We start from the raw sequence: 144,179 nt of genomic DNA, 5'->3' as shown, positions 1-144,179 counted from the left end.
AATTTCCCAAGATTAATTATCTTACCCAAGAGAGATAATGATAAAAGTCAATTATCAAAAAAAGTTACAGAGTGCATGATTTTCCAATTATTGCCTTATGTGATTTTTTGCCTTTTCTTTAACAGCAATTTGTAATTTTGTTCTTTCTCTTAACACTTTAAAAGTCTATCAAGTACTTTTGTCACTCTTTTTGACTTTGCTTTTGGATTGCCTATTTCTGATTAACGGAAGCTTGAAAGTCTCTTGTTCAGAAGTCAATCAGAAAGCAGCTGTTTAATAATGGTACAGTGAACAGTTGACACTTTGCCGAGCTAACATCTTTTCGACAAAATGATTACATCTATTGCACATCAATCACTTGACATAACCAAAATAAAGCCAGCTTAATAGAACAATATCTCATGATAAATACCTTCCCTTGAAACTTCCCATCTTTGCCTCTACACTTATATATTGATAAATGATGTTCTTTCACCTTGATGCTCTTTTTCTCTAAGCAGGAGGCCCATTGTCCTATGACAGCTCCTACTGAGTTCACTACATTACCTAGATGTTTAAGGCAGTTTTCAAACAAAGTCTTCTCTGTCTCAGTAGATTGCCAGTTAAATCAATAAACATTAGGAGCCCAAAGTTTAGAAGGGCAGATGCTTGCCCTCATCCAATGGAATGAGGTAATGGGACAGCTGTTTCTTGTTCTTTGTCATCTTTATAGCCATGAGCAAAATCATGGGTTCCTGTCATGATCCTTGCCTTTCTTAGCCAGTTTCATAGGGGCTCAGATGAATGTGAACTCAGTCTAAGCTTCCACCGTCAATGGTCCCTTAGTGGAATGAGAGAAATAATCATTATCTTTTGGATGCTTTTAGTAAGACAATCGAACACAACTATTGGAAATGGCACAGACTCCGTACTGGAGACTTACAAGTTTTCAGGTACTGTACCAATTCTTGGTAAGTTTTTGTCTTCCTCTAAATAAGTTAATAAAGTCTTTTCTTGAATAAATTTTGTATTAGCCAGCAAAAATACCATTTCTGGAGCACCTGGGGGCTCAGTCGGTTAAGTGTCCAACTTCGGCTCAGGTTATGATCTCATAGCTCCTGAGTTCAAGCCCTGCGTCCAGCCCTGTGCTGACAGCTCAGAGCCTGGAGCCTGCTTTGGATTCTGTGTTGCCCTCTCTCTCCACCCCACCCCCGTTTGAACTCTCTGTCCTTCAAAAATGAATAAACATTTAAAAAATTTAAAAAATGCCATTTTTAAAATCTGTGGCTTTAAAGAATAAGTGCTTATTATTGCTCATGAGCTCCTGGGTCATCAGGGTCAATCGGGCCAGGGTCATGTATCAGCACTCAGTGACAGGTCAGTTGGGGGTGGGCCTATCTAGAATGGCTTCACTCACATGCCTTTTGATTGGATGACTATCAGCTAGGGCAGTGGGATGACTGGGTTACTTAACTCTCATCATCCCATAGACTAGCTTTAGCTCGCTTACAGGGCAATGGTTGGGTTTCCAGGGAGTTTAAGGAAGCACATACCAAAACACTGCATCTGACACTTTCTGTTGGCCAGAACAAATCACAAATCTAGCAATGATTCAAGGGACGGGAGATACATGTCACCTCTTCATAGGAGGAGATTCAAAATCACTTTCCAAGAGCCATGGATATAGAGAAAGGAGAAGAAATTATGGACAATTTTGTAATACATCTATGGCAAATTCAAGAGCTCCCAAATAGTCAAAAAAATTTATCATCCACTTTAAAATTTCAACTAAATTACAGAGAAACCAGCCCAGTAAAATTATTTCATGTATACAAACATGTTTGAAATTTCACTGATTGATTTGTTTTAATCACTGGATAAGCTAGGTGGAAAGCAATATTCACAGATTTGAAGCTTTCAACATAAATTTCTATTTTGATAACACCATTTCAAATTCATATAAAATAAATTTAACTGCATTATCATTAGAAATTCAGGATCTTAAGTTAGCTGTATCTGAGAATAACAACAACAACAATATAGATTCTATTTCAAGTAACATCATCCTTGGTATAGTGTGCAAAGTGTTCATACATCACGTAAGGCAAAATGAATATCCTGTCTGCTCGGGGCACCTGGGTGGCTCAGTTGGTTGAGCCTCATACTCTTGATTTCAACTCTGGTCATGATCACACAGTTCATGGGATGGAGCCCCACGTCTGGCTCTGCACTGATGGCTCAGAGTCTGCTTGGGATTCTCTCTCTCTCCGTGTGTATGTCTCTCCCTCACTCTCTGTCTTGCTCTCAAAATAAATAAATAAACTTAAAAAAATATCCTATCCATTCCATTTGGTCACCATCCAGATGCTTTCAGTTTGTCTTTTAGTAAGGCCAAAGGAACATGTTATACTTAAATCTTTATAGCAACTTCATAAAGGAACAGTTTAGTTAATGCTTAGTTAACACTAAGGAATTTAGAAAAAATTAATGTAAGCAGAAAACATCCTTTACACTATTTGTTTCATAAAAAGATTAAATAAAATTATATATATAAAGAACCATGAGAGTATCTGCTGTTGTTCACTGAATATATGGTAGTATTTTTTATTCTAGACTTTGGCATATTATTTTTTGGAGGCTAGCATGTATGTTTGAGTGAATTCTGTGAACTGATACACACATCACTGTGGCATATTTCTGATATTTATTTTTAACCAGTAAATATTCTCCTGCTCTATCAGCTGTAACAGCCTGACATCTTGTAAAGAAAGAGCTTTGATTCTTCCTTGTGGAAGCGGCATTATCATCTGTCAATTTAGAGACAGCTTGTTTCAAATAGAAACTACATTATTATATTAATGAATGAAAAATGGATGAATACTATTATTTCAGTGTTTAATGAGTATAATAACCTTAAATAAAACTGAGAAATGATGCTAGCCCCAGCTTCCAATAATCTGCAGAGACACAAGAACCCAATTTATTACAAAGAATTGTAGAATGAAATATTTGTGCAAATGAGTGCTTAAAAACTTAATTACTGCTTTGTGTATTTCAGTCATCTTTTACTTTAAGTGGGCTTGTAAAAACTTCAAGTGTTGATATTGAATTTTCATAGTTTACTACCATGAGGAGTAATTCTATAAAATGTATGATAAATTTTTGTTTGTTATTTCATTCTCTGAGATCAAGTCACCAGTAAGCAACAAAACAAACTTCTGGCAGGTTGATATAAATTGCTGCCAGGAAAGATAAATTCAGGGCATCACCATATCCATCACTATCACAAACCTTCTTTGCCTAATTGAAGGTTTATAGTGGAAGAAAAAAATACATGTAGAGAAAAATTGCTGGAGGAATTTTTGTAGTCAAGCTAGGTGGACGACCTTTATGTTGTACAGTTATTGTGAAAATTTCGTAAGATCATAGTCACAGAGCATTTCAGATAGTACATGCCTAATATGTGCTTTTATTATCAAGTGTTGTGAACATTATCACCATTATCATCATTAAAATACTTTGCACTTTTAAGACTTTCATGATGTTTAATTTCTTACAAAAGTACTGTGAAAAGCATTTTAATTCATTGTTCCTATTCACTACTGTGTTTTACTCCTTTCTACACAAATGTTTCATTGCAGCTGACATAAAAAAAAAGTTTCATAAATATAGGACCTTAAACAATTATCACTGCAACCATAGCCTAGCCCATGAAGAGACAAAATGACATCACATCTTTATCTTATTCTATGTGCTCAGGTATCTCCAAAGCAGTATTACAAATTCTGGAGCTTGACAGAGAGTTGAAGTTTTCTTCAAAGCAAACATCAATATATTCTATGGTTCTTCACAGAGACATTTACTTTAAGAGTCAGAGTTGTATAAAGACCCAAAGCCAAGAGAGCCATGAATCCCCTATTCAATCTGTCTTCCTCACTCTTCAGCTTCACAAATATCATTTTCTGGGATGAAAAAATAGGATACCATGTGCTGCCCCAACTCCTTGCTTGAATAGTTGACCATTGGGGCAGCTCTTTCTGCCCATGGGTGCTATACCCATTCTTTGATAAAACCATTAAAAAAAAAAGAGTTGACCATTGGTAGGTCTCTTACGTGTAATGCTCCTTAAGAGAAGAAACAGTGCTGATTGAACTTGTTTTGCACAGTGTGTACAGGGAACAGAGCTAAAAAAGATCCTTGAATCAATACTAACTAAGGATGATAATTTGAAAGGTGAAGGAAAATCTATTAAGATTTCTTTGGAAAAGCCTGAATGATCAGAAACAATACTTCCATTTAGAGCTTAATCTGTTGTAACAAATTTATAAGAAAATAAATTTTTAAAGCACTCCACTATCATGTTGATATATTTTTTAGTACCACAACAAGATCGGCACTGTGTTTGTTACTTGAAATATAAATGTCATTAAGACACCCATCCTGTTCTGGAAGACTAGTCTATGGTAGCATTTGTGGGAATGCTCAAAATTTTGCATATTTAAGAATAACAGAAGTGATTTAAGCTGAAATATATGAATGAAAACTGAAGCCCAGACTGAATGTAAATCAGATCAAGGCAAGTACTTATGGTCTACTCATCTGACATAAAAATTCATGAAGCCATTAAAAACTATATATTTTTTTACATTGAAGAATTGTATTAAGAATACTTAACATGAGTTCTATAATCTTAAATTAAAAAAAATTTTAATGTTTATTTATTTTTGAGAAAGACAGAGCATACGCTGGGGAGGGGCTGAGAGAGAAGGAGACACAGAATCTGAAGCAGGCTCCAGGCTCTGAACTGTCAGCAAAAGCCCGACATGGGGCTCAAACTCACAAACTGTGATATCATGAGCCGAAGTTGGACGCTTAATCACCTGAGCCACCCAGGTGCCCCTACCCTCTTAAATCTTTAAGTGTATGATACAGTTGTGTTAACTATAGGCACAATGTTGTACAGTATCCCTAGAATCTAATCGTCTTACATGAGTAAAATATATTTTCAACCCCTGATGAAAAGAGTGCCTTTGAAATCAAGGACAAAAGTGTTAATACCAATAACCAAGTATTTATCAATAAACATTTCGAGGAACAAAAATATGCATTCTACATATTCAAAACAATAATCTATTAACTAGTGTGAATGGGACTTCAATAGTTCGAGTATCAGGGCTTTACGTTTTTGCAGTTTCCCTAATGTGCCCAATGGCTGTTACACTCAAAGGAGTCTGGTCTGTGTGTATATATTGATGCCAAGGTATCTATGCAGGACATAAGTCTACAAAATCACTGATTGTTATCTTCTCAGAAATTTTTTTATAATTTATTTTAGCAACATCTTGGTCAGGTTGGGGGGGTGAAGAGTTAATTTCTCAGGTAAGTTCCATGGACCACATGCTATACACTTTGCTATGAAGATTTACTTTCTTCCCTCATTAAGTTGGTTGATAGTTTATTCTTGAGAAAAACAAAAGGAACAATGTCTCTCTCTCATTTCAATACATATCATGATGTTTAACAGCATTGTACTAATAGCTTCATATGGATTATTTCAAGAGGTCTGCACTAAAAATGTTAAGTTCAGATGAAATTTCAGTTGCATAAAATTGAATGTTGCAACATAACAGGAGTTGAAACAAAATAAAAGTCTACTTTACTCTCGTGTAGGAGTCTGAGAAGAGTCAGCCCAGGGCTGGTTTGTTGGCTTCCTAGTGATACTAGGGACCCAAGCTATGCCATCTTTCTGCTCTGTCATCCTAGGGCATCATTTCTATTTTCAAGGTCACTATGGTTGAAGATGGATGCCGGAATTCCAATCATTGATTCCAATCATTCTGTTTTACATAGAACAGAAAAGTAAAGAGACAGGGTTCGTCCTACCTCCTCCAACTTTAATCTTTAACCTTCACAGAAGTCTCATGTGGCATTTCTGCTTATATCACATCCCCCAACACATAATCTTTTGACAGCACTGGGAAAGGTGGCACATTTAGCTCCTGAATAATATAAGGGTTGTGTTCCTGAGGAGGAAGTAGAGAATGGAGGGAGTGAGCAAGAGACAGAGAGACTGACTTGGAAACAGGCAACTGGCTGACAGGACCAACAAACCTTATTTAAAAAGAGAAAACTAATGTTAAACTCTTTAATTAGCTGGCTCTTTTCTCCTCTCATGCACTCATTTAGGCAACCAAAACTATTATTGGTTTTATTTTTTCTGTGTGTTATATACCATCCTCGAATCTGAAATGCAATGTCTACCAGTTAGACATGGTACTTGTTTTCACACTGCTTTCAATGCTGTAAAGTGGTTTGATAGAGAATAGGAAAATGCAATGTAATGTGACATGGTCTATGGAAGGACAAGGGACGACGATAGTAAGTAGACAAGACCCACTCAGTGTAGATTCCACTTAACAGTAGGAAAACTCTGATTGATTAAGAGGAAACATGATTAGGAGTTTGCCAAGTGAGATCAGGAAATGCAAAAGAATATTAGAGCACAAGGACAGCTCACACAACAACTCAAGACCACAGGGATCATGCCATTTGTTTAAAGTTCAATGTGACTGTTGTTATAGGGATTTAACAATGTACACAGCAATAGAGAAGGCAGAGATGTAAATAGGATTTAGTGAGCCAGTGAGTTAAAGGTGTTTTGTTTCATTTTGTTTTTCAGAGTAACAAGTAGTCATTGAATGGTGGGAACAGAAGAATAACTACCTGCACTTTTCCCTGAAGTATATAGTATTCAAGAACCCATGAATGGTAGAACTGGTCTATTAACTAAAAACCTGACATGCTTTTCCACATTCTATTTCCTAGGTAAGACGATCATATTTTTTTTTTTGAGTCCAAATTTAGAATACATTATGAAAAACAGTTAAAATTTCATCTGTCTTGGAAACTCTGTCTCATTTTTCTATATTTATTGAAAAGCTTTACTTCACATGATATGTGTATTGTTTGAAATCATACATCGGATTTATTGCCACTCCTAAATTCAATTTAGATGGTTTCTAAAATAATTTCCATATCTTTAATGAGTTTTGTAAATCACCTCTGAGAACACAGACTAATATTCTGTGTGGAAGAGCGATGGTCATAAAAGGAAGCTTTTCTTAATGAGTGAACTGCAGTGGAATATTCTTTCCAGTGTATGTTTTCCATTATTTTAATCAAGCAACTGACAAAGAGAAGCTCCATACTTATTGTGCAACAACAATAGCAACACCTGCAGAAAAATGAGGACTATAAAGGCTAACAAATGTAAAGCACTGTGTGTGCTAAAATGAGCAATATTTTATCAGGACTGAAAATATTCCTCAACCTTACAATAGAAAGGGTTTATATTGTCATTCACAGCAGTTAAACATATAATTATAACAGACCCTGCGATCCAGCCAACATAATCACTTTCTCGGAGGTGTCTAAGGTTAAAAAAAAGGAAGAAAAAAAACTATGATGGTATTAGGAAATATTTTTGTTCAGAGAGAATTATTAATCAGAAAAAAAATGTCCTCAACAGAAATAAAGAAAAAAAATGTTCTTACTAAAGCAGGATAATTTTTCTATTAATTATTCCCATTGAGACTTCCTCAGTGACACAGAAATGTACATGCTTATATGCCAGATAATTATAATACCCCAAGAATGAGACACTATGAGCCTTATTCACTATGTGTTCGGGTGTCAAGGCATTAGAACTACTTTGAAAAGAGGCCTTACTTTATCTTTATGATGAAAGAGACAGACATTAAAGAAGAAACTAATGATCTCAGAAAAACAACTTCCAGAGTGTGAATGGTCCTCAATAATTCTGATATGACTTATGTTTAGATGTGCCCGTACTTCTCACTTTGTGACATCACACCAAGTTGGATAAAAAATAATTCTTTAGCCCCTTCCGGGGAGTATTTGCTTGCTTGAAGGAATATATAGAGGATGCTTATGCTGCCTCCCTTAAATTCAGTAATTCCTTTTTCTTAACTTCAAATAGTTAAATGAAGGTGAGACTCTGAAAAGTTCTTAGATTTAATCAGCACCAAAGTATTATGAGAAATCTTTAGCATTAGTGTGAGCTGGAAAACTGGACTTCCATAACTTTCAAACACCAAATGGAAATTTTGATAAAAAGAGTTGGTGAGGGAATTACTTTAAAACATAAAATGCATAAAGGGGATATTCACTTCTGTCTCCTTTGCAATCCCCCATCAGGTACATCAATAGGAGAGTCAAAATTCTATGTGTTCACAAATAGAGAAATTTGGATGACTCAGGCATCAAAGTAATTGTTTAGGATCCTTTTGTAACATTCATATCTCAATAAATTTATTTTTTATTAATCTTTATTATTAATATATTTTAATTATTTTCTAAGTGTATATTTCGGTTTTACATCCTGAAAAGGGCCTATCTGTGAATAGAGAGATGTATGATATAGCACATTAAGGGGAAAAATAGAGTCAGTATATACAAGAATGTTCTGGGGAATCACAGAAGAAAAATAATTTTTTTGAATTAGTGTACTTAGGGAAAGCTCTTTGAAATCCATTGCCTATCCTCTCCTCCAAGCTACCCATACCCAATCTATCTTTTACTTTTTTAAAAAAGAAAAATATATATTGATTGGCTATGCTTAGTCTTTTCCTTACTCTGGGTATATAAGGCAAACCATCAGGAAGTCTCCAACAGCAGGGACATTTTAAAGCAAGTTAAATCCATCAGTATCCTCATCTGTAAGGAGACAATTAGATGTTTTCTCAGATAGTTTCTAGTACCTTAGTTATTAGAATCACAATGGAAAAATAACTAGAACTAAGTAAAAAGGAAGGGGGGATATCAGGATTATCACTTGAAGTCTGGTGATATAGGTTTAACATCTCACTAGACAATAGGGTATTCTATATAAAAATATTCAGTGTATTGAATATTATTCTATATAGCCTTCTACACGATTGTTCTTAGTTCATAGTAGTCATTTATTACACAAACAATTAGATTGACTTGATACATATATGCCACCTACCTGTCCCTGTGAAACCTGTTCAGCATCTCAGCCTTAATGCAGTGAAGGATGCACCTGGCATCAGGTAAACATCAATTTAATATCTGTAAACTTTCAATCTCCTAATTCTAGTCCTCTATCTATTTCATCTCTCTCTCCCATTACCCAAGTTCTGCCTATGACTGGAACCTACTTTTGGTAGCCAGTACCCAAGACTGTCCCTAATTATCACTGCCCCTTGGCACTGGCACATTCATGCTGTCTCCCACACTGGAGCAGGATTGGTCTGTGTGATCAGTAGCATATGGCAGAAGTTGAGGCTGTATCACCATATTTTCTGAGACCACAGCTTGTGTCATGAGCACTCTTTCCTCCACACTCTCTCTTGTTCTCACTTAACTTCCAGTGTTGTGTAGCCCTGTGGAAGAGCCCATGCCAAGGACCATGTGAGTGAACTTGCAAATGGATTCCCCATTCCCAATAGAGCCAACAGATTAATTGCAAACTTACGAGAGGCTTTGAGCCAGCTACTAAACTTGTAACAGATTCCTGATCCACAGAAACTGCACGGTAATACTTTTTTTTTTTTTGTAAGTTCCTAAATCCTGGGATAATTTGTTATGCTGTAATAGCTAACCAATCCAGATTCTGGTACCTGGAAGTAGAGCTCGGCTGTTGTAAAAATATAAAATGTAGGTGTGGTTTTGGAAGTGGGAGCTGGAATTTCGAAGAGCTTTAGTGAAAGCCTTGCCTCTTGAAGGAGTTACTGGAAGCCTCATGGTCTCTGATAAGGCTGAGGGTGAGGACTTGAGAGAGGAAGGTAAATGTTACTGGAAACTGAAGAAAGGGAGATGCTTGCTATGTAAGTGCAGAATATTTAGTAACACTGCTGCCTGCAGTTACATGGAATGTAGAAAATGTACCTAATGAAACAAGCAATCTAAAGAGATTTCCAAACAGAGTGAACATGCCATATGGTTTCTTCCTGCCGCTTTAAGTGAAATGGGAGAGAAGACAGATAAAATAAAAGAAGAACACTTAAATAGACAGCAGAACTTGATGGTTCTGAAAATCCCCAGTCTCTAAAGTTAACAACACATGATCCAAAGACAAAGCTGAGGGTATGATTCTGATATCTTTCCTTTCAGACCTCAGAAAGATCAAAGGTGGTATCTCAGAGTACTAGTAGGTCAAATAGCCCCCTCAAGGAATTAAAGGTGTGCCTCATGTATCTTCTGAATGGAAAAAACAGGGCTTCTAGGAAGCTTAAGGACATTGCCCTCAGCAATTTTAGTAGACAGTAGTAGTAAAGGATTACCTCAAAAATGTGTGTGTGTGTGTGTGTGTTTCTAAAGGACTAGATCCTAGAAAGATTCACAGAGGGCCCACCAAGTTTTTAGAAGTCAAATGTTTTGACCAAATAGATTAAGAGTACAAAAGGAAAAGACATCTTTAGACACCCCAAATTCTACTGACACGAAGTAAGCTGAGAGAATTATTCAGTTGCAAACACATAATAACTTTCATGAAAAGGGAAGGGTGACTAAGAGGTTGAAACCAAACTTAAAGAGTGTTGAGTGAAGAGACTTGAAGAATTATCCCCAGTTCTTAAGTCCTAATCAAGGAAATTCCAACATTTTGATGTCTACAGCAGTGACCCTCTTTCAGGTCCATCTTTACATATTGTGTAGAGGGGTGCAGATAACTTGTTTCTTTATTTCTATAGGGTGAGAAGAACTGCATTTGAGTGGCTGTACTTAAGGAACTATACCTGAGGGGCCTCATCCATACCTGGGCCTGCTGTAGTAGATGCTAAGATTCTTGAATTTGAGTGGACGTTTAAACAGGATAATAATTTGGGGGGCTGTGAGCGAGGTTAAGCATATATGGCAATTGTCAGAGAGATGAACAACTTTCAAGTATATAATACTCTATCATTAATTATAATCACCATTCTCTACATGAGATTCCCCACAAGTTGGTCATCTTATAAGTGGAAGTTTGTATTCCTTGACATCTTCCCATTTCCCCCCAACTCACAGGCCCTGGTAACCACCATTCTACTCTCTGGTTCTATGAGTTTGATTTTTTTTAAGGTTCATGTATAAATGAGATCATTCGGTATTTGTTTTTCTCTGTGATTTAGCATGATACCCTCAAGGTCTACCTTTGTTGTTGCAAATGGCAAAATGTCCTTTCCTTTCTCATATCTGAATATTACATGCACACACACATATATACATATATACACACACATAATACATATCTTCTTTGTCCACTCATTTGTCAACAAACACTTAAATTGTTTTCCAGATCATGGTGACTGTGAATAATGCTACAATACAAGAGGGCAGGTATCTCTTCAAGACCCTGCTTTCATATCCTTTGTATAAACCTGGAAATGAGACTGTTAGATCATTGAGTAATACTTATTTTAAAATTTTTTTAAGTTTATTTAATTTGAGAGAGAACATGAGTGGGGGAGGGGCAGAGAGAGATGGGGAGAGAAAATCCCAAGCAGGCCACACTGTCCATGCAGAGCCCCAAATGGGGCTGGATCTCACAAGCCGTGAGAACATGACCTGAACTGAAATCAAGAGTTGGACGCTTAACCAACTGAGCCACCCAGGTGACCCAGGATAATTCTATTTTCTAATTTTTTTTTTTTGACAAAACCTATCATACGCTTTCCTAGAGTGGCTACATCAACTTATATTGCCACCAAGAGTACACAAGTGTTGTTCTTTTTTCCACATTCTGGCCAACGCTTGTTCTTTCTTGTCTTTATGAGAGCCGTTCTAACAGGTATGAGGGCATAGCTCATTGTGGTTTTGAATGCACTTCCCTATTGATTAGCAAAGGTATTTGAGAAGAATTGGCATTAATTCTTCTTTAAAATTTTGGTATAATTCACCAGTGAAACCATCTGGTCCTGGGCTTTTCTTTCATGGGAGGTTCTTTGATTACTGATTCAATCTCCTTATTTGTTATTGGTCTGTTCAGATTCATGATTCAGTCTTGGTAGGTTGTACATTTTTAAGTATTTATCCATTTCTTCTAGGCTATTCAATTTGCTGGTATTGAGACTGGCTTCTTTATATCCAGGGTCCTTATATTTTTCTGACTGGATATAAACCACTACTAGGAATGTATTTGAGTCTCTCTTGAGAAGTTTAGTTTCTTTATAGGATGGATAGCAATCATCTTTCCTGAACCTGAGTATGATTAGTGTCTTGGCAGAAGAACTGTTATCCTAGAACTTGACAACTAATGGTTTTAGGGATGTTAACGCTTGAACTATAAGTCCAAGTTTTTGTGACAGCTACCCATTTGTTCTTAAGTCCTGAAACTAAATTATCAGCTATCCCTTAAAATATAACTAATATCTGACTTCGGGTATTTATTTAGAACATATGTGAGCATTCATAATAAAATGATAAAAGCATCATTTGCCTCAGGCTTTCCCTACACAGCTGAGGAAATGAGGCTACTAAATGGTCGGACAGTTCTTGCACTGAGTTTTAAATGCAAACTCATTGCTATAAATCCTTTAAACCACAAAGTGTACTCTGTGATATTCTTTCCAAATGCTGAAATAATTATTCTTAAAAGAATAAAGACTCATTCTAAAGGGCAAAGTAATTAGGATAAGAAAAGTGATATACAAACCATCACTAGGGATTGGGTCGCAAAATGAACTGTGCTGGGCAAGCGAGACCCAGGAACACAAACACAACCTCAGGAATGGCCGAGGCTGTGACTGTGAAGGTGGTAGTAGATGTGAGTCTTGCTGTGCTCTAACAATGTTGGTTCGGATTGAGAGGAGCCAGGGGCAGTATCAGTATTATCGTCCGTGATACTACCCAAAGGAAAGCTTCTGTGGCAGTCACTGTGGGATGGGTCCCATAGTGAAACACCGAAGAAGTCACATTGATTTTGGTATTTAGCTAGAGCCACTGTTCTTACCCTTTTCTAGTACAAAACAAATGGCTTATTTTTACATCTATGAAAAGTAGATTCCATTACTGTACCTACTAATATGCATGTGCGTCTCTCCATTATTTTTCTCTTCTATTCAAGAAAGTATTACGGCAGTAGGCAAGTATATTAGAGTGCCATTAGAGGTCTTACTTGCTTTTGTATTCATTTATTATGAAAAGAAATAATCTTCTAACATGAGTACTATTAACATAATTGTTTGATTTCTCAAGGTTCACCTTGCTAATAAAGGTTTCAAATCCTTATTTGTTTTTATTATTATTTTTTAAATAAATGCCTCTTAATAAAGGCTTCTAGAACTCCTAACGTCTTTACTACTCTCTTTTGCTTTCTCTTGTACTAGGATACTCTAATAGGCGATTTTGTTCTTTTTATTTAAGTGTAATTAACATACAGTGTTATGTTAGTTTCAGATGTACAACATAATGATTAAACAATTCTATACATTACTTAGTGCTCACTGTGAGTGGTAAGTACAGTCACCATCTGTCACCAAACAACATTATAATATCTTATTGACACTTTTTGCTGCGCTGGTCTTTTCATCTCTCTGATTAATTTATTTTGCAACTGAAACTTTGTACCCCTTTATCCCCTGTATCTATTTCACCCACCCCCCCACATCCCCTGTGATTACCACCTATTTCTTCTCTATATTTCAGAGTCTGTTTTTGTTTGTTTATCCCCTTTTTCCCCTTCATTTTCATTTGTTTTGCATCTTAAATTCCACACATGAGTGAAATCATATGGTATATGTCTTTCTCTGTCTGACTTATTTCACTTAGCATAATATCCTCTAGGTCCATCTATATTGTCACAAATGGCAGGATCTCATTCTTTTTTATGGCGAATATTTCATTGTATGTATACCTAGTCTTCTTTATTAATTTATCTATAGACAGACATGGGCTGCTTTCAAATCTTGGCTATTGTAAATAATGCAGCAACAAACATAGGGGTGCATATACATTTTCAAATTCTTGTTTTTATTTTCCCTGGGTAAATATTCCATAGTGGAATTACTGGGTCATATGATAGTTCTGCTTTTAATTTTTTGAGGAAACTCCATATTGTTTTCCACAGTGGCTGCATCAATTTGCTTTCTGACCAATAGTGCACAAAGGTTCTCTTTCCTCTACATTGTCACCAACACTTGTTATTTCTCGTCTTTTTGATTCAAGACAGGTATAAGGTGATATCTCATTGTGGTTTTGATTTGCATTTCCCTGATGGTTAGTGATTTTGAACATCTTTTCATATGTCTGTTGGCCAGGAGTATGTCTTCTTCAGAACAATGTCTATTCAGGTCCTCTGCCCATTTTCTAATAGAATTTTTTGTTGTTTTGGTATTGCATTTTATAAATTCTTTATATATTTTGGATATTAGCCCCTTATTGGATATATCATTTGCAAATATCTTCTCCTATTCAATAGATTGCCTTTTTGTTTTGATGGTTAACATTAGTACAATTAACATTAACTGTCACATTTCTCAAGATACACCTCACCGATAAAGTGATACCAATGCTGCATATTTTTAAAATACAAGAAAATATCTTTAAAATACAAGCTCTTCTGTTGGAAGAGCTACTAAAGAGGGGCCTAGCTAAAGAGAACAAAGGAGGATCAAAACAACTAATCATTGTGTGATAAGCTCAGAGGGACTTTAGTGGATAAATTAACTTCTGGCAAGGTGAGGCTTCTATAAAAAGAACTGTATACATCCCAAGTCACACATGTTTCATCTTTATCACCCTAGTTGAGTCAGTGCAGTATCTGTCAATTGTATCATATTATTTCCCAGATATGTTGGGGAGAAAGTTTCTTTCTACACAGCCAGAACATAGAAGGTTCAGTGGGAGGACATTAAGCAGGATCTGAAGGACAAATTTAATAAATGGAATGAAAGTGATTAAGAAGCACAGTGTTTGGCACAGACTCTGGATCAAAGAAGGAACTAATAAATACATACTGGAGACGAAACCTCACAGTTTTACAGCTGAACGGGATCCGATAGAATTCCTACAGCAGCCAATTCATTTGACAGCTGGAGAAACTAAGCTTTTTTAATTTATTTTTTTCTGGGAGACTTAGAAAGGAAATTATAACATGGTTCAAAACCTAGACTGTGGAATGGATTGGCTACTTATTTACTCAATGAACTTGAACAAATTATTTAAATTCAATGAGCCTCGCTCTCTTCAGCAATAACAAATGGTTGCTCTGAATTCTAACATGTATGTAAAGTATTTAGCAAAGTGCCTGACACGTAGGGAGCATTCAATAAATGATAGTGGTAGTGTTGATACACAAAAGGCTAATAGACCAGAAGGCAGGATTTATGTCTCCTACATCCAACACTATTTACAAATCTATTTCCAAATTCTAAATGAATTATTATTTATGGACCTTTCATGCCTGGTGCATGTCAGTTTCACATATGCTATTCTTAATATTATATCATGATGCCTGAATATCAGTTTTCTATCAGAATTGGTATGTAATATTAAATGGCACTACAACCGGCTCATTTTTTCAGTAATATTTCTATTATCATTTCTGAACATTCTAATTCATCAATGTTAAAGATAATTTCCTTCCCTCATAAAATATTAACATCCTTTTTGTGTGACTAAGAATTGTCTTCAAGCAACTTCTTCCTGTCATTAATTAAAATAATGAGTAATGTAATATTAAATGTGTAATTCTCTGACAAGCACTCAAGTGTTTGCTGAGAAGTCCCTTTCTACCAAAAACATCTGGAAAATAATATGGTAAATTAAAAAGCTGATACTTTAATATACTACAGGGTAATCCCCGAATCTAGGTAGGCAAAGTGCCAAATTGGCAAAGCTCTCATTCCTGGCACGGTGCCACAGATTCTTCACTTTTCTTTTCTTGATGTGTTATATGAGGATTTTGCTCAACCCTTCTCTATTTCAACTGCTTTTCCTTATGAGACGAGAAAATGACAACAAACACATTCCACCATAGGTTAGCTCTTCTGCTTGCAATAGACAGTGCCTTACACAGACATAGCTTCCATAAATATTTTAAGAACTCTGATAGACTTGGGAACAGCCGTAGTTAGTAAAAACAGTTGCATGACTCCTGCCCCAGCAGTAAAAGTAAATTGCTCCTTCTCATTGGTTTTATGTCCTCTGCTAGATGCATTTTAATGGGCATTCAGGTCCTCTTCCAAGTAGCTGTAGTCCTTTCCTTACTTCTCCCTCTCTCGACTTTATGTCTCAGGGTGTTGAATAGTATATTAAGAGCTTGAAGCTTTAAAACTCAGTCATCCAACACTTTGTGAAATGAGTTACTTGATTTGTCCAGGACTTTACTATTCTGGGTCCCAGCCATATTATGTCTTACACTTTGTAGAAGCCTGTCATGTTCCTAACACCTTGGATGCTCAGATGTACACCAAGAAGGATTAATTTCCCCACTTTTCGTTAAAAACAAAAACAAAAACAAAAACCCTGAAGCTCAGAAAACTGAGTGATTCCTCTCAAAATTAAATGACAAGTAATACAGCTGTGCTTATGAAAATGTAGAACTTGCAATAAGATAATCACTGTACATATTAGATACACACTGTAAAACAGAGAAGTAGGACTAGAATTCAGGTCTTGTGATACCACATCTAAGGATTTTTCTGTGGCAGCACATTGTACCAAAAAACCAAACTGGAAGAAGGAAAACGAGGGACACAATATATGAGAACACCATATGAAAAGACTTTTAGGTCATATTCAAATATTTCTCACCCCTCAAATCTTAGGTAAAATATCACTGAAGAAGATAAAATTTTTATCTGACAGAAACAAAGAAGTCTTCAGTGATATTTTACTTGAGACTTGAGGGGTAAGAAATATTTAAATATGATCTGAAAGTCTTTCCATATACTATTTTTATTATCTTCCTCAAAATTCCTCTTCAGTATTTCTCCTTATGGTGGTATAAACCTTTTCCCTTATAGTTTGCAACTCAGATAATTTCTGAAAGTTTAACAGGAGAAACTATGACCTCATTTTTTCACACGCTGCAAGAACATCTTTTAAAAGTAATTTTCTGTTCTCAGTAGCAAGGGACAATACTCACTATGGAAAATTCCAATGATGGACAAGGAAATAGAATGGGGATCCATTGCAATCTGTGTTCTTGCCAATGAATGGCTGGTCACTTGACTGGCCTTCCTCTTTCTGTCATGCACCATATAAAAAAAAACTTGACTGATCTCCTAGTATCTGCAAGATTCACTCTGAATCCCTCAGCAGGGCTATTAGTCTCTAATCTTCTTCAGTCACGTTATCACTCCTTCCCTCCAATCCTACCAAATCCATGCATCGAAGCTGTTCAACCCCACTCTTGAATCCCCTTGTACTTTGAACAAATAGTCCCTTTCTCTATGCCTTATATAAAGAGAACTTTATATGAATTGCAGATTTATTGGTGTGTGCTTTCTGGAACAAAATTAATTAAAATATGTCCAACTGGGTAGTGAAAGATGTCAAGGCTTTGAAATAGAAGCTTTAGCTCATCGTAGTCAGTACTGCCATTGAACGTGGTTATTGAATGTAGTCTGACTTGGAGGAGGGGGCATAACCTTGGGCAAGGCATCTTGGTATGTCTGAAAGCAAGTCACAGAACGATACTCAGCCATAAGCTATCAACATTCAGTGCTCTAAGCAGATGAAAGAATGAATGACTCAGTCCTAGGGGGGAGTCTGGAGGGTAGTACCACAGAGTCCACATTAGCTTGGGAAGCCGTATTATACGCTTCTCTACCTGTGACAAATCCTATTGATCCTTCAAAACACCAAACATCCTTGCTTCTGTGACTCCTTTAAGTACTCACTTATTTCATTATGTCATATTTTATGTCTACAACAAGATAATATATTAATCACAGGCCTCCCTAGTCTCTGAGTTCCATGCAGAAAAGCCTTGCATCTTACTTATTAATTTCTCTCCAGGGCCCACCATAGCACCAGGCTATGGTAATTAATAAATATTGAATAAAAAACCCACATCAAGTTAACAGCATACAGGCCCTCTCCTGAATATTTTCCTCCTTTCACCTTTGATGTAGTAAAAATTAAGCCCTATCATATATAGGTATATATATGTATAACCAGAGAGGATCTGTTGATGTTCTGCCCTGAGGTTCTTGCATGAAACATTTTGTTGAGGAAGAAATTTGTACCATTTATACCCCAAGGAGGAAGTGAAATAAAAAGAGAGATAGTTGTGGTATAAATTGCATACAATGCAAAATTAGGAGAGCTAAGTTTTAGCCTAGACACAGCCATGTACTAATTGGGAGATCTCAGAGAGTTCTAGTCCTTTATGTACCCTGATTTCCTAGAATAGAAGGGTGTGATTTCATCAGAGGGTGTTTGAGCTAACAGGAAATTTGTAGAACTTTTAATCCTTGCCGTATGTCATCAGAATGGAGTGAAAAGGGTTAAGGGTTCTTCACAAAGAAAAGCTTTTTAGACAACAAAGCTTTAGTTATTTACGGATGAAATGGTGGTATGTATGCGTCTTAGGCAAAAGAAAACGAGCAAAAGAGATAGTAACAGAAGAAGAATGAGACTCAAAAACATTAGGTATACGAGCGTCTAAGTGGCTCAGTCGGTTAAGTGTCTGACTTTGGCTCTCAGGGTTTGTGGGAGTCCCACATTGGGCTGTGTGCTGATAGCACTCAGCTTGCTTCAGATCCTCTGTATCCCTTTTTCTCTGCGCCTCCCCTGCTCATGTTCTTTCTTTCAAAAATAAACATTTTTTCCAAAAGAAAAAAAATGTCAAGTATATTTCCTAAATCAGTTCATATAATGGGAGCACAATTTAAAATCAAAGCCTAAATATCCAATATTCTTAGACTTATTCTTTTTTTTCAATATGAAATTGTCATATTGGTTTCCATACAACACCGAGTGCTCATCCATCCCAGCAGGTGCCCTCCTCAATGCCCATCACCCACCCTCCCTCCCACCCCCCATCAACCCTCAGTTTATTCTGTTTTTAAGAGACTGTTAAAAATCCTAGACTTATTCTTAAACTCATCCTTTTCAAAAAAAACTGTTTCTGAGGAGATTTATCATTCTCTTATTTCATTTGCCTCTACCAGGTATGGTATGGCCCAATCTCTGGAAAGATGTATCAGTCCATATTGCTATTAAACTGAGTCTCAGCAACAGTTTTTTGCTGCCAACCAAAAGATATTTTGGAGACCAATTAGAACACTGTATGTTTAAAATACCAGTTATAATTCTTGACTTTTTTTTCTTCAAGAGATATACATCCCTGGCTTTAGCATATTACCAGAAGAATCTGTGAAATATTTTATTTCCCTTTCTCTCTCTCTTTCTCTCTCTCTGAGACACACATACACACATAATTTCTCTGTTTTTCCACTGAAAAGGGTTAAAGGTAATGACATATCCTTAGTAACAAACACACATAGCATTCATATCCTTCCTTTTTAAAAAAAATATTTTAATTCGAGTTAGGTAAAGTACAGTGTAGTCTTAGTTTCAGGAGTAGACCCAATGATTTATCTCTTACATATGAAATCCAGTGCTCATCCCTAAAAGTGCCTCCTTAATTTCTATTGTCCATTTAACCCATACCCCCAACCACCCCCCTTCCAGAAACTCTCAGTTTGTTCTCTATATTTAAGAGATTCTTATGGTTTGCCTACCTCTGTGTTTTTATCTTATTTTTCCTTCCTTTCCCCTATGTTCATCTGTTGTGTTTCTTAAATTCCACATGAGTGAAATCATGTGACGTTTGTCTTTCTCTGACTGACTTATTTCGCTTAGCATAAGAAACTCAAGTTCCATCATATTGTTGCAAGTGGCAAGATTTCATTCTTTTTGATTGCTGAGTAGTATTCCCTTGTATATATACACACCACATCTTCTTTATCAATTCACTAGTTGATAGACATTTGGGCTCTTTCCATAATTTGGTTACCTGCCTTTTAAATGTAACTGTTCTCCCAAAGGAGTCAGGATGGCTTGAGGGAAAGGCTGAATCCATGGTTGTATCAGGGAAAAAAATTTGGTGGTGGGGGGAAGTCAGGGGAAATTAACAACAAACTTGGTACTCTTGATGTGCCATAAAATAAGGAACTACGTAAAGAAAGATAAGCACAGTACCCAGCTTGAAGAGACTTCCACTGGCCAAGATTGAGACAATTTGAACATCAAAATGAGTAACAGACCATTACTCGCTGAGCAATAAAAAGATTCATGAATGTACACTAATACTGATAAATAAGTAAGCAAACAAATATAGAAGAGAAAGAAAGCTTTTCCTTACATATGAATGCCCCATGATTAATAAAGAGGGAATGCTGGATTTGGAAAATCATCAATGGCTGCTAAAACTATTGAGTTACAGTTTGATAAGAAAAAGAACAGAACGTTTCCCTGCAATGCCTTATTAATTACAAGGGGAAAGCAGTAACTTTATAGTGGAGAAAACTCAATGACACTCCAAGTAATCAAAATTAGCATCACCAATAATGGGATTAACTGGCATCACGTGCTTTATGATGTGATACACTGAGAAGAATACAGCAGTATTTCTCTGCTATTCCTTCAAATACAACAAATACATGAATGTAATTATTAAGAGAAATCAGACACACCCAAATTTAGGACATACTTTAAAATAACTGTCTAGGACTATTCTAAATTCCCAGGCTTAGTAAATACAAAGAAAGATTGAAAAGCTGTTTCACATTAAAGAGAAAAGATACATGAAAGCTAAATATGATGTGTAATCCTAGATTGGATCCTGGATTAGGAATTAAATACTTATACAAAACATTACTGGGAAAATTGACAACATTTAAGTATGGACTATAGATTACACAATGGTATTGTATCAGTGTAAATTTTCCTAATTTTGACCACTATACTGTGCATATGTAACAGAATGCCTTTGCTCTTAGAAATTACACACTGAAGAATTTCAAGGAAAAGGGGCATGATCTTTATAACCTTCTCTCAAATATTTTTTAAAAAGTATGTGTGTATATAAAATTATACCATGCAGCTGAGTTTTATATGTGTAACACATATTTTATGCATACATTCACACACAAAGCAAAACAAGCAACTGGTGAATCTGAATATAGGGTTTGCAGCTTTCCTGCAGGGTTGAAGTTATATCAAAATAAAAAGTTGCAAAGTATTTGATTTTGATATATACATATACATATATGTGTATATATATATATGTGTGTGTGTGTGTGTGTGTGTGTGTGTGTATGGATTAACAGGCTTCTATTTCTAGATAAATATATTGGTTAATTTCAAAATTAAAGACAATGGAACAATGACAGGTACATTATTTCATAAGTATCCTCTAACAATGCAGATAACCCATAAAGTCCCAGAAATGTTGGTGGTTGATTTAGACTTCTATGGAACAAGGGATAGAGGTTGATATAAGCACATGAAAATCACAAAGACTAAGGACACATGACCTGTCTTCTGGACCACAGTGTCTTTGGAAGGACATATGGTGCCATAAGAATTGCTTTAAAATACTGGAAATCTATGATACAAGAAAGGGAGTAAATTTTTTCTTCGTCTCTCCACAAAGTATAATGGAAAATGATTTTTACAAAGGTTACAAGGATACCAATGTCAGTTCATTAGAATGAAGACTATCTTAATAATTAATTCTGAATAACTTTTGGGGGGTATTGGACACCATCTGTTCCATAATTAACTTGTGTAAACAGAATAAAATGGCCACTAGTTGGCATTGCCATGAGGGGATTTAGCCTGAGAGAGGCAGATGAAGTAGTTGATTTTTGAGACTCTTTCAAAACAAACAAAAAACACAGAAGAAAAAACAAAGAAAGCAGCATTGGGAAGGAAAAAATAGTAGCATTTAGTAGGAAGTCATTCTGATTTTAATTTAATTTTTAAGAGAATAAATTAAATTGTAATGTAAGGGGAGAGAGTCAAGAATCCTAGCATCAGAAACATCTGAAAATAATGGGCACTAGAGAGAAATGGTGCAGAGGGGAGACATTTAACATTGTGAGCAGGGAGATACTCGTAGCCTAACAATGTTCTTAGGGCTGACTTCAAGGTGGGAGTATGAGGCTGGAAGCTAACAAAGTGAAAATGTACAGCAGAGACATGTGAAGGTGAAGTAGTAACTCTGTCACATGTGAGCAATGCAACCTTCTCTACACATTTTGGAAGACACGCAAAATTTTATGTAGTCACTCTCAACAATTATTTGTTGGACACCAACTAAGGTTTGGGGCTTGTAGTTGGAATGGAGAATTAAACATGAACAGACATTAATAGTTTTCTAAAAGTAACCAATTAAGCACACAGACACAGACACTCTGCTGTTCAGTAATAACAAACATCTTTGTCCTTTTACTAAAGATGTTTTAGAAAGAAGTACTTCCAACTTTCCCTATTTTCTTACAACTTGACTATTGTTTAGCATCCTCCTTAATCCTCTTTTGGAGAAGTCAGAATATAATGTAATATTTTTAATATCCTACTATTTCTTTCCATATTTTGGAACTCTAAATTTAAATGGTTTCTCTATGTCCTCAAGAGATCTTAGTCCATAAAACTACTATTATTCCAGGGTCTTCTGTCTTTCTATTTCACTCTTTCCTCTCACTTCTTGTTTCAGAAAATAACCATAAACAACTTCTTTCATCTTTTCAGATTTCCACATTCTCTTTCTTTCTGCAGAGCTTATTCAGACACCCCATATTCTCCTCCTGTTACTTCCTAGAGTGGTGAAGATTCTCTGATATTTCAAGCTTCAAATTACATATCACTTTCTTAAGGAGGATTTTTATGACACCTGGACTACATCATTCTCCTTTTCCAAAGTTCCAAGTATGCCTAAGGCCCATTGCACGTTTTATAGCAACTACCTGTTAGCTTGCCTCTGGTACTAGGGTATCAGTGAAACCAAGGCAGGTAGACCTTATTTATGTTCAGTTACTGTGTCCTCATTACCAATGGATATCACATATGGGAGATAATGACTAAATGAATAGATAGATGGAAAGATAAAAAGATAAATTAATCCTGTAAATCACAGTGTAAATCACAGGTAACAAAAGTATTCTAGATTATGTGAAGGTATTTTAGATTATATATATAAATGAGTGGGATATTGCCCTTTTAAGATGCTAAGGATTTAGAACAAGAGATACACATGTAAATGACTAAAAATAAGGCAGCAGAGTGAGATACATGCTATTTCAAAAAGTATAAACAAAGTACTGCTGAGCAGTGCAAAAGAAACAGTGAACCCAGCTGGAAGCATCACATAGGCATCACAGAGAATGGGTCTGACTTCAGTCTCGAAGGAAGAGTAGAAAATTGATAGAGATGAAGGTAAGGAAAATACTGATCCAAGCTATAGAGGCTTGGTCAAAACTGACATCATCAAGTGTATAGTCCAGGCTTTGTTGGAGTGAATCCCTATACATGATTTAAGCAGGAAAAACAAGTGTGTGGGACAGAACATGTATGGTTAGAGCAATTAGAGTGAAGAGTTTAGAATACAATCTGTAGGAAATAGGGATATATAAAACATTTTTGAGAAAATGAATAATCAGGGGTTTTTTTGAGGATAATAACCAGCAGTAATATAGAGTTCCTCGTAGAGATTGAAAGCATCTAAGTGAAATAGGAGGCTATTTTTAAATAACCAGGCCAAGGGATAAGGATAAATGTATTACCACATCAAAAGAATATAAACTTTATATCTCCTATTATATGTGAATGACCATCCTCAATGCATGTGTAGTAGGTATATCTACTTAGATGTAAGCTTGATAAGGCTATAGAAAAAGCACCAAATAAAATTTCCTAAAATTTTTATCTGGAAATCAAATTTGAAAAGAGACACGTATTCAAACACAGATTAAGGCAACTGAGCTCATTACAGGTATTTACCTGTTAATTAGAGCAATAATATGTTTATTTGTAGAGTTTATATATAAGGAGGTTCTATTATATCAACTTTTGCCTTTAATAACATAACTTATTTTGAAAACAATAGCCCATAACCTGAAATGACACGTTACATTTGTAGCTTGAAAATTTTAGCAACATATATATTGATTTGGGAACTTATTTAGTTTTCGATTGTGCGCATTTTATAGGTTTATGAGGGGGAAAAAAAAACTAAGGAGAATGTGATTGAGATGGCTGTATTTATTTTGAGGTCCTGGATGTGTTTATCTGTTTGTTACATCCTGATTAAGCTGCAACTTGTGTTAACCTTGGTGAATGCATATCTTTCTCCTGATTTAATTGCAATTGCCTGGAGCTTCAATCTGGATGCAGTGCTGTGACAGTTTATAAAACAACAAAACAAACCTAAACCAAAGTCAGCCAGGGAGAAGGAGACAAGAGGATAGTGAGAAGTGGGAGGTTTTCATCTCACTGAATTTCATGGACTAAAAGTTTGTGCTCCCTTAAGCTCTAACGGCCATGGGATGGTATTTGGAGGTAACATTTTGGGATATCATTAGGTTTAAATGAAGTCAGGAGGGTATGACCCCAATAATGGGATTAGTACACTGAGGAAAGGCCGGCCATGTGAGGACATGAGGACAAGAAGGCAGCCCACTGCAAGCCAGAAAAAGAAATACATTGTAACTTTGATTTTCGGTGTCCCAACTCTAGAACTTCTAAGAATTAAATGTCTGTTGTTAAAGCCTATTGGTCTATGGCATTTTGTAATAGGAGACCAAACTAAGACGGTGGACATATTGTGTATTTTGTTCACACCTATTTCCCTTTCCAGAAGCTATCCTTGTCCTTTGTTATCTAAGCAGTTTAGTTTTTATCTATGAACAAGGTAAGAATGTGATATTAGGCGGCAACAGGTTTTCCAAGTGTTATCAACTATAAAATGGGACAACATCTTAATTTACATATAAACACTTAAAACAACAAATATATTTCCTTTAGGCTCTGATGCTTCAAATTTTGATTAACAAAATAATTATGTGGAGTTTTCCAGTTGTGTGTAGGCACTCTTAATATGGCCTTTGGTCTACACCTGTGTCCTCTGGAAATTTGTCCACAAGGACGGACAGGTGCAGGGCACATTTTTTTTATAATTTTTTTAACGTTTATTTATTTTTGAGGCAGAGAGAGACAGAGCATGAACGGGGGAGGGTCAGAGAGAGGGAGACACAGAATGTGAAACAGGCTCCAGGCTCTGAGCGGTCAGCACAGAGCCCGACGCGGGGCTCGAACTCACGGACCGCGAGATCATGACCTGAGCCGAAGTCAGCCGCTTAACCAACTGAGCCACCCAGGCGCCCCATGCAGGGCACATTTTTAACTGAGAAATTCTTATAGAAGGCTGGTAAAACAACATGATAAAGGTGAGGAATAACCAGAAAAATTGTGGACAGAAGTGGAAATTGAGACAGAGGTAAAAAGATAAGAGACAGAGGTATAAATGATAAGCATCTAGGTTAGAAACCAGGTGGATCACAAATTGGATTCAACAGACTATTCTCAAAGAGTGGTCAAATAAGACAGTAAACTGAAAGGAAGGCTAGAATTTCCAACAAACTTGATGTTCTACTAGCACCCTGGGGTTCAACTCACATTCTTGCATAAAAGGATCACTGCGATTATGTTTTTTTCAAAGAATAATTTGGCAGTCCTGACACCACCCCCACCCCCCATCTTTTCTGAAATCTTCTCTTTTGTGGTTTCTGTGATACAGCATTCACCTGGGTTCTTGTCTCCCCGCTTCTACTGGCTAACCTTCTCAGACCTCTCATGTGAAAGTATCTCCTGAGTCACCAGGTCCAACTCTGTTCTTCTCCTGGATCCTAAGAACAGAACAGCCAGGTGCCTACTGAATAGTGCCTTCTAGAGACACTGTTGACACCTCCAAATCAACGTGACAGTAACTGAGCTTCTTTTTCCCAAACCAACTCCCTTTCTTGATCCCTGAAGCTTTTTAATAGCGTCTTCAGCATATAGGACAGTATTCTCATTGTGGCTTTTTGGTCCCTTCATCTTTCTTGCTCATCATATCCCAGGCCCTCTTTGACCACTTAGGTTGTATTTCAGGAGAAGTTAGTAAACAGAATAGAGCTAAAGAAAAGGATTATGCTCTAAAAAAATTCAAAAATTTACAATGTTCTATGTTGTCATAGATGCAAATTTCATATGTCTATGGGATTTCCTCTGAGTGTGGGATTTAAGTTTCTTTGTTTAGATATATTTGCTTTAGTTTATCTACCTGTCTCACAGATGCTCTCATGGATTTCCTTCCAAAGAATATTTTATTGTGTTTATTTCAGGGTTTTTTTTCCCCTGTGTGAACACCACATTATTATCTTGAAACATTTGGATTCTAGGGCTGTGTTAATTTGTATTCTCTCCTAATTTTCTGTAAACTTAATGATCTCACAAGAAGAAAAAAGAAACTAACATCTTCTTAGTCACAGGATTTTAGCAAATTCAATCTTGCCTCTGTGGAAGTTAGATCTCGAACATCCTCAATCCCAGAGAACTGTGAGGTAAAGTCTCTTGTCTCCTTTGAGCAAAAGTGCTTATCCTCAGGACTGGATGCTCCAAAAAGAGTGAAAAGGAGCTTTTATTTACTACCAACTTCTACTCTGGTTATGTGCAACCAAACCAAAATGCTTTCTTTGTCTCAACTCTCCAATCTTAAAAATTTCCTGATGTGGGTTAATAATAGAGCTATTGTTAGCTCATAAGTAATTGAGAAGGAAAATAAAGCACCAGCTGTAAAGTTTTTCATGGAGTTGGACTACATTTGGCCCTGGTTAAGTGCTCTAGGTGGTGATTGTTACCACTGCTGCTGCTATTATAGCTGGTGTGCTTTAAGAAAAAGGGATGCCCATTTCTTTTTCTTAAAGAATGATACTAAATGCAGAAACATTGATATCAGCAAGCCAAACTGATAAAGAGCAGTTGGACCATAATGTAATAGAAGATGTTATCATTATTATAAAACAAAGCCAAGGGGTGCTGGGTGGCTTAGTCGTTTAAGCATCCTACTTCAGCTCAGATCATGAGCTCATGACTTGTGAGTTTGAGCCCCATGTTGTGCTCTGTGCTGACAGCTTGGAGCCTGGAGCTTGCTTTGGATTGTGTGTCTCCCTCTCTCTCTAACCTCCCCGGCTCATGCTCTGTCTCTCTCTGTTTCTCAAAAATGAATAAATGTTAAAAAAAATTAAAACAAAGCCAAGAGTTCATAAGACACTGACATATGCAACCACATAGCACAAGCAAAATCTGCTTGTGCATTGTTAATACACACCAATAAGGCACATTTCATCATGATCTAATTATTGATAAAATAAGACCTTGGTCATTTAGAGAATAAATGTAAATTTGTTTTAACTTAGTTGAAGAAGACAATGAAGCATGCATGTCATTTGGAAAGGTTTCTATTCAAAATTAATACGTTAAGATTTAAAAATGCAATTCACTTTAACAGTTTAGAAAACTGAGGAGAAAAATCCCTAGGTAAAAACTCATGCCCTAAGAGAATGGCACCTTTGAAGAGAGGAAAACAAATCTTAAGTAGGCAGCCTGTTTTTCTACTTGGTTTGCATGACTGCTTGGTATTCGGGTACCAGGTCACAGGTGGAAGACGTTGAGGACCATTATACAACGTAAATGTTTATAATATATCATAATTACCAGCACACCTGTGGTAAATAACTTTGTGAGGTTGTGCAGCAAAGATGCTGAAAATGCTCAGTAGAGAAAGCAAGAAAGAACACTCTCCCTCTAGTTTTTAGCCTACCATTGGATGGGATCCAATTCACATGTTTCCTTAGTTGGAACAGCCACTTGCAAGGCTGTGAAGCAGAAGTTGGTCTCTAAAGTGTTCCATTTCTCCCCAGCTATCTCCCCAGCTTTCAATGTATTAGGCACCTGAGATCCTCAGGAACCATATTTTCTTTCATCACCTTCATTTTTATTCCAAGAAATACTTTGTACTTAGGTTTCATTTCAGAAACAAATCAATTAAGTATTTCCTTGAAAAGTCAACGAACTACTATTAACAAGTCAAAAATTACAATTAATTATTGTAAAATCTACATCAATAATTTTGGTAAAGTCTCCCAATATGAAATTGACATGTTTACTATTACCATATCACAAATTAGTTCATTTGCTTCCTTAGCTGTATGTCTTGTATCCAGTTTAATTTAGTGGTACCCTATAAAGAAACTTGGTCTAAGATGAAATGTTCTTTTTTTTTTTTAATGTTTCTATTTATTTTTGAGACAGAGAGAGACAGAGCATGAGCAGGGGAGGGGCAGAGAGAGGGGGGAGACATAGAATCTGAAGCGGGCTCCAGGCCCTGAGCTGTCAGCACAGAGCCCGACACAGGGCTCGAACTCACAGAGTGTGAGATCATGACCTGAGCTGAAGTCGGACGCTCAACCGACTGAGCCACCCAGGCGCCCCTAAGATGAAATGTTTTAACAATCTAGGATTGTCCCCACGCATACACTTGGAAAGATTCTCCAGAGACCAGTATCACCGGAGGTGAATAATGCCTGCTTTCACCCATTCTTACTAGGTAAGATGATTAGAAAACTTCATATTTGAATGGCCTTACTGTATTCTTCCTTCCACTACCAACCCCATAGCATTAATGTTATTGAAATGTTTTGCAATCATAAACTAATGGGCAAAATTGAGAAAGATTCTCTGAAGTGGCAGCTGTACTGTAAGAATATTTTTGAAGGACTGTTTTCATTATAAACTGTAATATTCCCCTGGGTACCACTGAATATTGGAGAGCTAAGAACACAAACGGCATGCTTGTGAACACATGCTTTTGTTTTCTGTTTACTTTTTTATTATTCCCTTTAACAGACACTGAAAAGGCTCATGATTGCTGGGTTGGTTAAAGAAGAGTCTTAACCCAAATTATAGGCCTGCCGCTTACAGGTGTGCAGGATTTTAAGCTAAACATTGTGGGTAGTACCTTTGCTCTTCATTTTATCATCTGATTCTAATTTTCCATTTGTTCCAATTTCTTCATCCATTTGTTTTAGATTTTTTTTAATTGTATGTGTTTATATATAGCAAGAGGCATATACCTCATATGAGTATTTTCAATCGATTAAAAAAGAAAGACAATTACTTAAGACTTTCCTTTGGCTTCATCTATCCCTTCTCATCAAACACGCTGAATGATAAAAGTCCCAAATCATCACACTTACCACCCTCTGGAGAAATAAGATCAATGACACAAACAAAGAAACAGTATCTCAGTTGTATCAAGTCTCAGAAATAGATGTTGTGAGGATCTCAGCCAAATCCCATCACATTTTTTTTTCTTCCCCTAGCACTTGAGTTAAAGTTTGAAATGGAAGTCACTTATGGGTCAGAGGTGCTCACACAAAGAGTTGGCAAATGCCGCACAGCCCCGCGAGGCTGGATGTTGATACACTTTTAAGGGGGAGAGGAAAATCTTTACCCCATGAACTCAGTGAGAAGGAAACACAGCCTGAGGCTATATCAACAGGGAATTAATGAGCCACAGGACATAAAGCCTAATAGAGAGCAAAGCATATTAATGAGCTCAAGGCTCATTTTCACCCTCTACCAATTAGTCTGAGAAGACCTACCTCATGTTTCTGTCTCTGATTCCTCTTCAGTGAATCATTTGCACTGCTGTCAGAAGGCCAGAGCATTCCACATTTCCGCCCCCAGTGGCCTAGAGAATGAAGTTCAGATTGCTGGTATATTCAGGTCCACCCATAATACACCCAGAGTGACTTTGCTAGTCATCAGACACCTTCTCACATTGCTCTCTAGCCACAGATTTTGCCATGTTGTTGTCTGAGTAAATCATTCGATTAGAAGTTCCAGTGGATTTTTTTTGTGCAGATTGGTCTTTCATCCCAAAATATCCTTTCCACATTTTGCTCTGCCTGTTCAAATCCCACTCATTCTTCAAAACACAGCTCAAATGTAAAATCTCTGAAGCCTACCTCTGTATTTTAGTCTGGGTCTTCCTATGTACAACCTAAACTTTGTGGAAAATAGTAACTTGGTTTTTGGGTGCCCAGCACTTTTATAGATCAAGAAACTAAGCTAAAAGATTAAATGGGGATAACACCAGTGTTTGGTTCAAAGGGTCATTTGGGGAATTTAGGACAACATATATGTTAAGTCCTTAGTACTTGATAAATATTATTTGTTAAAATTCACGCTCGTTACTAAGCGACAACCTATGAACTGTAAATGTGGACTCTCACTCTGAGAGTAATCTTGTATAGGTGAACACACTTGTGCTGAAATACTATGCTGCTCCAGTACTATAAACTCTGTGTTTTCAAGTTGGTTTGTTTTCTGTCTTGGTCTCTCAAAGACTAGCACTTAACAAATGAACATACTGGGGCTCTTTTATACTGAGTTTCAGAGACAATTGTGAGACTCATCCAAGTCTGAAGATGGAGATACAGATGGCCATGGAATAAAGAAGAATTAAGTAATGAAAAACTTGCAGTGCTTTACCAAGCCACAGGGAATGGCTAGCACAAGATGGAATTTATCAGATTTGTTTGGAGTTTTGACTTTGCCATATGGGTTCAGACAAAACTGAAAGGCAAAACAGAATTTTAAATCGTTCAAAGCTGTGAATGGAAATTGCCAAGTTTTACAATCTCAACTATGAGGTGGTAAGACCATGGTAAGGAAGAGAGGTGCCCTATGTGAAGAAAATGATCTCATTCTCTTCAACTCTATTTGCTGAGCACTTACTGTAAATGAGATGTTTGAAAGATGATAGTGGGAAAAAAGGTGAAGGAAACATAGAAGAAAGCCCTTTATTCTTCACCTATATCAAAAATTAAAGTGTGGTGGGAAGAGATTTGCTCTTAGAATGAGGACATGAATGTGACTCTGTAATCTAATAGTGTGATATCATGACATAAATGATGTTGTAATTAGTCACACCTCAAAATCACACAGAAGATAAATGTCCTAATTAATGCTGAAGTAAGTTCATGAAATAATTGTCTGTGTGGTATCTTACCAGCAACCCCTCCCCACACTCTGGTATTATTCTTTAGAAAACAAAATTAGTTTGTATCTGTAAGCCTCAGAGTTCTACTATGAAAAGGAAAAAAAAAAAAGAGCAGTCAAACTAGCAGAGTTTTGTATATATTTATATTTTTGAGGTGGGCTAAATAGTGAGCATCATGTAAGACACCTAGTTCTGCCTCCATCTGAGAGTGCCTTCATTTTCCCTCATTCCTGAAAGAAACTTGGCCATATAATGGGATTTTAGGTTCACAATTTCTTTTCTTGTTTGAAAAAATGTTGTGTCCCTTCTTTTTTGGCATATAACCTCTCTGAGAAAAATCACTGTGATTTGAATTATTTTTCCCTTATAGATAGGCATTATTTCTCTTTGTCCACTTTCAAGATTTGCTTGTCTTTATTTCTCAGAAGTTTGACTATAATGTGTCTTGGGATGGATGGTTTTGGATTTATCCTGACTGGGTTTCTCTCAGATTTTTGAATCTATGGGTTTTAGACTTTTGACACATTTAGATATTTTTCAGCCATATTTCTTCAAATACTTTTTCAGCCCCACTCTCCTTATCTTCTTCTGCTAGGATTCCAGGGACATGATTAGAGCCTTTATTATATTCTCACAGGTCTCTAAGACTCTTCTTATTGGTGTGTGGGTGTTTTCTTTTTGTTGTTCAGATTGTATAATTGCTGTTGTTCTATTGTCAAGGTCAATGATTTTTGCCCTTGGTCTCCTCCATTTGGCTATTGAATCAATTTATTAAGTACTTTATCTCAGTTATTAGATATTTTTATTTTTATTTATTTATTTTTTTAAATAAATGTTTTATTTATTTTTGAGAGAGAGAGAGCAGGGGAGGGGCAGAGAGAGAGAGGGAGACACAGAATCTGAAGCAGGCTCCAGGCTCTGAGCTGTCAGCACAGAGCCGGGCTCGAACTGACGAACCACGAGACCATGACCTGAGCCAAAGTCAGATGCTTAACTGACTGGGCCACCCAGGCGCTCCAAGATTTTTTTTTTTATTTTTATAAATTTTCACTTGGTTTTTCTTTATATTTCTATTTCTTTACCGGGAATATTTATTTCTTACTGTGACTTTCTAACTTTTAAGTTATTTTAAGAATATTCTTTACTCATTGAACCATTTTTATTACAGATGCTTTAAAATTTGTGTCAAATAATTTTAACATTCTGTCATCTCATTGTTGGTGTCTATTGATTGCCTTTTTTATTCAGTTTGAGATATTTCTAGTTCTTGGTACTACAAGTGATTTTTTATTGAAACCTGGAAATTGGGGTTATTATGTTATGAAAGTCTGGATCATAATTGAATTTCTGTTTCATCTGGCTTATTCTGACATTACTTGGGAAATGGAAGGAGTGACAGTGTCTCATTACAATCAGGTAGATACAGACATCCAGGTTCCCCACTTGGCCTCCACTGATACCCAAGAAAGGAGCTCCACTTTACAGCTCATGTAAATGGGCTTTCCAGCTCCTCACTAGGCCTCCATTGATACTTCTCTGCCTCAGTAGTACAGGCATTCCTTGTTACTTTTCCCTACGTGACTTTCATTCATACCAAGGTTGGGGAAGTGGCCTTGTTATTGCTGACCAGTGGTGAAATTTCCTAATTATTTCAGAGGTCTCCTATGACACCACCCCAGTGTGAAGAGTGGGAGGGGAAATCACCTCATTACTGCAGAGCTGGGATTAAGTCCAGGCTTCCCATGTGGTCTCACTGAGGGGAAGGAGGGCTGGTCTCCTTATTCGTGGTAGGAATGAAACTCGTAGCTCCAGACTTGGCCTTCTTTAACATCACCCATCAGCCTTACTAAAGCCAGGTAAGTGTTACAAGGCTCCCCATCTGGCCTGAAATAGAATGTGCAGCAGTAAGGTAACATCTTTTTCTGAGATTTTTGGATGAAATAAAATTACTGTGTCTACATTTTTTTTTTTTCCATCTTGTTGGGTCCACCCTCCCTTTGTCTTCTAGCTACAGGGAACAGGTTTTTGTTGGAAGCCTTTTTTCTCTCTGTTGGCATTTCCAGATTGTCACATTTTTCAGCTTCAAGGCTGGGAAACATGAGGTAAAAAGAAAACCTAAGGAACTCACCATTGTCATTACATTACTTAGGTCCCAATGTTCCTAGTCAGCCTGCTTTTTTTCTTTCCAACTTCCACAGTCTTATTATCTGTGTTTTATGTACAATATTCAGGGATTTTAGTTGTATGTGGCAAAAGAAATTGGAAAAAGGATATCTACTCCATATACTCAAAAGTGGAAATATTCCCATTTTGTTTTAGATGTTTCTGGTCAGAATTGCTTTTCTAATGTTTCTAATTATACTAGGCTCAGAAAAACTTCAAAAACTGCCATATACCTTTTCACCAGACATTCCTACTCTTGGATTGTGATTTTAAGTATTCTTAGTTTCCAAACCTATAAAATAAGGCATATGCTGGCAGGATCCTAGTGAAAATTAAATAAAATTATTTATTAAGCATTTCACAATTTGCCTCACACATAATCATTCAAAAATGATAGCTGTTATTATTGTTTTTATTGCTAGTATGCACAAAACCATATTTTTTCAATTAAGAGCCATGTGATCTTAAACTAAATATATATATATATATTTAATATATATTTAATTATATAAATATATAATATATATATATTATATGGCAATAAGGGACCACCTATACCGCAAAACTCCCCTTATTTTAGAATAGAAATTCATGAAATTTATACTTGGTAACCTGGAGTCAGAGTTGGAGAGGGGAATTATCTCAGAATGTTAGAAACAAATGTTAATTACACATTTTAGAGTCCACTGAAAGTTCCAGTCCGGATTCAGAGTGAAGCAAGACAGCTCATGCATTTAGTCTTGTGATAAATGACTTCACCCTTAGAGGATTCCACTACAGTACTGAAAGTGCATTATATTATGACAAAAAGGGAAATGTCAAAACTGTTTCCCAGATTTGAGGAGAAAATTTGCCATGTTGCATGTCTTGATCAGCCTTTTTATTGAATCTCTGAATATTGAGTAGTCTTGAGCTACAGTCTTGTGCTACTGAACTGTTTCTTTCCAAGGCTTAAGGAATGTTCTAAGGACATAATCTTTTTTTTTTTTTAATTTTTTTTAACGTTTATTTATTTTTGAGACAGAGAGAGACAGAGCATGAACGGGGGAGGGTCAGAGAGAGAGGGAGACACAGAATCTGAAACAGGCTCCAGGCTCTGAGCAGTCAGCACAGAGCCCAACGCGGGGCTCGAACTCACGGACCGCGAGATCGTGACCTGAGCCGAAGTCGGACGCTCAACCGACTGAGCCACCCAGGTGCCCCCTAAGGACATAATCTTGACTATATCTAAAATCCCAGGTTTCATCTTTCTGTGTTGAGAAGTCTTATGCCCTCCCTGATCCAGTGCAATCTACCAGGCTGAGAAGCCAAAATTGAAAAGCACAGACCTCAGGAAGGACCCTGGAACTGGCTAGAGGCTGTCAAGAGCTATATGCTACTGCTCAATACCAGCCCACAAGCAAGATTAAAGGATGTACCTACTTGTGAATCACAGTTTTGAATTGATCCTATTATAAAATCTCAATTAATTCAAATGGTTGTGAACATGGCTGAGACCTTGGTTACCTGGAAGTGAAGAGAAAACCCCTTTATTTATGACATCAATCTCTTGGAAAGTCTAAGTGACAGAATTCTATATTTCTCTGAGAAATGAGGACCAAAAGCTAAAGTGAAATTCTCATCATACAGGTCTCAGCAATAATGAGAAGCTTTCCAAAATAATTTTCTACCAGGACAGCTATCTGCCATCTCCTTTGTATTTTTCTGTCCCCTATCTCTTTCAACCTTGTAAGTTCACTTTGAAGGGAGGTTTATGACCTCCATTTTACAGATGAGACTTGTTGAGGTTTTGATATTTACTGGAACCTCTCTGTAAGTCTCAAGTGTTTTCTACTACATATTCAATGTCTTCCTGGGCTGTTCTTCCTCAGTTTACTTTCTGACTCAAATGTTCCATCAGCCAAACTGATAATGCTTTGAAAGAGATTTTGAAAGAAGCACAGTGCATCCCTGTGGCCAGCACAATAAACAGCAGGAATTAAACAGATTTCAAGGAAAAGAAAAAATCTGGCAGCGTGTCATAGTGACTGCCTTATGAATCCTTGAAATATGTTGTTCTTAACCTAAGATCTTGGAGACTAATACAGAAAACAGATTCCCTTTTTGGAGGATTAGTTTTTTGTTTTTTGTTTGTTTGGTTTGGGGTTTTTTTGTGTGTGGGGGTTTTCTTTTTTTTTGGCTTTAAATTTTGTTGTTGTTGTTGTTGTTATTTTGTTTGGGTGAGTATATGTGTACATTGCACAGTTAGATTTTTTCAAAAGCATTCCCTATATGACAAAACATAGTACAAAATCTTTTATATGCACGATTTTATTTAAACCTCAGAATGATTCAATGAGATCAGCACTATTAATTACCACCACTCTTCATTCTATAAGTGAGGAAATCAAATTTCAGAGATGCCATGTAATATGACTGGTTAGTTATGGAGCCAGGATTCTAGCCCAGGACTTTAGGACACAAAGCGTGGAAAACTGAATACTGTCTACATTTCTATCACTAATTTTCTCCATCTCATCTTAATGGGAAAGATGGAGACAACATGGTTATTTGAAATTCTAATAAATCATATGCTCAAATATTTGATATCAGTGATTATTAATGACATCGCTCAAGCCTTGACTCTTATGTAGACTTTGACTAACTAAACCTATATGTACACTCCTTGAAGCCCTTCAAGGCACCTCGAAGGCCTTTTTGAACTTACCCTTCTATTGTTTCTTTTTACTTGTGTGTAGTATCTTAGAAGATTCTTCTTTTCTTAAGTAGAATATATCCTTGCTGGGGGCCGGAGGGGTGGTGATGTGTCGTTGGCTCAGTTGGTTAAGTGTCTGACTTCACCTCAGGTCATGATCTCATAGTTCATGAGTTTGAGCCCCATATCAGGCTCTATGCTGTCAGCACAGAGCCTGCTTTGGATCCTCTGTCCCCCTCTCTCTCTGCCCCTCCCCTACTTGTGCTGTCTCAAAAATAAACATTAAAAAAAAGAATACATCCTTGAAATCACTGGAATTCAGTAACTTCATACTAATAGACTGTTTAATGTTGGGGGAGCTCATCAAAAAGATGTGACCACTGATTGACCCATGAGCCTGGACCCAGGCACTTGGAGACTCATCCTTCTCTCCCCTGTCTTAGGAATGTGGGTTCCACTTGCTATTCCCATTCCCAGAGGCTGCTCCAAGGTCACAGCCTTAAGACAGTGATGTGGCATTAAATTTTCAAGATAAGATGGGTGCCAGGATCCATCTGTCTTGCTGCTGCCCAAGACAAGCCTAGTATCTAAGTTCTCTTTGCTTATTAAAACTTCCAACCTACAACCTAGAGTGGCTGCCACTTGCTTTGGTCTCTCCCTGCCCTCCATATAGAGGTGCTGTTTCAGATTTCACCTGAGAAGCTTCTGAGAGGATTGGGAATCAACATCTGAAAACGTCTCCTATCACTGTTCCACTGGATATTTTAACTGTTTGCCAAAACAAGTAAAATTCTGTCCTTTTTCAGAGAAGGAAACTGAAAGACAAAACAACTATCCCATGAGCACATCTCAAGCAAAACAGTGGAGAAGTTGTGTTTACTTCACCTTAACATGCATTAAATTTTTTTTTAAGTTTATTTATTTATTTTGAGAGAGACAGGGCACGTTGGGGAGGGGCAAAGAGAGAGGGAGAGAGAGAATTGCAAGCAGGCTCTGCACTGCCAGTGAAGAGCCTGATGCACAGCTCAAGCTCACGAAACTGGGAGATCATGACCTGAGCCGAAACCAAGAGTCAGGACCTTAACCGAATGAGCTACCCTGGCACCCCATAACATGCATTAAAAAATGTTTATTTAAGAGGGATAGACAGAGAATGCATGATTGTGTGCAGGTGCGGGGAGGGGCAGAGGGAGAATCCCAAACAGGCTCTGTGTTGTTAACACAGAGCCCCATGCTGTCAGAGCAGAGCCCCGCCATCAGGCTTGATCTCATGATGTGTGAGGTAATGACCTGAGGAAAATCAAGAGTCGACCACTTAACCCACTGACCCACCTTGGCACCTCCACCTTAACATACATTTATAGAGAATTCACGTGAGGCTGAGATTATACAATCTAGGTCTCTATCACTCTAAATCTGGCCCTCAGACCCCAGCATCAGCATTGCCTAAGAGCTTGTTGGAAATTCAGTATCCCAGACCCAATCTTAGACTTACTGAATCAGAATCTGCACATATTAACAGTCCCTCAGGGTACCTCTCTGCACATCATAGTTTGGGAATAACAGTTCTAGGCAGCACTAACTACCTCATGTGATTTTCATTATTTAGTCTATCTCCAAAATATAAATAGATTCACAAAATGTACTAGTTTGTTATTTTTTTTCTTTTCATATTAGAACTCTGAGGTTCATGGATACAAGCCTCTAATTTTGTTTTCTAAAGAACAATGTGGTTGGGGGGGGGGGCATTGCTGGTAAGATGCCAAGTCACAGATAATTATTCCATTGACTTACTTCAGCATGAGTTATGCCATTTATCTTCCATGTGATTGTGAAGCTAATTCCAACATTATTTATCCACTTTGATCAAGTTGATAGAGAAGAATTTCATGACTAAACACAATTTGACTTTGAAAATATGCTGTAAGTATGCACATGTCTTTTCTTCACATAAGGACCAAAAGCAGGCTGCCCTAAGATGGCCCAGTTTGGCATGAACATTATTTTGAGTTAAAAACAATCCAAATCCAGCAGATTAAGAAAAAGCTCTTTATGCCCCCTTGGCTGCCTGCTTGTCTCAGAAACAGAGCTATTAACAGAGATTCCTCTTTACCTAAGCAACTTATCTGCACAACAGGGCAACCTTTGTTTTCCAAACATCTCCTGTTACCTTCCAGCTAGTGGTCTTTCCCCACTTTGTATACTCAAACGTCCATCCCTTTCCTTAGCTCATATAAGCATCATGTTGCCTGTCTTTGGAATTCCATGTCTACATGGATTCCCCATATGTACACTCTTAATTTGATTAAACTGTTAATCTGTCTCATGTCAATCTGATTCCTAGTCCAGCTAGAAGGACCTTGAAAGGTAGAGGAAATTCTTCCTCCCCAACATTCATAAACCAACCAAAGGTATTTCCTTTAATTGGGACAAGCGTTATAGACTTGGGGAAGAGAGAATAAAGAGTAAAAAATTCAACTACTTGACCAATGGCTCAGATAAAATTGAGTACAGTAGATTAAAACTACAGGCATAGAATTCAAAAAAATCAAAGAATATAGAAACGTTAAAGCTGGAAAGAAGCTAAGTAGGCATTTGCTTTAAGACCCTCAAATGAACAAAGTAACCCAGAGTGATCAAGTGCCTTGCCTGAAGATACACAGCCCATAAATAGTAAAACTGTCTCAATTTTCCAGGCCACCAGTTCTGTTGTTATGAGAACTATTCAGTTCTCTCAACTGCCAATTGTATTGTAGTATAAGTGCTAGCAAATGAAATAGCAAATGAATAACTGTACCAATTCACCTCAACACAAAATACTACTTTTTTTCTTTCCTTCATTGCCTTCTTTTTGCCCCAACCTGTCATTTTCTTCATCAGGTTTTCATTATATGTTTTGATTTCCCTTGTTCCTTTCTCTTGTTGTCTTCCTGGATATCCCTCCTATTTAATTCTAAAGAAATATGTGTAATAGTTTTGGCTGAAGTGACTATTTCAGTCAAGAAGGCAGACATAGTAAAGCCATCTCAGCCCCTCCAACTAACCTAGTAGTCTTTAAACCTTAGCAAACATCCTTAGCCAGTGTGATTGATTAATTAACCTTCCTTTGTGTACCTACAGATCATGCATTCTTTTCTAGAAAGAACAGAGCACTGCCACAGTCATTAAACAGGTATCAGATCCCCTTGTACAACCTCTGAGCACTGAGTTAACATCTGTAGTTGGCACCACTGAGTCTGCACATAATCAAGAAATGTTACAGACCACTGCACTCCCTTTGTTGATTAATTAACTAACCCAAACTCTTTAAAAATCCCCAGGCCAGCAGGCCAGGCAGAAACCTCCAAGTTGGCCTTTGGACAAGAGTTTACCTTCTCCTCAGGTGGCCAGCCTCCTGAATAAAGCTCATATTCATTTCCAATCAACACTCATTTCTTGAGTATTGGTCTTTCGAGCAACTGGCAGCTGAACTTGGGTTTTCAGTAACATTAGTAACTCCTTTCAATAAACAATATTATGAACAAATTCAGTTGATTCTGCCATATTCAGTGCTGGCTATGGGTCAGATACTGTGCAGTGTACTTTCTATGTTTTCCCATTCAACCCTCCAATCCCATTCCTATAGATAAGGAAAATCAAGGTCACAAAAGTTAATCATTGAATGACCTTGGTTAAAGGAGTGGGTTCAGAATTCAAATGCCAGGGGCACCTGGTTGGCTCAGTTGGTTAAGCATCTGACTTCGGCTCAGGTCATGATCTCATGGCTTTTGAGTTCAAGCCCCACATCAGGCTCTCTGCCGACAGCTCAGAGCCTGGAGCCTGGAGCCTGCTTTGGATTCTGGGTCTCCCTCTCTCTCTCACTCTGTCTTGCACTCTGTCTCTCTCAAAAATAAAATAAAAACATTAAAAAATATTTAAAAAAAAGAATTCAAACCCCAGTCTTGATGCACCCATGAGAAAACCCCATTTTAATGCTGAGTGCCTTATGATTTTCCATTCAAAAAGTATGCTTAGACAAGCTGTCTCTTTTCTAAGTCTCTGCAGGTTATGAATTTATAAGTAGATAAGAGAAAACATGACAGTAGATGAAGCTATCTCTACTTTCTATGACCATTTCCATCCTACTAGAATTTTAAACATATTAATTACTAATTAGACAAATCTAGATAGTAATCAAAGATATTTAATCTACCCAATATCATTTATTAGAAGGAGATATTTGTTACTTGGAAATGATAATTAACTCATCAGAAATGTTTCGTAATAAGAGACAAAAAATGAAAGGAAGTACTTAGGAATTATGCTAAAAAAGAAGGTAAGATTCTCATGGTTACTGAATATACTGATGCAAGGCAAAAAAAGCCTCTCAATAGGTATCATGTTGGTGTCTCTAAAGGAAGAATTGTAAAGAGATACAATACTGGAAAGATCTTTGGATATTTTAATACCTTAATGTAAGTTTAATGGTCTGTGAATGTTGGTTTTCTAATGCCTAATCAGAATTACAAATTGATTTTCAAAGTTCTTTTTTTCCCTACTGTTTTTGTTTTTGCTGTCTTCTGTGGAAGAAATAAACTACATCTATAGCCAGTCTTTTTTATCTCATTTCCCTGTCTCTGTAACATACAAACACCACAGTTAGACACAAAAAAATAAATTTCATTACCAGTGTTATTTAGCAAAGAAATGGTGACTTTTTTTTCTCAATGTTTATTGAAAGCTATGTGCCAGGAATTTAGATATTAACAAGAATACTGAGTCTATCAGGAAAGATGTATTTTCAGTTTCCATCAACCTATATAAAATCACCTGTGTAGTACTAAACAAACTACATCTTTTTGCAAGAGATCTAAGTCCGACTGGATGAAGTGTAAAATATTCACTTGGGCTTGACTTTCTTAATTCTTTGGAAAATACTCTATAGAACATATAATATATTCTACAGAATATAAAACTATAGAATACAGAAATTTTTAATTGAAAAAAATAACAAAAGTCATCCTTAAAAATGAAAAATTTAAAAATACAGAAAATTAATAAGCAATGTGTAGGTAAATCCCTAGGTACAAGAAGTTAAAAAAAAATCTTGCATTGTTACCCAAAGATGTCTCTGTTCCAAGCTGTAATGGTAGCGAAGTCCATGCCTTTTTGACACTATAGGACTCCTCTCCAAAAACATTGCATTTTCTCAGCAATGGTGTTCAAAGAGCTCTTTAAATAGTTGGCTTTTTCATTATAAATTTTGCATGTAAACACTTTACATGTTCTGATTTAATGAGGCCATTCAATGCTTTCTTAATACTACTGAAACTTTCTCCCCCAGGACTCATTTGATTGCTCAGAAATATCTTTGATTCATTTGCATTTACTAATTCAGGGAACCATGAGGATATTTTCTAAGCCCTACTAAATTCCTGATAGTAAGCCCTGGGGATACAGCAATAAACAAGACAAATGTGGTCCTTACCTTCACTGAGCTTGTAATCCACTGGCTAAAACAGATTTTTGAGGGAGTAATTACAAGAACAGTGAATTTAACAAAGAAGTTCAAGGCACAATGCAAATATAAATATTTTATACAATATAAAATGAACATATGTCAAAGTTTTTATATAATTTGTTAATTAATGAGGGAGCCAGATATATATTGAAGTTGGTTCAAATGAGAGTTTAATTTACAGAGATTTATACTCTATCAAACAGAATTTATTTCATTATCATGAACAGGAGTAAATTACATGGCTCTGGACAGGAAGCATTTACATTAAATTACTTCCATTATTAGTTTTCTTCTATCCCTATGTAGTGGTAAAATAGCTTAATCAATCAAGACAAAGACACCCCTGTGGAATCAGGCAATCCTTAGAGGGTTGACCCACGAATCTCTTTTAACCACTTCCAGGTTTTTGATGGGTTTGCTCTGGTAGCTTAAAAGGGATAAACTTATAGAGAAGGCTGGTAATAACTGGGATAAATAGATATTCACTATATCCCTGTGAACCTCAACTAGAAGGCTTAATTAATATAACCATTGAAGAGAGTAGAAGAATCTCAAAATAAGGGGTGAGTGATTAGATTGAAACACAATTCTGGAACATGTGTCAGCTTGCTTTGTTTCCAGGAAAGTTACTGACAAAATCCATGCTTTCTTGTGATCCAGTATACCAGCCATAACTTTATGCCAATGATCTTTATTTACTATTATGCAGTTACTCACTTTTCAAATGCAATCACTGTATGATGGTTAGTTTTATGTGTCAACTTGACTGGGCCACAGAATGCCCAGATATTTGAACAAACATTCTAGGTTTCTGTGACAGCATTTTTTGACAATTACCATTAAAATCAATACATTAATAAAGCAGATTTCCCTAACATGGGTGCGCCTCACTCAATCAACTAAGATCTGAATACAACAAAAGGCTGACCCTCTCCCAAATGAGAAATTTCCTCTTGCATGACTACCTTAAGCTGGGACATTGTTTTATGTTTGTTTGTTTGTTTTTGTTTTTTTGGTTTTTTTTTCCCCTTCCTTCAGAATGGAAATGAAATATCAGCTTCTTCCTGGGTCTTGAGCCTGCCAACTTTCAGCCTGAACTACACTGTCAGCTCTCCTGGATCTCAGCTTGCTGACTGCAAGCAACCTTGGTTTTTGTCACCCTCCATGATCACATAAGCCAATTGCACTCACGTGCGCGTGCACGCACACACACACACATATACATATGTATATGTATAACATATACATATATGTATATGTGTATATATGTATATATATAACAAATGGAGAGACATTCAGTATTCTCTTGAGTTTCAGATAAGAGGTTAATTAATTCAGCTCCACCTCTAAGAAATATCATCCAAATTTTTCTCTCTGTGTGTATATGTATCTGTTAAATTTATATTTATGCTTGTTTATTTAACATGGAAAAATGTAGAATAACATTCATTTAAAATTTCTCAATAATATGGAGAATGTGTAACCATTAAAATAATGTGTGTACCAGAGTTTATTAAACAGCCTTCTGTCGATGGATTTTTAGGTTTATTAAAGTTTTTCAGTATTAAAATAACAGTAGCCTTATGTGTAGACATTTACTCATATATCTAATAATCCATCTGTAATCTATTTTTACTGATATTAACTCCAACAGAAATAATGCAGATTTTTAAGTAATTTGATGCATAATTTTGTCAATTAACATTTTTTCTTCTTTCTTCCTTTCTTCCCTTTTTCCAATGCTTGCTGGAATAGATTTTTATTAAAAGAAAAACAAAATTTCTCGTCTTGCTGTTAAAAATAGCAAAGGTGTCTTAGGTTAAAAAGTGCTCTACCTCCCACTATGATTAGGGCCTAGAGGGGAAAATACCCTTTGAGAAAATATTTCTTTTTCCTTATCTCTGTTTGTGGGTTGAAAGAAAAATCATGGAGAGTTTGAATGGCAATAATTTAGAAGAATCCAGAAGGGAGAAAAATATTCTGCTTAATTTAAAATGAAAGGTGTGGGTGCAGAACTACCAGATATACTTTGCTAGCAAGGGGAAGGTTATCTAAACCACTCATGCCATAGAAGAAGGAATGTAGATCCTTTTACTTTCTTGAAGGATGTTTTACTCTCAAAATCACTTGAGAACTCTGGGAAGCATAAACAAAAAAGCAAGACAGTGAGTTGTCTATCTCTAAAACACAATTTTTAAGAGGATTTTGAGACCAAGAAACAAATCAATGTTTGTTATATACAATGCCTGATTGTGATTGCTTTTATGTAAGAATTGGCATGGGATACTTAAAAAGATCACTTAATATGTGAGGCCCCTATAATTACAGGCAGTCAGACATGTACGCACTCTAGTTGGTTACAAATTAGAATGATGGACTCCACAAATGTACACTTCCAGATGTTCTAAAGTTGATACTGAACTTTAAATTTATATCACTTCAGTCATCCTATCTTTTTTTTTCATCCTTTCTCAGCCATATGGACTCTTTGAGTTAGATTATAGCAGCAAATTTTGTTAGACCTCATTAATACCTCATGCTCTATACCTAAAAATGATTTGACATGATGTTTTTTTAAGTTTATTTATTTATTTTGAGAGAGAATGAGATAAAGAGAGAGAGAGAGAGAAGAGAGACAACATGAGCAGGGTAGGGGCAGAGAGAAAGAGAGGGAGAAAGAGAATCCAGGCAGGCTCCATACTGTCAGCACAAAGTCCAGTGCAGGGTTTGATCCAATGAACCCTAAGACCATGACCTGAGCTGAAATCAAGAGTTGGGCACTTAACCAACTGAGCCACCCAGGCACTCCATGATTTGACATGATTTAAACAATATTAAAAAGGGAAACTGTGACCAAATAAGTGGTAAATGGTTGTCTGGGGACCAGGAATATAGTATTTATTACATTAATTATTATTACCAAATATCATTCTGTACTTCCTAGAAACCAACATCAAAAGGAAAATCTGTTGAATTTTATGAGTCTCATTTTCTAAAAGAAGGCAGTATTACCTGGTATGTGTGTATTTTTGCTGATAACAAAGTCTAGAAGAACTTACCAGTAAATGTTTATTTAAGAAATATTAGATAGTGCTATAGTCTGAAAGTTTGTGTCATCCCAAATTCCCGAGATGAAATCCTAATCCTCAGAGTTGATGGTATTAGCAGGTGTGGACTTGGAGAGGTGATTAGATCATGAGGCTGGATCTCTCATGAATGGGATTAATGCCCTTATAAAAGAGTCCCCACAGAAATCCCTAGCCCCTTCCAACATGGGAGGACACAGTGAGAAAATGCAGCTATGAACCAGAAAATGGGCTTTCAGTTGACCATGACCATACTAGCAATTTCATCTTGGAATTCCAGCCCCCAGAACAACGAGAAATAAATCTCTGTTGTTTATAAGCCATCCAGTTTATGATATTTTATTATAGCAATCTGAATGGATTAAAACATACAGCAAAATACAAAAGCTATCACTATTGTATAATATTATTTCATACATTTAGGTTTATGATCATGAAGTTTTCAGCTTCAGTAGATGTAGAAGTGATCCAATACTTTTACTTAGCCTGATACCTGTTTTCCAAGTTTGCCAATTGGCCTATCAACATTAAACTCAATATAGCAAACTAGAGTATTTCTCCATTTATTTGTGGTTTCATTAATTGTTCTCAGCATTGTATATGCCTCTTGATCATACTTTAAAATACTGTTCCTATGTACTTCATATTTATTTTAAATATTTATTGTTTTAATTGTTAATTGTTAATTGTTAGTGTATACATATACTGTTAATTATATGTATTGTAATAGTATGTATGTAATAGTATACATATACTATTAATTATATGTATATGTTGACTTTGCACTCTATGACCTTGCAATATTTACTTATTTACCTATTTATTTACCTCCAGGGAGCAGGCAGTGCAGAGGCAGTTATCCTGGCAGGACAACTCCCTGACCAACCCTCCTTCTCTCCTGAACCCACCCAGTGCAGACGAAAGAATGAATGCTGGGCACTGCCAACCAAGTATGCGTACCTGGAGACTCCCACTGAGTCTATGGAGAGAAAGGGTGCGCACAGGGACATTCTGCATGGCCACATGGTCCTAGTCCCCACCTGCCCAAGGTTGGGCCCCTATGAGCTGCCGATAACATCTCTTGGAGGTGGTTGAAGCTCCTTCTGGGCTCCAGGCTCCATCCCCTTGTGGCACCTCATCACTCAGGGCCCCCCAACCCTTGCCTTTTTATTTTTAGTAGCTTGTTTATCGGTTTCTTAGGATTTTCTACGTATATTACCAAGTTTTCTGAGAATAAAGACAATTTTGTTCCTTTTCTTTCCATCTGTATGTCTTTTATTTCCTTATCTTGTGTTTCTGCACCAATAGGTCTTCCAGTATAATGGTGAATGGAGGTGGTAAGGGGGGGGTATCCTTACCTTGTTCTTGATTTTAGGTCAAAAGCAATTAGTTTTGCACTATTAAAAGTCATGTTAGGTAGAAATTGTTTTTTTTTTTTAAATAAATATTCTTTATCAAGCAGAGAACATTCCTTCTATTCCTTGTTTACTGAAAGTTTTATCTTGATGTATATTGAAATTTACTAAATACTTTTTCTTCTGCCTCTATTGGGATAATCATATGGCTATGTTCTTAATTTTGCTAATATGGTTAAATAACTTAATCGATTTTTAAATGTTGGATCAAACTTGCATTTGTTAAATAAAGCTAACCCTAGATAATGCTGAATTTCAGCTTGTTAATATCATGTTAGCTTTTTTCATCTGTGCTCATGATAGATATTGGTCTATATATATATATTTTTTTCTTTTTTGTAACATCTTTGCTTTTGATATCCTGGTATGGTGGCCTTATCAATAATTTAGAAAGCATACCCTCTTCATCTATTTTCTGATGAAAAGAATGGTAATATTCTTTTTCAAATGTTTGGCAGAACTCACTAGTGAATCCATCCGAGTCTGGCACTTTCTCTATGAAAATTCTTTTATTTATGAGTTAAATATCTATCGGAGATATAACACAATTCAAATTTTGTATTCCTGAATCAGTTTTGGAAAAATCATGTCTTTTAAGGAATTATTTATTTCATTTCAGTTGTCAAATATATTAGCATAAAGCTGTTAATAATATTCCTGTATTATTCATTTTAGGTCTCTAGGATGTCAGGTAATATCTCTTCTTCCATATGTAGTACTGAGAGTGTCCTCTCAGTTTTTTGATCAGTCTACCTAAAGCTATATCAATTTTATGGATTTATTCACAGAACAAACTTCTGTTTTTATTGATTATTCCTATTGTTTGCCCACTTTCTTTATAACTTTCTTATGTAGTAAGATATTTGGTTTCATTTACTTATCCTCATTTTAATTTCCTTTTCCTTTTCTAGTTTAACAGAAAAGATTTTAACATTGATTTTAGTCATCTCTTTTGTTTTTATTTTAGCATGTAAACCTCCAAATTCCCTGTTAAGTACTGCTTAGCTGAATCCCACAAACCATGATGTGCAGCATTTTCATTTGCACTCAGTTTCAAATTATTTTCTAATTTCCCTTATGATTTCTTCTTTGACCCATGGGCCATTTAGAATTCTATTGTTTAAACTCCCAAACAGATAAAGATTTTCCAGATATCTTCCTGGTATTGATTTTTATCTTAATTATGTTGTGGTAAAATAATATGTTCTGCATTATTTCAATCCTTTGAATTTTGTTAGACCTTATTTTGTGACCAAAAATGTACTTTATCTTGATAAATTTGTGTGAGCATTTAAAAAGGGTGTGCATTTTTTTCTGTTGTTTTGTGGCATTTCTACAGATGACACTTACTTCAAGTTAGTTAAAAATATTCATAGACCTTCTATGTCCTGTAGATGTCAATTATTTCATATTAGTTAACAGTACTTACATCTTTTATGTCATTATTCCTTTTCTACTTTTACATCAATTTCCAAGAAAGGCATATGAAATACCCACTATACATCTAGGGTTGTCTACTTCTCCTTTCTCTTCTAGCAGTATGTACCCTAAGCATTTTAAAGCTCTATTATTATGTGCAGACACATTTAGATTATATATGTCCTTGTGATGAACTGACCCCTTTATCACTGTGAAATGTAACCTTCATTCCAGATAATATTCCTTTTCCTGATGTCTACTTTTCATAGTAATAGAACCACTCCAACTTCAGTGTTCGTATGCTTTACTTTTTAAAAACCTTTGCTTTTAAGCTATCTGAATCTTTTTAAATTAGTTTTTCTGCAAAGCATGTACTTGAGTTTTGCTTTATATCCTGATAGCTTATAATTTATGTTTTTTAATTGGAGTATTAGGACAATAGCTGTGTTTACTTTCTTTTTCTTTTTATTTGTGCCAGCAATTCTTTGTTCTTTTTTTTCTTAGTTCCTTAGTTTCTTTTGGACTCAGTATATAATATATACAAATATATACAAACATCTAAGGGGTAGATAGATTCCTGAACTTCATAAGTATAATATAATTTTTAACTGCTGTTTTTATTATCATTGTTAATGATAAAGAAACAAGGCCATCTAGTGCAATTCATGATTTTGCACACAGGTACTTTGTGCGGAAACTGAAGGTCATTGGTCATCGATTGCTTAGTCTGGCTTTTCATAATATGCTGTTTCTACTACAAGGCACAAATTGTACCATGCACTGGGTGTATGAAAATCTGCTTGGAGTATATATGCCTGAGAGTGATAGCGTTCATTAAGTTAACTGACTTGTGAACTTATTTTTGACTTAATTCCACATTTGAAAGATTATTGCATTCTAGTAAAATAGTAATTAAAAATTCAATCTTTAGCATCAGATAACTTGGTGTCAAATCTTAGCTCAACTATTAATTTGCCTAATATCACCCAGGTGGAAATTTTCTGAACTTCAATTTTCTTCATTTGCTAGATAGAAATAGTAATAACTCTTACAGTTTTTGCAGAGAATAAATGAGTTAGCAAACTTAGTTGATGCTCAATAAATTTATTCAATAAAGGATCATGTATAAAAAGCTTAGTGATAGCCCATATTTATTGAATGGTTAATATATGTTGATAGATGCATTATTACTTTGGAATTCAAAATATTTTAAGTATAATTTTATGAAGTTGAATTTTCAAAAGTAACACTTTATTTTTTAATGTTTATTTAGTTTTGATAGAGGGAGACAGAGCACGAGTGGGGGAGAGGAAAGAGAGAGAGAGAGAGAGAGAGAGAGAGAGAGAGAGAGAGAATCCAAAGCAGATTCCAGGCTCTGAGCTGTCAGCACAGAGCCTGACCCAGGCCTTGAACCCATGGACCACGAGATCATGACCTGAGCCAAAGTCAGACGCTTAACTAACTGAGCCACCAAGGTGCCCCTTAAAAGGTAACATTTTAAACTCCAAATAGGAAGCAACCATAAGGAAACCAAGGGGTCCATGTGTTAGCATCAATTTGGTGGAACTTAGTATTCCATAATCAAAGACACAATCATGTGCATACCCTGAAGTTGTTCTGCTTTATAAAGTTATTGAACAATTATAGCTGCTGCTGTTGTTGTTCTGGATAATTACAACTACTAGAACTGACAAGTTCCATCCGTGAATCAAAGAATCACCTTCAAAGGACACTGGAAGGGCAGTAGTTACCATCACTCTCATTCCCTCTCTCCAATTTTCTCTGAGCCAAGCTGATTAGTCTCTCTTTAGATGATGCTTTTTCTTTCTCTCTCTCTTTCTAGATATTTTCATAGAAATCCCAGTCTATTATTGATCTAGAATCAGCCTGCCTTTCTCAAGTGACTTCAATGGTTTGTTACATGTTCAGAGGAAAACTGATAAAGCATATTCCAATGAAAAAAAAGGTGGGGGGGAGGGAAGCAAGATAATTTAAAGTGAGGCTGATCTGGATGTAGCTTTATGCAACTCAATAAAATTATATATTATATACTTTATGTTACACAGATAGTTGGTGTGTATTTCTCATATCTATTATCTTTGGGTAGATATTTTAATCTCATATTCTCATGTACTATCTCCATGATTTAATATTTAAATTAAGCTACTAATTTTAAGTACAATTATAAGATACCCCTTGACATTTCTATCTTACCCCATCTATGACTACTAAGCACCTCTTGGGCAGTAGTAAAAGGCAAGAAGAACAACCAAATGATCAGTCTATCACAAATATGAGTTTATAAAAGTAACTTGGAGATCATTTCTGGTGACTTCTAGTGTAAGGATTGAATTGGCAAGATGGAAAATTTGATTTATCTTCTCTGGTTTCAGTATCTGCTGGTATAGAAGCCAAGATGCTCTTGAGTTCACAAGCTCACTGCCTCTCTGTGCCTGCTCTACAACTCTAGCCCTTTCCCATGGTGGGATCCATATTCCCTGTTTGCCTCTCCAGTGCACTTCACCTTTGTAACATTTGCCTTTTTAGCCTTTATGAACTGTATCAAGGCACTCTTCACCTCTTAGCATTTAACCAATGAAAGCCATTGGCAGAAAATGGAAAGGTGGAAGGCAGAAGAGACAAGTTGAGGTGTTATTTCTCAGTTTCTTTCCTTGCCAGGGTATGATTTTGCATGGGCTGTCTTTGCCTATCCAAGTAACGAATCCCACTTAAAAGCTTTCAATGAATAAAGAAAGTTCTCACCAGATTTCAGTGATGGCTTACATCTTCCTCTATTCTGTCTCCCCAACTTTCTTACATATGTATAGAGAGAGTAAGTTTTACACACACACACACACACACACACACACAGAGTAAAACCTTGGATTGAGACTAACTTGTTCTGTGAGTATTCCTCAAGATGAGCAAACACTTCTAATAAATTTTAACTTGGTAAACGAGTAATGTCTTGCAATACAAGTAGTTTGTGACACGGAATGTCACATGATCACAACTGAGGCAATGATTCTTCTCTCTCTCTCTTTCTCTGCTGGATTGTGGGTGATTGTCTCCCAGGGTATCAGGCCCCAGTGTTTGGCAGAAATCAGTGACTTTCAGAATGTTGGAAGATGCCCACAGCTGGCAATAGTGTATTTTTTGTCACTTCAAAGTACCTATAGACTGTCCTTTGCTTTTCCATACAAGAGTAAAATTAGAAATGCTTTGCTTCATTCTAGGTCAGGCTGCCTGCAGATATAGTCCCTTTCCTCTGCTGCCTTATTGCCAGTTACATTAAATACAGTATACACAAGAGTTTATTAATACTGTACTGTAGGCAACATCCATTAGTGAGTGTGAAAGTGGTTCTATACAGTAACCCTTCTCTCTTGTCTCCCTCACGTCAGCCACAAAGGTTTTCAAAGGTAAGTGCAGGTTAATTTATTTTTCTTTATATTCTGTACTTTCTTTATTATTTTGTATTATATTACAGTATTGTAATCATTTTTATATGAATATTTTGGGGTTGTGGAATGAATCATCTGAGTTTCCATTATTTCCTATGGGGAAATTTGCTTTGATATACAAGTGCTTTGGATTACAAACATGGTTCTGGAACAAATTATACTCAAAACCAAGGTTTGACTGCATATAATTTCTTACATATATTATAAATACAGGTATATATTTCTTATACCTATATTTCATATGTATGTGTAAGTATTTCATATCTATGTGTGTGTGTATATAACCTCATCAGATCTCTAAAATCATCCCTCTTGAGCATGCCCTTTTCTTTTGCAGCTTTGATACATTTAGACCCTCAATTCAAATCCTGCTTATAAACTAACAAGTTCATTCAGTCCATCTTCCTGTCTTGTTACCCTAAGAGCATCCTAACTGTACTTAATTTTCCTATTATTGTGCCTGGATCTCCAAATATTCTACTCATCTGCGTTACTGATTTAAAATTGTTCCTGTTTCTACCAGGAAGGTATGACAGACACACATTAACACTAATATAAATTAATAATTCCAAGCACATGCTAACATGTACAAACCTCCTTACAAAATATATTTCCTATATCAATTATTTTTTTTCAACTGTATTTTAAAATAATACATTTTAACTTTGATCAAAATCTTAAGGCAAATTTAAGTTCTTTTTTTTACATTCTCTGCATCTGCAAATTATTATTTTTTCTCTGCAAGCCCATACAAGTATGTAGATAAAGTTTATGGTTTCATGGTTTCAGTATTCAAGTATTTCATAGTATGATCAAAGAGCACAAGAGCAACTGTTATATTACTTCATACAACAAAGCGTTTCTTATGCAACAGGTGGTTCATTGGATTGAGCAGCGATTATAAATCCTGATTACAACTGAGAATTATGTAAGGAACACGAATAATTTATTCTAAGGAGAAAAAACAGTAGTGTTGCATTGGTTGTTACAAGTTCAGAGGCAAAACTGTGGCATTTTATACATGGTGATATATTTGCAGCTTACACGACTGAATTCTGTACTGATAGTCAGTACCCATGCTGTCATCCACTCGCCAATGAACTGCAACGTGAGGAGACTGGGAGTCAAGGAGAAAACTCAAGTTTAAACAGACTGGGCCATGCTTGATGGCCACACAGATACTCTCTCCTTTTGGTGCTATTCAACACTGGGGGGGCAAAACAACCAGAAAAGTTATTTTTTGTTCTGGAATAATCTAGAGATTAAATTCTCAAGTTGTTTGTGATGAAAATGTCCTATGCATGCCTTTCATCAGTTATTATGAGACATATAGTTTCCTTCATAGATTTGATTGACTTGAATTCTTTAAAATATTTCAAACACTATTAATTCATAAGATAACGATATTTACAATTGGTTTATACCTTTAACAATGAAAATTAATTTGCTTTGGAAAAATCACTAAAGCACTTAATAAGTATCATACACTGCTTTGTATATATCATCCTGATATAGACCCTGTCAAGCATTTTTGTTTTTGTTTTTTTAACATTTATTTACTTTTGAGACAGAGAGAGATGGAGCATGAACAGGGGAGGGTCAGAGAGAGAGGGAGACACAGAATCTGAAACAGGCTCCAGGCTCTGAGCTGTCAGCACAGAGCCTGACGTGAGGCTCGAACTCACAGACCGCGAGATCATGACCTGAGCTGAAGTCAGCTGCTTAACCGACTGAGCCACCCAGGTGCCCCGCTGTCAAGAATTTTTGGAAGATCTATAATAATTTGTCTGTTTTTGCTCACCATCACAACCTGGATCCCAGCACAATGAATGACATGTAGAAGTTCTTTATTATTAAATATTTGCTCAGTGAATTAACCAATTTTTTAAAAATTATAAAGGTTCTTCTGATATCCCATTTCCCCCCTGAACTTCTCCCTAACTTTCTCAATACTATTAATGGATGAAGGCAAGGGGGGCCCGGGGAGGGGGGAGAGTTGGAGTGGAAAAAAGAAAAAGAAAAACAAAAACAAAACTATCATTTTCAGTGTTTGTTATTTAGAAAATAATATTATATTTATATTTTAATATGGGGGCATTTCATGGGTTAAAACTGGCATCAGTAAGGGAACTATATTCCCCAAATGGGATAAATTTGGATAAATCAATGTACTTGACAAGACAAATATCAATGATGACTTAAAGCAAAGGAGAATCAGTCAAACAAGACTAACCACTAAAAAGGGTAAACAACGCCTTTATAGAAGGAGAAAAGCATGATGAAACACACACACATCCATCATTCGTGCACATGAATTCAAGGTTATTTGATAAATGTGAATATATTTTTCTGATGAGACATTAAAATCAAATGATTTACTCTTTTACTCAAATTCATAAAAAAATCCCTTCTTAGTTCAGAAATAAAAATAGAGGCTCCATGAAAACAATTTTTTTCAGTCACAGAGGAAAGGAGACATGACGGTATAATGCAGACAACTTTGGCTTCTGGGGTCAGACAATCTGTGTTCAAATCCTGACTTCACCATTTACTCACCACATGACAGTGTTCATCCTACCTTGAAGAGTGGTCCTGAAAACTGAAGTTAATATATAACAACACCAAACTCACTTCTTTCCATATTGGTGGTTCTCTTTAGGAAACTTTTCTTCTAGGAAATTTAATTCTGTTTTGGTTTTCTCTCTCTCTCTCTCTCTCTCTCTCTCTCTCTCTCTCTCTGTGTGTGTGTGTGACTATGCCATAGTTTGTTGATATATGGATCATAGCTGTATTACCTTTCCTAGATGAAAACAAATTGAAGTCTTAAGCACTTACCAGTCTCTAACGGAAACTTTTGTTTCCTTCTGGCCTGAATATCTAGGAATGGATTTCCCTTGGTATTGTTTCTGGCTAAGATAGGAAGCAAGGGGGAGAGAAGAAAGATAAAGAAAACTTCCAACATCCATTGGATGCCTTGATGATAAGTGTGGGTTTTAAGTATACAGATGGAGCGCCTACTGACAAATGTGGCCTTTCCAATATTTATTTTGAAACTAAACATTGCAGTACATAAAATCCTGAAAATTTTATTTTTTTGAAAACATAAGCATTTAAAATAAATATGTCTCTTGCTTCAGTGAAGACTCAATAACCTAAATGTTATAATTGCTTTTAAGTGCCAAGCAAGTTGAAGAAATAAAAGATAAAATTACAGTGACTGCTTCCCTTATGAAAAGTCATTCTTTTAGTAATTCAGTAAACAGAGGCACTTATATAATCCTGTTCATCTGTGAAAAATACTTTATGACAAAGATGTCTCTGTGATAAGAATTAATTAAGATCAACCATCTGGTTTGAGGAGTTTTTCTCTAAAAGCAAAAGGAAAAAGGATTCTTGAATTGTTTAAAAAAGGCAGCATTCATTAAAGATAGAAAAGTAAAACATATTATTTTGATCAGTTCAGGCAGAAATGTGTATGTTTAGGAAAGAAGGGAGTTACCCAGTTGACATGAAAACCAAATAAATATCTGTATCTATATCTATTCTCTCTCTCTTTCTATATCTATCTATCTATATCTATCTATATCTAGATATCATTGTTATAACATTTTTTTTAAATAATGCAGATTATTTACTGACAAGGAGGGGAAAATTTTTTTAAGTGGCAACAGAAGAGTATGTGTGGTATAAAATTTGTTTTAAAAGATGGGACAATAGGGGCTCCTGAGTGGCTCAGTCGGTTGAGCATCCGACTTCGGCTCAGGTCATGATCTCACGGTTTGTGAGTCAAGCCCTGTGTTGGGCTCTGTGCTGACAGCTCAGAGCCTGGAGTCCGCTTCAGATTCTGTGTCTCTTTCTCTCTCTGCCCCTCCCCCACTTGTGCTCTGTCTCTCTCTATCAACAATAAATAAATGTAAAAAAAATTTTTTTCAATAAAAAAAATAAAGGCTGGGACAATGGAAGGACTTCAAGTGCTGCTTCTGGATATGGGACTTGGGATAATTTGCCTTTTTACTTGTGTTTTCTAGTTTTCTAAGTTTACTTATTTATTTTGAGAGAGAGAGAGAGAGAGTGAGCACAGCAGAGGGGCACAGAGAGACAGAGAGGGAGAATTCTAAGCAGGCTCCGCACTGTCAATGCAGAACCTGATGTGGGGCTCAAACTAACCAACCTTGAGATCATGACCTAAGCTGAGATCAAGAGTCAGACCCTTAACTAATGAGCTACCAATGCATCCCTGTTGTAACTTTTCATTTAGACTTTCAAATGAAATATTTGGGGCCTTGAAAATTTTTGTGTTTAGGATTAATATTTTATTATTCTCCTCCCAAACCCCACACAAAACTCAGCTTACCGACCTTTTTTGCCTGTTCTGTCATTTTGATCATATCTTTCTTGAATCATACTAGTAATTTCACTAAAGAATCACTGAACAACCTCCACTATCTTGAAATTCTTCTGTGTCCTTAGTTTTAACCCTTCATGACACAGCTACATTATTCTAATCCTATTAGTAAAGATAAATGCATCTTTCAGGATGACATAATTCTACATACATGATACCCCTGAATATATTTCTAGAGTATGTGTCTTGATATGATCAGGTAATAGTAGGGTAATTGACCCCCAAAGCCCATATTCTTTCTAATCCACCAAGTAGACCTGGATTTAAGTCTCTCTTTGTCATTTACTAGCCATGTGGCCTTGGACTGGTTCATAGGACTGTTAAAAAAATGAATTAATGTATTATTTTCCATGACAATCTGGCTATACGTTTATGAACTATTTAGCACAGGGCATACAACGGAGCAGGTACTCAATCAACGGTAGCCATACAGTAGAAATAGTTTCTTAGAAAAGCCTTTTGAAGTAAATTTATAGTCCTATTTCTGGGTCTTAATAATGAAGAATTTATGAACTCAGCTTTTGTAAGAAAGACTTGATTATGTGGAGGGACACATCCACACTCATGCAAACATACATATTCTCTCTAATTTATAAGATATGCATAAATTTATTAACATTTTAAAAATTATATATAAGATTTTAATGCACATGGTGCTATTTTTTAAAAAAGGGGATAATTCAGTACCTATTTTCACAAAGCCTGACAAGTTTTGGAGGTACATGACTTGACTATTCTGTAGATGTAATTTTATTTATAAGTTTGTACTCCTAATGATTAGCCAGCAACTTTTAATAGCTCTCAATGTCATTAAGAGAATATATGATTTCCTGGGCAGATGTGTTCTGTGATTTAGGGTTTTTCTTTTCTAAGAAAATTCTACAGCAATTTCCTTTCCAGAAGTTTGAGCTGGTAGGGGCACTTCGGTGGCTCAGTCAGTATTTTGGCTCAGGTCATGACCTCGCGTTTTGTGGGTTTGAGCGCCACATCAGGCTTTGCACTGACAGCAAGGAGCCTGCTTGGGATTCTCTTTCTCTGACTCTCCCTTCACTTCCCTCCCTCCCTCTCTCTCAAAATAAATAAATAAACAAAAAAAAAGTTTGAGCTGGTAAATGTTAAACTGAATCAGAAGAATGTTGGCATTTTGCTCAACACACAAATATTCCAGGTACAATATATGAGTAACTTCATTAGAAGTGTTTGGGGGTGTGAATGCCTGAGGTGGTTGATGTGAACTGTAACAGCATTGGGATAAATTACTTTGGTCAGGTAGGAGACAGTCAGGAAACAGAGATTATATCATTTATTTTAACAAAGAAGACGTCATTTACTCTCCACTATTGTTAACTAGGTTTTGACAAACAGAAAACGAAGAGAACACTAATGTATCACTTTAGGAAGCAGCTACCATCCCTAGGGATGCAGGAACCAAGGAAAGAGCCTGAAAGTACTAAAACTTAGAAGCATGAGAGTGGGATCCTATGGAGCAGAGACTGAGCTTCTGAGAGAGGGTACTGGCCCAAGGGTGATGTGTATCTCTGAACTCAGAGGAAGGCGCATGTGCTTGGGATCCAGGTGAGTATCAACTGGTTGGTTCTGTAGCTTCAAAAGAGGGGGTGATGGGGTTGATAATGCGAGTGTTGGAAAATATGGAGACTGGAAATTGGCTGGGTTGATACTGACACAGACAGCAAGTAAAAGAGGAAGAAACAGAATCCTTCATCCTCCTCCCCTTCAACTTTCTGGGCTTCTTCTAGAGATGCTGAGGGCAGAACCTAATAGGTAGCTGCCTCGCAAAGGTACAGTGTTATCTGAATGAATATAACCTAACGGCAGAATTTTCATTATCAATGCCATTTTATTTTGAGGATAATTTCAGTGTGTCTCTACTAAATATTCAGAAATGAAATAATATATAAATCAGAGAAAGAAAATACTATGTGAAATAATATAGAAAAATGTAAAAGACACAAGGGTGGCCTTAAAGGAAGCTTAGAGAATGGAACTCATAAGTAAATGGAGAATTTATATAACGCAGCCCAACTAGTGGACACTTCCTAATGGGTCTGTCTGCTCAGCATAGCATCCTGCTTTTCTCAAATGGATCTCTTCATGTTTTTCATCAGATATGATACTGTTTGGGGATCAGGGATAAGAGTCAGTGAGGCCATTTCCACGTATATTATAAACTACTCGAAGAGAATGAAAACTTAGCTCAACCAGGGAGAATAATTTCCTCCCGTAAGGCCCAGTTGATCGACAGATTAGTACTTTTTGTTGTCGTTGCCATCATCATCATCTTCATCATCATCATTTTTGGCTAAATTTAGAATCAAGAACACTATTGAGTTTCAGTTTCTTTCAACACAAAGGAAGATGTGAACCATGTGCCCATGCATACAGAAGAAGCTAATCAGAGAACTGATCTACTCCAGGGAAAGACAGTCAGCAGAAGAGGGAGCGACTTGGTGGGTTAAGTCCCTTCCTCTAGGATCCTGATAACATCCTGTTTTCTTCCTGTTCCTATGACTGGGTGACATTCAAAAATAAATTCCATCTTCTTCAGAATTTACTCTGACTTTGGTTTTTCTCTTGCAAGCCAGAGTCCTCCCTGGTATAGGACATCTTCCCTGATTTAAAACCTGACAATTTCTATTACAAGGTCTATTAAGCATACCCGCCCCCTTCAACACTGTTTTCACTAACTCATACCCTGACATCCTCTTTTGTGGGGAGACTAAACTATTTTAAGAATAACTGATTTTGCTCTAATTTATAGTTTAAGCAATCTTCCACAAACTCCAATATCCTAACAAAAATTTTTTGTGAGTTATTTAAGATAAAACTCATGGTATATTAACATCATGCTTCAGAACTGCATCCAAACTATTAGCACATTTCTCTTTATTTTCTTTCTTTGCAACTGGAATGCTCTGCTCTCTTTTTTTTTTTTTTTTTTTTTTTTTTTTTTTTTTTTTTTTTTTTTTTTTGTTCCTTTTCTCTCTGAGATTTTATTTAAACTCAAGTTAGCTAACATATAGTGTAGTATTGGTTTCAGGAGAATTTAATGATTCATCACTTACACAACACCCAGTGCTCATCCCAACAAATTCCCTCCTTAATGCCCATCATCCATTTAGCCCATCCCCCCTCCCCTCCAGCAACCCCCAGTTTGTTCTCTGTATTTAAGAGTCTCTTATGGTTTGCCTCCCTCTCTGTTTTTATCTTATTTTATTTTTCCTTCTCTTCCCCTATGCTCTGCTATTTCCTCTACCTGCACTCTGAAACTCTGAACAGATTTTTGAAGCACACTCAGAACACAGACATGCAAATGCCACTTGAACTTCATACAGTCTTCCTGGAGTCGTCTCAAGGCTGGAATTTATGAGTCTTCTTGCTTCTCATGATTATTTCATTATATAAGGTGGGAAGTACTTCAAAGTTCAGCTAGACATTTATACAAGAGACATCTCCTTCCTACGATACTGCAGAATTTTAGGTGTGGATATGAGCTGAGTCACAGTTAACCCATATAATGAAAATCATGGTGACCAGGTAATATATTTATGCAGAATGGCTTTGTGCCTTATAAATTATCTATTTTTGATGTGGCCTGAATGTTTTCTAAACATGTATGGACTAGTTTTTGTATTTTAGATTTGGCTGTTATTATTGTCTGTGAGTTGAGATCAGATAAAGATTATTTTTGTAAAGACGGTCTTCCTGTTTTAAAGGATGAATCTACTATTCTAGCCCTCTTCTCTCTTCTCACTACCTTTCCCTATCTCTCTCAGCTGCTCCCAGATTGCCCCAGCTGTCTCTAAATTCTCTATTACCCTGGTTTTCAGGCTGTTTGAAAAGCATTTGAAAGCATTTAAGTAGCTGGCAAGGATTGGTTTTGCTCCCGGACATATTAAATAGCTTCATTGCCAAAGTTGTTATTTTATTATTAACTGATTAAACAACAGCATTATGAAAGTTATGGTGTTTTTAATTACCTATATTCCTTACAATGTTTCTCTTTTTTTTCCAGTAATATACTAGGCCCTTGGCCTTCCATGATTGAACAGTGTAGTTTTCACAAGGCACGTCCATCCCTGAAGACACAGGACATGTGGGGATTTGTCATTTTCCTGGTGCTCAAATTTGACGTGTGTGCATTGTGATGCTGTAGTTCGAGAAGAATCCCTTAGCTGGTGAAGGGATCTTGCTGAGCACTGAGACAACACAGCTCCACCGGGCTTTGCTGTAGTGGCATTTAAAGTACAAGTTCAACCTTGCTGAAAATAGGTATTATTATGGAAATGTTCAACTTAAAGCAAGGACTTTTGTGTAGCATCCCTCTCTGAAAAGGGAATTATTGGAATTTAAAAGACAAGCTTCTTGTATATTGATAGAAAAAAACTTTCAAGTCAAGAAGATCCAGGTTCATATTTTAATTCTTGTATCCCCCTTGTCATAGTTGGAAAAGTAGTTACTGTCTCTTAATTTATGTCCAGAAGACCCACAGTGTACTTCTGGAGATGGCAGGAAGGATTAAATTCAACAATAAAAGCATATTAATCCTCTGGCTCATAGTAGATCCTTAAAAACTGAGAATTATTGTTAAATTTTATCTTAGTACTTTTGCCAAGAACTATAGTTTTTTTTTTCTTTTTAGATACTCTGATGTTTGATTTTCAATATTTGCATGGTTATCAATTGAACTTCTCCAAGAGAATAGTATCAAACATCATGAAAGAGGTTAACCTGGAAGTTTTCTCTTTCCTGAAATGACTACACAGTCTCTTCAGAGTCTTTAATTGGATTTCAGCTGGTGAGTATCTTTCCTGAATTCTAACACTTCTTGTAAGATACTGGTATAGAATAAAAATCAATTCCAAAACTAAAAATTAATTTATCATATTTTAGTTTTTACATCTCATTTTTCCTTTTTTTAAAATTTTTTTAACATTTATTCATTTTTGAAAGGCAGAGAGAGACAGAGTGCAAACGGGGGAGGGGCAGAGAGAGAGGGAGACACAGAAACAGAAGCAGGCTCCAGGCTCCAGGCTCCAGGCTCCCAGCTGTCAGCACAGAGCCTGACGCGGGGCTCGAACAAACGGACCACGAGATCACGACCTGAGCCGAAGTCAGCGGCTTAACCCACTGAGCCACCCAGGCGCCCCTACATCTCATTTTTCAAATATATACATTTGCATGAAAGCATTTTAATGTTAAAAATATTCTGTAAAAAGATGATTTATTCTTAACTGGTGTTTTTCACTGACTTTGTAAGGACCAAAGTACTTGCTCTTTAAAAGCAAAGCAGGCCAAGGGCACCTGGGTGGCTCAGTCAGTTGAGCCTTAGACTTCAGCTCAGGTCATGATCTAATGGTTTGGGGGTTCGAGCCCCACGTGAGGCTCTGTGCTGACAGCTCGGAGCCTGGAGCCTGCTTCAGATTCTGTGTCTCCTTCTCTCTCTGCTCCTCCTCAACTTGTGCTCTGTCTCTGTGTCTCCTAAAAAATAAATAAACATACAAGCAAAGCAGGCCCTCTAGTTGCGTAAAGAGATTTTGCTGCATTAAGATGATTTTTCATCCCATTCTTGTATTCTAAAATAAATTCTATTCTATGACAGTGAAACTTTTTAAGACAGCTTTATTGAGGCATAATTGATATGCAAAGAACTGAACATATTTAATTGGCACAAACTGATGAGTATGGATGTATGCAAACCCCAGTGATATTGTTACCACAATCAAGATAATAGATATATATAACACCGCCACAAGTTTCCTTGTGTCCCTTTTTTAAAGATTTATTTAAGTATAATTGATGTGCATAAAATCTGCTCAATGTGATGAATCTGAATACATTGCATACACCCATTAAATTATCGCCAGAATCAATATAATAGACATGTCCATCACCACCAAAAGTTTCACTGTGTCCCTTTTTGAGTGTTTGTTGTAAGAACACTTAACATAAGATCATTGGTCTTAATATATTTTCAAGCGTGCAATATAGTAGTATTAACTGTAGTCATTGTATTGTAAAGCAGATCTTATTTATTTTGCATTTAGTTATCTTGCTTAACTGAAACTCTCCACTTTCCCCTCCTCCCAACCTGTAGTAGCCACGGTTCTATTCTCAGGTTCTACGAGTTTGACAATACAAATGGAATTCCTACAATATTTATCCTTCTCTGATTGGCTTATTTCACTTAGCATCATGTCATCCAGGTTCAGCCATGTTGCTGCAAATGACGAAATTTCCTTATTTTTCTTCTAAAGTAGGCTTCAAGTCCAAGGCATAGCCCAACCTGGGCCATTGAACTCACCACCCTGAGATCAACACCTGAGCTGAAATTAAGCATGGGATGCTTAACCGACTAAGCCACTCAGGAACCCCATAATTTTCTTATTTTTAAAGGCTGAATAAAATTCCATTGTACGTATATACCACATTTTCTTTATCCATCCATCTGTTAACATTTATCTTCCTTTCATAGCTTGGCTATTGTATTATTGTAATGAACATCGAAGTGCAAATATCTCTTTCAGAGGCTGATTTCAGTTGTTTCGGGTATATACCCAGAATCAAGATGGATCACATGCTAATTCTATTTTTAATTTTTTTGAGGAACCTCCACATTTTTTTCCATAATGAATATACCAAACTACATTCTCACCAATAGCGTACAAGGATCCCAGTTTCTCCACTTACTCAATAACACTTTTTATTTTTTGTTTTTCTGAGAATAGTCAATGTAACAGGGGTGAGGTAACATCTCTGGATGGCACAATTTGCATTTCCTTGATGATTACTGATGTCGATTATCTTTTCATATACCTGTTGGCTATTGTAGGTCTTTGGAGAAATGTCTATTTAAGTCCTTTGCCCATTTTTAATCAAGTTAGTTTTTACTATTGACTTATAGGAATTCTTTTTTGTATTTTGGATATTAATCCCTTATCAGGTAGATGGTTTGCAAATGTTTTCTCCCTTTAACTCAATTGCTGGTTTTCTCTACTGTGCAGAAGCTTTTTAGTTTGATGTAATCCCACTTAATTTTGCTTTGTTGTTTGAGCTTTTGGCCAGATCCAAGAGATCTCTGCCAAGTTCAATCTCTTGAAGCTTTTTCCCTATGGTTTCTTCAAAGAGTTTTTATAGTTACAAGGCTTTTCAGTCTTTAATTTTTAATTGATTTTTGAATATAGTCTAACTTGGCATCTCTGTGGAAAATGAATTGACGGTTTATGCATGGGTTTATTTCTGGGATTCCTATTTGGTTCTCTTGGTCCATATGACTGTTTTTACGCCAAAACCATGCTGTTTTAATTGCAATATCTTTATAATATAATTTGAGATCAGGAAGTGTGATGCCTCCAGCTTTGTTCTTCCTTCTGAAGATTACTTTGGGTATTCAGATGCTTTTGTGGTTCCATATGAACTTCAGGATTTTTTTTTTCTATTTTGGTAAAAAATGTCATTTGGTAAAAAATATCATTATGATAGGTATTGCATTGAATCTGTAGATTTCTCTTGGTAGTATGGACATTTTAACAATATTGTATCTTCCAATCCATGAACACAGGATGCCTTTCCAATTATTTATGTTTTCTAAATTTCTTTCATCAGTTAGTTGTAGTTTTCAGTGTAGAAGTCTTTCACCTCTTTGGTTATACTTATTCCTAAGTATTTTATTCTTTTTTTTTTTTAAATTAACATTTATTTTTGAGAGACTGAGCACAGGTCGGGGAGGGGCAGAGAGAGAGGGAGACACAGAATCCAAAACAGGCTGCAGGCTCAGGGCTGTCAGCACAGAACCTGGCATGGGGCTTGAACTCATGGACCATGAGATCATGACCTGAGCTGAAGTCGGATGCTTAACCAACTGAGCCACCCAGGCACCCCAGTATTTTATTCTTTTTGATGCTATTACAATAGGATTGTTTCCTTTATTTACTTTCTGGATAGTTTATTGTTGGTGTATGGAAACACATGATTTTTGTATATTGATTTTGCATCTTGCAACTTTACTGAATTTGATTATTAGTTCTATCAGCTTTTTGGTGGAGTCTTTAGGATTTTCTACATGTAACATCATGTCATCTTAAAAAGAAAAAATTTTACTTCTAACTTTTAATTTTTTTCTGAGACTCCCATAATACACATATTGTTTTGATCAACATTGTCTTATCATTCCCTTAAACTTTCTTCATTATTTTTCAATCTTTTTTTGATCCTTTAACTGGATAATTTCAAATGGCTTCTTTTTGAGTTTGCTAATTCATTCTTCTGCTTGGGTTTTTTTTTTTTTTAGTTCAATTATTATATTTAGTTCTATGATTTGTTTTTTTATACCTTTTTAACTTCCCATTTGTTCATGCATTGTTTTCCTGATTTTATTTAGTTTTCTATCTGCATTCTCTTGTAACTCAGCTTCTTCAAGATATTTTTTAAAATTTACTGTCAAGCATTTCTTAATTTTCCATTTCTTCAGGGTTGGTATTGGAAATTTCTTTTATTCTTTTGCTTGTGTCATGTTTCCCCGATTCTTCATATTCTTTGTAGCTTTGTATTGATGTCTGTACCTCTGAAAAAAGAGTCGCCTCTCCCAGTCTTTACAGACTGGTTTTAACTGAGAAAGACCTTTACCAATTAGGCTACCTTTGATTACAACGTTGTTACTGACTGTCCCAGGAGTCTAGTCTTGTTGTTGTATAGAACCCTTAATCTCCTGATCCATTTGGTGTCTGACTGTGTCAGTTTCCTCAGAACTTTGTTTCAGTTAGGGCAGAAACTGGTTCCTGGAGCAGCACACTGAAAATCTGGGGACAGTGGGAACTCTATACACTTGCCTTCCCCCCAGAGAAGAAGCCTCAGTTCTGTATCTTCTCTGATACTTACAGAGCAGTGTTGGCCGCAGGAGGATGCCCTTCCCTGAGCTGATCCCGGTATCCAGACTATGCTACTTCTTTCAGTTCTGCGTATGTGATGTGACAGAAGCCTTCCCTCTGGGAGTGCACTGAAATGCCCACAGTGTTGGATGTTCACTCCATTCTCTCTCTTCACTGGAGGAGTTAAGACCTGGAAGTAGTTAAGACCTCTCTTAGGGCTGAGTTTTGCTCACTCAGGGCAGGGCCTGACACAGGTGAAGTTAATTGGCTATTTTACACGTTTCAGCACAACTGATCTTGTTTTTGTGCTCATCCGGGATACTGCAGTTTCTTAACTGGAATCTCAGTTTCTTGTAAGGTAGCTGCCTCCTTGTATTGTTGTTAAATAGTGCTTCTGAGGGACAACAAGAGATGGAACTTCCTAGTCCTCCAACCAGCTGACAGTACTCTCTAGGACATTGAAACTTGCCATCTGTGAAGTATTTCGGGAAAGGCGAATCAATTCCAAAGGAGAGGAAAGTATTCAGAAGCATTGAGAACCATCTTTTGGGGGCTTATTTGCATTTTATGTTGCATAGTAGATAGCCAGATTTTAAACTGAATGCTATTTGTTGGTTTGTGCAATTACCAAGTGTCTTTCCTAAAATGGAGGATCACCAACCCTTCCTTTAGGCAGACCTATCCCTCAGGACATTTAGGTCACTCAGGTAAAATGAAAGAAGACTGTAAATAAAATACCACTTATGAGGTCGAGCCATCAAACATGGCATTTGCATGTAGAATTATGAATGAAACCTCAAAAAAAAGAACGTTACTATGGCTTCCATTAACTTATTTTTCTCTTAGTGTACAAAATTGCCTGCTGGCTAGCCTACTTGCCTCTAGCTTTGACCTACTTACAGCAACATTGCCTGTAAGACTTCTAATATGGAGACTTCCAATATGTAGCCTCTAAAAACAACTCTGACCATGTCATTCTTCTTTTTTTTCCCTCTTATATCATTCAGTGCTTTGTGATTTTCAAAAGACGACAGGCTGTTCTTTAACATGGTATGTACATTGTTTCCCAATCTCTGTTTACCTATCCTTGTCTCTCTAGTTTCACCTCCTACCACTTAATTTTTGTTCTAAAAACCTAAAAATCTGGAGTTTCAGAATCCTCTGGCTGCTCACTCTGCATGGAAGGTCTGTCCCTGACATTTGCAGTGTGTTATTCTTTCTCTTTTTGCATCTTAACTCCTGCTGTTGATTAAAAATCATTTCAGGCCTCACTTATTCCAGAGAGCCTTTTCTGCATCTTCCAAGATGGACTGAGCATCATCAATATTTGGCATAACATAGAAACTTCTAAGAATATGATAAATATTGTGTATTTTTATTTCTCCTGGGCTATGTGCTTCTTGAAGAAAGAAAATGTTTCACATTCAAGTTTGGCTTGCTGCCCCCAGCACACTCTTATACCAGAACAGTTGTTTAATAAATGTTTGGTTAAGGATTGTGTATGGAAGGGAAAAAAATTGAGGTCCAAAAATCTGCTCTCAAGTCCTGTTAATTCTGACTTAAAAATAGGCTGCCACAGTGTTACTAATGCCTCTTTGTTACATTACTGACACAGCCTCCCATTTGATCTGTCCAGTTCCTTCTACTTGTCTCCACTTCATCGTAGCCATCACTATACACAAATCTTCCAAAATAACAGGTAAATAGGAACTAAGTGATCAAAGTTCTCTAGCTTGGACTAAAGATGTAGAAAATCAGCTTCAGATATTCAAAATGAAATTATAAAATGAAATAAAAACCTATTCTCAGTCTCCAACTGTCGTGCTTCCATTTGGATTTTTCCTTGGGCTGAAATTGCTGTCTATGTCTTTCTACTTATTCTTGTTTGTGCCCCAGTTATGTCCTACCTGCTAATTTTCAAGATTTGATTCAATGTCTCATCATCATCAAAACTTTTCCCGATTTATTTCCTCAGCAGCAAAATTGGAGTCTCTTTCATCTTGCACTCAAACTGTGCCCTGTATGTATTTAAGTCACACATTTAAAAATAAGTTCCTCCTGTTCTAGACTGGAACATCCCTAAAGGAAGGGAACCTATTTCCAGAAGTATGGTAGAGTACTAAGAACACACCAATTGAAATCAGATTTAAGCTGCAAAATTGACTCTAAACTGTAATCTATTTAGCTACAGGATACTCTTTTTTAGTCTCAGTTTCCTCTGCTATTAGTAGGCATAATGGGACAAATCTGGAATGAGAATTCCAAATGAAGAGCTCACTCTTTGCAATGCTACGAAAATGAGATTCCATTTGGCAGCAGAGAGAGGTCTAAGCTGACCGTATGTCTGGAGAGGCAGAGGTACAGTGACCAGTTCTCCCAATCTGCCTAGGTCTCGCCTGCTTTTGGCACTGGAAGTCCCGTATCTCGCAACTCCTTCAGTTCCAGGAAGCCTGTGACTCTTGGTCGCTCTACAGCTAATTGTCATGACCATTCTTCTAGATCCTTGAACTACATGAATACAAAATTTAAAGATCTGTCACAGTGAAAGAACAGAATGACTAATACGGAAAGACTGAGGTTAGAATGATCAAGTAGTCAGGTGTTGTACAAATCCAGTCCCAGACAGTGAAGCCATTCCCCTGGTGGAGTAATTAATAAATGGGAACTTCTGTTTAATGATCAATGGAATTCAATGATTCCCTAGGTGAGGGAATTGAAGAGGAGGAACTGTATCCTCAACAAATTAGCTGAGAATCTTATTAAGAAGGAAGGCAGAATGGTCATCAGGCTTGTTTCCTGATGGTCATCAGCTAAGTATCCCCAGAACACTGAGCCAGTGAATATTATTGAAAATAAAAGTGTGGGAAAATAACATCTGAATAGGAAATTGAAATGAACATAGCACATTTTATCTTCAGACAAAGGCAGACTGCATGGAATTTTTGAGATGTAGGGGAGAACATGCTATGGACACATCTGGGGAATGTGACAGTGTAAAGTGTAGGAAGCCAGGAAAGAAGTGCAATGGCTAGAGAAAATGTCCTCTGAGTTCTACCTTTCAGTCCCAGTAAAAAATTACAACAATAATAAAGTAATAATAAGTGTTCAATACAAGCATTTTTCTACCATGTCAAGCAGCATGCCAAGCACACATAAGTTATCTTAAACCTCAAAAATCACTAGAAGTTAAGTATTCACTTGAAAAGAGTTTTGGGTTATTTCCATTTGGGAAGATAAGAAATGGCCAAGAGGGACAGGGATCGTGGGAGAGAATGAGATGGTCAAGACTGCCTTGCTTTAAGGTAGGCAAGTCTCACCTCAACCACAGGAGAAACAGAGACACAAGGCAGTTAAGAAAAAGAAATTGAAATCAAGAGGAAACAGCCACATCAGAGACAGATTAGACATTATATCACATCTTCAGTTTACATTATGAAAAATGGCTTTTATGAAACAACTCTATCAGTGATGTCTGGGACTCACACAACAGATAAAATAAGTTTTGAATACTGAATGGGATTTCAAAATGCTACACATCAGAAAATATCTCAAGGAATTGTGTTCTCATACATTAATTTTGAAAGGGGTTTGGATTGTCCTACCTGCCAAAGTTTTCACATTAAAGTCCAGAACAGTAAAGAGTTACAGTCAAACCAGTAAAAAAACTTTCACAGCTAATAATGCAGTTTAATTTTTCATCAAAAGCTATAACCTTTTTGAAAAAGTGTGACATGGGGGTGGACTTAAATGTTAGTGTTAAAATATAACCATGGAGACAAAGTCTTGTTTCCTCTAAATAGTGTATATTGGTTATGTGGAGGAAAGTTAAGAGAGAAGACAGTCTGTGTGTTTAGCAATTATCATGCTTTGAGAAGACTAATAGGATAGAGCCCTTTTATATGTCATCTCCCTTTTTTTTCCCCCAAGCATAGGGAAACCACTTGTCAATATAGTTCCCAAGTCACTATCAATATCTGTCCTTAGGGGTATTCAATACATCTTTCCATCATTTATGTGCAACTTTTTTCATTACATACAAATAACTGAGATGTCATTTTTACAGAAAACATATAAATAATGTGACAATTTGTTTTGAGAATTACAAAGAAATTCAATATGCTTATTCCATGAATGAGGAGACTGAAGGTAAGATTAGAGAATACTTTTCGATTAAAAACTAATTATTTTAAACAAATATTTAGAGTAACTACTATGTGCCAGGCATTGGATATACAGCAGTGAGCAGGGAGATATGGCAGTAACCCTTCAGATGCTCACTGTATATATCACTTAACTATGGTTACAATGACACCGCATAACAACCATCCAATCTCAGAAGCATGTGAGAGTATATATTTACTTGGCACACAGTTCTGGAGACTGGCTGGGCATTTTCTGACCAAAGTGAGACTCAACTGAGTGCATTGCTGCTCTCGACTGAGCTCTCTCACACAACTCAACTGTCTGTCAACTTTGCAGATTCCCTTTTGCTTACTCAAATGTAGTAAGCCTTTCCAGTGAATTTTTCATTATAGCTGTACTACTCAACTCTGTACTTCCTATTTGGTTCCTTAAAAAAAGGAAAGAACTGCTCTTTATTGATACCATCTATCTGATGAGTTATTGTTCTAAAACCTTCTTTTAGTTCTTGGGGCACCTGGGTGGCTCAGTCAGTTGAGTGTCTGATTTCAGCTCAGGTCATGATCTCATATTTCCATGAGGCAGAGCCCCACATCAGTCTCTGGGCTGTCTGTGCGGAGGCTGCTTCAGATTCTCTCTCAGAATCCTCTCAGATTCTCCTCTCTCTGCCCCTCCACCATTCATATATGTGCACACACCTGTGCTTTCTCTCTCAAAGAAACATGTAAAAAAATTAAAACTTTAAGTTCTTAGGTATTCCTTTTGTCTTTCTCTAATAAGCCCAACATCTGGGGTTTCTCAGCGACAGTTTCTATTGACCACTTCTTTTAACGTGTATACATTAAGATACATAATGTCATACAGCTTTGTTTCTTTACACGTCTCATAATTGTTTTGTTGCAAATTGGATATTTTAAGTAATATAATGTAAGAATTGTGGAAATCAGATCCTGCCTTGCCCCCAGTGTTTGTAACTATTGTTTCTTGTTATTGTTTATGTTGTGAGTTTTCTGAACCAATTTTGTAAAGTCTGATTTTTTTTTTATTTGTATGTGGCTGTGGCTATTGAACCCTCTGTCAGGTTCTAGCCAGCTGATGAACGGGGTGAGATTTCCTTAAATTTTTGGAACCATAAATTTCCAAATCTTTTCAGGGGGAATGGTGTACATGTTGTGGACATGCCTTCAACATTCAGCCAGCCAGTTTACAACGTACCTTAATATTCATTTTCTGCTTATCCAAAGACATATGATTAACCATAGGTGAGAGTTTATGGCCATCACAGGTCTTTCTTAGACATTCACACAGTCCTATACATGTAAGTGGCCATTTCGATTCCCAGAAATATGTCAGAGTTTTTCAAAGCTTCCTATGGACATCTCATTCCACAGGTTTTGCTTTTAAATTTTTGATCAGCATGCTGTTTTCTTCAACTGACATATACTACCTCAGGAAGCCATAATGTTCAACAATTGGCTCTGACTTTTTTTTTCAACAAATGCCCCTGGAGAAAAGTCTATTTGCAGTAAGAAAACACAGAACCAGGTAAAATAAAGACAGCACTGTACATGGGTTCACCCGAGGAACCACCACTAAGGTCACATAAACGCATCTCTCTGGAAATAGGACCTTGAAGATGTTCCAACCCAATTCTACCCCCTCTAGTGGTTGCCAGAGTGCTGGTTTTCTTATGGTTGTGGCTTAGTTTTCAAGGTGACTGTGGGGCTGGGTTGGGGATAATAGGCATGAGGCAAGTTAAACTGCAACCAAACTTGCTACTCTTATTAAGTTCAGCCATTTTTCTCAAATCAATGCTTCCCCAAGTGCTGCAAGCCTTTGGTTCATTTCCAGAATTGTGGAAACGTTCCTTCTGACCATTGCTTCTAGGTGTCCCCTTTGCTTTCATTTAAGAAAGCAGAGGATTTTGGGAGGTCCTTAATCCACCACTTTTACTGATATCTTCTCTCACATATCTAGGTTTCAGCTGAAGGTCAGGTGACTTAGGCTCTGCTGTACTTTTTTTTTTTTAATTTTTTTTAACGTTTATTTATTTTTGAGACAGAGAGAGACAGAGCATGAACGGGAGAGGGCCAGAGAGAGAGGGAGACACAGAATCTGAAACAGGCTCCAGGCTCTGAGCAGTCAGCACAGAGCCCGACGTGGGGCTCGAACTCACGGACCGTGAGATCATGACTTGAGCCGAAGTCGGACGCTCAACCGACTGAGCCACCCAGGTGCCCCTCTGCCGTACTTTTTATCCACTGTCTATGACTAGTGGGCTTGCCTGGGTATATTCCTTTCAAAGTGATGGTAGGGGCAAAAAGGCAACATGAAAGCCTTCTTAACAGTCTAGGCTCAGATCTGACACAATGTAGGAACCCCTAATTCACACTTTAAGGGAGGCAAATACAGAAAAGTGTGATGACTGGGGCAGCTACTGTCACAAAATCTCATGTTCAGTGTATGGTACCAGTGGCTAACTGGGGACAAACTATACAAAGTTACAGAGTAAGCAGATCAGGAAGTAAATGCCTGAGACTACATTTCCATATGATTAAAGGGAATCATTCTAGACTAGGAAGAAAGCATTGTATTCCACTGATTTGTAGGATGAGGAGAAATGATAACATTTTAAGTTCAGAAAACTAGGGTCTCAAAATTTTATTTTAGTTTTTCCATGTTATTTTCTTCACTAAAATCAGTGCTTCTCTAAATTTTCCATCAACATGGTCCTGGTGATATTCTTCTCTATAGGAGAAATGATACGATGGAAAAAGCAATGGACTTAAAGAGATCAAACCCCAAATCAAACATTTCACTGCTACCTCATTTTGGGAAAGCTCTTTCACTTCCTGGTGAACTTTATTTCCTCAGCCATAAAGTGAAGATAATAATAGAGTGGTTGTGAAGCTCAAACAACGTACTGTATATGTAAAAGCTTTATAAATGGTTAAAGCATTATGCAAATATGGAAGACTCTTACTATGCTATAAACTTAAGTATGATATTGTCCTGCTGGCTTTATTGGCCAATAAATGCTGTGGCTTGACTACATGTAAAGAGAACTAGGGAAAGATTTTACTAACAGGTTTTAGCACCATCACCACCAAGTTCAGAATCACAGCCTGGACATATTGCTACAATCTCATAAAGAGTTATAGGGTTACAGGGATACGAGGGTAGTCCTTTCTGATGCAGTAATTCTCAAGGGTTTGCTGATCATGCATATAGTATGTGAAAGGATATAGCAATTTACTTATGAATTATTGCATAACCTGGACAGAGCAGCTTCGACTTATCATCAGTGTTAGGACTCCATCATCATTTTCTATCTTTATCGTTAAAAAAAAAATCAGGAAGATAAATAATACATTTTAAGACACCGTATATATAATTACTATGTATAAATATCATATATAATGCTAATAATAAAAATATATAAGAAGGTATGAATTATTACCTGCAATTCACAGGTTAAACAAAATAGAAACCTAAAAAGTTTAAAGAGCATATATAGTAAATGACCAAGCTAAAACCTGAACTTGGTTGTCTGACTCATGACAGAAGCTCATGATCCTGAAACACCAAGCCACATCTCTCTTTTTTTTTTTTCCTCTCTCTCTCTCTCTCTCTGATTAAAGTATTTAAGCCAAATCCCCTTGAAGCGATAGAACACTAATTTTAACAGAATATCATTTTCAATAGTTAACATTTGAAGATGATCCCTATAATTTATGGGACACTTTGACATATAGCTCTGGGGAAATACTGATGTGGTGAAATGAAATCAAGGGGGAATAGTTTTGAATATTTCTGATGATTTTTCCACTAAAGCTCTCTATTAGTTGGTAAAGAATTTCTCAAGGGATTCCTGACCCTGCTTAGTATTCAGACTGCAGAGAAAAAAAGACCATCTACTTTCCCTGAGATATATAGCCAAATTATATAGCCCCATTTTTCTGTGGGATTGGGTCAGGCCTTTAATAATATTTTAATATGGTCATATACATTTAGAGAGTCACATTTAATGATTACTCAAAGTTTACCTGAGAGAGGACACAGGGAAACCCACAGAAATGAAACCAAAAAATCAGGCACTGAAACGTTGCCTTCCCAAACATCTGTTTAAACACAGTATTTTCTCACTTTCATTTCACTGCGAGCGTGCGCCCGCAAACACACACATACACATGTGTGCGCACGCGCCTATACCCATATCATATTTGGAACCAACTGACCTTTTCATAGCATTTTGGTCTTAGGTCTCTCCCTTGATGTTTATCTTCCGTTGCAGTAAAAAATACATAATAAAATTTACCATCTTAACCATTTCAAGTGCCTAGTTCTATTGCATTAAGAGCATTCACATTATTGTGCAAAATTGGTCCATTTTTTTTTTCATTTCGCAAAACTGCAACTCCATATTTATGAGATAACTACTCCCCATTTCCTCGCTCTTCATAGAGAGGTAACCACCATTCATAGCCCTTGGTAACCCCCATTCTACTTTCTGTTTCTGTGATTTGAACTCCTTAAGTGCCTCATGTATTTGTGTTTTTGTGACTGGCTTATTTCACTCACCATAATGTGCTTTAAGTTTATCCATTTTATGTCATGTGACAAAATGTCCCCCCCCCCTTTTTTTAAGGCTGAATAATACTACATCGTATAGACATACCACACTCTGTTTATCTACTCATTCATAAAATGGATATTTGGACTGTTCTCACTTATTGGTTTTTGTGAGTAGTATGTTATGAACATGGGTATGCAAATATCTCTTTGAGGCACTGCCTTCAATTATTTTGGATATATTTATACAAAAGGGGGACTGCTGAATATTCCTATTTGTAATTTTTGAGGAATGTCCACACTGTTTTCCACAGGGTCTGTACCAATTTACATTCCCACCAACAGTGTACAAGGGTTCCCCAGTGTGCACTTGATAAGAATGTATATTCCGTTATGGTTGGATTTAGTGTTCTCCATATTATCGGCAGGTCCATTTGGTCTAAAGTATGGCTTGAGTCTGACATTTCATTATTGATTTTCTGTCTGGATGGTCTGTCCATTGCCGAAGGTGAGGTACTGTGTTGTTTTTTCTTCCTTCAGATCTTTACTATTTGCTCAATATATTTAGACTCTCTGATGTGGGGTGTGTATATATTTATGATTGTTATTATCTTAATGAATAGATTACTTTATGATTATATAATTACTTTATTGTCTCTTATTACTGGTTTTGTTTTAAAGTCTATTTTGTCTGATACAAGCATAGCTAGGCCCAATTTCTTCCATTTTCCACTTGTAGGAAATACTGTTTATCATCCTTTCACATCAATTTATTTACAATTTCTTGATATTTCAGATTTTTTCATATCTCACTAGCTTTGCACTTGATTTATCTTTTGCCTTGAATGCTCATTCTCTTGAGATATTCTCCTAACAATTTTCTCATTACTAGTGAATGGAAGGTAATAACTGTTCAAAGTTAGGTAGGGTGTTTCCATAGCATTTTTTTTCTTCAGATTAAGGATGAAACCTCAAAGCGTACCAGCTTCCAGGAACATTCTAGCCCACAGTCTAGCCTACAAGTTATCACTCTACATGGTGACTTTCTTTCGACGTTATTTTCCAGAACTGTGGGTGAGGGGAAAATCCAAGTTCATTTTTATACCTCCATGGTCTGTGACAGTATGACTTGACTGAGAGAGAAGCACATTATCAACACAGCTTTAAATCTGGCTGTGCCCAGAGTTGGAAAGTTCCTCAAGTTACATGAATGCCATTTTTCTCAGCTATGCTGAAATTGCCAGTAAATACTGTCTGATATTCTGACAACTTAAAATTATTCAATTTGCTGTGGATTTCTTTGTCCAAGGCTATGTTAGTCATAATTTCACACATAGCAACAGCTATCTTATTATTTCTCCTAGGTGCTCTAATAATGTGAAATATTTACCATGTATAATGTGTATTATTTTTTATTATAGGAAAGGAATATTCATTAAGCAAAATTATCAAGAATTTAGGTTCTTAAACTTCAGTGTTCCTTGAATTCAGTTAGTTGGAATATGCCTCCCTAATGCTGATGAACTCTCAATTGTCTGATCAAGCCCTTACCAAGTTGAATTTGGGGAGCAGAGCTTGCATCATAGAATCCCAATCCAGGCAGATCTTGTCCTGGGATGGGCCTAACTGTGTGGTCACTTGGCATGATTCCTCAGCTATAAATGTAGATAAATAAAGAGAGAAAAGTAGAGAGAGATTAGATATGTCCTATAGTACCATTCTGGTGTTAATTTTTAAGATCTCTTCACTAAAGAAAACTTTAGCAAATTGAAGCTGAGTCAGGGAGCTCCATCAACATGAATTCTTTAACCGATGATTTCTAAGACTGTCCTCTGATTCCTTTCTGCTTCATATTTTATTTTGTGTCTCAAGTCATTTGCTTTATCTGCAACATACAGATTGGCATACTTATCATAGGGATATTTCAATCTCTCCAACTATAGTCATTCAATGTTTATAAATTTAAACCAAAAATTTTCAGTTGTATTCACTTACCCTGTTGCAAACAGGTTACCACAAATAGCATGCTGAGCTGACTTCCCATTGTCTGGTTTAGAAAAATTCCTGCTGCAATTTACCTTCAACCTGTGCTTGAGTTCACACTGTTCTGATAACCCTCTGATGTTGAAGTGGCTGCTGTACATTCTGACTGAAACAGGGATGACTTCCAAGTTGTATGTGACCTAAAAAGGGCCCCCCCATTGAACAGAAGATATTGACATTTATGTTTCCTCCAGTATTGCAATATCAAGCATGCTGTTTGTGGTAGCACCCTGTGGCTTTTTTGGGCAGCCATTTCATGCTCTTCTCTTTGTAGGATACCACTCTAGAGTTCTGCTTAACTATTTCTTTGGTTAATAAGTGCCCAACCATACGGATGGATGGGTGGATGAGTTATTCCAGACATGAGCTGACAACATTTGCTAATATGTTCATCTGTTGTTTTATTGAGCTTAACCGTGATAGAATTTGTAATCTTTCAGATTTAAAATAACTCCCCTTTTTACCCCAAATTACATATGATGGGAAAGGGTTTAATCATCTTCAAACAAGATATGCCAATCACCAGACAATAATTCTAAGTAGAAATTCACATAAAATGACAAATATGTATTTTTAATGAGCAAGAACCAGAATCTCAGAAAACAGAGCACCAAGGATATCAAAGATTAATCTCTAGTAATTTGGTGTTGAAATAGCTGAAGGATAATATCGCTATTGACTGAACTATGTAATGTCCTTAGTGAAAACCTTGTCAGGACTAATACAATCAAATACAAAATTGACACAGGGAATCATGACCCTACATCTCAAACACCACACCGGGCCTCTCCCACCCAGAGAAAGATAATTAATTAATTTCAGCTGGAGAACGTCTGCCAGTCTGTAATTAACAACATGTACACCTAGCACACTCTAATCCTCCACTGTGGTCAGGATATACAAGGTGATTAATGAAGCAATTTGCAAACATGCTTCTTGGTGTTCTTTCTTCTGCTTCAAACTCTCTCAACCTTCTTGTCCCATTCCACATTTCTTACTGTGTTTTAAATGGGATTATCTTTAATCAATTAAATAATAAAATACCTATGTTCTTCATTTTCTTAAAAAGATATTTCTACTCTAGGTTCATATCATCAGTTGCAAACTAAACCTCAGAGTAAATTTCATTTTGGCTTATTGATAGAGGGCATGTTTAAAATGCTCATATAATGCATATTCCATGTATTCTCTCATCTCTGATTTTTTTTAACTTGTGGAGTATTTGAAAAGTGGTATTTATAAGTACATAAGAAAGATGCAACATGTTTTCTTTCTTCAAGATTTTGGCCTGCCATTTCTAGAATGTAGGCAGCTCAACAAAATAATCAAGTGGAAAAATCAGCAAAGTGTGATATATATGAAATAGCATAAGGTTGGATTTTTAACTTGCCTTTGCTGATTCTTAGTGGTGTGCCTTTAAGCATATGACTTGGCATCTCTAATTTTCTTACTTCCTTCATGAAAAGAAGATATGGAATGCTCAATATTCTGTGTACATAATTACATGTATATTTAATTATTCTATTATATATAAATATTTATAAATGAACATTTCATCAAAGAGTATACACTCATGAAAAGTAAGTATACAAAAATATGTTCAGTATCATGAGCCATTAGGGAAATAAAAATTACAACCATAATGGGACAGCACTACATACCTATTAGAAAAGCTAATGGTGACAATACCAAATGCTGGAAAGGATACAGGGAAACTAGGTGTCTCATGCAGTGTGGATGGAAATGTAAAATGGTATAGCACTTTTGAAAATAGGTTGACATTTAAAAAAAATAAACATACTTAAAGGTCTAGAAATTGCATTCCTGGGCATTTATCAAAAGAAATAAAAGTTTTATGCCAACATAAAAACATGTACATTGGCTGTTCACAGCAGCTCTTCTACAAGAGCCAAACACTAGAAAAACTCATATATCCTTGAAGGGGTGAATGGTTAAATGACCTGTGGTATGTCCATACCGAGGAATTCTACCCAGCAATATAAAGTAGCAAACCATGAATACAAAACATGGACGGATCTCAAGGGAATTATGCTGCATAAAGACTGCCAGTATCAAAAGGTCATAATGATTCTACAGAATACTCTTGAAATTATAAAATTATAGAAGTAGAGACTGATTAGTAGGAGATGAAGGGAATGCATGTAGAGATAAAGGGGGACCAGGGGGAAATCTTTGTGGTAATAGGACAGTTATCTTGATTGTGATGGTAGTTGCATGAATCGACACGTGTTAAAATTGCACAGAAACACACACACCCCTCTGTACACAGATGAGTACATTCATAATCCACAAAAGCAGAACAAACTCTGTGGTAGGTACCAATATCAAATTCCTGATTCTGATATTGTACTAGAGTACTGTCAAATGTTACCATGGAGGGAAACTGGATGAAGAGTACATGGGGCCTTGTCTGTACCATTTGCAACTTCATGTGAATATGTAATTATTTCTACATAAAAAGTTAAAAATTATATAGATATTTAAAGCACATAGCATAAAGCTTGGAAAACAGAAGTGGCTCAGTAATTGTGGTTATTGATTTCACTAGAAGACATGGATTCAAGTCCCACATGTATGACTCATTGGTTTTGTTGTAAAGAAAATATTTACTTAACTTCAACTTTTTCAGGTACATAATGATGAAAGTAACACTTTATTTGCCTGTCGCAGTGAATTCTCATACAGATAAAATTAGGTATGTTTTAAAATATATTTTGGTCTTTTTTTAAATGTCTGTTTATTTTTGAGAGAGAGAACACTCAAGCAGGGGAGGGGCAAAGAAAAGGGGAGACAGAATCTGAAGCAGGCCCCAGGCTCCGAGCTGTCAGCACAGAGCCCCATGTGGGGCTCGAACCCACAAACCATGAGGTCATGACCTGAGCCAAAGTTGGATGTTTAACTGGCTGAGCCACCCAGGCACCCCTCTATTTTGTTCTTAAACTGCTTTATCCAGCAACAAAAATATTAGTAATTAGTGTTTCTTTGGTTTGCCTCGATAAAACACACCAATGACTGCTTTCACTTTCAAACAATTTTCTTGATGGACTATTTTAAAATAGTGAGATATATGCACACATGTATGCACATGTGCATATATATGTAATAGAGAGAGAAAGAAAGGGAGGGACAGTTTTATGAAAGGTTGTAAAACTTGATTACTTTATCTTTTCTTTTTAAAAGGCCATGTTATTCTATTTATGGAATTGCAAAATAATACAAAATGCCCTAAATATGAGATCATAAGCAAAGAAGAAGATGAATTTTATTCCTGTATGAGCTCTCTCCCCTGGAACTCACTCTCCTTGTCATTAATACACACACAGGCATATACATACATAGTATGTATTAAAAGCATATATATTGAGATTAAAAATAAGATTCATCATTTATTGAGAAATCACTGAATAACGAGTTATATGCTTTCATTTTTTTTGAAAAATTTTAAATGTTTATTTATTATTGAGAGATAGAGACAGAGCATGAGCATGAGAGGGGCAAAGAGAGAGGGAGACACAGAATGTGAAGCGGGCTCCAAGCTGTCAGCGCAGAGCCCGACACGGGGCTTGAACTCACAAACCGTGAGATCATGACCAGAGCTGAAGTCGGACGCTTAACCAACTGAACCACCCAGGCGCCCCATGCTTTCACTCATTAATTAAAATCTCATTTATATTTAACAGAATTTCTTCTTCCTAATTGTCTACTAAGTGTGACAATCTTTGGTCAATTGCTTGATTAATGAACTGATACATTTCATTCATTTAAAAATAATTTCTGATTGCCTACTACACACTAGAAATTGGATCGACTTATATATTTTATACAGTCTTCACCAGTATAGAAGATGGAAATGTTTTTAAAATACCTTCTTCACTCTTATTCAAAAAGAACAAATGATATACATCATTACAGAATGAAGAATGGGTACCAATAGAACATGTAGAAGGAGCATTTGGCTCTGACCTCATGGATCAGGAAAAGTTTCCTAAAGGAAGTGACATCTGAATTGAGAACTGGAAGAGATGGAGAAGACAATTTTTAAAAAGGCATGGAAAAACTGTAAATTATTCCTCATTCCTGTGGAGGTAATTAGTGGAATCTAAGTGCCTTACCAAAGTGGTATGTTGTGCAGAAGAATGGAATGATAATTTTTAAGAAGGGATCTAGTTTTACCTTGCTTTTCCAACTGCACCTCCTCTAGAACAAATCAAGGAGCTGATGCAGAGACTGAAATACTGGGACAGAGACAAGACAGCTGAGAGGAAGACAAGAATTAAGGGAAGCAAACAAAAGAAATTATTTTTGGTAAATTGTAGAGAAAGGACTGCAAAGCTTACAGCAAGATTATTTACTAAATTCTGGTGTTCAATACCACAAAACTGGTAAACCATCTTCTTTTAAAGGGCCAGGGGCTGAACTATGAACCTTTTTTTGTTTACTTTTTCTTTCACTTCCAAAAATGAAGTCGTATTGGCACTATTATTTAGGGAGACTCACATTTCAAAAGGAAAAGAATATTGATAAATTTGTTGTCATAATATTACTAATATCAGTTTTCTTAAAGCCAGGTAAAGTACTGAATCCTTCACACAGCATCCCCACAATCCCAACAAACTACTGTTGACATAGTTTCTACCTTGGAGGAACTTTGAAGGAACTATTAGATGAATAAAAATGCTTAGCTTTGTAAATGAACATGGTTATCCATTAAATGGTGTATGTTGTGTTAAATTATTAGCAAATGATCATTTATTTGGTTGCACATGTACAGAAGAAAAGTTGTAATTGTCAGAATACTATGCATAAAGAAAAAAAGATAAAAAAAGAAACATTATTCCATCATATTTAAGTATGAAATATAAAGTAGTGGGAACTAATTTTATTGTTCTCCATTATTCTGACTATAATATTAATGCAGAGAGCAGCTAACTTGGCAAAACATTTTTCTATAAAATTATCCATTCATACATTATCAAATGAAGTAGCTCTCTTAGGAAAAACTTGCTTCAAACTCACCATTATTTAAATAAGTAGAACTTGTTCAAAAAGTTCTATTTTGAATTCAACTTTTCAAGTTGTCTATACCAATCCGAGACTTTTTTCTTCCTAAATTTATAGATCTTCATATTTTTGTACACTATGTTGTGATAAAAACCAAACATGTCTGATTTCGGGGTCTATTTTTTCTTTAATTAAAGAACAAAGAGAGAATTTCTCACTAAAGCATGATGGCAGACTAAGAAATCGTTAACATATTTGACTACAAATCCGTGAAGATGCTGGATAAACTAGTTGAAAAATATTTAAAATAAGTAACTAAGCTTACGAAAAAAAGGAGCAACCCCCCAAATTGGTAGGCACAATAAGGTTACCAAAGACGAGAAGCGAAGTATTTGAGTTGATCTCACACTGCACGTAGGTGTGTGTGTGTGTGTGTGTGTGTGTGTGTGTGTGTGCGCGCGCGTGGGTGTGTGTGTGTGTGTCCCCAGTGGGGAGGGAGATGTGGAAGTCAATAGTGAGTGGTTAGTCTTGGTACACTAGTGGCTTGAGGTTTCAGGTCAAATTAATCTTAAAATATACCTTAAGTCATGAGAAAAGAAGGTGGTATTATTTTTTAAAGCCATAGTTTTAAAAGAACAAAACAGAACCTCAGGAAATGAATATGTCTATCTCTATCATATGAAAACTGGATACATAAGTTAATTAGCATATTCAACATAGTTGAAGAATTCCGGAACTGTAAGATCATTAGGAAGACTTTGTCCAGAATTCAGCATAGATCTAGAGATAATATCTGAAAGAGGTTTATAGATATTAAGAATTAGAAGAAAAGCGAAATAAGGGAAAGAAGCATATTAAAAGTAATTGTCGTAGGGGTTAAGGGTTTCCACAAATTCTTTGACATTCTTCCCATTATGGGATAGAATCCATTTTTAATTCTACTGAATATAAATTAGCCTGTGACTGTTTTTGAACAATAGAGTACAGTGAAGCAAGTTTTGTACTTGGCCTTTAAGTTGACTAGATCCCAGCTTGCTGGCTGGGAGCCTTTAAGCTTCCGTATAAGTACAAGTATAGTGCTGAAGAGACCATATGGAAGGACTCTGAAATTACAGGGAGAGGCTAGCCTTCAAATCATCTCTGCCAAGCACCAGCCTGCTTGCACCTTCCAAATAAGACCATTCACCAGCTGAATATCACTGAGTGATCTCTCTATGCCACATGGAACAGAAACATCACCTTGCTGAGCCTTGCAGGAATCATAAAGCACAAAATCATGAAATAGTCAATGTTTGTGGTTTTAAGCCATTATACCTTGAGGCAGGCTTTTAGGTAGAAATGTATGTATCTGATATAGATATAATGTCTGAGAATTTTCCAAAATAGGTAAAATACAAATTCTTAAAAAAATCACATCAAGTCCCAAGCAAGAGAAATAAAACAAATCTCTACCTGGACTCACTATTGTGGGCAGCAGAACAAAAACAAAGTGAGGTCTTGAATGAAGCAAAAGAAAAGAATGATTATGTACAAATAAACAATTCTAAGACTGAAGGTAGATTCTTTAATAGGAACAAGAGATGAGAAAGTAATAGAATAATATCTTCTAAGTGATGGGGGCAATTGTCAACCTGGCATTCTATACCCTGCCATAGAACCATTCAGCATTAAGAGTAAAATCAAGGCAACTTTTGTCCTAAAAGACTTAGAATATTTACCAGTAACAAAGCGACTCTTAATAAAGTCTTAAAGGATATATTTCAACATAAAGAAAACTAAATGCAGAAAGAAATATGGATTCATGAAACGAACTGAGGAAACAAATAGCAATAACTACCTGTGAGAAAAACAAACAAAACAGTGATAAGTATATTATCTTTTTATGTTTCCAGAGGTGATCATTAGCAGATGAACATTTATGCCTGATGATTATTAGTCTTACCATTATTTCTTGAGTGCTACATGACAAAAATCATACTTTATCTCATGTAAATCTCTCAGCAACTGATGAAGTCTATACTAATATCTTCACACAGTAACAGAATAAAATGGATATTAAATATCTTAGATTCTGGACAGCTAGTAAATTGCAGAATTGGAGTTTGAAATGATACAGTGATTACAAATAGTAAGCAAGTTCTTTAAAATACAGTCTCTTGTATAGCTTCTTTGCTCTTTTTTTTTATGCTTGAATGTGTTTCCTTTAAGCAACTTAAATGACTTACTTCTACCATTTTCCTTTTCCCGCTTCCAATATCCTTACTTTTTCCTTTTTCACCAAACAGCACTGATGCCATACCAAAAGTTGTCCACTCTGAAAATACCATTACCAGTCACCAAAACGATGTTCCCATGACAAACAATAATTGTGAAAATTTTAAATTATAAATCACACTGCTTAAGAATCCTGTGCATGGACTATTTTTATCTCTACTGAAGGAGGAAAATGTTAGTTCCTATGTATTTAGCAGAGAATGATTGCTACTCTCATTTTAAAGTAGAGAAAAATGAAACTAAGACTATGTAACCAAACCAAAATCACAGAGCATTAAAAAAATTAAAAAAAAAAAAAGAGGATTCAAAACAATGTCCAATTGGATGTGAGGGCGATCTGGCTGCGACATCTGTCACCCCATTGATCGCCAGGGTTGATTTGGCTGATCTGGCTGGCTAGGCGGGTGTCCCTTCCTCCCTCACCGCTCCACGTGCATCCCTCCCAAAGCTGCGCACTCGGTCGAAGAGGACGACCTTCCCCGATAGAGGAGGACTGTTCTTCGGTCAAGGGTATACAAGTAGCTGCGCTCCCCTGCTAGAACCTCCAAACAAGCTCTCAAAACAATGTCCAATGTGTCTAAAGATAATGTATCATATGCTGTTCATGTTGACTCTCATCAGTTATAAGAATCTATTATGTGTTTGACACTAGAATTTGCTGCTATAAATGACTTTTGATAAGTCTTGTTAGAAAGACAGAATTGTATCCACGTGAAAACAATTCCAAATGGCAGCAGCCAACATTTATTCATTGATCACTTACAATTTTCTGTCCCATGTATTACTTTACACAGATGCTATAATTAGGCACTTCTCTGCAATGTGAAGAAAATGTGACTTGTGTTGAAGTCAAACACATGATGGAGGGGTATTCAGGCTACATACATCTACCAATTTTTCTAGAAAGAACAATGGAACTTCTGGATAAACTAATAATAGTTCATTATTGGTAGTGATGATACTAAAGGAGGCAAAATAGAGTAGGGGCAGAAACTCTAAAGCTGGAGAAATGAGGAAGGGATTTAAATCTAACTATACTCTTCTACTTGCTACTTCATTCCCTATTCTGAGATTTATTTCTCTTTATTCCCTACATTGTATTAAATGACACCTACATTTAGCATTTGTGTGAATGCTTCAGGAAAAGGGAAACGTGAGTCAATGAAGATAAAAGTACCTAACGGAGTCTAGCACATTGTGGTTAAAATATTACATGAATTGTTTATTGACTGAAAATTTACTATATTGTTTGACAAAGAAGGCTAGTAAAGAAAACAAATGTGAGCATAATGAATATGGGCATTAAAGTAGTCTATTTCAAGAACTGGGCATTTATTCCTATAAAGGAAGAGAAAAATGTACTTATTAAATTTTGTCATACTGTTTTTCCTATTAATTTTAATTAGGTCCTATGAAATATTCAAGAATTCCTTTTAATGGTTACCAGACTTACTATTTAGATGTATTATTAATCGTAGATGGAACTTCCCTCTTCTTAGACTAGCTGTTTTTTGAGGACTTTTGTTTCATTTAAGCGTTATTCTAATGTGGGATCCCATGGCATGTTCCCAAAGAATCCACCACAATGTTGTATGTATTGTGTACACAGTATCAATATTTCTTTCAATGGGGGCTATGCTCCTGCTACTATAACTCTACTAACAACACCAGTTGGATAGGTTATACATCTGACACTATATTTTAATGATCATCACAAGCTAGAAATTTAACCCTGGCCATTGAAACAAAAATTATTTCCCCACAGAACTAAGAAATCTTTTCCAATAATAGTTTGTGTATTGCTTTTTGATGAATCCTTCAGATAAAGAAAACCAGCCCCCCAAAAGAATAGGCATTTACGTGTGACAATGATTTATGGAGACTGAGATTGAAACTTTCCTGTCATAGAGATGATAACAAAAACTGAACCTTAAGACTGTGGAAAATAGTTCCATTAAAAAGTTTTGTGTTCTGACAGGGATGCCCACTCTCACTGCTGTTGTTTAACATAGTGTTGGAAGTTCTAACATCAGCAATCAGACAACAAAAGGAAATCAAAGGCATCAAAATTGGCAAAGATGAAGTCAAGCTTTCACTTTTTGCAGATGACATGATACTATACATGGAAAATCTGATAGACTCCACCAAAACTCTGCTAGAACTGATACATGAATTTAGCAAAGTTGCAGGATACAAAATCAATGTAAAGAAATCAGTTGCATTCTTATACACTGACAATGAAGCAACAGAAAGACAAATAAAGAAACTGATCCCATTCACAATTGCACCAAGAAGCATAAAATACCTAGGAATAAATCTAACCAAAGATGTAAAAGATCTGTATGCTGAAAACTATAGAAAGCTTATGAAGGTAATTGAAGATATAAAGAAATGGAAAGACATTCCCTGCTCATGGATTGGAAGAAAAAATATTGTCAAAATGTCAATACTACCCAAAGCTACCTACACATTCAATGCAATTCCAATCAAAATTGCACCAGCATTCTTCTCGAACTAGAACAAGCAATCCTAAAATTCATGTGGAACCACAAAAGGCCCCAAATAGCCAAAGTAATTTTGAAGAAGACCAAAGCAGGAGGCATCACAATCCCAGACTTTAGCCTCTACTACAAAGCTGTCATCATCAAGACAGCATGGTATTGGCACAAAAACAGACACATAGACCAATGGAATAGAAGAGAAACCCCAGAACTAGACCCACAAACGTATGGCCAACTCATCTTTGACAAAGCAGGAAAGAACATCCAATGGAAAAAAGACAGTCTCTTTAACAAATGGTGCTGGGAGAACTGGACAGCAACATGCAGAAGGTTGAAACTAGACCACTTTCTCACACCATTCACAAAAATAAACTCAAAATGGATAAAGGACCTGAATGTGAGACAGGAAACCATCAAAACCCTAGAGGAGAAAGCAGGAAAAGACCTCTCTGACCTCAGCCGTAGCAATCTCTTACTTGACACATCCCCAAAGGCAAGGGAATTAAAAGCAAAAATGAATTACTGGGACCTTATGAAGATAAAAAGCTTCTGCACAGCAAAGGAAACAACCAACAAAACTAAAAGGCAACCAACGGAATGGGAAAAGATATTTGCAAATGACATATCAGACAAAGGGCTAGTATCCAAAATCTATAAAGAGCTCACCAAACTCCACACCCGAAAAACAAATAACCCAGTGAAGAAATGGGCAGAAAACATGAATAGACACTTCTCTAAAGAAGACATCCAGATGGCCAACAGGCACATGAAAAGATGCTTAATGTCGCTCCTTATCAGGGAAATACAAATCAAAGCCACACTCAGATATCACCTCACGCCAGTCAGAGTCGCCAAAATGAACAAATCAGGAGACTATAGATGCTGGAGAGGATGTGGAGAAACGGGAACCCTCTTGCACTGTTGGTGGGAATGCAAACTGGTGCAGCCGCTCTGGAAAACAGTGTGGAGGTTGCTCAGAAAATTAAAAATAGACCTACCCTATGACCCAGCAATAGCACTGCTAGGAATTTACCCAAGGGATACAGGAGTACTGATGTATAGGGGCACTTGTACCCCAATGTTTATAGCAGCACTCTCAACAATAGCCAAATGATGGAAAGAGCCTAAATGTCCATCAACTGATGAATGGATAAAGAAATTGTGGTTTATATACACAATGGAGTACTACATAGCAATAAGAAAGAATGAAATATGGCCCTTCGTAGCAACGTGGAGGGAACTGGAGAGTGTGATGCTAAGTGAAATAAGCCATACAGAGAAAGACAGATACCATATGGTTTCACTCTTATGTGGATCCTGAGAAACTTAACAGAAACCCATGGGGGAGGGGAAGGAAAAAAAAAAAAAGAGGTTAGAGTGGAAGAGAGCCAAAGCATAAGTGACTCTTAAAAACTGAGAACAAACTGAGGGTTGATGGGGGGTGGGAGGGAGGGGAGGGTGGGTGATGGGTATTGAGGAGGGCACCTTTTGGGATGAGCACTGGGTGTTGTATGGAAACCAATTTGACAATAAATTTCATATATTGAAAAAAAATTATAAAAAAATAAAAAATAAATAAAAAGTTTTGTGTTCATTGAAATTTTTCTTCACTTGTTTTTCTTCCATTAGTGCATTTTTCACTCTGGATTGGGGTATCAGGAAAAGATTCCAAAGGAAATGATAAGCAGACTTCAGTAAGGAAAATAAAAATGAGGGAGGAGATATTTCTACTCTCTTTACTGGGAATCAGTTTGAGATGGCCTATTAACTTAAAATTCCAGAAACTAAGAATAGTTTAGAACTGGGAAAAAATATCTTTGGTGGAGTGGCTAGAAATAAGGTCAGTGAGCTGTGCAGTGATACATCATGGAGGGAATTTTGTGCTAAATTAAGATGTTTGAAACGTATCCTGAAAATCATAAAGAGTCCGTGAAAGATAATGTAGTAGTTTTATATTGCTGCTGTAATAAATTACCACCAAGTTAGTAACCTTGCAATACACAGGTTAGGGGCACCTGGGTGGCTCAGTTGGTTAAGCGTCCAACTTCAGCTCAGGTCATGATCTCACCGTTTGTGAGTTCGAGTCCCATGTCGGACCCTGTGCTAACAGCTCAGAGCCTGGATCCTGCTTCAGATTCTGTGTCTCCCTCTGTCTCTATCCCTCCCTGACTCACACTCTGTCTCTCTGTCTCTCTCAAAACTAATTGTTAAAAAAAAATTTAATAAAAAAATAAATTTAAAAAATAAACTACACAGGTTTATTATCTTACATTTCTGGAGGTTTGCAGTCCAAAGTCAGTCACACTGACCTAGGGTCAAAGTGGCAGCTTGCCTGGTTCATTGTGGGGTAGAGAATTCACTTTCTTGCCTTTCTCATATTCTAAACGTTTGCCTTCATTCCCTGACTCATGGTCCCTTCTTCACAAGACTCCTAGTGCTTGCTTGGGTCACTGCATCTCCTACGACTAACTGAGCCTCCTTTCTCACTGTGATAAGAACCCATTTGATTACATTGGCCCACCTGGGTAATCCTGGATACTACCCCATTGAGATCCATACTATCATATCTGCAAAGCCTCTTTAATAATGTACGGTGTTCACCAGTTTTGGGAATTAGAATATGAACACCTTCAGGAAGCTATTATTCAGCTTACGACAGGATATAAACAGAGGTGCAGTGTGATACTGTTATATTCTAGAAGGAAACCTCTGATACAGTGGGAGTTCACCAGCCTGGAGAAAGGGGAACACTTAAAGACAGGCGGCTGCTGAGCTCGTGATACAAAGTGGTTTATTCCATATCCCTTAATGTGCAATGTGCAACTCTCACTACTGCCTCCTATTTCCTCCACAGGAGCAAAGGCCTCTACAGTGATAGTAAAACACTGGTAAGGTGACTTTTAACAGAAGCTAGAAACTAACTGGATAGTGAGAGAAGTGAAGATAAAGGTAAGAAAGTGACTTTAGTCTCAAAGTGTGGATCACCTTGAAAAGAAATGGGAAATCTAAAAAGAGAGAAGAGTCAGAAAGAAAACAAAGAGTCCAATCAAAGACCCTATTAGCCCTTAGAGAATCACTGTACCAAATCGGAAAAGACAGATGCATTCCCACAGCTGCACAGCTTGGTCACCAGGCCGTGCCTTTATGGGGAGGAAAAGGTGCCCCTCCCTCCCAACTGATGCAGCTCTCTGGTGGGGCACAGTGACAGCCTCCCACAGGCCACAGCCACAAGAAACCCTGAGCCCAGTTTTGTACATGACACATATGAAGCATTAGTGAAAGCCCAGCTGGAATCACCTACAGGCACTTCTCAGAAGAAAAGTCCACAATCTGGATACGGGTCTTGTAGCTATAGGCAGCAAAATAATAGATGAGGACATAGAATGACTGAGACTATACAGGAAGAAATGAAAGTCACAAAACTTTAAGAGGCAGTCAACTTTAAAGAGGTCATGTTCAAAATCACAGTATCATTGCTGCCACCAGAATAGGGCCATCTCTTGTTGCAGGGACAGCTCAGGTACGTACTTACTGCATTCACTTGGGGCTTACGACAAAACTATACCTTTCCTAGTTTTCTTGTTTTTATTTTTTAACAATTTTGATGTCTTAAATATTAATGTGTGAATTTTTGATGTGTCAATTTACTAGTGTAAATCATGTTTGGAGTAATAGAAATAGAGCACGTCTAGGTTATCTGCTATCAGCAAAAGGACAGCTGAGGTGTATCAGTTAAAGGTGAAAACAGAACACCCCTTGATATGTATTTAAGTCAAAGTCTCTTAGAAACCTGTGGGAGGGGAAAGACAGAACACTGGGAAAGGGAGAGAATGAAAAATTTTAATTAAAATACTATTCTTTATTTTTTAACCAACTTATTTTCAAATGAATTCATTCTGTGAAATGATGCTTCATACCAATTATTTGAACCTATGTGAAATGCCCTGACAAGGGAAAAATGCATTTCCTTACATTCCATTTGTGGAATTTACTTATCCATTCAATATATGTATTTCATTTAACTTCAGCTGATTTGAGATACCCAATTCTCCATTGGGAGGCACTTGGCTTTTCTCATAAATGTGTAATTTTCAGCTCGAAGAAACATTTGCACCTTCAGGGAGCAATATATTCTCTTCTCCCAGTAGTTCCTTATTTTATTTACCCTGTCAAGTAGCCAACAAGAACATTTTCTCATACTGTACCAGGTCTAAGTGAAGTGTAAGCATCCAGACTGCCCAAATTTTAGAAGAAAATTAGAAAATACTCTGTCAAAGTAACTGTAGTAGTTCTCACTGAGCCATAAGCCACCTGTTTGGAATTATCAAAGAACAATTATTTTCTTAAATATAAGGCATTCCAAAAGTGTTTGCATTTTGTATTTGGTATCTCTGCAAAATGGTGGAAGAAAAGAATCTAAATCTTGCAGCATACATTTATTTGTTAATTATCCCATTTTGGAGGAATCTAAGCATGAAAAAGTAGAAGTGCTTTTTCTCTTATTGGTCATTTAGTGAGCTGCATAAAATTGAATATGGCAAGTTCCGATTCTTTGGATTGTTATTTGTTGAAAATGTGCAGAAATGAAGCTATCAGAAATGTTCCTTTTAAATGAATATTGAATAGAAGCTAGTGGCATCTTTCCAATAAAGTAATTTCTTCCTTAGTTAGAATGGCCTTATTTAGGGAGAGAATCCTATTTCAGTCCCATTTTTTCTTCCCCTCATTTCTGCCCAAAGCATATTGTATGTACAGATATCATGCCATGGACCCAGTAATAGTTCTGGTGTAGACAATTTCCACCTGACTGCATTTCTATTACTGTGGATAACCTTCAACTCAGGAACAGCATTCACAATTTATAAAGAATATAAAAGAAAGAGGACTTCCATATAAATCCAGAATTCTGTGTGAAGTAGGGATAAATCGCGTAACTTTGCAAGTGAACGTGAAATCCTTTTGAGTATGATCCTTATGGGAAGGATTACTAGTTTGGTGCTCACCCTGAATGTCTTCCTGGATGTGCTATTATTTTTCTCACGTGTCATATGTTTGCAAAACATCTCCCTGATGTGTTCCCCAAGACATGGAGAATCACACTTAGTTTGACTACAACAGGCAAGAGATGAAAAAAGTAGTTTAACAAGAGATACTGTCAAAGGATAAAGGTTACTTAATTTTTCTAACCTGGGTCAGGCATATAAGAGACTGGTTCAGGGAATCTTGCTCAATGAGGAAATGTTAAAGAGGTATATTAACATATAAATAGACAGCATAAAGTATCCAGGAGTTGGCCATAACAGATCTGGCTTTTTTTTTTAAGTTTATTCATTTTGAGAGAGAGAGCAAGAGCAAGAGAGAGCACACACCCAAGCAGGGGAGGGGCCGAGAGAGAGGGACAGAGAGAATCCAAAGCAGGCTCCATGATGTCAGCACAGAGTCCGACACAGGGCTTGAACCCACGAACTGTGAGATGATGACCTGAGCCAAAATCAAGAGCCAGACACTTAACTCACTGAGCCACCCAGGTGCCCCACAGATCTGGCTTTTATTGTTGATGCTTTAAACAATGTACTATATAATCTATAGAAAATACATTGATACACCTATGCCTCCTTTTCCTTATCCTTAAAAAAGTGTTTTGAAGGGCACCTGGGTGGCTCAGTCAGTTGAGCGTCCAACTCCTGATTTGGGCTCAGGTCATGATATCACTGGTTTGAAGGACTGAGCCCTGCGTCAGGCTCTGTGCTGACAGTGTGGAGCCTACTTGAGATTCTCTCTCTTCTATCTCTCTGCCCCTCCCCTGCTCATGTGCACACACACACACTCTCTCTCTCTCTCTCTTAAAATAAGTAAATAAACAATTAAGAAGAAGTGTTTTGAATTGCTTGATCCACAAGATTCCATTCAACTTCAAGCTTCTCAGTTTAAGCAAGGCAGAATTAGTGAGCACATGATGTGAAGAGTTTCTTTGAATACTGAGCAGAAGGTATATGTTCTCTGAACTCCTTCTTGTCCTGTCACGCATGGGTATGGTAGCACTTATACATGTGTGCTTCCATTCAGAAGAAAAGAAGCATTAGATCCTTCTTATCCAACATAGTGAAGGTTTACATCAACTGAGAGGGTCTGCCAGAACTATAGCCTGTAAACACAGTAGACTAGCGCCAGCTGTGTGTCCACCATTCATTCAAGCACCCACACATGCATGCATACCTGCATCCATCCATCTATCCTCTATGAATATATCCATTCAATCAATATGTATTGATTGAATGGCCTAAAGACCTAAAGTAAATACACTGCTTAATAAGGTAAGGCCATACCTGCTTTATGGAACTGAGTATAAGTGAAGCGGCATATAAACACAATTAATTAATTACACTTGTGAAAATGCTATTTAAGAAAATACAGAGAGTAATAAAAATATATAACAGGCAGCTTTTTTTTCCATAGAAGAATAGACATGACTACCCACACACAAGCTAACTTCTTTATTCAAAGAAAGCTAGGGATGTATGTTGATAAAAAAAAAAAAGTCAAGAACGAAATTTATTTTTCAATGTTCAACCATTGGAATTATTTGCAAGGCCACACTATTGCCACAACATTAACACAGCCAGTTTGTGAATATCAAATCATTAAATTCAGAAAGCTCTCTATACCTATCATGACTTGCGAGGAGGCCGTGAGAAAGATTTTGCCCTTGAAAAAGCCAAACAGAAGTACAGTTACCTTGAATATCAACTGGGTATCCCAAGCACACTACTACAATAAAGAAGAACAATAACAATGAAATCCTGAAGGAACTCAGAGACTCCGTCTTTATTTGGCATAGAATGGCATGCAATTATAAAGCTATCAAGACTCCAAACCCAAAGTTTAATTAAGAATAAAGATGGGTGACTATGGAAATACTCATGAGAAAACTTAGTTTTCCTTATGACAAGATTACACAATTATGACCCAAATATCCCATTGTGGATTATAATGATCAACCAATTGTCCTGGTGTGTCTAAGACTGAGGGTGTTCTGGGACGCAAGACTTGTAGCGCCAGAAATGAGAAACTCTAGGGCAAAATGATGAGAGATGGTTTTATATCTTCTATAAAAAAATATTCACTTAAGATTCCTATTAGGTAAAGTTCTAACTTCCTCAATTTATGCTCTCTCAACGCTGGTAAACCATGCATTATGGCCAAACACCCTTTGGAAAAGGATCTTTTAGAATCCACTAATATCTCCACAAAGTTAGGTTCCTAGCAGGAACTATTTTGTCCAAAGTAGCATCAAAAAGCAAACATACATAAGTTCTTGTCATTGTAGCTATACAGTTACCCCTCACATGGTACTCATACTTTACAGAATTAGTGAAGAGCAAAATGCACCAGCTGGCTATGCCATTTTATGACTTCACTGGCATGGGGTTCAGTGATTCTAACTCCACTTCTCAGTCTCCTCCATCCTAAGTTACTTAGCTAGAAAATTTTAACATCAGTGAACCCTTCTAAGCCTCAGTTTCCTCAACTTTAAGAAGTTTGACTGTAATAAGTGAAACATAGTGAAATTCTGTGTTGGGTAGATTAAGATGTGCAAAGTCGCCATCGAAATCTGATACATGATACATGGAGTGCCTTGTTCAGTTTCTCAGAAAGCCCTTTATGAGTATGCATTTTTAAACCACTTTATTATTATTAATATGTAAAGAAGGCTGTGCCTATTTGATATATACAATTCCATGAGTTCATTGATAAGAATATACCTGTGAAAATATCACCATCATCAAGGTGATAAATACATCTATCTAGCTACCTACCTATCTACCATCTGCTATGTATGTATGTATTGATATATACAAATGTATCTATATATAGACATATCTATCACTGCCCAAAGTTTCCTCCTGCCTCAGTTATTACTCATAGTAGTAGTAAGAATACTTAACATTAGGATTTACCTTAGCAAAACTTAAGTATATAGTCTTCTTAGCTATAGGCACTGCGCTGTATAGTGGGGCTCCAGAACTTAATTTGTATAACTAAAACTTATACTAAAATACCTTTGACTATAGCTTCCCCATTTACCCCTGCCCCCAATCCCTGGCAACCATCATCTTTCTCTCTGCTCTGCTGAATTTAACTTTACCACATTCCACAAAAAAAGTGAGCCCATACAATAATTGTCTTTCTGTTGTCTTTCAGGTAAATCCATGTTGTCACAAATGGCAGAATCTTTTTCTTTTTAAGACTTAATAATATTCCATTTTACATATATACCATATTTTCTTTGTTAATTCATCCATCCATGGACACTTAGGTTGTTTCCACACTGTGGCTATTGTGAATAACGCTGCAATGAACATAGGTTTCAGGTTTCTTTTTGAGACTCTGATTTCAATCTGTTTGGATAAATACCCAGAAGTGGGATTACTAGGTCATACAGTAGTCCTATTTTTAATTTTGGAGCCATCTCCATACTGTTTTCTCTAATGGATATATCAATTAACATTTCCACCAATGGTATACCAGAGTAAGTTTTTCTCCACATCCTTACCAACATTTGTTATCTTTGTGTTCTTAATAATAGCTTTGGGTGGGTGTGTGTGTGTGTGTGTGTGTGTGTGTGTGTGTGTGTGTGTGTTTTAAACAGGCATTAAGTGATCACTGTGATTTCAGTGCATATCTCCCTGATTATTAGTGAGACTGGCTTTCTTTTCATATACCTATTGGCCACCTACATGTCTTCTTTAGAGGAATGCTTATCCGGTCCTCTGACCATTTTTTAAAAATAGAGTTATTTGTGTGTGTGTATATATATGTATGTTTATACATATATGTTGTTGTTGCTATTGAGTTGCAGAAGTTCCTAATACATTTTGGATATTAATCCTTTAATAGAAATATGGTTTGCAAATACTTTCTTCCATTCTTTTCATTTTATCAATTGTTTCCTTTGACGTGCAGAAGATTTTTAGCTTTATATAATCTCACCTGCTTAGTTTTGCTTTTGTTACCTGTGCTTTTGGGGGTCATATCCAAAAAGCATTGCCAAGACCAATGTCAGGGAGCTTCTCATATTTCTTTTAGAAGTTTCAGGAATTCAGGTCTTATGTTTAAGTATTTAATCCATATTGACTTGTATTTTGTATATGGTATTGGATGGGTCCAGTTCTCTCTCCCCACCCCCTGCTCTCTCTCTCTCTTTCTCTCTCTCTCTCTCTCTCTCTCTCTCTCACACACACACACACACACACACACACACACACACACACACATACACACCTACATAGTTAGATGAATAATTTGTTAATATGCTCAAGATTACTCATCTTTATAGATCAATAGTCAACTGCATTCTACCTTTCAGAATTTACTTAGGTCTATCAGTGCCTAAGTGTTAGAAAATGTAGGTAATATTTTCAAGCAAGAATAGCAAATAAGATTTTTTAATTGACAGACATCATATATAGACCACCACAATCAGCACCGTCTTCATCCTAACTATGTTTTTAATACTTCTTTTTTGTTCCAGTTCTCAGAACTTAAAATTTGTGATGTTCCCCTGAACTTCTGAGTTTAGTCTGGGAGCTCAGACCGTATTTCTTAGTTCTAGAATAGGACAATATTCCCAAAGTTTCACTTAGTCTGAACCAGCCAGTCATTTCTGGTCAAACCAGACAGAATGAAATGGCTATCAATTGAACCTATAGATCATGTCCTGACAGATGACAGGGGTGAGGTCAAATGGACAATATATACAGAAGTGCCAATTTTGACTTTGAGCCTCTTCAAAGAGGTTCAAAGAATCAAACAACAGCTTACCTTCTCAAGAGAAACAGTGGCTCACTCTAGCAGTTATCCTCCAATAAGGGGAAATATCAGAATCTCTAGCAGGGGGACAGGAACAATCTGTTCTATCTCTGTTCTATTGCCCATTCTTGACAGACACAAATTTCCTGGAAATTAGTTAAACAATCTAAGAATCAGGATTCTTGAACTGTGTCCATCTCTGACTCTGACTTATACAGAACAGGAGACTTGGCATCTGCCACATTTCCTAGCCCATGTTTCCTTCGATTAATTTCGCTGACCAAAGTGTTATGTAACTCCACAATGTACTTCTCACGCCATCTTGGTGCAACTGACACTTAAAATAAGAGAAATGGAATGATAGTTCAAATTTACTTGTTAGTAAGAATGCACGTGACAAGGCATGAGCATCTGAAAATCATATATTAGAAGGGATATTGAGAACAATAATGTTTCCATGGAACTGGCCACAATGTTGAAGAAAACACCAAGTACATGAGGGTTTGAAGGAGAAAGTAGCGATGTTTGGGTTTGAATGAGATATGTGAGGTGGGCACATGACAGATTTCATTCACAAGACACTTGAAAATAGATACTTTCTATTTACTAGTTAACTTGCTCCAAGAAGATAAAAAACAGTGATTGGAAGATTTTAAAAAATTACTTTCAAAAACATTTATTTTTTATTTTTTTATTGTCTATTTATTTTTGAAGGACAGAGAGATAGAGCGTGAGTGGGGGAGGGGCAGAGAGAGAGGGAGACACAGAATCTGAAGCAGGCTCCAGACTCTTAGCTGTCAGCACAGAGCCCTGTGCGGGGCTTGAACCCACAGACTGTGAGATCATGACCTGAGCTGGAGTGGGATGCTTAACCTACTGAGCCACCCAGGTGCCCTGACTTCCAAAAATTTTCAAATGTTATGAAAAATGGAACAGATCATACACAAAATTGAGTTTCTATCATATAAGTACTTCAAGCAAGAGTGTCGAGTAAAAGATTTCTAAAGATATTTTATACCCATATTCCCAAGCTGTGTTCCATAGAAGAATACATCCAGGTTAAGCTAAATGGTTCTTCTGAAAAACAAACAAACCAACAAACAATCTTTCATTGAATCTGATAAGGAAACACTAAGTTAAATTAAATTAGACTTCTTCTATATTTTTTATTTTTTAAATGTTTGTTTATTTTTGAGAGAAAGACAGAGTGGGAGCAGGGAAAGGGCAGAGAGAGAGAGGGAAGAATCTGAAGCAGGCTTCAGGCTCCAAGCTGTCAGCACAGAGCCTGATGCAGGGCTCAAACCCACAGAGTGTGAGATCATGACCTGAGCCAAAATTACCAGACTGAGCCACCCAGGCACCCCAACTTTTTATATTTTTTAATGTTTATTTGCTTTTGAGAGACAGAGATCAAGAGAGGGGAAGCGCACAAGCTAGTGGAGGAGGGGCAGAGAGAGAGGAGATAGAGGATCCAAAGGGACCTAAAGTGAGCAGTGGGCTGACAGCAGAGAATCCAATGCGGGGCTTGAACTCACAAGCTGAGAAATCATGACCTGAGCCAAAGTCAGACACTTAACCAACTGAGTCACCCAGACATCCCTAAAATAGACTTATTAATTGCAGGACTTATCAGAGCACTTTAAGTAACAGTATGGGAAGGATATGATATGGAAAAAAAAGAATTTAAAAATTTATGGATCTGAGATCTCAAGATATTATTTTTGCCCTCTTATTAATCTTCCTCAAAACTATTAAAAACCATTGGCTTGTAAAGTCAGTATACTATAGAATAAAGATAAACACAAATAAGTTATGAGAGATAATCATCAACCAATATTCTGAGTGCATGGGGTTATTCCTGAACACAATATAATGATAGCAAAAGGGAAGTAAATATGGTGGCATTGTCTGGATGTATATACCCCACTGGTAATGCATGAGCATGAAAGGACCACTAAGAGTTGATTTGGGAGGCCTTGAGGTAACTCGTTCATTTAGCTCAAGTCTGTAATAAGTAATACTTTCTACCTTTAACAGGTCAGTTGATCCAGGCCAGCCCATGACCCATTTTTCCTCGGATTTATTTTTCAGTCCTTTGCTGCTGTTCACTGGGCAAGAGGAGAGCTGGTCTCTTCAGGCTCCCATGTGAGCTGACTTTCAGCTGAGTTCAGAAAATGAACCATGAGATCAGTTACTGAGAGACAGGAGGGTAGGAAGAGTAAGAGACCCAGGGAAGTTCTCCCCTCTATCTGTGCCTCTGGATGGGTCTGTGCAGCATCAGGACCACCTCAGGGGTTCTATCTCTTCGTATCTGGCAATCCTGTCTTTCTCTTCATTCCTCCTGCCTCAGATGGCATACACTTTTTGCTTTTGCTCATCTCTGGGTTTCACCAGAGCCTTCTTTTGGCTTCTTAGCAATTCTATCCTCCATATAGCAAATTCCTAGCACTTTATGTCCTGTGACTTACATACTTTTTTGGTGGTTTCTGTTCTCCTGGTGGGACTGGGACTCTGGTCAGTGTAAGGTTTTTCTATATTACAGAGCATTTTTTAAAAATACTGATGCATTATTAGTTTCTCATAGGATTCCAGCGATGTAAAGGATCTTGAAAATTGCTTAGCCAAAGTGTCAGAGTGTGGAGGCTGGTAGGGAAAGTGGGGGTGGGGGCAAATGGGTAGGGGAGTGAAACTCCCCTTTCAACAAGATCATTATAATATTTACTTTCAACAAGATCATTATAATATTTACCTGTTTACATGACTGATACTATGCCATAAAAAAGTGTTCCATAGATGATTTGTTTCCCCTAATATTGAAGAAAAGTCTCAGATAAGGATTGACTTTTATATTGTCCAATTCACTTTCCACTACATCCCTTTCAGATACAGCAGGCTTTTATTGAATGGATCTATTTTTTTTCTTTTGTCTTTTTTTCTCTGGGTATGATAGGGGACTTATATGGTTTCACTTTATCTTCCCATCAGCCCTTTAAAGGTGGCAGTATTATTCAGAAATTGAGGTTTAGAAAGGTAAAAGAGCTTACCTCCACCTACACAACAAATAAACATCCAAAATCAGGCCTAAACACCAAAATAAGGTCCCTCCACAACGCAATCATGCCTCCCTTGATTAAATGGTTATCTGACCTTAACATTATGAGAAAATGATGCGTTTAACTGTGCAGATGTCAAAGAAAAAATGTAAGTGAATATGCCTTTTAGCAAGAACTTAATCTAACATTTGATCTAGCCCCAATATGGTAACTTTTGCCAACTCTGTTGTTTTTGTTTCTACAATGTCTTATGATACAGACTCCCACTTAAAATATATCTTTCTCACAAATTATTCCACCTGAGCTTCTCAATCAATATTAATGTTATAACCATCATCATCAGCCTCTCCAAAATAATTCAAGATACACGTTTGTCTGATGAGGGAACAAATAGACAAAAGTCTAACAGATTCACATACGGGGAGGGAAAAACCAATTAAAGATTATCTCTGAACCAGGACCGCCAATATGAGATGAGATGCCTAAATGAGCAGCCCCAGATATACAACAGGTGAAATGATGAAAATATGATTGTGAGAAATGTAACAACAGTCTGATGTGCATAATTCATTTTTCCCATGGAGACCCTGCCCATCTGCTGTGACTCAATTGAGTATCAGAAGATGGAAGGAGGCCATCATTCATTAACTCCACAAACTCCTTCAGGGCCCAGCTTCGCCTTCATTTTATTTTTGTTCTTGCACCAAAGACTTGGAAACCATTAATATTGCTCTATGGGTTTCTGAGCTTTCTGGGCTAGGATCAAATCAGCTTCTCTTCTAAAGGGGGCAGAAGTGTGAAGTGTTTTCTGCACAAAGCAAAGAGTGCCTCACATTTGTTAATGCTCCAAAGAGTTGCCTTCTTTCTCCTGGGCTGTGATGGATTAAAACCATGAAAACACAGGCCTAATCCTAATGTTCTTGCAAACAACCCTCTTAGGCTTTATTTTTCCTGCATCTGTCTAGGTGCATGCAGATTTTTTGACACTAAGCATTTCTAGTCAGCCTTTGGAATCATTGCTCAAACGAATTTCTGGAACTTTAAGGCACACATGGAATAAGTAGGTGATTTTAACCTAATTCTGTACGATATATCTGTCACTTATTTAAAAGATATTAATCAAATGATGCTTTGTATTGAAATGTCCTCAATAAATTATTCCTTTGTATTTTAGGAGTAGTTTTGAATCTCTCTCATTCAGTTATGTACTCATCTGACAGATAAACAAAGAATGTTTTCTGCATTAGGCCCTGGCATTTACATAGGGGATTCAGTAAACCCTAAGATGTAGGCCCTTTCGTTAATGAGTTCAAGTTCTGGTAGGTGCTTAGTCTCTGCATCAATGATACAGCCAGAATGGGCATTATTTTCCCCTTTCAAGAGGCCCTTCTCTCTAAATCTCAGATTCCTGAATCCTGTCATTCCTCAAGATCTGTCTAAAGTATAAATTCCATGAGAATGATGACTTCTGTCTGCTTTTGCTCACTAGGTGTTTATCCTTAGTCCCAACAGTGCCTATCACATAGTGGGTATGCAACAAACATTTTAATTATTTATTGAAAAAAAAATTTTTTTTACTTTATATTTTTTATTTCTTATTTTAGAGAGACGGGGAGAGAGAGAGAGAGAGAGAGCGAGAGAGAGAGAGAGCGCATGCAAGTGGGGAGGGAAGGGGCAGAGAGAGAGAGAGAGAGAGAGAGAGAGAGAATCCCAAGCAGGCTCCACTCTCAGTGCAGAGCCCAATGTGGGGCTCCATCCCACAACCCTGGGACCATGACCTGAGCCAAAATCAAGAGTAGGATGTTTAACCAACTAGGCCACCCAGGCACCCTGAAAAAATTCTGTTCTATCAAGCCAAATGGTTTCCTGTTTCTGTGAACACTGCGTCACTTAGACAAATCATTGCGAACAGAAGCTTCTAAAAGTGCATGCTCAATTTTTAGGAACTAGCTGGACTCATAAAATATATGCTGAGCGCAGGCACATGATTTAACCATGTCAGTGATCCCTTCAGGATTAAACATGCATCATTAGTAATCCCTACATTTTGTTTGTTTGTTTGACAGATTTTCAGTGTGACCAGTGGAAAATCAAAGAGCAGTAATACTATTGTGAATAAAATGACTTATTAGTAATATTTTTCTTTTCTTAAAAACTAAAGATAACACACAAATATGGAATATTTAAATATTAGGATTATTCTTTGTATGTTATAAATTTGTGTAAAAAATGCTTGATTTGAACATTATTTTTTGTCATTTTAAAAATAATTAACTTTATTTATATTCATGTTAAAAATGTAAATTAAGAAAGTTTACACTCTGGTGAAACTTTATATAATGTATAAACCCTTGTAACTATCAGCAAGATCAAACTAAAGAACATTACAATCAACCCAAGATTTTTGATTTTGATCAAAAAGCTTTCAAGTATCTTCAAGAAGGAACCATTCTTCTGTTCTGATACTTCATACAAATCGATCAAACAGGTGCAATAAAATATCTACACTAACATTATTCTTTTAATGCCTTGTCAACAATTTAGAGCATTATATACATTGGATAACTAATCAGTAGACTGAGTCTGCAAGTTTGTCTGTTAGACATATTAGTATGCCCAAATTATTTTTTAATTTTCCCCATATCACTCTGATTAATCTATTTTTTAAACAACAACTCAAATAAATATTAGTCTTAAAAATATATATTGTTTTAAATAAAGAAATGGAAGAGTGTGAGAGAACCTCTAAATACCTTTGGGGAAACGTGTACATAGCATTTTGTGGTGAATGCCTATCTTGAAATGCAAATTTTAATTCGTCTCATCAGGGAGTCTTACTTAAAATGGATATGGTTGGCCAGAGTACAAAACCTTGGGTTCTAACAGGACAGTGGCCAAATGTCATGGTTTAGCTAGAATTTCTAAAAGCAGATTAGAACTATAAAGACTTCAGGAGCTGCTAGTGGAATGCAGAAATTCTGTAGCTTTGAGTGTTATGTTTAAATATGTCTACCAAGATTCTTAAGAATGTAAGCTTATCTGTAGTTGGAAGGCTGCAAGTTCTGTTTCCCTGCCAGAAATCGTAATAAACTGAAAGCATTGGCATGGTCCACAAACAATAAACAAGATTAGTGGAAGTTACACATCCTACTCATTATTGCTTTGTTGAGGAGTCACTCAATTGAGAGAACAGTATTATAGGAGTTATTTACACTGATGTGAATCATTTGGTCCATAAACAAATGAGTAATGACCTGTTAGTCCAGGAGATTAAAAGCTAAGCAGATGTTTCACAAGAACAAAATTAGTCTGGGGGAGGAAACAGAAAGCAAATTCACATTCACCAATGGCTTTCAGAACAGAATTGTGTTAGTCGATTTGTGTTTGCTGAATGGGACAAGGAGGCACTTTTGCCATTTTTTTGCTCAGGACCATTTATAAAGAAGTTTCCAAAGTCTTTTTTGAAAAATGATGTGTTTTTCAACAAGGATGCAGGTACTGAGAAAATAGGTCCTCAAGCAACTCACCTCCAACTTTATAAAAGGCTACCAAACATCTGTGGATGGAAACTTATGCCCTGGGGATTGATTTTGCTGGACTCACCCCAACTCATTAATCCATGGCCCTACTGCAGTAGATCATGCTATATCCTGTAAATGCTTATGCTACCATTAGTGAAGTAGAGACGAACTTTTTCCAGGATATTGGGTGAAGATGAACAACAGTAGGAAACTGAAGTTCAGAGATATAAAAAAAATAAAATCAACCTGGTAACAGGCTAATTAGAGTAGATGATTAATAAGGGACCTAGAGTTGGTGATTCTGTGCTTCAAAAAAACATGGACTGTCTATAATGACTGCTGCAACAACTAAATAGTAGTAAAGATTTACTCCCTGCCACCAAGGAGCTTACCATCTCATGAAAAAGACACTATAACTTTGTAATAAGAGGATTTCAATCTGAATCTCTGGCCCTCCAAGGATGCACTGACTTTCTTATTTAGAATCCTGGTAAGAGTCCCTTAGGTCAAGAGTATTCCTGATGCTGGTGAGATGGGAACACAGATTTACAGTGATCAAGGTAGCTGACAATCTGGGAATCTAACATGCTTCTATCTTTAGGGAAAGGTAACTAGTATTTAATTGGGCAGCACTAAACCCTGAGAAAACAACTTTCTTTTTCTCAGTTGGCGTTCTCAGTATGCATATGAAATGTCACCATCTTAATTTTTCAGTTAAGAAATCTAAGATGCAGAGAGTGTAACAAAATTGCTAAAGCTGCCACAAGTGTAACAGGGTCAGGATTAGAAATTCAGGTAGGTGTGAGTAAACCCGGTGTTTTTTTCCACAAATCTAATGTTAAGGATTTGGAGGTAGTCAGGGTGTGAATCAAACGGGGAGCTTTTCAAACCATATATATCACAACTCTACCACTGTGACTGCCATGTGCTATTATAAATATACTGCTTTTTAAAGTATTTTACCCTTCATTAAAGATTGCTGACCTGGTGTTTAACATGTTTCAGACTGTTTAACCTATGCAAGCTATTTGAAATAATTTACCTATGCAAACTAGTACATTCACTGGAATGGCCCAATTAAGAACATCCTATTCTCAATGTAATTTAACTATGCCTCTTAGTAAAGCTTTAAAGCCGCATGAATATTAGGAAATTTTGAATGCATTTGCTAATATGCTGATTACATAATCAATGATACTGATCATGTAGTAGGATAAATTGCCACTGACTTTGAACTGCTTTCAAATTCCCCAAACATAAATTACCATAAATTTTTAATTAGAACTAACTTTGTTTCTAGAAAAAGCAACAGACTATCATTTAGTGTATGTAGCTATTTGTAATTCATTGGCTATAATTAGTGTTCTTAATATATCAGATGTAGTCTTTCAACTGAAAATTTTCTTGGAAAAAAAATATTTAGGGCAGACTTCTGGTGTCCTATGTCCATCATGTGCTTATAATACCATGCGTGATACACAGTCCCATTCCTTATGTTTTGTGTACTAATAAGCTGTCTCTTATTTATACTACTGTGTTCAAGCATCTCATCATAAAATGTCTTTCCTGCAGCTATAGGTCATGGTACATAATCGATGTGTAATATATTCACAGAGACAGAAGGAGGGAAAAAAGGAAGATACAACATTATGCCAATACTGCTGCTAGAAATACTAGCAGCTAATATTTATTGATAATTACTCCATTAAGCATTTTACATACAGTGATGCTGTCAGTGACCTCCAATCAAAAACCGCCAGGAACATGCCTATGCTTGAAAAGTCAGTCTATTACTCATAGCGCAGGAGAATGCACACCATCGGGAAGCATGAGATATCTCATTAAAATTGTGTTAAGAAGGACTTACTACAGGATTTGTGTTCTGATTGACATGGGGTGGGTCCGAAGAAGCTGGGGCTTGCACTAGGTTGAGGAATGTCAGAAAGCAGGGATATTTCCATGCTTAGGATTCTTAATAAGTCTTATCTTTAGGGAAGGTGAGCTAATAAAGGGAGGCTAGAGCTGTATCTGGTTAGGAAAAAAAAAAAAACCCCAGCAGCCATTCGTATTAGCTTGGAGGCAGATTTGTTTGGTATTTTGTGCCTTGGACAATATTTGTGTTTTGTCAGTTTTTAGGCTCAATTGTGGAGTTGTCTTACTTTTGTCTTGGTCCATCATGATCACAGAGTGGCCCTGTCTGGTAGTGATGTTCTATAAAACTGTTTGTGTTCAATAGTAGAATAATAGGGTCTAGCAGTGAATGCCAAAATAGTGTGGCAACAAGGCTTAGCTGATAGTATCAAGCTAGCTCCTGGCTGTCAGAGACTGACTTTCTCTTTATTAAGTCATATATTATATAATTTATTTAATCAAAAATCTAATCAGTTTTATGCTATTTTCATCTCAAATCTATTGGTGAGATAAATGCAGGTCAGATGGGTTATGGCACCTGCCCAAGGACACAGTGGTAGTAAATGGACCCAGTATTTGAACATTAGGCCATCTGTTTCCCTGGTTTCAGAGGCTGAACCATTAATCCTAAACTAAACTCTCTATAAATAGACAGATGTATGAGAGAATTACTAATTGTATTTTTCTCCTTTTGAGTCAATTCCTTACTCTAAGAGTTATAAACATTAAAGTCTTTTTCTACTCTAGATCCACTGATAGTGCCTAACATTTTCAATTTACTTTCTCCCTCTTTTCTTACCTCTTCATAAGGCTTTGGTTTGTAAAGTGGTCAGTCTTCTCTGGACCATCATTAGCTCTACTCATGCAAAGTATATTACTCTCATGCCTTCAGGCTGCAATACTGAAGTCATAGGCATGTTTCTAGGCTGAGCCACCTAAACCCATGAAGAGGTAAAACCCATCTTTCACCCAAGGAGATGAGCAGAAAAGCTTTCTTACATCATCCCTGCAACAAGGTCTAAGATTTCTTAGAGATTTGTTTGGCTCACCATTACAGTCACAGCAGCCTCAGACAGCCAAGAATACAATGTGGTTTCCCATAATTTTTTTTAAATGAGTATTTATTTATTTTGAGAGAGAGAGAGAGAGAGACAGAGCGTGAGCAAGAGAGCGCACGAGCACAGGCAGGAGAGGAACACAGAGAGAGGGAGAGAATCCCAAGCAAGTTCTGTGTTGTCATCTCACAACTGTGAGATAATGACCTGAGCCGTAATCAAGAATCGGATGCTTAACTGACTCAGACAGCCAGGTATTTCAAGGTTTCACAATTTTAAAATAAAAAACAGTTGACAGCATGATGCAAAATTTTGCTAACGTTATGTTTACAGATTTGTAACATTTTGATACAATTATGAGTGTTCAATATGATAATCATATTGCAGAGGATCTATGCAATGTTAGAGATAAACTACTAGTTTTTAAAATTTTTTTTTTACATTTATTTATTTTTGAGAGACCGAGTGAGACAGTGCATGAGCGGGGGAGGAGCAGAGTGAGAAGGAGACAGAATCTGAAGCAGGCTCCAACGCTCTGAGCAAGCTGTTAGCCCAGAGTCTGACACAGGCCTTGAACCCATGAACCTTGAGACCATGACCTGAGCTGAAGCTGGATGCTCAACAGACTGAGCCACCAAGGCGTGCCTAAACTAATAGTTTTAAAACCTAATTTCAAATTCTTTGACATTCTTCCAATGAGAGGTATGCTAATTTCCCTCTCTTGGAATTTGGGCAGGCTTGTAATTACTTTGACTATTAAAATAAGGTGGAAGTGATACAGTGACTTCTGAGGTTAAGGCATAAAAAGCTATGCAGCTTCTGTCTTGATTGTTGGAAAACTCGTTTGAATTCTTAAGCTACCATATGGAAGGTCTGATGACCCTGAGATTCCCCTGATGGACTAATGAACCATCCCTGGCAAGTATGAATTACACCTGTGAATTACATGGTCTTGGGCCCTTTAGATCATGTGCCATCATAATACCACTGAAAGATGTCTGACAACACTATAGTGGATAGAAGAATCACACAGCTGAGCCCTGCCTGAATTTCTAAACCACAAAATCATGACATATGATAAAATGGCTATTGTTTTGTCAGAGTTCCATATATAGAAGTAACTAACTAGAATAAATACATTTATCTCTGAAAACTGAAGGATGCACAGAATTTCACATGGGTGGAGAAATGGGCCTTTTTATTTTTATTTTTTGGCTGATCGAGAGATCTGTCTTTTTTGGAAACTCAATTCACCATGAACATGATTGAAACTTTTTTTTTTTACCCAAAATAATATAAATCTGGATGTGGCCAGGAGAAAAATAAATATTACCTTAAATTATTTTGCATACATATGCCAACTATTATTTAAGTATTAATAATTCATTCAACCAATGAACCATTTTTTTTTCAGAGAACAAATTCTGATTTGGGATTTTCTTTGTGCCAGGCATGGCATTAAGCACTGGGGACATGGTAGTAAGACACATACTATTTCTCCCCAAGGATTTTTTAGTTTAGAGAAAAAAAATACAAACACATAAAAACATTCTGGTACTTTTTTGTGGGATATTTCCAGTCATTTTAAATCTGTTCAATCATCTGTTTCAATTTCTGGATTCAAATGTCAGCAGGGAAACACATCTCAATATGATGGGTAGTCTATTGAATGAAAAACATAAAGTGATTTGAGACAATAAGAAGGGATTCTGATACTAATCCATGCATAAAATACTTAATTGAAGGGAAATGGTTACTTAATAAAAACTGAATTGCCTAATGCAAAATATAGTAAGTAACAAATGTTTGTATCAGCAGACTTCTCAGTTTGAGTCCGTGTTTTTATTTCATATACTTTTTATAAAGTGTGTCTAACATTTTTGCAGTTAAAAAAGCTCTTAAAAATTCTGTCAGTTGTCACTAAATCAATGCATTATTTGCCTTTGGGAAAGGAAATATATAAACTCAGATGAAGGAAATCATGATTGACCGCAATTTTGAAGTTCAGTTTGTGTAAAGAAAAAAAAAGTTAAGAAATAGGTTATTAAAAAGCCTAACTTTACATTTGATCACTAGTTACTAAAAATGTATAATCTCTTATGACATTATACTCTATCATAAATAATCAAGATTTTGTTGAATAAAAATAACTTGAAACTAATTTCTCACTGTAAGTGGTTAGAATATGGAGTAAATAAGAAGTGAATTGTTTAGAGATCCATGAGGAGACTGCAAATATAGCATGACTAAGGCTGAAGCAAAGGACAACTAGACTGATACAAGGCCAGGGAAGGAACTGAAAGAAATCATTACACAAATCGTTTATAAATTCTATGCAGAATTCATAAAGGGAGACATGAGGAAAATTCTAGGACCACGTACACTTGCACATTGATGGTGTTAGCCATCATTCACACAGACCAGAACTCATCCCGCAGGTGACCCATAAAATAATTTGGGGTGGTAGAATAGCAAAACGTGAAAAAAAATAAAATCTCATGTTAAAAAAGCCTTTTGTCTTTTAATTCATCTTTTAATTAATATACCAAAGGGCTCAGTTTGGCACTGGTATGTCCTGAATACCATTCTAACACTTGCTTCATCTACCAAAGAATAGGTTATGGCACAGAGCCTTCAAAAAGAACCCTGTCTTGACAGAATAAAATTGTATGGCTTTTTCTTTGTATTTATTTTGATATTTACCTAATTTTTTTTTGTCAAATGACACTGATTTTTCTTTTCATAAGTAACAGAGAAATAGGCTTCCCAGAATTCTAAAAAGCTACACATAAATATTTAATGGGACATACATGGTTACCGCCAGAGCTTTCTTCTCCAGAATGAAGATACATCCCTATGGAATCAGAAGTTGGTTCCACAGCCAAATCTGCCAACAAATTTTTATACACACACACAAACATACATATACATAAAGAGAGTCTATATATAGCCTATATAGTGTCTGTGTGTGTATCTGTGTATATATACACATACACATATATTCATTCCAGATTCCGATCCTGACCACTTCAACCACTACTTCCTTTGTCAGAGCCACCATCATCTCCCACTCCAATTAAATAGCAACAGTTTCTAAATGATGTGCCCCTTCCTACCCCTTCCCCTAGAGTCCATTCTCAAAACAGCAACCAAAGTGTCTCATAAAAACCGTGGCTGCTCTATTCAGAATCCTGAATGTCCCCCTATTTCATTCAGGATGAAAGTCTATCTACTTGCAATGTCCTACTAGGGCCTGGCTGCTGGTTATCTACTCGATCTTATCTATTACAAATCTCATCTTGCTTCCACTTACTGGCAAAAGTGTTCCTAAGAATATTATGTCTTCAAGAAGTTTGATTACTAAGGGCGCCCGGGTGGCTCAGTCAGTTAAGCAGCTGGTTTTGGCTCAGGTCATGATCTCACGGTTTGTGAGTTTGAGCCCCACACCAGGCTCTGTGCTGACAGTTCAGAGCCTGGAACCTGCTTTGGATTCTGTGTCTCCCTCTCTCTGAGCCCTCCCCTGCTCATGCTCTGTCTCTCTCTGTCTCAAAAATAAATAAAACATTTTAAAAACTAAAAAAAAAGAAGTTTGAATACTAATACACATATTTCCAGCTAAATTGGATTCTGATAATAATTTTTACTAGATGTTTCTATTTCATTTTTAATTTTTGAAGCAGGTATATAATCTCTTAAATAGCTAATGTTTTATGCAGTTGAGATGGTGAATTTCTGATCTTTATAAAATACAATGTTTGAAAATATTAATGCTTTATAAGTTCCATTATTCACTAGCTCTCAAGGCCAGCTTTATTTTTCCTCATAAAGGCCAAAATCCTATGGTTTAGAATCAGATTTAAATAGCCGAAATAAGAGGATGTTCAGGCAAGCAGGAAGACAAGCTGATGACCATGCACTCCATTATTACCATGCTCCCAAAGCTCTCTGTTTTATACTGCACATCATGTATCAGTAAAAATGTGGCAATGACAAGGTAATAGAAGGATGATTAGCTTTAATGTACTCCCTTTCATGTTTGTGGTGAGAGCAAATATGAACTAATTTATACCCTTAGCTATTTTTCTTTTCTGTGTGTATTGTAACAAATGTGAAAATTGCTGGTGTAAGTGCCATCGATCAATTGAGATAAACGCAAGTTGAGTTCAATGAATCTTTAACAAATTTTCATATAGCTTCCCTTCTTGGTAAAAATTGTTCGTAATTTCTCTGTCAGCATAAACACCGTAGAATCCTGGGAACTACAGGTTCCGGTAGGTGACATGGATTTTTTGATTAAGCAATTGAATCAAATATCAACAAATCAAGTTAGCTAGCAATTGAGTGGTACAGAGCAAAAAAAATCATAAAGCGTGCATTTGATCTTAAAGCTGCATTTTATGTTATCAACAGTACAGCTAATCAATATTTTGAAAGGACTTGGACAACAGTAAAATAATATAGGCAGTCAGTTTTAAATAACTCTAAATAAAATGTACATACAAATTATTCACTTTTCATCTGGGACTTTATTTCTGGATATATCCTTTATATAGTATGAAATATAATCAGAATGATTAATAGAATCATCAACAAATTTAATGATATACTTAATATACCAACAGTGGATACATCTGGGAAGACAGCTGAGATTGTTTACCTGAGCAGAATACAATGGAATATTATTTAATGATAAAAGGGATGAACTATCAAGTCACACCAAGACAGAGATGAATTTTATTTATTTTTTTAAGTTTATTTGTGAGAGAGAGGAGGAGACAGAGAGGGTGCGTTTGAGTGGGGGAGGTGCAAATAGAGAGGGAGAGAGAGAATCCCAATCAGGATCCATGCTGTCAGCTGAGAGTCTGACATGGGGCTAGATCCCACAAACTATGAGATCATGACCTGATTCAAAATCAAAAGTCAGGTGCTTAACCAACTGAGCCACCTAGGCACACCAAAAAGATAAATTTTAAATGCATATTGCTAAGTGAAAGAAGTTAGCCTGGAAAAGGTGCATGCTATGAAAAGAGGGTAGAAAGAGGATAGGAAAAAAAGTCATTTTACAATGAAGTGACCTGACAAACATTATCTCAGCCAATGTTTTTAAGGTCAACATCAACAGTGGCAAATCACATTGATATGACAGACCACGACTTGATGATGTAATTTAATATCATTTGATGATAATGGTATAATGGTAATGTCACTTTACTTTTGTGGTCCTCCTCTCTAAAACCCTAACTCCAGTATAATCATGAGAAAAACCCCAGTGAAATCCCGTTTGTGGAACATCCCATAAAATACCTGATCAATACTCATCACAACTGTCAAGGTCATCGAAAAATAGTCAAGTTTGAGAAACTTTCACAGCTCAAAGAATGCTATAGAGACATTAATACCATTTCATCAATTGTGACAGATATATCATACTAACATAAAATATGGGAAACTGGGTTTGGGGAACATGGGAACTCTATACTATCTGCCATTCTCCCGTAAATCTAAATTATTATAAATAAAAGGTTTATTTACAAAGGAATATAGCACGGTATCTGAATTTTAACTGTAATATTGTTTTAAGGGAGCATTAAAGTTACACTGGCATTGGTGTAATCACTAAGGCAAACAGTATGGAAGTTCCTAAAAATATTAAGAACAGAGCAACCATAGGATCCATTAATCCCACATCTAAGTATACATCCAAAGAAATTGAAGTAAGGATCTTGAAGGGATATCTGCAATCTCATGTTCACTGAAGCACCATTCATAATAGCCAAGGCACAGAAGCAACCTGAATATTCACTGATGGATAAATGGATAAAGAAAACATGGCACATACATACAATGGAATGCTATTCAGCCCTTAAAAAGAAGCAAATCTTGCATTAGTGACAACATGGATTATGCTAATTAAGATAAGCTAGACAAAGAAGGACCAACACTACATGACTTATATGAGGAATATAAAATAGTCCAACTCATAGAAGCAGAGAGGAGACTGGTGGTTTCCAGTAGTTTGGGGAAGGGAGAAATGGAGAGATATTAGTCAAAGGATACTGAGTTTCAGCTATAACAGATGAGTAAGTCCTAGAGATCACATGCAGCATAGTGTCTATAGTTAACAATAACGTACTACATACTTAAAAATTTGCTAAGAAAATGTATCTTAAGTGTTCTCATCACATACAAAAACATAATAATAGTACAATAAAGAGACTTTTGGAGGTGATGGTGTAGAATGTGCGAATGGTTTCAGATATATACTTCTCTCCAGACTCATCAACTTGTGAACATTAAATATGTACAGCTTTTTGTACGTCAATCATACCTCAATAAAGTGGTTAAAAAAATGAAAAGTTAAAGCAAAAAAAGGGGCAGTGGCATAAAACCACCATTGTAATCCTGACTGCTTAAACTCAAAATGCATACCCTCTATGAACAATTCATGATTTCCCTAGACAGAGAACTCTTTTTTTTCCTCTGAATTCACGTATCATTTTATTGGTTGATTTTGTCTAAACAAAAGAATAATTTCCTTTTCCCAGTTACATAAATTGCTAAAGCAGTATGTACCTCATTTCCATTTAGTGTTTGAGACTATCCAGTTTTAGAACCCAATTATTGACCTAAATAAATTTGGTCTCAAGTAATTTTAACAAGGTAAAATATTCTCTATGCTATTTTTATACTCAATTTATAAGATGAATAAATATGTTTTCAGAAACATACATTTAAACCACACTTCAAACAGGACTATCAGAACTTAAATGAATTTTTCAGTTGTCTGAAATGATAGAGCACTTCTCAATATATTCAGATAAATTTCATGTCTTAGTGTGGCAGTCTTCAGCATAGTTCAGCATTCTTCTGGTTTTCCTTCCATTGAAACAGTAGGATTGCATTTCCCTACCTCTTGAAGTAAAAGTGGCCATGTGACTGACATTGCCCACTGAAATATGAGTGGAAATAATATATATGACTTCTAGGTGGAAACTTGAGGAGTTACTGTGCAATTATCCATATTTAATTTTTCTGTCTTTGTAAGCATGAGAGCACAACTAGACATTGAATCTACTTCACAGTGGGTCTCTGAATGAGGATGATGTTGAGCTGAACCTACTGTCTACTCTGTGCTGTTAATGTAGCATGAACAAAAAATAAACCTTTGTCATTTTAATCCACCGACATTTTTAGAGTTGTTATTGCAGCATAATCTTACCTGTACTGACAGATGCATTTATTACCTTTTTTATTTATTTATAAGAAATATATGGCTCATGGTTTCTGAAACAATGTGTTAAAAATAAAATACCAAATACTGAATGCCTATATATTAAACATGAACTGATGTGATATGCTCTTTTCCTTCAAAAAAATCATTTCATCAGATTGGAGGGCATGTAATAGGTTATCTGTCAACAAGTTGTCACTTTGATCATGTAAAAAGAAAGTCACTTTGTAAATCCTTTAATTTAAAATGTTTAATTATTAATTTTACCCAGAATCCTATCTACCATGCTCAGTTATGACACCAATCAAAAATTAAAAATTGTACTGATCAAAAATAGAGATTGTAATAACTTGACAGCTGAAGGCACCTAACTTTAAAGGCTGATAAAAGTTCAAAAAGTTGGTAAGTATGTTTGAAAATGCACCATTTCTGCGACGAGTATCAGCTTCCTAGAAAGGAATTTGCTTTGTGGTTTACATACTAGATACATCAATATGCATTACATTTCAAATAAATCAGACCATAAAGGTTGGAAATGTGTGTTCCTGGTCCCCACCATCAGGTGGATCCAAATGACAAGCTCTGGCCAATAAAATGTGAGCAAATTCGATGCACGTTATTTTCAGGCTGTGCAACTGTACATTCTATGCCTGATTTCTCAGTCCATCTTCCCTCTCTGGAAATCAAAGAAGCCTCATTTTCCAGGTAGGGCAGGTGAAAGATGGCATCATCTCTGCCAATACTGCACTATCTCCTGTGGTCCCCTTACACTCAGCATGCCTTAGAAAATTGCCTCTTTATTAAATATTCCTTGAATTATACTAATTTAAATATGCCATTTGTTTCCTGCTGGGTCTCTGACACAAACAATTAGATCAGGTCCCAGAGTCTTATGTAGAAAAGAACACCATCTCCCTCCAACTGGCCTGTGATAAATGTGTAACATCAGGGAGAAATAAACCTCATATTTAAGTCACTGAGCTTTGGAGATTGTTTGTTAAGGCACTATAACCCTAGTCCATCCTGACAAATACACCTATAGAGACTAAATAAAGATTCATATGAACACAGTTTCCTAAAATCTCCAGCCAGGGGAGACTGGTAAGGGAGTGTAAAGGAAAGAAAGAAAAAAGCCCAAAGAAGGTAAAATATCAAGGATGGATTTAGCCTAATCTTTCAGGGGAACTATGGAAGAAAATTTTACCTCAAAATTTGCTTCAAACAGAAGCAAGAGAGCTTGAGTTTCACACTGAACATTCAATGATCACCGATGGAGGTTTTATTACACCTCTGTATGTGGGTAGAAGCTCCAAGGGTAGTTTTTGAAGAAGTGCTAAAAAAAAATAGTTCAAGGAGCCTAATTTGAAATTAGCACAAACAGTATCCACTAGGACAATGTCCAAAACAGAACATGTTTTTATCAGTAAACATTAGTTATAATCCACAGCATACCTTTAGAAGGACAAACAACAGCAGTTATATTTATAAAGGTCACAGAGAAATTAAAAATATAAGGTCTCCAAAAATATGAGGTCTCAAGCGAAAAACAAAAATAATTAGGTACCCAAATTTAGGAAGTTTTCTGTTCTAAGAAAGACGTCTTGGTTAACTTACTTCTTCAGCTGTCAGTCACATAATCAAAATAGTGATTGAAGAACAATATCAGGTGGTATGTATCCAAGAAATGTTATTATTTCTCTAACTGAAAAATGATTATGGGACTACTACTCACCTACAGGGAATATAACAACGAATATAAAAAAATTCTGTATATGTTCTAGTGAGAGAGAGAAAAAAATACAAATGAGTTATGTTACATTATTAGGTGGTAAAAATGTTATGAGGAAAATATCAGCAAAGTAGGGGAAAAGCAGTAAAAAGAGAATGGGCTATTTTAGATAGTGAAGTAAAAGCAGGTCTCTGATCAGATAACTTGAGCCAGAGACCTTGTAAACTGAGTAAGTGAGCCTTGAAGGTATCTGGGAGAAAAACACTCTAGGCAGAGGATACCTCAAGTGCAAGTTGTGAGAGCCTATACCAGGTTCATTGTGCTCAGGGAACAGTGAAGGACAGTCTTCTGGTCATACCTAATGGAGGAAAGAATTGAATATTGGAATATGCAGTTGGAGAGAGAGCTAAAGCCAGACGCTGCAAGTCCTTGCAGGCCAAGGTAAGGCTTATTTGTGTGTGTATGTATGTGTGCATGTGTTTATTGTTGTTTTTACCTTTAAGCCATTAGAAGATCTGAACATGGGATTTGCATTACCTGATTCTGGACATGAAGAAGCAACAGAATACAAGCTTAATCTCCCACCACAAACAACCAGATAAATGTATATAATATATGAAATGACTGGTTTCATGCATTGGAAAATGCATAGCACTAGAATGTGATCCCTCCAAGAAAGGAAAAGTGAGCTGAGCTCTAGAGGTTTCCCAACTCCTGGCCTGAATACAATGTCTAGATTGTATTCACAGAGAGGGGCAAGAATGCAAACAAGAGTCTGGCAATTGCACTGAGATGATTAGATGGAGACTAGAGTTTAGAGAGGCTTAAGGGACTGTAGTAAGCAGAGTTACAGGGTTGGGTGGGGGGAAATATGTAAAAACACAGCTCCAAAAATCCAGATATGGGTTCCCTTTAGTCATTGCTGAATACTTGCTTGTATGTACATAGAGTAAAATTCCATAAGGCTTGGCCAAAAATACCCCGAAGTTATAAGATAAAATACTGGTAAAGCTCACATAAAGCAGGCAGGTGTTCAAAGTCTAACCAGCCAGAGAATAGTGTCCTTGGTCATCAGGCAGGTCATTTAGTGGAGACCTCAAAAGATTCCGATCTCAGAAATATGGCTTAATTATCCCCAGAATGAAGTCTACTCTAGATACACCCTAGAAAATCTTAAAAGCCGGATCAAAGTCATAAATTTCTTTGAAATAACTCAATTGTCAAAATTATCTGCCACAACAGTAGCATAGGATTCATAAAGTCCAGCCTCCAATCAATATGTATTATACATGCTAAGAATCAGAAAAAAGTAACCCATAACCAAGAAAAAAAAATCATTCAATATAAAAAGACACAGAAACAAGATAAATGATTAACAGACAAGGATGTTAAATACTTATTACATCTATGAACAAGAATTTAACTAAAAACACGAAGATAGTGAGGAAAGAAACTAAAGATATTTAAAAATGCAACTTCCAAAGATTAAAACAATATCTGAAATTAAGATATTGCTAGATTGGCAGATTAAACACTGCAGAATAAAAACATCAGTGAATCTGAAAACACAGAAATTGAATGAAATCAATATGAAACAAGGAGAAGAAAAATGGAAAACAATTAAAAGAGCCTCTTTGACTTATATAATATATTAAACAGTCTAACATACATATAATTGGTCTCTTAGAGGAATCAGAGGGAAAATACAGTGGGTGAAAATTTTCCTAATTTGATAACAAATTACAAACCCACAGATCCAAAAAGCTCAATGAATTTAAATAGTATAAACATGCATGTGAATATGCCAAGCTATATTACATTTTAATCAAATTTCTGAAAACCATGAATAGGAAGAAGAATCTCAAAGGCCATCAGGGGAGGAAAGGCACACCAATGCAGAGGAATGACTGGAAGACTAAGTGAAGACTTTTTTCCCCAAAACTATGCAAACCAGGAAGCAATGGAATGCCATAATTAAATAACTGAGGGGAAAACAAAGAGCACTTGTTAATCTAAAATTGTTACCTAGTAAAATATATCCTTTAGAATTATTACAAAGAGCCTCAGATGATGGCAGTGAAAGTAATGGGACTACTGTAGAATTTGATGGTGGTGGTAGTTACACAACTCTGTGTATTTATAGAACTGTACACAAAAAAGAATGATATTAACTGAATGACCACTACACTTCAATGGAAAAGAAAAAGATGCAAAATAAAATAATTTTATTCAAATAAAAGCCATAGAATTTGTTCCAAATGGACCTACACTCCAAGAAATCTTATATTTTTTCATAAAGAGAAATGATAGCAAGTGGAAACTTGAATCTACACAAAGGAAGGAAGAATTACATCAAATATATATACATATATATATGTATATATTTATGTATATATGTGTATATATACATATAGATATATAAATATATACATATATATCTATATGTATATATACACACATATATATATATATATATATATATATATATATATATATATATATATATATATGGGATCTTGGGTGGCTCCGTCAGTTAAGCATCCAACTTCAGCTCAAGTCATGATCTCACAATTTATGAGTTTGAGCCCCACATAGGGCTCTGTGCTGACAGCTCAGAGCCAGGAGCCTGCTTCAGATTCTGTGTCTCCCTCTCTCTCTGCTCCTCCTCCACTCAGGTTCTGTCTGTCTGTCTCTCAAAAATAAATAAACATTAAAATTAAAATACATTAATACTAATATATAAAAATGTTAATGTAATACATAGTACATATTAATATAATACACATATTACTATATTATATATTTTATATAATACATATGTATAGGATAATGAATAATGGCTGCCATTATGCATGTATGCCAGTATACATACACGTAGGGGACAACAGAGGAAAACAGTTGGCCAACATAACACAGGACTCTGTTACTTCTCTACATATTCCCAATATTCACTCTTCACTTTTCTCTACCTGTTCTGTATCTCAAGTGGCTGACCAATTCAGAGTGAATCTATAAACTATCTTGTCTTCTGATTTCCAATGAGGTTCAGTCAACAAAAACACAGGAAGGAGATTAGAGGGAGGGAAAAAGGGACAGATTGTTACTTCTCCAGCTTTGCTGCTTCAAGTTCTCCAAGGTAACATCTCTATTTCTTTTTTAAATAGTTTAATCCATTCACTTATTAATGGATATTGGTAATGTATACAGTTTTCAAATATTCTAAATAAAGCTTCATGAACACTCAGTGTATACTTTTATATATGGAACATACGCTTTTACTTCTCTTAGGTAAATAACAAAGACTGGAATGATTGCATGATAAGGGAGATTTACATTAAACATTTGAAGAAAGAGTCAAATTTTTTATCATTTTACATTCCCACCAGGCAGTATCTAAGAGTTACAGCTTCTCCACATACTAACACTAGATACGGTATTTTTAATTTTAATCATTCTATTAGGTGTGTAGTAATTTGTTTTTATTATGCTATTTATTTGCATTTCCTTAGTGAGGAATGACATTGATCATCTTTTTATATGTTTATACTCCCTCTATGTATCTTCTTTAGTAAAATGTCTGATCAAATCTTTTCCCTATTTATTATTTATTATTTGTCTGTTTTGTTTTATTATCGTATTTTGAGATGTCTTCAGTCTGGACACACAAGTACAAACAATCAGGTATATGATTTGAAAGTATTTCCCTCAGTTCAGAGCTTGTATTTTGATTCTCTTAACAGTGTCATTTGAAAAGCAGAAGTTTCTAATTTTGATCAAGTTCAATTTATTTATTTTTCCTTTATACAAAGCATACTTTTGATGTATCCAAGAAATCATTTTGTATGCATAAAAAAATCAAATCATCCTTATGTACGCCTGAAACTAATAGAATACTGTATATAAATTAAACTTCGATAAAAATTTTTTGCCTAACCCAAGGTCACCAAGATGTTCTCCTATGTTTTTATCTAGAAATTTTATAGATATAGGGGTTAGATTTTAAAAGATATGGATCAAAGTTCAACGTTTTTTGGCATAACAATATCCAATTATTATAAGACTGTCTCTTAAAAAGGCTATTTTTTACCTATTAAATTGCCTTTGCACCTCTGCCAAAAATCAGTTTCCATATACGTATGCATCACGTTTTGGACTATCACCTCTGTGTAATTGATCTATTTGTCTACGATGATACTAGTATCACACTGTCCTGATTACTCCAGCTTTACCATAGTTCTTGAAATCAGGTAGTCCTTCAAATGTGTTCTTTAATTTTGCCAGCTTCTCTTGGCCATCTTTTGTTCTTTTCATTTTAGCATAAGAATGTTAAAATCAGCTTGTGACTGTCTACACAGTGCCTGCAGAGACTGTGGTTACAGTTATGTTGAAATCTACCAATCAATTTGGAAAGAACAAGGATGTTGAAAGTTTGAGTAACATGTTGATAGCGTGAAATACCATCTAAAAAAATGCTAAAATACTCTTCTTACTGCATGAAATTGTAGGATTTTTTCCTTTTTTATGATATGTGAATTTCTGACACTGGAGATTTCAGGACTTGAAATCATGGCTAGAAATGGTGAGAAAAAAACAGTATTTGGTCACATCATGATTGAATTATTATTATGAGTAGTAGTAGTATTTGTTTTTGAATTATTTTTTCTTTAGATGTTAAAAATGAAAATATCAACAAGCCATCCAAGACCCTAAATGTTTTGGATTTTTCCTGTCTTCTTGTATGTTGTTTCACCCTCAATCTAACTCACTATTCCAGACACACTGGCTTCTTCATGTTTTCTGAGTATGCCACAGTTAATTCTACCCTAGATTTTTGCTTGTGCTTTATTTCTACTGGTAGTGTCCTTTCCCAAAGGGCATGGATGGCCTCTTGTACATTCAGATCCTTTCTCTCATAGCATTTCATGAGAATAACTATCAACTAGGCAAGAGGGGGTAGAAGAGAGAAGAGAGTAAGATTAGATTCAGAGACTTCTTACTTGCTACAGGTTTTTGGTTTTGTTTTTTACTTTTAAGAATGTATCCCTATATTAAGTTACTGTTATTTGCTTATTTTCCAGAATCCTCTAAAAAGTAAGGTAGAGAATAGAACAGTCTGGCCCACCACTGTATCTGCTGTCCATAGAAGAGTGCCCAGCATATACTGTGTATGAAGAAATAAATGTGAAAAAGGAAGATATGAAGATGAGAAAGAACTTTCAAAAGTGGATTTCAAACTTTTTCTCATTTGTTGGCCTTGGGTCATTTGCATTCTGTTTTGAATCTGCATAAATTAGCTTTCTTACTGGGAGTTGAAATGTTATCTAGTTTGTTCTTTGGGAAATAATAAAGTGAGATGAAATTGAGATGGCATTTGGCCAGTATTCCCTCTCTTGAATTCTTCTAGGGAGATATATACACAAAGGATGAAGCAAGGCAGAGTAAAACTTTATTACTGGTTGACATTTTGTCCCCACAGCCCAATGAAGAACGCTAGTGATGTAGGCTGGAACAACTGGAGAAATCATTTTTTAATCTGCATTAAAGGGCTATGTAAACCAGAATAAAGAAGGTCAAAAGGTTGGTTTTTGTTAATTTCCACCCCCAATCAACAGACAGAATTATCAAGTCTGCACTGCAGAGAAAGAGAAGGACTGGACAGGCATACAACTGCAGTGGTTGGTAAAAATTGATTTTAAAAAAGTGTTTTATTTTCTATCATCACAGACCATGATTAATATCTGCTTGCTCAGGTACCTTTTTGAAAGGAAGAAACAGTTTCTTACAAGAGATGAAATTGCTCTCTCATACATTCCTGTTTCTGAATCTCTGCCAAACTCAAGGGATGACAGCTGACTCTCTTGCTGTAGTAAGCTCTGAACAAACAGTGTCCTATGTTTGTTTTTATTTGGGTAGCCTTCCTTTATTTCCACAAAAGAGAGACCAAAATAAGACAGATAAAACCTTTATCCCCATGCACAATGAAAAGTGATAAAATGCTATCATAGCATTCTAATTTCTAAAATGAAGTATTTCTCACCTTATTGATAAGGATTGATACCTTGAAAAAATTTTAGATTTCCATTAACTTCCTTGAACCATAGTAGACTTAAAAATCACAATAACACATAAAAATGATTGTTCATACTTTCATTAACAAATAAGAGGAGAGAGCTCTATTGCTCTACCTATCTATCTGTAGGATTTTACCACCCCATGACGAAACAAGAGGGAATTATGTAAAGGCTGATACTGAAGATTATCCCATGCCCTTTTCCTTGTGACCACTACCAGCTTCTTAATGAGCAAGACTCTACAAAAGGTTTAGGACAGAAAAAAATAATCTCCATTCATGTGAACCCTCTCCCTCTTATCCCCTACCTCAACAGCTCCACAACCTTTTGTAATATACCTTCCAAATTCCCAATTTTTCTGTCACTTTGGTAATGAATATAAAGACACCCAATTACATTCTAAGTGATGGTAGGGCAAAGGTACAGTTTTAAATCCTGTGAGAGGTGTGATTTTAAGATAATCAAACTTTCCACATGGGCAAAATGGGTCTCCTCTTAGCAGAGAGTTAGACACTATGCTAAATGCTTTATCCACATCATCTAATTTAATCAACACAATGGTCAAGCTAGGTAGTTATGTCTTCTTCATTAAAATATGGTTAAGAGTGAGAATGAGCCAGGTGCAGTGCCTTCCTATCTATGACATTGTGAGAAAGCAGACTTGCTAATATTTGAAACCATGTCCCCTTGGCCCTAAACACTCTTCTTGGTCAATACTTAATCAATACCAAATATTTTAAAAATATTCTTGGAATGTGGCATGCTTTAGAGACATGTGCAACACAGTCACCCAACCATTTTCCAAATATGGGGAGTGATCTCAGCTTCTTTTTCTTTAAAAGTCTCTTCCAGAGTAGCCAGATCATTGTTGAAGACACAAGAACCTGGTAATTGGGCTTCGGGTTGGCTCAGCATATTCTCTGCTCTTCTGATTCAATGGGAAATTAAGTCAATCTGATCTGTTCCTTAAAACGTACTGTAACATGGGTTGGAAGAAAAAAAAAACTATTTCAAATGCTTTGAAAAGTCAAGGACCAGCTTCTTAGCCCAGATCTCCCAGAAAAAAAAAAAAAAAAAAAAAAAGCCTGAGGCAAAGCTTCAGGTAAAATAGAGCTTGTATTATAACCTCAGGCCAGCAAGAATAAGGGAGAAAACCAGTCAGTCAAGGAAGAGGTGAAAGCAAGTACAAAGTGGTGAATTACTGAATTAACCACATCATGACAACTTCAGCTGTGTATGTGGAATACTGTGACTCAAAACAGTCTATTAGGAAAAGTACAAAAGAAAGAATTTATCTGCCTGCTCTTGAGCAGCTTCTGGAACTCACAGGTCAGGTTTGTCCCTCAGGAATTAACACTCCCAAACTTTCAGGTTTGGCAACCTGACCCCTCCAGTGTTGCCTCCAGGAAATCTGTTTCTCAAATCCCATGGTTTAGTTCCTCAACCAAATGTGAGAGTGGAGGGCATATATATTGTCTTCATAGGTCCAGTTGGGACAGATCTGGGAACTGGAGCCTTCACAGCTGCCACTCTGGAAAGGTACAATTGTGGTGATGCTAATATCTGGTCCTCCTCCTGGGGCTGCTAAAACAGCCGGTGGTCTCAGTCAACAAGTTGAATGGTGGGATTAAGTGGCTAACATTCAGGCAGTTTATATATATATATGTGTGTGTGTGTGTGTGTGTGTCAGATGTGTACATATGCACACACAGAGGCAAACTGGGAGAGGTGGGCAGAGGAAACTGAGAGAATTTGAGAAGATATACAGTCTCACGTAGCAACTTCTTGAAATCTGCATTCAATATTTCTGATGATTCTCTATTTCCTAATGAGCAATGCATATGAATGAGTTTTGTAATTTTTAAAATAATACACAATGGCAGAATAGATTTTAATGACACATCCCAAAGTAAACCATTCTATAGACTTTAGTCATCTATTAGTTTATTTAATAAATCCCCACCATCCACTGAGTTATTAGGCTCTATTTCAGGAACTAGAGTTGACAGCAGGGAACAAAATAGACAAAAATTTCTGTCCTGGTAGGGCTTAAACTATTAAGATAACTATTAAGATAGTGTCAGCCAGAGAGAAATCTTATGAAGAAAGTAAGATGGTGCATTGTGCAGAAAGGGAGGGATAGAGTTAATTTAAATTGCTTTAACTGAATCCCTAACGATAAGAAGGAGACAGCTAAGCTAAACTGGGGGTACAGGGGGATTACAAGTTTTTGAGTGAGAACAGACCCCAAGTGCAAAGATCCAACAGTAGGAATAAACCTGGTGTGTTTGTAGGGAAAAAAAAAAAAAAAGAAACCTCTTTTCCCTATCCTTTTTTGCTAGTTGAGATATGGAGCTAAAGTTTATATGAAAAATGACATCTGCCATTTTCTGTGTGAGAATAAGAAACATTCTTTCCTAAGAATGCTTTTGAGGCACGATGGGGGCAGGTGTATAGTAGAAAGTATTTATTTCCTTTAAAAGGGTAACTGTGATAGAAATGCAGCCATATTCATGGTTCCCAGAGATAAATTACAGTAGGGTAAACCCTGATCAGCCATGAGGTGTGGCTAATTTTTACCTCAGGGGTTTTAGTGCATAAAAATTGATGCTCTCACGAAAAAAAGAAAATTTTGTCTTTGGTCATAGGAACAGATTTCTGACACAAAATTGGTCTTGTACCCAAAGGGTAAAACTTTGAAGCCTAAGTCTTGTTCAATATTTAAGCCAAAGGCCAACGTGACTGCATTTCTTTTAACATAAATTTTAAATTCAAAAGGCAAATACAAATCAAATACACCCACAGATAAATGCATACAAGTTATTTTCTCCCCCCACCCCCCGCCCCGCCCCCTGGGAGAACTTTGTGTCTTGTTTTGCGAAGTATTTACTGAATCTCAAACAAGAGCTGGAAGGAAAGATGGAGATGGAAGAAGAGAAGGAGGAGAAACATAGCTGCCATGACTCATCTCTCACTAATGTTACAGATGCTTCCATAAATCCATGGTATACAATTATATTCTGTATATCAAACTGACATTTTCTTACAGTAGTAATAACAAGGGCTAGCAAAGAGGAGGTCTATTCGATACTATTATTTGATAAAATAAGCATCTTTTTGGGAATCAAGGTCTGTCAAGAGCCTTCAAAAATTAGTGTTTATTTAAATAATACCACAGCTAATAACCTTAATTTTTAGGAGAAAATTGGAGTTATAGAAATGTTATTTCCTCAACACATTGATAACAAAATATAACAATTTAAACACAAATTAAAATATAAAGGAAAGAGAAATTTACCAAATGAGGGAAATTTAAATTATGGCATAGGGCAAGGGTGGGAAATTAGAAAAAGTTTTGTTTTAAAAACAGAACTGCTTTTGGGGTGCCTGGGTGGCTCAGTTGGTTAAGCGCCAACTTCGGCTCAGGTCATGATCCCACAGCTTGTGGGTTCGAGCCCCACGTCGGGCTCTGTGCTGACAGCTCAGAGCCTGAAGCCTGCTTCGGATTCTGTGTCTTCCTCTCTCTCTCCCCCTCCCATGCTCACGCTCTGTCTTGCTCTGTCTCTGTCTCTCAATAATCAATAAATGTTAAAAAAAAATTAAAAAATAAATTATAAAAAAAACCAGGACTGCTACTGACATGGAAAAACATATACTATTAAGAAGAGAAATTGGGAGCAATGCCATATTGTGTTTGAAATTTTTAGATATTCACCAAATTTCACATTCCCACTTCCACAGAATAGAGTTGTTATACTTTAAGTGATTGTTAAGCCAATTATTATGTTTTCTAGCTTCTCTTACATCTAGATGAGTGCATGAGACTTCAGACTGTGAAAAGAAGATGAACAGAATTTATGTGTGCCATTTCCAGCCATGGCTTTTATAAAGTAAGTGTGTTTTCTCCACACCTTTTTTTTTTTTAACCCTGTCTTACAGGGTTAAACAAACAACTATAATGTCCTAGAGGGTGGAAGAGACACCACATGAAAGAAGCCTGCCTCCAGGTATCACTCCTTGGAATCGAGTCCCCTAGACACAAGGAATAGTCAGATCTGTGTATAAGCAGAAATAAGTTTCTATTGTATTTGAATCTTTATGTTCTTTGAGGCTGTTTAGTAGCTAGTGTTACCTAATTCAGGAGTCTATGACCTATAGTGAAAAATAATAACGTATGTAAGAAAAGTAAAAAGGGACAAACTATATGTACTCATTTGATGCATTTAACCATCCATTACCCCAGAAAGTTCCTTGTGCTTCTTTCCTGTACCCTCCTCAAATAAATCATTCTGATTTCTATCACCAGAGATGAGATTTGCCTATTCTTGAAAATCATATAAATGCAATCTTCACATACCCCCTAAAAATATCTAACTTAAAAAAATGTTATTGTTAGATAACTTTCTATTCACTGAGGAGTTGAAAAAATTTACAAAAAGTTTTTATGTACCCTGGCTTCCCCAAGAGTTAATATGATTTTTAGGGATTGAATGTTTGTGCCCCACAAAATTCATGTTGAAACCCTAACCCCCAGTATGATAATACTAGCAGGTGGAACTTTGGGGAGATAATCTGGTCATAAAGATGGCACCCTCATGCATGGGATCACTAGAAATGTACATCCATATATGTTCTATATGTGAATTAAGAAATAGCAAATGCCAGTTCACAACAAAGAAATAAAAAAATATAGCTGCGCATTCGTCACATATGGCCTTTATTATGTTGAGTTACATTCCTTCTTAGCTGATTGTTGAGAGTATTTCTCATGAAAGGATACTGAATTGTGTCAAATGCTTTTTCTGTGTCTACTTAGATGATCATATGACTTTTATGTTTCATTCTACCAATGTGGTGTATCACATTTATTGATAGAAGTATGTTGAACAATCCTCGCACCCAAAAATAAATCCCACTTGATCATCGCATATGATCCTTTTAAACTGCTATTGAATTTGGTTCATTAGTATTTTGTTGAGAATTTTTACTTCTCTATTCACTAGGGACACAGGCCTGTAGTTTTCCTTTGCAGTAAGGCCACATAGGTATATTTTGCTTGTTACCAAGAGTCTAAATTAAAACTCCATCGTGTTTTCAACTTTATTTATATGCTCACTAAATATTTGTATTATATTTAATTATCTTAATTTAAATTATAATTAAAATTTAACAGTATTTAGTGACTAGGACTTGGCAGTAATTATACTAATAAAACTATTTTAGTTGAGCATTTGACCTGTTTGGATGCCTCTTGAGCTCATACTCCCTCTGTGATTCACACATTGTGCATTTCAATGAAAGGTTCTAAATGATGACTATTTATATGCAAATACACTTATGGTACATTGCTTCTTACTGTCCTTTGGCTTAGTTAAATGTGGATTCCAGGTCACTCTTAAAGGAGGGCTAATTCATATGGCTAGATTTCCAACAGAAATCTTTGTCCAGAAATAGTCAACCCCCTCCACCATGCAAAGTACACATTTTCTGCAGTGTGATTAGGAAATGATTTTAAAAAGACAGAAACTCAGTAAATCTCATCTTCGTCAAACTAGATGACTTTTAGAAACAGCACTTTACAAACCATGCCCACTTCTATGTAAATAATATCACTGAACTCTCAAGGGTAAGTTGTTAAAAACTATAATTAATTTTTGCTTTGATTTTGCTTGAATCTCCTAAGACTACTTACAAATGATTTATGTCCTAAATAAACATGTAGAATAAAAATTATTTTCCAGAGGGGAACCTGGGTGCCTCAGTAGGTTAGGCATCAGACTTGGGCACAGGTCATGATCCCATATTCGTGAGATGGTGTCTCGTATTGGGCTCTGTGCTGACAGTGTAGAGCTGCTTGGGATTCTCTTTCTCCCTCTCTCTGCCTCTCCCATCCCTCTCTGTCTCTCTTTATCTCGCTCTCTCTCTCTCCCAAAAAATAAACTAAAAAAAAATATTTTCCAGAAAACAGCTTGAATGCAACCTGAAAGATGTACCACAATGTCACAATAGCAAATACACTTTCACTATGTACATTGTAGAGAAAACAACAACAAATTGGCTGAAATTCCATTTTTGCAAAATTTACTCTAAAATGCTGCCCACTTCTTACATTAAATACTTTTGCAGAGCAAAATTCATATTATAATATTTAGAATTATTTTGTTTTCGGGGCACCTGGGTGTCTCAGTCGATTGGGTATCCAGCTTTGGCTCAGGTCATGATCTCAAGGTTTGTGAGTTCGAGCCCTGTGTCTGGCTCTGTGCTGACAGCTCGAAGCTTGGAGCCTGCTTCAGATTCTGTGTCTCCCTCTCTCTCTGCCCCTCCTCTGCTTGCACTCTCTCTCTCAAAAATAAAGAAACGTTAAAAAATTTTTTTTCGAAGTTCAACTATTTATACAGCTTGAATAACGTCAAATTAAATATTTGAACTTTTATTTAGAAAATGAGGGACACTTGATATATGTTTAAATACCTAAATATTTATCTGTACTTTTTCTTTCCCTCCCCATTCCTGAAATTCTCTCTTTAACTCTCTAACACAAATAACTACTACCTGCCTTATTATTGACTCCAATGGAAAATTCTGAGTTTGCTCGTTGGCAGCATTTGACATAGGTGCTTCTTCCTCCTTGATTAATTCCCATTACATGGCTCCTAAAACACCACATACTTTCAGTTTTCCTCATACGTCATTCTGCTCCTTCTTTTTCTTCTTTAATGGCTCCTATTTCTGTCCCAAACCTCATAGTGTAAGATGTTTAAGACTCAGTCCTTCCTTACCTTGTCTTCTTTATCTGTACTTACTTCCTGGAGGAGTTCAATAGTCTACGGCTTTAAAATTCCATATATAGCCAACAACATTCATGTTTTCTATAGCAAAGGCCTCTCTCCTAAACTCCAACTTTGAGTATGCAACGGTCCCCTCAATACTACCACCACTTAAATGTCTAGCAGACATTGAGAATTCAATACACCCTTTACTGGGATCCTGATATTTCACCCAAACCCACTCCACCTGCAGTCTTCTTTATCCTGGTTGGTACCCACTATCCTTCTTAAACTGCCCAGGTCAAAATATTGAAATTATTTTGACTCCTTTTTTCTCTCATATTTTATATCCAATATGTCAGCAAATCATGTTTACTCTATCCTCTATCTTCAAAACATAACCAGAATTTTATCACCTCTAATTATGTCTGCTTGCCATTGCATTTTGATACAAATTATAAACTATATTATTCTAATTTAATAGAGATGTTTTACAATAGCTGGATATATTTTCAGACTTCTGACTGATCATATTAGGTCATTAAGGAGAAATGGAAAATGTTTGACTCTCATACCACCTGTTCCATTTTTAAAAAATTATCTCATAGCACAAGACTTTAGTTTGCTTACATGAAAGATGGCATCAAGATCACCCACTTGAAAGAATTCTCTAAGAACGTAATCTTCGTTTTTTAATGTTTGTTTATTTTTGAGAGAGAAAGAGAGCATCAGCAGGGGAGGGGAAGATAGAGAAAGATACACAGAATCCAAAGCAGGATCCAGGCTCTGAGCTGTCAGCACAGAACCCAACGTGGGGCTCAAACTCACAGACTGTGAGATCATGACCTGAGCCCAAGTCAGACGCTTACCCAATGAGCCTACCAGGTGCTCCTGTAATCATCATCTTCATCTTCTTCATCATCTTCTTCTTCTTTAATGTTTACTTATTTTGAGACAGAGAAAGCACATGAAGGAGGGGCAGAGAGAGAAACAGGGAGAGGCAAAGAGAGAGGAGTCAGAGGGAGTCAGAGAATCCAAAGCAGGCTCCCAGCCATCAGCTCAGAGCCAGATGCAGGGCTAGAAATCACAGGAACACTGAGATCATGACCTGAATGGAAGTCAGATGCTTAACCAAGTGATCCAGCCAGGCACTTCAAGAATGCAATCTTCTATCTAAGGTCTCATCTCTAAGAAATGTGCATCACATCTCTGAAATAACAAAGGCAGGGCTGGAGTAGGGTTGGAGCCTAGAAATGTTCAATGTGAATCTCTTCTTTTGTAATTCACTCAAGACTAACTTTTGTGTTCCTTGCAGAGTCTACTGGATGGAGCTATGTTGCACTGTCTTTGAGTTACGTTTTACCTTGTGGTCCACAGTTCTGTGCGTCTATCAAAGTCAACTGTGTAATCAGAGATGGCGTCAATGTTTCAAGTCTGGATTTTGAGAACAAAGGAAAAGTTGGTTTGGAGACAAGATGCTAACTTTAATGTGGAATCTTGTATATGAGAGATTCGTGGAGAAAGAGAACTCCTTCAGAGAGTCTGAGACATTGTCTGGGGATGGGCAGAGAGCAAGGGGCTTTAATAAACAGCTGAAAGAATGGAAGATAAGGAAATCCTTAGGAGAGAGAACAGAAGAGGACACAAGGAGACAAGGCAGTCACGACAAATCTTTTTTCACCCTTTCATTTCAACTTTTGTAGCTCTAGTCTCAGCTAGCATAGTAATATCACTCATTTGTATTTTTATTCTTATCCAAGGAAACATAGTGTGTTTTAAAAGCTTTCCCTAGTTGAGGCACCTGGGTGGCTCAGTCGGTTAAGTGTCCAACTTTGGTTCAGGTCACGATCTCATGGCTCACGGGTTTGAGCCCCACGTCGGGCTCTGTGCTGACATCTCAGAGACTGGAGCCTGCTTCAGAGCCTGCTTCTCTTTCCCCTCCCCCACTAGCACTCTGTCTCTGTCTCTCTCAAAAATGAATAAACATTAAAAAAATTTTAAAAATGAAAATAAAAGCTTTCCCTAGCAAGTAAAAGGTCTTCCGCTGATCAATGTAATTCCAAAACAAAACAAAAAACAAGAATGAAAACCTTTGAGATTCACTAAAGTGTTGTCCCTGACATTCAGGACAGCAGACTGCCCTGTAGGAGAAGCACTTCTTAAATAATTCAGTAGCCCTGTTTGTTTGGGTAAATTCTCACACAGACCTGGCTTGTACCCAGAATGCCTCTGCGGCAAGAAGACAAAAAACAAGGTGCTGAGCAGAATCCCCCCTCAGCATGACATTGTGAAGAACACATCAGCTGTGGAGTCAGTGCCCTGGGTTTGAGTTCTACCACTTTTACACTTTGTGCCTCTGTAAGCCGAATTTCTGTACCTGTGAAATGACTACCTTCATTTCAGTCATCTTGTGAACATGAAGACAGATCAAATGTCACAGGAAGAAACAACTGGCAGGGTAGGCTGATGGCAGGGACCAAACACTGTATGTGCTCCATTGGTCCGCATTTGTACCAGGGAGCACAAGGTAGACCCCTGGGCTCTGTGTAAATAGTCACGATAAAATTATGTTTAAGAATACATAGAATGCCCTGCCTAAACTGCCTAAAGCAATTTTCAGCAGCAATTAACTTTATTGAAAACTTTACTCAAATGTTTCCCCTTTTCTTTGTATAAACACAAGAACAACGAGAAAGACCACTTGAATGCAGTCGATAAAAACATGAATATTTTTTTCAAGAATGTAAAAGTATTCTTTTTATGGTCTCTGAAGGTCTAGTATTCTTCCTTGATCATCTTGAAATAGAAGCAAACCTATTATTGGTTATTAGCTTTATTTTTCCATAGGATGCCCTTAGTAATATAAAACTAGATGGCCCTGACAACCTCCTTCTAAATGTATTTTAATTTAAATATGTAAATGTATAAAATTTTATTATGCACTCTTGCCACAAAAACATATTTTATTTTATGAACTTCGCTTTTTTGTTAAACACGAATACAAAATTAAAAAAGAGAGAGAGAGAGATGCCCAAATGCAATGTTGCTGTAAAAAGTGCATGATTCTAGAAACACTGTAACTTTTGAGAGCTCCCTAACTTCAATAAAGAGAGGCAATACCACCAATATGGAAACACTTGTAAAGAGGTAAAAATCTATTAAATAGCAGTACTCTGAGTCTAACAATTCAGACTTAATGAAACATTTAGAATATGCTATTACTGATACTGTTCATTTAAATATGCTATTACTGATATTGTTTCATTAGGTATACAATTTCTTGCTCAGTGTTTTCATGCCTAAGTGACCTCTAAATTGGTCTGCTGCAAATCACTTCTAATGGACTCACAACAATGTACAGCACTCAACCGTTTACAGAGACTGAATGACATAGGAAAAAGGTTCAGATTCCTCCGGAGACACGTAAATCCTCAATAACAAAATATGCTTCCTTTTTTCCTAGGTGTTCCTCTTTATTTCCCTTTCAACTTTTGCTTTCCTTTATTTCTCCCTTCTGGCCCTCCACCTGTCCTGGACTCTTTTCTCTTCCCTCTCACTTCCCCCTGACACTTTCCCCAAACGCTGCCCACACCCCCACCCCCCACCGCTGACTGGCTAAGCTGAGTTCCAGAGTAGAATTCTCTGCTTTCTAAAATAATAGAACGCTTTGCTCAAAATCGAGATTTACAGAAAGTGATTTACAAGAAGTGGAATGTCTCTGATAGCTCTTTGCCAAGTGGCATTCATCCGGAATGCACAAAGCCAACACCACAGGTAGAGCTGAGAAGGAAAAGGGGGTGTGGAGTCTGAGGTCTGATAGACAATGTGAGTTCCAGTCCTGGATTTCATTACCTATACAGCCTGGAGGATGTATCTTTGCTGGGTTTTTGCATAATATCTGGAAACTTGGGCTTATAACAAGGTGTATTTCACTGACTTTTCACACATTAAATCCCTCATTTATTCAACAAATATTTATTGGCTGCCCACTCTGACTAGACATTGCTCAATGGGCTGGTGATACAGAAATAAACAAAACAAAACAGGCTACCTGCACGACGGAGACTACAGTCTATTTAGAGAAGATAGATCACAAATTAATAGAGGGAAATGAGAGGTAATGATTAAATGCCATGATAATGTGTATGAAATTCTTAACAGCATGGTTAGAATGTAGTAAGTGCTTAATAAACATTCATTCATTCAGAGTAATTTTCACATTAGCTTACCTGGTGGGAAGGCAGTATCCATCATGAAATGAATACCCTCCTTATTAATCTCAGTGCTGGGCTGAAATCACAGAGGCAAAGACTGCCTTGAAGCTAGGGAGAATCAGTCAGCTGCCTGCACATAGGGAAATAGAGCAAATTATGGCTACCCTCTACGCAGCCATGTACCTTTTGGCCCCTGAAAGGTGAAAATACAGGCCATTTTGTTCTCTGCTCATAAAAGAGTATGTCCATTGCCAGAGAAAGAGAAAGTTGTTATTTTACTCTGACAAGGTCCCTAATAAAAATAATATATAAGGGTCTATTGATTTTTTCACAGTCCGTTTTTGTGTGTGTGTTCCCTGAAGTTTTATGTTTACCATGCTCAAGTCAAAGAGGGTTTTTCTGGATTCCGACAAGTTCAATCAAGGAGTCATTTCAGAATTTCCTTTGAAAAGAAGTGCATGGCAACAATATGACCTGTGTGTCCACCTAATTGCACACCAGCTGGAGAGGAGAGAGAAGCCCAGTGAGGCCTGGGACTGTCTCTCTTACAAATCAGCAAGTAAAGAGCAGTTTGGAGGGTGAGAGGGAACAGTAGGGGATGAAACAGGAAAGCACCCAATTAAAAGTCAGAGGAGCATGTTCTATAGACCACTTGGCATTTATACATACGTAATTAAGCAACAGAGCAATGTGAGATTTGATATTTGGAGGCTGCCCTGCCTTTTTCCATGCCACCTTCAGCAACTTCAGAGAAATGACAGCATTAAGTGGGGGGAGCGCTGCATCTCTCTCAACGTGCACTCATACATTGTCACTGGGGCTGTTAGCCCAAAGAATAGCAGTGTTTGGGCGGTTTCATGCTGGATTGGCCATGCCACCGAGTGACTCCATGAGTGAAGTCCAATTCATTTCTCCAGTTTGCGCCTTTGAACACTCTGTGCTTACCAGAATCAATCTAATGGGCTACTTATGATACAATAAGCCCCATCCGTTTGGTCTGTATCTGCCAGATCTATCCAATCATTTGGAGGGTTTAGTATTGTATAATTTTAGTTCTCCAGGGTAAAGCATGGCATGCCACTACTGAGCGCAGATTGCTATGGGGATAAAGAGTATATACATTATTTTACAAATAACATACAGAGGTGGGTATGTGTTTAAGCACTCTTCACATATTGCCTTGGGACAGAAACAGGAAATAGTTGCAGTGATTTGCTAGAGGCTGAAGATATTTGTAAACCATGATTATAAATTTAACACATGCAGCAGGAGTCAAAGCTTATTTGTGCTGAAGGCTAAAAGGGGCCTTGGGGTACTGTTGCTTAAGAGTTATAGGATTTCAAGTAGCCATAGCTGGCCCCAATTCTGTTTTACAAAGTCTATTGGCATAACCGCCCTCCTCTGCCACCACAATATTTGTTTGGACTGTTCCTAGGTAAGTCAAGAATCCGTGATGTACCACTATCCTTGTGATACTGAGAGAAATTATTTGGGTATCCTAGGATTAGTTTGAGAATGAAATGAGATCACATATTAAAAAGCATCTAGAACATGAAGAAGTATTCAACACAGATGGACATGTGTAGGGAAAGGGACCACCCACACTCTGATTTTAGTAGGCGTGAGGAGAGGGGAGGAGTTCTTGTCTGTTTGGTGTTTGTTTGCTTCCTTATTTTTGTTTCTTAGATAAAATGATCAGCTTGAAACAGCATAGCCTTGTCTTTCTTTATGCAGATGAGGGTTCCAATTCCATTTCTGCCACTTACTAGTTAGGTGACTTGAGGTAGCCTACTCTCTCTATCTCAGCTTCCCTTTTTAAAACTGGGGATAATAATTCCTACACCTTAGGATCACTGTGGGAGTTAAATGTGGGCTTGGGTTTCCTGAAAGAAGGTGGACTCTAAGTAATGTGGAGCTGCTCCCCAGCAAATGATACCTTCCCACCAGAGTCCTACTAGGCCATTTTTCTTGCCAGGTGTTCAAGTCTCCTGCACTATTCACAAATAGGCAAAAGTGAGAACAATTGCTCTGGAGCTTTCTTTTTTCTAGATATCCTTCAGTATCCCAGTTGTGCCTCACTTTTCATAGGCCACTGATCTCAGATTTGGCAGGCCTTCTATACCCACTGGGATTACACAATAAAAAAATTCAGGAATTTTTTTTGTCTTATAACTGCTAGGACTACAGAAGTCTCAACAGATGTCCATTCACTAATGAAACAGCATGCTTGGAGGCTGTCAGGGAAGGACTGCACACTCAACAGTAGGATCTGGGCATGGAGTAGAGAATAATCCTGTGATATCCCCAGAAAACCAATGGACACATTTTTTTTTTTTTGAATCATGCAGTGTTCCTTCAGAAACCTTTCAGTAACTTTTCCCTCCAGATACAACAGATCGCTGATAAAAGTGACTTCATATCGGGGTCATCCGTCATTAATACCCCTACATAATTAGTACCCCTACTACTCATTTTTAAAATACCTTGATAATGTGAAGAACACAGCTAGGAGACATCTGTTTATTTGGGATGAAAACACTAGGGTGTCTCAAAGTGGACCTAACCATTACTTCAAGTACTAATGGCAGATTTATGGCCCCATTACCCATATGCTGATTCTGAATCAAGAATTTGGGGTCATGGGGCACCTGGGTGGCTCAGTTGGTTAAGCGGCCGACTTCAGCTCAGGTCACGATTTCGCAGTCCATGAGTTCAAGCCCCGCGTCGGGCTCTGTGCTGACAGCTCAGACCCTCCCCCGTTCATGCTCTCTCTCTGTCTCAAAAATAAATAAACGTTAAAAAAATTAAAAAAAAGAATTTGGGGTCAAAAGCACTGTATTCCAGTCCATTTTCTGGGTGATTCCTATGCTGACTTCAGAGTTCTGCTACTCAAGAAGCATTTAGATAACACATAATTTTCCTGCTTTTCTAAGACTTCTCAAATCAATGCTAGTATGATATGAAGAAGGGTAGTAATATTCATCGAGCACTTATTGTATACTTGGTGTTCTACCAGGCACTGGCCATGCAGATCTCATTTATTCTTCATAGAAAAGGTATGCTAAACGTTTTATTATTCTTCCCATTTCCCAGATAAGTCAGTCACACAACTGGTAGGTGGTAGAATGCATCTCTGTCTGCCCATAGCGCTTGAATGACTCAGTCACATTTCACTTAACAAATCCCTACATGGTGTCCTTTAAAAGCACTTCTTTGGTCCTTCATTCAATTTACATTCATTAAACTGAGTTGTTTTCAGTAGTTACAAACTTTTATGACTTTTTTTCTGGTTATTACTAGCAATATGCTTTTCCTACAGTGTCTTGGTAGTTAAACCCACATGTTACTATCTGTCTGGCCTCTTAATAGAATGTACTTATTTGCACAATCCGTTCCCTGTACAGTTGTTTATTTCTTGGCCCAGCTGTAGATTAATTATAATGCCCATGTTTATGTTCTTATGGGTGCTGTTCTAAAATCATTTTTTAAGTCAGTTATTAAAAATGCTAGATGACATAAAAATGGTTGTTCCTTTTCTTTTTTATGAAAAATCTCTTAGTTTAAAATTCCCAAGTTCTAATTCAAGGACAGAAATTAATTTTATGGTGTGAAGTTGGGGGCAATTTATGGAAGCTTACAGAGATAAATAAAACGTGATTCTTTTGCCTAAAATACATGTGATATTGTTTTAGGCCAACAAATACATTTTAAAACAAATAAAAAGCATTGCACACAACTCCTAGAATGAATAGGCTCTGTATTTAGAAAACTACCAGAGTTCAGCATTCCAAGTGTGACCTGTTTTTGAATTCAACCCCTTTACATAGAGTTGAATTACATATAGTTTAACTCTTGTCCATGTGTGGCGAAAGACGTAAAACTGAGGTCCAATAATGTTATATGCTGTCTTGTCATTTGGTCAAACTGAGAAGGTCTTAAATAGCCTAACTACAAGTTCCCTCCCCAACTCTGCTCTGGTAATTAAGGCCCCCAACCAAAGAATCCTCTTAATCAAAGGTCCAGGTGCAGTCCCTAAATATCAGGTTTCAGTCTTTTGCCAGCCCAGAGAATTATTCATACAAAACCATCACATCCTCCCCACAGGGATGAGAGGAAATCCTCTGTTTTGATATTACAAAGTCCACCTCCCAGTGACTCTAGTTGCTCGCTCTGTTCCCAAGTGCACCCTCAGGTGGTTCTGTGTGGCAAGGGGTGTCCTCCGCCGTCACTCTGTCAGTACATGCAACAAAAAAACTAACAATCTCATCTGTCCAGTAGTCACTTCAGCCATCTTGATAACCCTAAGACAGGAATCCCTCCCTTATCAGTGGGGTGACTAGAAGGTGGTTCATACACCAAGCCATCCTTCACACTTTTCATGTTCAGAACCTATAACTTCTATGAATCTAGCTGGGATCTTCTTGGTAGAAGAAGTTAATAGGGAAGAGCCTGTATTTTGAAAGAAGATTCTACAGGCCAGACTTACTTAGCCAATATGGTAAGAAGCCCATTCATTCCAACTGGCAGTGAAAATGCAGAGTATACTTGGCATAGAGTTTGGAGAGGAACCACAGGCCATTGGGGCTTTCTGCTGGTAGCACTCTCAAGGAAACATTTCCTCAGATATTACTCTATGACTGCTGCCTCCAATGAAAGCATCGGCTAAATTTCAGATTACTGGAGAATTATGCAAAATAGATCATTGATAAAGTTGCAGGAACATAATATACTTCAAAATGCACTCAAAAACTACTGGAAAAATCTGAAATGAAAGGGTCACTCATAATTTTGTTATTTAAAATTATATATGTTAATAAAAGGAAATCTCATTCTTCCACTTAAAAATCCCAGCTCAAAGAATTTGATGCACAGCCTTCTTTGTTTTTCTCATGTCTTCATAAACATAATTGTATGTACACACACACATACATATACATTATTGATTTTACAAAAGTAGAATCATTCAGTGCACACGGTTCAGAAACTTGGCTCTTTGTTTTGGTTTGTCCCCACTCACCAAATATTGTGATCTATGTTCAGGTCAGTAGTTATAACTCATTATGTTTTACTACTTACTATTCCGTTATTTGGTAATCTACTTAAAAACTACTACTCTACTGCAATGGGACAAGCAGTTTTTTTCAGCTTTTTGCTATTACAAATGATACGCAGTGACACTGAAATTGGATGAATCAGGATCGGAGTCCCAGATCTGTCAGTTACTAAGTATCTGATCATGGGCACTTTTCTTAACCATTCTGAGCCTCATTTTTATTTCAGATATAAAATAGAGGTTAGGATAATAGTTCAGGGTCATTGACAGGATAAAATAAAATTATATGCTTAAATAAATACTTATTGTAGTCTATGTAACAATTTAATAAGTGACATGATTTACAAATACAAGAACTACTGTTAAAACCTTTACATATTTTGTTTGTTAAAAATCATTTAGGCTTTCCTTGACTTTAACCATTTCTATAATACTGTTATGATTTTGCCATATCTGTGATCTACTTTTACTCTTATTTATGTAGGTATGTATAATATAAAGCAATTCTGTAGGAATTGTGATGAAATAATGAACATGCACCTCATCACAATTTCATAACGAACATAATTTATAATAAAAATATTACACATATTCTATATTAGTCAAGGTTTAGTAAGAAGACAGAAACTGGTAATATGAACAGGAAATTATTCATACAAAGAAATATTAATGAGTAAAAGTAGTTAGGTACTAAAACAGGGTTTTTTTTTCTTAAAGATTCTAACAAAGACATAGCACCTGTAGGATGAAACTACTGCCCTTAGGGCTAAGGGAGAATCATCAAAGAGGGAACTAAGCAAGAGGAAAAGTTCTGACCTACAAGGTTGAGATTCTGATCCCATCTTGGATGCAGCTCTCTGGAAGGTGGAAAAATGTGTTTGTATGATGCAGGCAGAACTTAGCCACAGGAAATCACCAGATGAGGTGTCATATGGACAGTTAGTCCATATGAAGCTGTTCAATGGGGTGCCTAAGAAACTTGCTGGATAGCTAGGGCCACTGGGTGTCCTGCACGCCACTGGCAGCCACAAGAGGAAGAAAAAAGTTAACAGAAACCGAGATGAAAAACCTTTCTCTGCTATGCCTTCCAGTATCCTGCCAGCATCCCCTATGGACAGCGTCCAACATTGTACCACCTGGCAAAGTAGAAATATTTACAGGTTCTGGCTGAGATAATAAATTAAGACAAAGAAAGTAGATTTTGAGCTGGGAGGCAATACACTAACTTGCACAGTTTTTTCCTTACCACTTAAAATCATCCTACGTAGTCCCAGGAAGGCATGCACCGTATGGAGAAACACTGACATGGAACATTGAGTTTTAAATACTTAGTTTCACATCTATGATCACCTATCATCTTTACAACCTCTCTGCAGGTGGACGATGTTGATGGTCTAGATCTAATTCCACTTTATAGATTAGAAAACCAAGGCAGAAGGTAATTCATTGCTAAGATCACCAATTTAGCTATCAGCATAACAGAACTTTTCTCTCCTGGTGTCCAGTCTGGCTTCTTTCTAGGTATTTTACATCCTGAAGCAGTTAAATATAACATGCAAGCTTCTTGGTTCTTTCAAAGAAGTAACATTTTCCAAGTGTTCAGCTAATTTACTAAATTTCATCTCATTTCAAATTAGACAACAATAACCCCACATTGAGTTGGAATGGACTGCAACATTTACATTGGATTTGAACTGATCATGAAAAAGATCTCATTTGGATGGAAATTATGCTAGGGTAAGATTTCAGATATTCCAAATTTTAACCTTTTCCACTGTTTTGCTGTGTGACTGAGAGCAAATCACCTCCCTATCTCTCTGGGTCTCAGTTTCTTCATCTTTAAAGAGTAAGAGGATTTCTATTTATCCCCAAGGTTCCTTGTAAGTTTATTATTTCAGAGGTAGAATCCATGATCAGAGTTTGGCAATATGATTTAGGATATACAGAATTTCATCAGCAGTGATTCTACTCCCTTCAAACTGTATAAACCTCATCCTTGAATGTATAAAATCTAAGCATCTCAGCGTGACATATCAAGCTTTCTAAGACTTGATATCTATTTTTATTCCTGTCTCAAATCCCACAATTTTTCACTTTTTAGACTACTCCCCACACTCCACTGGTTGCATTTCTCATGGTTTCTTTGCATATCTGTTCACTACAATGTCCCACCCTCACTTTGTCACTTGAATGGCTATTCCTTGCTCTTCATATCCTCTTGGAAGCAAGTCAAAAACCCCTCAGTCTGGCCAAGTAGCCTTGTTCTGGGCACTCCAACAATGCTTTGCAATTTTCTCATAGCCCCAAATATTTGTCTGTGGCTAAGTGGGACTTATCTATTTAAATGTCCCCCTCACAAGTCTAAAGGCAGCAGCAAGAACATATTAACGTTTGGTTTTTTTTTAGTTTATTTATTTATTTTGAGAGAGAGAGAGAACATGCGTGTGGGGGAGGGGCACAGAGAGGGAGGATGTGAATCCCAAGCAGACTCTGTGCTGTTATCATGCAGCCCAATGAGGGGTTTGATCTCCTCAATAGTGAGATTATGACCTGAGCCAAAATCAAGAGTTGACACTTAACCCACTGACCAGGCAGCAAGAATATATTAACTTTTTCATTTAGATAATTTTGTATTAAAAATGAACTGAACACTTAAAATTCTCACTCCCTGGTTGTTCATACCTTTTCCACTTCATAGTACTTAAATAAAACTTTGCAGAACATGATCTGTATTTATGCACACCCTGCAAAGTCTGTGTTAATGTTTGATCAGGAGTTATCTAATCCAGGTGTCACATGATTTATTGTGATGTGGGTTTCAGCATCCTTGGTCAAAAACCTCTGCATTTGTGGATCTAGGTGTTAATAGCACCATAATATCAAAGTGTCATTTCTGGTCTGGAAATGTTTCACTTCAACCACAAATGAATATCGTCAAAGGCGATTAACTGTGTCACCTTAACAGATGAGGCTGCTCTCCCTGCCTGCCCTTGCAGGGGTGCTCACCTAGAAGAAATGTTGCTTTATAAAGGAATGGAAAGGTAAAGAGGGCAATCTGGTAGAGAAAAAAGTGAAGCAGACCATTAGGTTACTCAGCGTTCAGGGCATGGTTTTTAAGTTAAGTTGAAGTTCAGCAGTTTGGCATTTCTGATATTGCTTAACTATCTGGAAATTGAATTAGCCCCAAGTGCTTTTTTCTTTAGTGAACTGGGAATTTCTTGAATAAGAAAAGGGAAAAATTGGAAAAACAAAAAAAGGCTACTTCCAAATCTTCCCATGATGAATATAGTTCAGAATGGCTATTCCATGTATGATTTTCATTCATCAAACACGTCAAAGCACATATGTTTAGAAACAAATGTTTCTAAAGTTTAAAGTACATGTGACATAACTAGGTAGACTATATTTTCCTACTCATGATACCCACCAGATCTCAAAAGCAAGTCTAATGTTTTATCTTTAATAATTCTAGGGGCACCTGGGTGGCTCAGTCAGTTAAGTGTCCGACTGAGTTCAAGCCCCACGTCAGGCCTTGCGCTGACAGCTCAGAGCCTGGAGCCTGATTCAGATTCTGTGTCTCCCTCTCTCTCTGCCCCTTCCCCTGCTCATGCTCTGTCTCTGTCTCAAAAATAAATAAGCATTAAAAAAATTCTAGTGTAATCATTCTATATCTAACCCTTCCCTAAATTCTGGGATGTAAATGTGGACTTTTTTATTTTAATTTTTTAAGAATCCCTTCCTTAAATTCTTGGGAATACAAGTGGATTTTATTATTTTAATTTTTTTAGAACTTAGAAAATCGAGGGTAATAAAAGAACAAAAAAGGTCTTTTGGAGCTCTTGCTTCTTTTTTACCTTAAGAAAAGGTAGAAAATGTAATCTGAGTCTCTGTAATGTAAATTGCATTGCTGGAGTATAGGTTTGGGCTAAGAATTAATAGATCCAATTACTCTTGTAAGCAATGCTATAATGTGGGGAAAATCACAGGTATAAGGGAAAGTTGGTTATTTATCCTTATTTCTTCATTTTTCCTGAAACATTCTTGCAGATGAAGTTGGAAAGACTCCAGACTGGATTCTTAATATCCCTTTCAAATTAATGCCCCACTTTGTAGGTAAAGAAACTGGTAAGTGAAGAAGTGATGTGAATTGTCTACTGTCAGTTACATGAGTGAGCTCAGGATTAAAATGGAGATGTTCAAAGTACCAGGGAAATGCATTTTTGAAGGGTTTTTAATTAATTTATTTATTTCAAGTAATCCGTATACCCAATGTGGGGCTTAAACTCATGACCCTAAGGTCAAGAGTCGCATGCTGTACTGAGTGACGCAGCCAGGTGCCCCAGGAAATACACTTTATACTTTCTCTCTCTTTTTTTAAATATTTATATGAATCTCAGCCATTTCTATTAACTATTAACAAGAGATGAAATTCAAACATATTAATTTTTTTAAAAATTGAGGCAATTTGCACGGGTGTATACGTGAATACAAACTAAATATAAATATATAATAAAACTGAATAAAGTAAATATAATGTTATTATGCAACAGGCTTATCATAAACTGTGATTCAAATGCTCAATAACAACAACAACAATAAACTTGACTCTGGGCTTCTATTGGATAAGTCTTAACAAAAAGCACTCTAGTGTTTATAAAAAAAAAAAAATACCAAAGGGTTTCTTGAAGAAAGCACTGCATTTCTTGGTACTAAAACCTGAGGAAGACTTCAAATTTCCAGTGTGATGTGTAAGGAGTGTGGAACCTATCATTCATGTCCTAACAACAAAAACATGCAGAACAAACTGAAAATCGACAATTCTTCTTAGATCTGACAAAGAATGAAGGTCACAGGGTAAATTGCTGCCCCCAAATTAGAGAGACAGGTGGGTGAAAGTGGAGAGTCACGAGTTACTGGAGTGGAAACCCAAGAGCATAAACTCCCATAGCAACTGGTACTGGGGTAGGAAAACTTTAACTGTAATTGCCCAATTGTTAGAGGCTAAAAGTGCACCAGCTTAAGAGTTAAAAACACCAGGGGGTACAGTGTTACTTGAATGCCTATACTTTTGTGAGTTTTAATCCAAGAGCCCTACCAGGTTCTCACAGTGAAAACCTGCAGGATAATGGGAAAGGCCTTCATTTTGAAATAGGAAAACTTAATTTACCAGAGCCTAACTGACAAGGAAGAGAAATATCCAATTCATCCCTGCTAGCTTTCTAGTCATATCTAAAGGGGGAAGAAAACCCAACAATTTACAGAGATCATAACCCAGGGGCACAGATTCACTAAAAGACTAAAACCTGATCATAAGACTGTAGAATGCTTCCCCCTTCCCCTTCTTTACATACACACTCTACTACCTATACCAGATTAATAGAGGAGAAAAAAATAAAAAACACTAAAGGAATTTTTAGCTTCTATACCTATGGTTAAAACAAATAGTAAGCACAACTTACCCAAATAAATATAAAACTTCACACTGAAGACCTATTTGCCTCAGATTCCTTGGTTTAGTTTATCATGTATAGCTTCCAAAATACACACAAACACACACACACACACAAACATTATAAGGCATAATAAAAACAACAAAAAAATACAGTTCAAGAGACAGAGCAAAAATCAGCACCAGATTCAGATATAATGGAGATATTGGAATTATCAGACTGGGAATTAAAAAAAAAATTGACCAATATGCTAAGGCATATAATGGAAAAAGTATACAGCATGCAAAAACAGGTGGGCAATGCTAGCAGAGAGATAGAAACTCAAAGAATCAAAAGAAAATGCTACAAAGAAAAAAATGGTAACAAAGAAATAATGCCTTTGATAAGCTCACCAGTAGACTGTATATATCAAAGGAAATAATCAATGAACTTGAAGAAATATCAATAGAAATTTACAAAACTGAAATGCAAAGATCAAAAATACAAAAGACAGACCAAATAACCAAGAACTTTGGGACAATTACCAAAAGTTAGAAATCAAACCACAGATCCAGGTAGCTCTGAGAACACCAAACAGGATAAGTACCAAAATACCTACACCGAGGCATATCATAATCAAGCTACAGAAATCAAAAAGGAGTTAATTATTAAAAAGAAGTCAAAAGAGGGAAATACACCTTACCTACAGAGAAACAAAGATATGGTTAACAGCTGACTTCTCTTCAAGAACCATGGAAGCAACAAGAGAAAGGAGGGAAAGATTTGAAATGTTGACAGAAAAAAACCTCCAATCTTTGATTCTATACCTTGTGAAATTATCTCTCCAAAAATAAAGAAGAAAAAAAGACTTTCTTAAACAAAAATTGAGGGGATCTGTAACCAGTAGATCAGCTTTGCAAGAAATATTAAAAGAAATTCTTCAGAAATAAGGAAAATTGTGTTGGTAAGAAACTTGGATCTACATAAAGGAAGAGCAATAGAGAATAAATGAAGGTAAAATATTCTTTTGTCATTCCTATCTGATATAATGGATAAAAATTTGTTCAAATAATAATGGCAACAATGTATTTGGTGATCACACCGTATGTATAAGTTAAATACATAACAGAAAATTACAAAGGAAAAGGAATTGAAAATAGTCTGCTATAAGGTATTTGCACTGTGAAGTGCTATAGTGTTATTTGAACAATAATATGTATTAGTTTGAAATATATATTGTAAACTCAAGGGTAACAACCAAAATATAATTAAAAAGTACAATTGGTGGGATAAAGGTGAAAAAAAGTGAGATCATAGTGTTGCATTAATTCCACAGAAAGCAGAGAAAGTAGAAAATAAAAAAGAAAAGCATATGGTATTTGTCTTTTTCTGACTTATTTCTTTTTTTTTTAATTTTTTTTAACATTTATTTATTTTTGAGACAGAGAGAGACAGAGCATGAACAGGGGAGGGTCAGAGAGAGAGGGAGACACAGAATCTGAAACAGGCTCCAGGCTCTGAGCTGTCAGCACATAGCCCGACGCAGGGCTCGAACTCACGGACTGCGAGATCATGACCTGAGCTGAAGTCGGACACTTAACCGACTGAGCCACCCAGGCGCCCCTCTGACTTATTTCTTTTAGCCTAATGCACTCTAGCTCCATCCATGTCATTGCAAATGGCAAGATTTCATTCTTCTTTATGGTTAGATAATATTCCATTGTATGTGTGTATGCATGTATGTATGTAGGATGTATACATACATCTTCTTTATCCATTCATCAGTTAATGGACATTTGGGCTATTTCCATTATTTGGCTATTGTAGATAATGCTGCTACAATGCTGATGTATACAGAGCATGTATCCCTTTGAACTCATATTTTTATATTCTTTGGACAAATACCTAGTAGTGTGACTGCTGGATCATGGGATAGTTCTATTTTTAACTTTTTGAAGAATCTCCATACTGTTTTTCCAGAGTAGCTGCACCAGTTTGCATTTCCATCAACAGTGCAAGAGGGTTTGCCTTTCTCCACATCCTTGCCAATACCTATTGTTTCTCCTGTTGTTTGTTTTAACCATATGACAGATGCAGTGATATGTCTTTGTACTTTTGATGTGTATTTCCCTGATGATGAGTGATGTTGAGGATCTTTGCATTTGTCTGTTGACCATTTGTATATCTTCTTTGGGAAAACTGTATATTCATATCTTCTGCCCGTTTTTAGTTGGATTATTTTGGGGGTGTTATTTTTTATGAGTTCTTTATGTATTTTGGATACTTACCCTTTATCAGGTATGCTGTTTGTAAATATCTTCTCCCATTCAGTAGGCTTTTTGTTTTGTTGATTGTTTCCTTTGTGGTGCAGAAAATTTTTTATTTTGATGAAATACCAATAGTTTACCTTTGCTTTTGTTTCCTTTGATGCAGGAAACTTATCTAGAAGGAAGTTGGTACAGCCTATGTCAAAGAGATTACTGCCTGTGTTCTCCTCTAGGATTTTTATTGTTTCAGTTCTTATATGTAGGTCTTTAATCCATTTTGAATTTTGTGTTTGGTATAAGAAATTTGTCTCATTTATTTTTTGCACACTGTTCTCCAATTTTCTCAATACCATTTGTTGAAGAGACTATCTTTTTCCCATTGAATATTCTTTCTTGCTTTGTTGAAGATTAAGTGACCATTTAGTTCTAGAGTTGTGGATTCATTTCTGTGTTTTCTATCCTGTTCTATTGACCTATGTGTCTGTTTTTGTGCCAGTACCATATTGTTTTGATCACTACATATTTATAATATAACTTGATGTCTGGAATTGTGATGCCTGCATCTTTGCTTTTTTCTCCCCCTAAGGTTGCTTTGGTTGTTTGGGGCCTTTTGTGGTTCCATAAAAATATACAAATTTTAGTAATATTTGTTCTACTTCTGTGGGAAATGCTGTTGGAATTTTGTTAGGGATTGTATTAAATGTGCAGATTGCTTCAGGTAGAAAAGACATTTTAACAATATTTGTTCTTCCAACCCATGAGCATGGACTGTCTTTCCATTTTTTTGTGTCCTCTTCAATTTCTTTCATCAGTGTTTTATAGTTTTCAGAGTACAGGTCTTTCACCTCTCTGGTTAAATTTATTCCTAGATATATTATGATTTTTGGTGCAGTTGTAAATGGGATTGATTCCTTAATTTCTTCCTGCTGCTTCATTGTTGGTGTATATAAATGCAATAGATTTCCATACATTGATTTTGTATCCTGCAACTTTATTGAATTTGTGTATCAGTTCTAGTATTTTTTGGGTAGTCTTTCAGGTTTTCTATATAGAGTATCAGATCACCTGCAACTAGTCAAAGTTTTACTTCTTCCTTGCCAATTGGATGCCTTTTATTTCTTCTTGTCATCTGATGGCTTTTGCTAGGACTTCCAGTACTATGTTAAATACAGAGGTGAGAGTGCTCATCCTTGTCTTGTTCAAGGAAAAGCTCTTACCTTTTCCCCATGGATGACGATTTTAGCTGTGTGTTTTTTGTAGATGGCCTTTATTATGTTGACTTATAATCTTCCTAAACCTACTTTGCTGAGCACTTTTTATCATGAATGGATGCTGTATTTTGTCAAATGCTTTGTCTTCATCTACTGAAATGATCATATGGTTCTCATCTTTTCTTTGATTAATGTGGTATATCATGTTGA

The sequence above is a fragment of the Panthera tigris genome, chromosome E2 (genome assembly GCF_018350195.1).
Source record: "Panthera tigris isolate Pti1 chromosome E2, P.tigris_Pti1_mat1.1, whole genome shotgun sequence".
NCBI lineage: Eukaryota > Metazoa > Chordata > Mammalia > Carnivora > Felidae > Panthera > Panthera tigris.
The sequence above is the reverse complement of the archived record's forward strand: the minus strand, read 5'-3'. Positions refer to the sequence as shown.